Genomic DNA, 144,179 nt, shown 5'->3' with positions numbered 1-144,179 from the left:
AAGACTTTTACTATGATCCCATGAGACAAAATGACCCAGTCTCCCTTGATAAAGTAGAATGACGCAAAATGTATTGAATATTTTGTACAGGCTAAGAACAAAATTCCATATTTATCACCTGAAATAATGTGTTTTAATATTAGGTTTGGCAACCCACTCCAGTACTCTTGCCTGGAAAATTCCATGGACGGAGGAGCCTGGTAGGCTGCAGTCCATGGGGTTGCTAAGAGTCAGACACAACTGAGCAACTTCACTTTCACTTTTCACTTTCATGCATTGGAGGAGGAAATGGCAACCCACTCCAGTGTTCTTGCCTGGAGAATCCCAGGGATGGGGGAGCCTGGTGGGCTGCGGTCTGTGGGGTCGCACAGAGTTGGACATGACTGAAGTGACTTAGCAGTAGCATCAGCAATCATTAGGAACATGGGGTAGCTCCTGCGCTGTGGCAACCTGCCACTCTCGGCCAGCACCCCTGACCTCAGACGTGGGGTAGCTCCTCTTGGCTGCAGCCCCTGACCTTGGATGTGGGGTAGCTCCAATAACCTCAGATATGCAGATGACACCACCCTATGGCAGAGAGTGAAGAGGAACTGAAAAGCCTCTTGATGAAAGTGAAAGTGGAGAGTGAAAAAGTTGGCTTAAAGCTCAACATTCAGAAAACAAAGATCATGGCATCTGGTCCCATCACTTCATGGGAAATAGATGGGGAAACAGTGGAAACAGTGTCAGACTTTTTGGGGGGTTCTCCAAAATCACTGCAGATGGTGACTGTAGCCATGAAATTAAAAGACGCTTACTCCTTGGAAGGAAAGTTATGACCAACCTAGATAGCATATTCAAAAGCAGAGACATTACTTTGCCAACAAAGGTCCGTCTAGTCAAGGCTATGGTTTTTCCTGTGGTCATGCATGGATGTAAGAGTTGGACTGTGAAGAAGGATGAGTGCTGAAGAATTGATGCTTTTGAACTGTGGTGTTGGAGAAGACTCTTGAGAGTCCCTTAGACTGCAAGGAGATCTAATCAGTCCATTCTAAAGGAGATCAGTCCTGGGTGTTCTTTGGAAGGAATGATGCTAAAGCTGAAACTCCAGTACTTTGGCCACCTCATGCAAAGAGTTGACTCATTGGAAAAGACTCTGATGCTGGGAGGGATTGGGGGCAGGAGGAGAAGGGGACAACAGAGGATGAGATGGCTGGATGGCATCACCAACTTGATGGACGTGAGTTTGAGTGAACTCTGGGAGTTGGTGATGGACAGGGAGGTCTGACGTGCTGCAATTCATGGGGTCGCAAAGAGTCGGACACGACTGAGCGACTGAACTGTACTGAGCTGAATCATTAGGGAAATGATCTGAATTTCACTGATTAAAAAAAAAAAAAGAATTCAAGAAATTTAAAAATCATGTTACAGTGATCTAAACAATGTGGTAGGCAGAGTAATGATCCCTTAAAGATTTTCGTGTTCTTTCAGGAACTGTGCATATGCTAATTTTATGGTAGAAGAGTTTTTTTTGTGGTGTTTTTTTGGCGGTGGTTATGGTTAAGGTTAAGAATCTTAAACGAGGATGATAAACTCACTTGTATTATCTAGGTGGGTCCAATTTAATCATAATCCTTAAAAATGGTTGTGAAAGGCAAAAGAGTTAATAAGAGAAATGTAATGATAGATAACGAGACACAAGATTCAAAGTCTGAGAGAGACTCAATCCAACACTACTGGTTTTGAAGTTTGAAGCAAAGAAAGCAGGTAATTTCCATAAGCCTAGAGGGGCTCTCGGTCCTACAACCACAAGAAACCAAATTCTGCCAACAAGCTAAATAAGCAATAAAACAGCAATCCCAGAAAGAAATCCAGTCCTGCGAACTCCAGTTTTATGACAGTGAGAACAGTATCCTACTTTGACCCTCAGAATTGTAAGATAACCATTACCTTGTTTTAACCCAGTTAAGTATATGGCAATTTGTAGCAATAGATGGGGGAGAAAAGCTGGGGGAAAAAATGGAAACAGTAATGTACTTTATTTTCTTGGGCTTCAAAATCACTGCAGATGGTGACTGCAGTCATAAAATTAAAGACACCTGCTCCTTGGATAAAATCTAAGACAAATCTAGATAATGTATTAAAAAAACAGAAACACCATTTTGCTGAAAAGGTCCTTCCTTTATAGTCAAAGCTATGATTTTTCCAGTAGTCATGTATGGATATAAGAGTTGGACCATAAAGAAGGCTGAGTGCCAAAGAATTGATGTTTTCAAACTGGTGCTGGAGAAAACTCTTGAGAGTCCCTTAGGCAGCAAGGAGATCAAACTAGTCAATCCTAAAGGAAATCAACCCTGAATATATATGGAAGGACTGATACTGAAGCTGAAGCTCCAATACTTTGGCGACCTCATGCAAAGAACTGACTCACTGGAAAAGACCCTGATGCAGGGAAAGATTGAGGGCAGGAGGAGAGGGGTTGACAGAGGATGAGATGGTTGTATGGCATCATTGACTCAGTGGACATGAGTTTGAGCAAACCCCTGGAGATGATGAAGGACAGGAAATCCTGGTGTACAGCTGTCCATCGGTTTGCAAAGAGTTGGGCACAACTGAGTGACTGAGCAGCAACACAAACAATAGTGACAAAAAGCTAATATAGACACCATAATATCAGAGGAAAACTAAGTAGATAATGAAACAAAGTAGAGAGCTCAGAAACAGTCCCATACATATGTCCACACTTCATATATGTAAGAGATAACTGGAAAAAAAAAAAGGAGAGAGATAGCAATCTTTTCAGTATATAAGCTGGGATAAATATGTTAACTGTTCAGGAAAATAATATTATTTAAATTTATAAATATGTAAAGCAAAGCAACAAAGATGTTAGAATATAATATAATATCTTCATAAAGTAGTTATCAAAAGACACCATCAAAAGTGTGGAAAGGCAAACCTGAGAGTGGGAGAATATACTTGCAACATATAGCACTATATAATATATACAGAACTCCTGTCAATCTCCAAGAAAGTTAGACCACTTTGAAAACTTGGCAAGAAACTTGAACTTCACCAAAAAATAAAATTAATTGTTCATTAAAAGGATGGGATAGTAATTGACATCATTAGTAACCAAGAAAATTCAAATGTAACCTAAAACTCCTCTTCAAAATGTATAGATGGGGAAAGAGGGGTGTAAGAGAGGGAGGATAAAGAAAGAAAAGAAGATGACTTGACTTTTTGTTTCTAATTCTGCATGGAAAAAGCTATGCCACTACCCCATACTAGTAAAAGTAAAAACATAAACAGAATAAAATATAACTTTTCTTGAATCTGTAAGAAAAGGGAAGACACAGGAAAAACTGCAAGCCCTGATATTTCAGAGACACACAGTTGAATACAGGGAGTTGTGACTCACTAGAGCAGAGACTCGGAGAAGGCAATGGCAACCCATTCCAGTACCTTTGCCTGGAAAATCCCATGGACGGAGGAGCCTGGGGGGCTGCAGTCCATGGGGTCGCTACCAGTCGGATATGACTGGGCGACTTCACTTTCACTTTTCACTTTCATGCATTGGAGGAGGAAATGGCAACCCACTCCAGAATTCTTGCCTGGAGAATCCCACAGATGGGGGAGCCTGGTGAGCTGCCGTCTATGGGGTCGCACAGAGTCGGACATGACTGAAGCGACTTAGCAGCAGCAGAGCAGAGACTTATGAGTGGAAACTGCTGTCAGGATAAGTGCTTTGGTAGGAAAAACTAAACTGGAAATGATTGATTGCTGGAGGCTTTCTGTGGATAATTCTGAGAATTAGAAACTCTAGAATGTCCCAGTCTTAGTGGTGGGAGTTTGCATACATCTATGAGTTTTACCTCCAGGAACTTAACTGGGTTCTCAGAAAATTAAGGAGGAAAATACTGTTATACTTCAAGCAGGAGGAACCACTTTGAAATACGATAGAACACTGTTCTTCTTAAAAAGGCCTGGCCTCAGTTGAAACTAACCAGAACCTAACTTGAGGGGATTATCACAGCCTACTTGACCTGGGGAAGGGGAATCCTGGACCCCAGCTGCCTCTAGCATTCCCTGTGGAGAAGTGAAAGTGAAACTCCCTCAGTTGTGTCTGACTCTGCGACCGCATGGGCTATATAGTCCATGTAATTCTTCAGGCCAGAATACTGAAGTGGGTAGCCTTTCCCTTCTGCAGCAGATCTTCCTGATCCAGGAATCTAACCCGGGTCTCCTGCATTGCAGGCAGATTCTCTACCAACTGGGCTATCAGGGTATGGAGAAGAGGAATATTCAAATCCAGCTGATTCCAGATATCCTGTCCCACATAGTGTGGGGAGAAAAAAAGAAAAAATCTGAGAAACTCTTGTGAAGTTTACAGCCGAGAGGAATGGGTTCTTAAAAGAATGAGACTTAATCCTGGGACTAAAGGATGATTCCCCTTCCCTAACTCCTCACCACTACACTACTAAAGCCTAATTTCAATAGTTCCTTTTATCACATATATCTGTCAAGAAAAAAATTGCAAGGCATACCAAAAGGCATGTCTCCTGAGTCTCCTGCATTGCAGTTCAGTTCAGTTCAGTTGCTCAGTCGTGTCCAACTCTTTGAGACCCCATGGACTACAGCACATCAGGCCTCCCTGTTTATCACAAACTCCTGGAGTTTACTCCAACTCATGTCCATTGAGTCAGTGATGCCATCCAACCATCTCATTCTCTGTCATCCCCTTCTCCTTCTGCCTTCAATCTTTCCCAGCATCAGGGTCTTTTCAAATGAGTCTGTTATTCACATCACATGGCCAAAGTATTGGAGTTTCAGCTTCAAAATCAGTCCTTCCAATGAATATTCAAGGCTGATTTCCTTTAGGATGGACTGAATGGATCTCCTTGCTGTCCAAGGGACTCTTGAGAGTTTTTTCCAACACCACACTTCAAAAGCATTCATTCTTCAGTGCTCAGCTTTTTTCATAGTCCAGCTTTCACATCCATACATGACTACTGGAAAAACCATAGCTTTGACTAGACAGACCTTTGTTGGCAGAGTAATGTTTCTTCTTTTTAATATGCTGTCTAGGTTGGTCATTAACTTTTCTTCCAAGGAGCAAGCGTCTTTGAATTTCATGGCTGCAGTCACCATCTGCAGTGATTTTGGAGCCAAAAATAGTAATAATAATGTCTGCCAGTTTCCATTGTCTCCCCATCTATTTGCCATAAAATGATGGGACCAGATGCCATGATCTTAGTTTTTTGAATGCTGAGTTTTAAGCCAACTTTTTCACACTCCTCTTTGCTTTCATCAAGAGGCCCTTTAGTATTCTTTGCTTTTTGCCATAAGGGTGGTGTCATCTGCATATTTGAGGTTATTGATATTTCTCCCAGCAATCTTAATTCCAGCTTGTACATCATCCAGCCCAGTGTTTCTCATGATGTACTCTGCATAGAAGTTAAATAAGCAGAGTGACAATATACATTGCATTACAGGTGGATTCTTTACTGTAAAGCCACCAGCGAAGCCCTAACAAAGGGCAAAAAACACAATTAGAAAATACAGAGTAAACATTAGGATCAGAGGTGGCAGAGGTGTTGGAATTCTCAGACTGGAATTTAAAACAACTAAGATTAAAATGCTAGGGACTCAAATGGATAAAGTAGACAACATTCCAGGACAGATGGGATGTAATCAGAGAGAGAGACATTCTGAGAAGAAAAGAATCAAAAAGGAATGCTAAAGATTAAAAAAATTAAAGCAACTGTAAGAGAAATTAAGGAGGCCTTTGTTGAGCTCATTAGTAGATAGGACACACTGAGGGGGAAATAAAAAGTCTGCACTACAGCATATTATGAATAGAAACTTTGAAAACCCAAAATAAAGAGAATAAAGACTAAAGAAAGAAGAATATAGTATTCAAGGACTTTGGGACAGCTACACAAATTATAACAAATGTACTAGGAATACCAGAAGAAGAAGAAAGAAAAGAAAGAAAGAAGAAAGGAGGCAGGGAGGAAGGGAGGAAGAAATGAAAGTAGCTCTTTTCCCCCTTTCCTGTTTGCCCATTTCTGTTCCCCTCTAAACCTGAAAGAACCTAATTAATCTGTTGATTCTTTTCCTAGATAAAAAGAAGAAGGGAGAATTAAGTAGTTAAAGAATGATTAGCCCAGTACCCAAACAGCCCCCTTAGTAATATCACAGGCAAATCACACAAGCAAGTTGGCTTCTGGAGTGTCAGCCAGCCTGGACACAGAGGAGAATAATGTGGAACCCAAACTCCTGCCTCAGTGATTCACTAAGATTCTTCCACCCCTTTTCTTTTTACAAACTATCATGACTGAGCAGAATCTTTAGAGCTCGTTTCAGGACATGAGTCAAATTTCTTTTCTAATTAAAGTACCTTTACTTTCTATTGACATTTACATCTTGAATTAATGGAATTGAGTGGTGAGCAGCAGAACCTATGTTTGGTGAAAGAAAGTAAAGAAAGAAATATATTTTCATGGATTGACCCTTACTTCCTCGAGGTCTTCGCTGAAGCTTCACTTTCTCAACTAACAACTTATTTAATATTGTAAAGTGACATCCTGCTGAAACTTCCTATTTGCTTTTCCTATTCTTTGTATTTCTCTTTAGTATCTATGATCATTTGGTCAATATATGTTTCACTTATTATCACAGTTGTTTGTCTTTATCATCTATGTAAAAAATGTTAGCTACATGAGAGCAGGAACTTTCTACTAAATCAGGAAGTGAATAATTGAGTGAACATTTTTGATATATAGCATTCTCATAGCTTCCAAGGATTTCACCTATGGTGAACATAGATTTGATGATCATTACACATTTATTTTAAAGTCCTACAACTTTTATGTGGCAGTATTTTTTAAGTATTTTTACAAGAGATTATTTTATGATCAACACCTTATTTTATTTATTAAAATGTGAATTTAATCATATGCCTTCGGAATCTAGGCTTGCATTAAAAAGCAAAGTTTTATTGTAAATAAGCCCATGGTCCTTTGAGAAACAATATTCAACAAGGCAAGATTGTGTTACTGCTCTAATAAATATACCATCTTAGGGTTTAGCAGAGCAAAGATTCCAATAGGCTGGTCTTCACCCAAAGAAGCCTACAATTTGAACACAATGGGAATGCTGTATATGCAAAGAAAAATTGTTAGTAATTTGAAAGGAAACTTAGCAGGTTTTGCCTGCTGAGGGAAGCTTTGGCAGCTTGACATATTTTAATTGGCTGTCTATTCCAGGTATTAAAGTGAGCAAAAGAAAATAAAATAATAAGAGGAAATTGAGAGTAAGAAGCAAAGATATTCAAAGAAATATTGAAGAAGACTTGAATGATTGATCTATGGGAATTGGCAAAAATATATATTAAATTATGAGAAAGTGCTGAGATGAGAATGCTATAATTCCCAAGAGTTGAAGGTTGAGAATTGGATAAATTGTGAACCAAGAAGCATGGATAACAAAAAGAGTACATATTTTTTTGTTCAAAAATATCTTCAAATAAAAATATTAGTGTTAGAATACTTGAATCAGAAAGTGAAGACTGGCTTGGCAGGAAAAAATAATCATCAGCTGTCACTTCCTTTGTTTTTAGAGTGATATATAAGAACAACAACAGAAACAGTAGAAAATAAGTGGCAAGTTACAGAAAAATCTAAAGGCCTGTGTTTTTGGTGAGTGTATAAAAGTCAAATGGTCAAAAATTATCTGTAGAGAAATGGTCTAAACATGGCAGTTTGAAAGTGCCATCTGAGTTAATGTCATGTGGCTTGGGCAAGCCTAACAGAAGATAAGGAAAGAAAACTCTGACACTTCAAACGTGAATACATGAATATCTGTGCCTTGAAGAGCCATTGGCTGATATGAAAGTGAGAAAGATCAAAATAGATTTTACACACACACACACAGAGGGTTGCCACATTTTGTTACCTACTGAGTTTTGGACTTTGAAAGATGGCAAATAACCAGGAGATAATGATGAAAAAAAGTGCTGGACTGTAACAGTCAAAAGTATCAAAAAGCTTTCCTCTCGCTAAAAGTATATGGTGAAAGTTTAATAAAATGAAGATGAAGGTTAAAATGTTGAGCAGTAATATTAAGTAATATTTGCAAAATTCCTTGATGGGAACCATCATACTTTTAAGGAACACAGACTAATAGTATAATAATAAAAGAAGATACCTAAAAAGTCCAAGTTGAATTTTTAAAATATTTAAAATCGTTAAACACGCTAGTAAAGTAATGCTCAAAATTCTCCAAGCCAGGCTTCAGCAATATGTGAACCGTGAATTTCCTGATGTTCAAGCTGGTTTTAGAAAAGGCAGAGGAACCAGAGATCAAATTGCCAACATCTGCTGGATCATGGAAAAAGCAAGAGAGTTCCAGAAAAACATCTATTTCTGCTTTATTGACTATGCCAAAGTTTTTGATGTGTGAATCACAATAAACTGTGGAAAATTCTGAAAGAGATGGGAATACCAGGACACCTGATTTGCCTCATGAGAAATTTGTATGCAGGTCAGGAAGCAACAGTTAGAACTGGACATGGAACAGCAGACTGGTTCCAAATAGGAAATGGAGTTCGTCAAGGCTGGATATTGTCACCCTGTTTATTTAACTTACATGCAGAGTACATCATGAGAAATGCTGGACTGGAAGAAACACAAGCTGGAATCAAGATTGCCGGGAGAAATATCAATAACCTCAGATATGAATGACACCACCCTTATGGCAGAAAGTGAAGAGGAACTCAAAAGCCTCTTGATGAAAGTGAAAGTGGAGAGTGAAAAAGTTGGCTTAAAAATCAACATTCAGAAAACGAAGATCATGGCATCTGGTCCCACCACTTCATGGGAAATAGATAGGGAAACAGTGGAAACAGTCAGACTTTATTTTTCTGGGCTCCAAAATCACTGCAGATAGTGATTGCAGCCATGAAATTAAAAGATGCTTACGCCATGGAAGCAAAGTTATGACCAACCTAGATAGCATATTCAGAAGCATAGACATTACTTTGCCAACAAAGGTCCGTCTAGTCAAGGCTATGGCTTTTCCGGTAGTCATGTATGGATGTGACAGTTGGAGTGTGAATAAAGCTGAGCACCGAAGAATTGATGCTTTTCAACTGTGGTGTTGGAGAAGACTCTTGAGAGTCCCTTGGACTGCAAGGAGATCCAACCAGTCCATTCTAAAGGAGATCAGTCCTGGGTATTCTTTGGAAGGAATGATGCTAAAGCTGAAACTCCAGTACTTTGGCCACCTCATGTGAAGAGTTGACTCATTGGAAAAGACTCTGATGCTGGGAGGGATTGGGGGCAGGAGGAGAAGAGGATGACAGAGGATGAGATGGCTGGATGGCATCACTGACTCAATTGACGTGAGTTTGAGTGAACTCAGAGTGTTGATGGTGGACAGGGAAGACTGGCGTGCTGCAGTTCATGGGGTTGCAAAGAGTTGAACACAACTGAGCTACTGAACTAAACTAAACTGAACTGATAAGTTATAATAATAATAATATATAAATTATTTTTTATAATAAATAAATAATAAATCAGTGCAAGCCAAAAATGGCAGAAAATAATTATTGACTTATTCTATGATTGACATAAAGAGTTTATATTATACCTTTAAATCTATTGTTTTAAACAACAGTCAGTCCATGTTAACCTTTTTACAAAATGTTTCTCATTGTATTCTTACATATGAGTATTATGCATTACAAGACATAATCCCCTTTTTTGTTTTGCTTTATTGTACTTTGCTAATATTGCATTTTTGACAAATTGAAGATTTGTGTCAACCCTGTGTCAAACTAGTCTATCAGCACCAGTTTTTTCAACAGCATATGCTCACTTTGTGTCTCTGTATCACATTTTGGTAATTCTCACAATATTTCAAAATTTTTCATTATTATATTAATATTTGTTACGATGATCTGTGATCAGTGATCTTTGATATTACCATTGTAATTGTGTTGGAGCATCAGGAAGTGTACCCAGGTAAGTCAGTGAACTTAATGGATTGTTGAAATGACAACAGAAGATTTACTATCTTACATAAACTTAGTTGATAAAGCAATAGCAAGGTTTGAGAGGACTGATTCTAGTTTGGAAAGGAGTTCTACAGGTAAAATGTTTTCAAACAGTATTGCATACAACAGAGAAATCATTCATGAGAGGAAGAGTGGTTGGATCCAGTAAGTTTCACTGTTGTCTTAATGTAAGAAATTGTCACAGCTACCCCAAACTTCAGCAACCACTACATTGATTAGTCAGCAGTCATCAACATCAAGACAAGATCTCCTGTCAGCAAAATGATTACAACCTGATGAAGGCTTAGATGTTGGTTAGTATTTTTAGCAAAAATATTTTTAAGTTAAGGCATTTACACTGATTTTTTAGACAAATGCTACTGTATATTTAATAGACTAGAGTATAATGTAAATACATAGTTATATGCACTGGGAAATCAAAAAAATGGCATGACTCATTTTATTGTGCAATTTGCTCTACTACTGTGGTCTGGAACCAAAACCACAGTATCTCCAAGCCAAGATATGCCTGTATAGTGCAGTATTACTGAAAAGAAAGAGAAAGATCAATTATTTTATGACTTATTTATGATTGTAAAATGCAATGAAACAAGTGCCATAGAAGAAAAAAGCCTGACATACTAGTATGGGAGAAAAAAGGATTGATATATATATATATATATATATATATATATACACATTCTTAACATCTATATAAGTAAATTTATAATACATTAAGTGCTTAATAATAAGCTTTCCATGTAGGTCAGTCAGTCAAGCATCTCCCCGCAATGCGGGAGACGTGGGTTCAATTTCTGAGTCGGAAAGTTGCCCCAGAGAAGGAAATCACAACCCACTCCAGTATTCTTGCCTGGAGAATTCTTGCCCCATGGACAGAGGAGCCTGGTGGGCTATGGTTCATGGGATCGCAAGAGTTGGACATGACTTAGCACTATCTTTCTTTTTTTCTTTCTTTCAAGCGCTTAATAAGTCTCAGGGATGCTATTAAGCATGTTACATACATTTTCTTATGTAAACACAAACACCCCTAAAAAAAGGTAAAGTTACTATAAGTTCATTAAAATAATATCCCAAAAGAGAACTACGAAAGTTCAGAAAAGGGAGCTATTTCTTTCTGCAGAAGTTTCTCCACAAATAATGTACTATGAAGATAACTTGCTTTAAAACTCAGCCTTGATGAGAAGATAGGATTTGGATGCACAGAATAGGAGAATACAGCATTCTATATGGGTGCAATATTGTAAAAAATATATCAAAATGGCAAAACAAAAGACACATGTGGAAAGAGAGGAAAGCAGTTGATGTGTAGCAGATGTGCATGGTGGGAAATACTGTAATGAGAGAAAGGAAAAGCTAAGCTGTATCACGTTTGCCATATGCCATAACAATATGTAAGATCATGGAACTAAATTTCTGGATATTAATTGGTATCACTGTAATTGTTCCAGTTATTTTGAATTCTTTGTCTTGATATAGAATTAATAATCTCATTGCTGAAAAGTAAAGTGAAAATACAGATAATGCCCTTTAGTCATTAATTCTACATATATTTGTTAAATGTTCAATTATAAGCAAAGATTAATGTGTATATACTGTTCATTTTTCTTATTTTTATCTTACCATTACAATTTTTGATAGAAATAAAATACATAGGTTTGTGATAGAAAACTGACATTTCTGAACATTCCTACTTGAAGATTCATTCTGTCAATGATGTAGTTTCTCCTAAGGTAACTGGAGACGGAAATGGCAACCCACTCCATTATTCTTGCCTGGGAAATCTCATGGACAGAGAAACTTGGCAGGCTACAGACCATGGGTCCCAAAGAGTCAGACATAACTGAGCACACTACTTGAGTCGAGTCAAGTAGTAGGTCATTGTAGTAGACGTATTCTAAGGTAACCTCAGTGACTCACAGCCTTGTATAATTCCTTCCTCTTGAGCAGGAACATAACTGTACTTACTGCTAGCCAACAGAATAGAGCAAAGGTGAAGGTATTTTGCAGATGAAATTAGTCTTAAACTGTTTGATTTTGAATTTAGAGAGATTATCCTAGGTGGGCCTAACTTAATCAGGTTAAAGCCCTTTAAAAAGCAACTGGTGGTTTTCCTGAAATCAGAGACTCACTGTTTTGCTGGCCTTGAAGAAATAAGCCACTATGAGTTCTACAACCACAAGGAAAATAAATTATTTCAGCAATCTGAGGTTACACTTGATGCTTCCTCTTAGTAATTTTCCATCTACTGACCCCTACCCTGCTTGTTGGCTATAAATCCCTATTTATCCATGCTATATTAAGAATTGGGTCCATGTCTACAATAAGGTCTCTTTTCCTGTATTGCAAAAGTCCTAAATAAAATCAGGGTTTTTTTTGCTGCTTTAACTACTGTTTAGCTCTGGTTTTTTGTTACCAGAGCTAAGCCATGCCAGGACTCTGGATTCACAGCAATTAGTATGTTGTGTTAAACCATTGTTTGTGGTAATTTTTTATATCATAATAATAAATATAGCAGCCAACATAAAAGTATATCTTCTTCTTTTCAGTAATGGGAATGAAAAATTTAAAATTCTACATCTGAACACAGAGTTCCCCTCAAAATAACAGTAAAAAAAATTGCAAATGAGGAATAAACAGTGTTCTCCCAAGCACGTATTCATGGTTCCTTAAATCTTTTGTGGATCATGGGGTTAGTAAGTATTTTCTTTCCTACTGTTTTTACAATCTTTTCAAAGTATTGCAAAGAGTGAAAAAATATTAACAAAACAAAAGCAGCAATCAAGAACACTTGTTTTACTAACAATATTTTGACAATGTTGATAAATATGCCTTTGGAGATTTGAGAATGGACCGCAAAGATTTCTAGAGATAAATTCTAATATCTTTTCAAAGTGCATAGGAATTATTCACAAAGCCTTGTTTAGCCATATTTTTAAAAGGATTTAGATTGATAAGAATCTGGAGATTTTAATGCTATTTTTCTTGACTTATATATATTGACTGATTTGGTTTTAACTGGAATGAACCACCAAGAAGAGTTAAATAATTCATATGGAAGTATGTTAACTCTAAGTGGCAAGAGACTCCAGGAGAGTCCTGAATAATAAATAAAAGCATTTCTTCTTTGTTAGCCTCTCATATCTATGCTTACCGAGCATCACGCTGAGTATCCAAAGAAAGTGTGTGTGTGTGTGTGTGTGTGTGTGTGTGTGTTTGTGAAAGAAGCAAGATACTACAGAGCCAACTTCAGGCTATCTTCAGAGCATCTCTTGCTGTGCCAGCCAGACAATTAAATCACCACATTCCCTTGGTGAGCTACCTGGAACACAGCAGTGCACAGAAAGTGAAATTGAATTTGTCTAGCTTTTAACCATTTTCTTAGAACCATTTCAAGTGGGATTTTGAAGGACTGATTCTTAATGATTGTTTGCTTACTATACTATTATATTTTATGTAAGTGAATTTTTCCAACAATTTTCCAACACATTTACTAACTGAATACATCTTAAATGGAAATACAATTAAATAACTGTATTGATAAAACACAGAAAATAAAACAGAGTTTTAATGGCCACATAAAAAAAGTGGCCCTGTATTATTAATCAGCTGCTGTGGTTTCACAGTATGAAGATATGACTAAGATCAAAGATAAAGCAAAACCAAACAATAATGCTGAAATAGTCTTTTGTGCACTACAAAACTGAAAGAAAGAGATTAAACATGTAAAAACCTAACTCTGAATACAGGACAAGGAATCTTATACATACTACTAATACCACAGCTTAAGAAATGATAAACATTCATGTCATAAAGAACACTGTCTGAGTATGAAAGCCATCTACTTTCCTTTTAAATTGAGTAAACCTAATCAACTGTTATACCAGTAACAATGTAAAATCTTATACACAGAATGATTATTTCAATAATGATGAGAAATGATTTATGGATTCTGTATCTAAGCTCTTCATATTACCTCATCTTCAATTCTTTTAAAATTCAGTGGAATTATACAACTCAAAGAAAATGATCACGTTTTATGTAATATGAAGAAGAAAAAAGATTAGCATAATTCTTTTTTGATATTTAGGAGATCATTCTTGTAGCAAAGACATGTCTTTTCCATATATTCTTATATTTACTATATATAGATTTATTTACTATATATTAAAGGTAGTTAAATTTATGTTCTAAATTATTTCCTTATAACAATATCCCATATAGAGTTATCCTTTGATGAAAATCTGTTAAATATCTTTCAGATTTCACAGATTTTGCTTAGAAATTCTGACTCTCTTAAAATATTCATATTAGAAAGTTCAGGTGTTAACTTTTAATGGCTGCCATAGTCTGAACATTTGCATCTTCTTAAAATCCATTTGGTGAAAACCTCATGTCCAAGATGATGGTATTAGGTGGTGAAGCTTTTGGGAGGGGATTTACTCATGAAAGAGGAAGCTGTCACGAATGATATTAGATTTATGAGAGCAAGCTAGGGCAGCTTTCCCCTCTCTGTTCTCTGTCCTGTGTGGATACAATGAGAAGACAGCAGAAGAAAGGCCTCACAAAAACTCGACCATGCTGGCACCCTGATCTCAGGTTTCTAGTCTTTAGAAATATGAGGAATCAATGTTTATTACTTAGAAGCCACCCACGACTACTTTAACAAGATGCCACAGACTGATCATGTAAAATTATTTAATTTTGCTCCAAATATTTGTGTTAGAGATTCTGGAAGAGAATTATTCAGATGGTTTGTCTACATGATGTTGGTTGGCAATTGAACCTGGATCTCCCCCAGTGCAGGTCTGTCTGGTTCAGTCCCTAGGTTGGGAAGATCCTCTGGAGAAGGGAATGGCAACCCACTCCAGTATTCTTGCCTGGGGAATCCCATGGACAGAGGAGCCTAGCAGGCTATAGTCCATGGGGTCGTAAAAGAGCCAGACAATACTAAGTGACTAATACACAGATGAAAACAGTTGTCTATCTTAATATTTTATTATTTTTACACATGAGTTACATTAAAGGATGATAATTGTGAGAGATTATACTCTCTAAGGAAGGTCACAAGGTTATCCTCTATCAGACATGCTTGTCTATAATGTGGCATTGTTAGTCTCTCATGAAGAGATGGAGTTCCCTCTATACATCACTTTTAACCTGGAAGGTCCTATTACTGCCTTGACTATAGAGTACAACAGAATTGATGTGGTGCCAGTTCCAGGGGTTCACATTAACTAGCCTGGAAGCTTCTACTGCCTGACATTTGAAAGCTGATAAGCTTTATGACGTGCAATTACACTGACACCAACATGCTGTGAAAAGTTCAAAGTTCATGCTCATAGAAGGTGAGCTATCTTGTAGAGACAGACAGAGACAGAGACAAAGAAAAAGAGATCAGAATCATCAAGATTCCAGACATTTGAGTAAAAAAAAAAAGTACATCATAAAAGTGAGAGTTCAATTCCCAACCAACATCATTTAGACAAACCAGCAGAATCTTTCTCTTCCAGAATCTCTAAAACAAATATTTGGAACAAAATAAAATAATTTTACATGATCACATTCCATAGTGTTTGCTATGCATTTTTTTTTTTCCACAGGGATTTTGTTAACTGGAAGCAGGATATAGATATAATAAGAGAGAGGAACCAGGAATGATCTTAAAAAGGCTATAAGGAGAGACTGGAAAGACAATGAGGGAATTATATTCAGACTAGATCATGTACTGGTGAAAAGTTTAATGAAACTGGAATCGTTGATAACACAGAAAATGTTTTATAATGAATTCAGAGAAGGAGATATCCAGAGAGGATGTGGCCAGTACTAACTGGTTTCTTTCAGCTTTAGAAGGCCCATGCCAACTTCAAAGGCCATGGAGGATGGAACCACATGGAAAGAGAGAGATCAAGTCCAAGGAGCTCCAAGGTGCCTAACATGCAATCAATAGGTCATCTTAAAAGTGCTTCTTTCAGCTTTAGCAGCCCCAGTGACAGATACTACATTCAGAGGCACACCATCTGACCAATCACCTTCCAAATTCTTACATATTAGATTGTGAGCAAAATAAATTGTTTATTTAAGCCAGTCTCTTTGGAATGGTTTTGTTACGAAGCAATAAATAGTTAGAATCTAAAAATTGCTTTCTTTTTTTTGTAACTATAATTTAAATAAATTTCACCATTCCTGTTTTTCATTTGCAGAAACTGTTAGAATAATGGCTCTAAATATGTCATTTAAGGCTATAGAAATTTCTAAACAATAAATGGCATTTTGATTTAATAGCTGTGTAATTGGATTTTTAGAATTGTTTTGTATTTTCTAAAATCTACATAAAAGGATTAATTTTTAGTAAATGTTATTTTCAATATGTTTTATTTTATTTAAGGGAAGCCAACTAAAATAGGTAAGTCTAACTATTTAGACATCCAGAAATAATAGTGTGTGTCTCAGTTTTTTTAATGTAATATTTCATTGCTGTATGCCATCCATTTTGGTTGATAAGAAGTTTGTTTTCAGACTATTTGTCATTCTTGTGTAATCAGTTTCTCTTTTCTCTCTCTTACAGCTTTAAATAAGTTTTTTCTTTACTATGTTCTGCAGTATCACTATAACGGAGTAGGTATGGATTAACTGTATTTATCCTTTTAGCAGTCTGTGTGTATTTCAATCTGAAGACTAAGATAATTCTTCAATTCTGAAAAAAAAATCTTAGGCATTTTCACTTAGGATAAGCTTTCCATCTACTCTCCTTTCACATTAGCTATGGTTGAGTTCTAAGTATATTTTCTGTACTCGCAATTTCTCTTCCTCATCTTTAATTTCTTTATTATTCTATGCTGAATTCTATGTGAACTTCTCAGTACATTCTTCTTGTTTGTTACGAGGACAGTTATAGTGCCATAAGAAGTTGTATTTTTATGTTACTGTATTTTAACATCCAGGATCTCAATTGAATTTTAATATCCAGTAAGTCTTACATGATTCTTTGATTTATAGTTTCTTACTGTTTTTAAGAATGTTATATGTTTTCCATTGTCTTTTTAAGATTGTCAATGTACTTTAAAATCATTTTGAAAGTTCTCTAATGTTTTCATTCCATCACTTTCCTCCTATTTCTCAACTGTTGATTTTGCTGGTCAATTTTTTCAGTGTTTGCACTCATATGCTTGAAATATTTGCAAAAGGCTCACATATAAAGCCTCTATCCCTCCCTCCCTCTCTCTCTCCCCTCCACCCTCTATCTTTGTACAGTAGTTTTGGATCTGCCTCCACCTGGCCTCTCCGACCCAATTCTGGAATTAGGAATTACATCAGCTCTCATACAGCAACAACCCAGGGCTACTTCAGATCCAGTCACTGAGCTAACAGGCAGTTCATCCCAGACCCCATCTGCAATGATTTCTTCACTTTCCCCATCCTTTCAAAATGAGTAGCTTTATAAAAGTGATAGCTCTTGGAAATGTTCAATTCTTTTTAGGTCTCCTTTCCTGCATGGATGCATAGTCTTATTCCAGCTTTCATATCCGTATCAAGTAGATGGTTCTTTTCCTCTGTCCCAAGTGATCTGCCAACTCAATATCTTCACTCCACATGGGGTGAAATGTGATGATGCCTCTGCTTACTTAAAGTTCTTAACATTCAGTTCAGTTGACTTCAGTCGCTCAGTCATGTCCGACTCTTGGCGACCCCATGAATCGCAGCACGCCAGGCCTCCCTGTCCATCACCAACTCCTGGAGTTCACTCAGACTCACATCCATCGAGTCAGTGATGCCATCCAGCCATCTCATCCTCTGTTGTCCCCTTCTCCTCCTGCCCCCAATCCTTCCCAGCATCAGAGTCTTTTCCATTGAGTCAACTCTTTGCAACAGGTGGCCAAAGTACTGGAGTTTCAGCTTCAGCAACATTCCCTCCAAAGAACACCCAGGCCTGATCTCCTTCAGAATGGACTGGTTGGATCTCCCTGAAGTCCAAGGGACTCTCAAGAGTCTTCTCCAACACCACAGTTCAAAAGCATCAATTCTTCAGCACTCATCCTTCTTCACAGTCCAACTCTCACATCCATACATGACCACAGGAAAAACCATAGCCTTGACTAGACAGACCTTTGTTGGCAAAGTAATGTCTCTGCTTTTAATATGCTACCTAGGTTGGTCATAACTTTCCTTCCAAGGAGTAAGCGTCTTTTAATTTCACAGCTGCAGTCAGCATCTGTAGTGATTTTGGAGCCCCCAAAAATAAAGTCTGACACTGATTCCACTGTTTCCCCATTTATTCCCATGAAGTGATGGGACCGGATGCCATGATCTTCGTTTTCTGAATGTTGAGCTTTAAGCCAACTTTTTCACTCTCCACTTTCACTTTCATCAAGAGGCTTTTTAGTTCCTCTTCACTTTCTGCCATAAGGTTGGTGTCATCTGCATATCTGAGGTTATTGATATTTCTCTCAGCAGTCTTGATTCCAGCTTGTGTTTCTTCCAGTCCAGCATTTCTCATGATGTACTCTGCATATAAGTTAAATAAGCAGGGTGATAATATACAGCCTTGATGTACTCCTTTTCCTATTTGGAACCAGTCTGTTGTTCCATGTCCATTTCTAACTGTTGCTTCCTGACCTGCATACAGATTTCTCAAGAGGCAGGTCAGGTGGTCTTAACATTAGTATGCTAATAATATTTTTACCAACTTATGAAAATATTTTCTAAATTTCAGTTATGTCATGTTTGGAATAAAGGGAAAAATGTGAATTCACAAAGCCATCTTAATCAGGAACCCCTTGAGAGCTCACTATTGCTTATGTTCCTCATCAGCATATATTTCCCTTTCATCTAGACACCAAAGCTTCAACCCTAAATATCAGGCAATATCCATCTTTTCCAGATATCTAGATACTGTAAAAAATATTTAGCTATGGGTGAGTAAAGACAATAAAATTGTTCATTGAAAAGAAAAGAGATTAAACCCAGTTTTTAAAATATCTAAATTTTACTGCATAAAATCTATAAATAACTAAAATATACTTTAATAACAGCTTCTCTTTCTTTCTTATCCCAAAACAGGGAATAGATCTAGAATAGTTGAATTAAGAGTTTGCTTCAGACTATGACTAGTTTCCATTTTGTATGTATTTGATCCTGTTTTATATACCTGGCTGCCTTGCCAAACTTACATTGAGTCTTCCATCATTAACCATTGCCCTTTTTTTTATTTTTTAACATTGTAAGTCTTGTTAATGATTGTGTAATACTTCCTTTTCTATTTAACCAGATCCCTGGAAGTGTATTTCTCTCAGTGGGGTCTATGTTCTTGCTCTACTCAGGCTAGGGTAAAAGACTTTTTTTCTAGTATCCGAAGTATAGTTAGTTAACAACAGTATGTTAGTTTCAGTTGTACAGCAAAGAGGTTTAAATATATATATAATATAATGCTATTTTTCAGATTATTTTCTATTGTAGATTATTATAAGATTTTGAATATAGTTTCCCGTGCTAAATAGTAAGACCTTGTCATTTACCTATTGTATATATAGTAGTGTATATCTATTAGTCTGAAAGTCCTAATTTATCCCTCCCCCACTTTTCCTCTTTGGAAATCATATTTGTTTACTATGTGAGTTTATTTCTGTCTTGTAAATAAGTTCACTGTATAATATTTTTTAGATTCCACAAAAAACTGATATTGTATGACATATGTCTTTCTCTCTCTGACTTACTTCATTTAGTATAATAATCTCTGGGGCCAACCATGTTGTTGCAAATGATATATGTCATTTTTATGGCTGAGTAATATCCCATTGTATAAATTAATCACATCTTCTTATGCATTCATCTAGCAAAGGACACTTAGAGATAAAATTGTTACTACATGCAAATGACATGATACTGTATATAGAAAACCCTAAGCCTAGAGACAAAAACTATTAGAACTGATAGATGAATTCAGCAAGGTAGCAGGATACATTATTAAAAGAAAAATCTATTGCATTTTTTTTCAGTAACAACAAAATACTCAAAAAAGAAAGTAGAAAAGTAAAATAAATAAATAAAAATCCCATTTAAAATCACATCAAAAAAAAAAAAAACTAGAAATAAGCCTGACCAAAGAGGTGAAAGACTTATACACTGAGAACTATAAAACACTGATAAAGTAAATTGAAGATAATTCAAAGAAATGGAAAGATATCCCATGCTTTTGGATTAGAAGAATCAATATTTTTTAAAATGCCATATTACTCAAAGCAATTTATAGATTTAATTCAATACCTATAAAACTACACATGATATTTTTCACAGAACTAAAGCAAACATTCCTAAAACTTGTATGGAGCCAAAAAGACCCAGAATTGCCAAGCAATCTAGAGGAAAATGGACAAAACCAGTAGCATAACCTTCCCAGACTTCAGACAGTAGTACAAAGCTACAATAATCAAAGGAAGGTGGTACTCACACAAAAACAGACATATGGTGAAAGAATTTTTAAACCAACTTTGTTGAGAAAAAGCTGACATAAGTTTACATCTAAAAAGAGAAACCTCCACTGACAAAATGATGTAAATTCCATGAATCTTTCCACCTAACACCACTGAATTTTAATCATAATCAGTAGTTTGCTTTGTATTAGTGCATAGCTTGACCATGGTCACGTTGCTATTCCTGATGTTACCTGGATCAAATAAGTACACACAGTGTCAAGTACCAACAGTATATACAGAAAGGCATGGTTCTTACCTTTAAGCAATCTGTTTGGAAGGACAAGAAGAAATATTTTTAATGTGTAAATTTTATTCTGTATAGGTTGGATTGAAAGAAGATGGAACAATAGAGAGATTAAATGGGAGAAATTTGTAATAGCAATTTGAGGTAACAAGGGCCTAGGTCACAATGATGGTATGGGAATAAAAAGAGCAAACCAAGAAAGACGCACAACAGAAGGAGTCAACATACCAGAAGACAAGGCCTAAGAAATAAAAGAGGAGTAAAATTGATAATGATGATGATGGTAACAAGGGTAAGAGCAAGAACAAAAGCAGGTTACATTTGCTAAGTGCTGACTGAAATATTTCAAGTGGAAGACAATAAAGCCATATTAGTGATAGGGAGAAAACCTGAAAAGAGAATAAAAGAGGAAAATTTATGAGTTTATAGAAACCCCAAATGTGATGTGACTGTAGGTTGTACAAAGAAGCAGCCCTGAGTTAGGAGAAGGCCATGGGTATATATTTTCAGGCAACAACAGAGACAAAGTTTTTAAAGGCAGCAAGATAAAGTGGAGCAGCACATTAGAGAACACTCAAGAAACTAAGTAAAATGAGAAGGGTTTTTTGCTGAGAAGATAGAGTTACTCTTATCAAATGTATATAAGTTCTGAGGACTTAGGAAATTTTATATTTTCTTTATCACTATAGCAAATAAGTAATGAAGCAATGTCTTTTTTATTATGTTTTATTTCTACATCTTCCTGAATATGAATATTTATGTTCTAATTGTTTTGCTTAATTGCCAATAGCATCTCTCTAAAGCATCAAATCCCTGCAGTAAAAGTCAGTATAGAAAACTAAAAATGCATTCATTTTCATCTGTAATTTAATTCAAAAGAAAAGTTATCATTTCATACATGCAGAAACATGAAGTATGCGTGAATCTACAATGGCTATTGGAATTATCTCTTTGGAATGTCTTAAAGTATCTTGAAATACACCGTGAATTAATAAAACTGCAACAATTTTCATGGACTTTTTCTCTTTCAAGAAACAAAGATCCAGAAAGAGAATAATTACTAGGATATAGAGATTGGAGTGGCCATTTCAGTTTGTTTCATATTGCTTTTGTTTTTTGACTTAATGTTTTTTGATCAGTCAGCATGTGCAATGTCAGTAAAAAACACTAAAATGACATATTAATATGAAGCTCACATAGAGTGGTTTGTATTCCTTTTTACCTGGGCACGAGAGCCTCCTCTGTAGAGTGCTCCATAGAGAATTCTGTAACACTGGGTGGCGCTATATACTAACAGAACAATATTTGCTTGCACATAGGCTTTTCTAGCTTCAGGTCATTTTTGCAGTCTAGATATCAAGCATCACTAGATATTATTTTTCTGGTCCTTCTGATATTCCACTCACACAACCGTCTGCTGCAAATTGGCTGACTAACAAGGAAGTGTCAACTATGTTGCTCCAACTAGGTAATATGTTCATGATAAAGTATTATGACCAATAAACTGGAAGAAAATAAAAACATTTGATAGAGAAGCATTTTTCCCATGTTAATGACAGGATATTTGTTGCAGGGAAACAGCAAACAATTTACAAATTTGCATAGCCAATGAATTCCTAATTAGTATCACGTTTTCTATGACTTTTTTTTTTAACTGTGATGTAATAACACATTAAGTATAATATTAATATATAAATTACTCATTTGGATTTCCCAGTTACTTATACAAACTGAGCTATATTTTTAGTAAATTGGATACCAAAGCATTTATATTCAGAAAGGATAAATATAAAAGTGTTCTGAAATGTTAACAGAACATTTGTTTTACAGTTGAAGACCAAAAAGTTCATTGGAAGAAGATATTAATTAAATATTAGAATTCCTGATTAAAATGAAAACAGAATATGAAATATATTTCTGAAAGCAGGAGTGTATCATTTTTACTCTTAAAATTGATATATAACAAATACACTTTTTTAAATTATAAAATAAAGAATACTATTAGCATCTGAAAGTCCTCTTTGATCAGCACCTCCCCAGTCCTCACCATTCATGTATGTGTGTGTGTGCTCAATCACTCAGTAGTGTCTGACCCTGCAACTCTCATAGGCTGTAGACCACTAGGCTCCTCTATTCATGGGGTTGTTCAGACAAGAACACTGGAGTGAGTTGCCACTTCCTTCTCCAGGGGACCTTCCCCATCCAGGCATTGAACCAGCATCTCCTGTGTTTCCTGCATTGGCAGGTGAATTCTTTATCACTGAGCCAACTGGGAAGCCCCTCCTTATCATTCATGCCCCAAACCAAGAGATAAAACTTGATACATCTAACCATTCCTTTTTGTATGGTTGAGGTGTGTATATATATATATATATATATGTATACACACACACACACACACATATACACACATACACACACATTTTGTATTTTAAACTGATAGGATCATATTATGTATATGGTTCAGGGGGATTGGGAAAATCAGGTGTAAACTAGTATATATAGAGGATAGATAAACAATCAGGTCCTATTCTATAACACAGGGAACTATATTCAATATCATGAAAAAAGAATATATGTATGATTCAACAATTTGCTTTTAAAATTTAAAACATTATAAACATCTTTATGTATCAACATAAAGGTTCAATCAATTTTTTTAAAGCAGCATGATATTTTACACCATAGATAATGTCCTAAATTCTTTAACCACTTTTCTAATTGAATTTTCAGTGTTTTTCCCCCTTTATTACAAGAAATATTGCAATAAACATCCGTGTGCATGTATCTCTGTGCATGTACTGATATTACTGTTAGATGGATTTTAGAAGCAGAATTGCTGAAGCAAAAGGGATGCATATTTACTTAAGTCTGTCTAATTTTAAATTTCCTCCAACAGTGTTAAGAGAGTGTTTTGCTGGAATCTCAGCTCCAACTCTTGGCAAAAATAAACACCATTGAATTTTAAAAGATTTTCTTATATTTAAACACTGGAATGCTATGTCTCTCTTCATTGCTGAATAAATGTGAAATTGTGGATTATTTTATTTGTATTAGAATTTATGGGTTTTCCACTTTAGTATTATATATTCATATCACTTTAGCACATTGGCAAGTTGAGTTAATACTTATTTTTGTACAACATTAAATGAGATTTTATATTATGGAGTTTATTTTTTGTTAATAATATCCATCATAAACATTTATTCCAGCCTGTCATTTTTCCACTAGCTCTTCAGTGAATATATGCTATAAGATAATAGTCATCTCCATTGCTTTTTTTTTTTTAAGAGTTCTGATTTTATGTTTTACTTAAGAAAGCATTTCCCACTCCCAAATTTTCAATATATTTGCATTTACTTCATTCCTTTTATATTTAAGCTTATTGAATTTCTCTTTAATTCTTTTAAAATTCAGTTTTCACATGGCATGTGGGAGGGAGTTAAGCTCTTTTCTCAAGTTTATAGCCAATTTTCCAGGCCATTTATTAAAGCATTTATCCTTTCCCCATTGATTTGAAATACTGCTTTAATTATAAACTCAAGATATCGTTTCTGAGGTTTTGAATAAGTGTTTATGTTCCTTTGGTTTTATTGTTTGTACTTTGTCATATTTTTTATAAAATGTCTATCACTATAATCAAATAATATCAGTAACACTCATAAGTTGATTTTGAAAACATTTGATTACAAAAGGTTTTACTTCTCAATAATACAACTGAGTTAAGCTAAAAAAAGACTGATATTCTCCTTCGAATAATGTTAAAATAAGTTATTTTTATTTTTAACTTTGTTCCTTAATTCACATAGTGACTTCTGAATATTCATCAATTTTTTTCTTAAGAGATTTAAAGATGACTGTCCTGGACTTGGAAACTAACAGTCATATATTTGATCAAGGTATGAATCAATTTATGCTAAAAAGAGATGAGATAATGATTAAGTAATTTTGCAATTATTACATATGTACTTCATTGGGCATGCTAAAATGTGTCCATGTAAGCTTGACTTTTTTGTAGTCTAATGCTAGACAAACTAAACATTTCTCCTAATAAGTTAATTGAAGCTTTTTTGGACTAGATATTTGGTCTTCTGAGACACTTTTTAAAAACATGATTTTTTAATAATTCCTTGAACCAAGGCTTTCTTTTTCACTTGGAACATCTTAAATAGCAAAAACAGGGCTCCACATCTAACTGATAAAAGTACAATGTTTACATTAATATAGTGTGGATGCTACAAACTGTATTTATTCACATTTTTGACACAAATGTGTGGATTTTTTCATCACCCAACAAATTCCCCAACTTTCTGGACACCAAATGAGTGTCCTACAATTCAACTCAGTACTGACATTAATTACCTGGAGTTAACACTCCATAGGTTAAGGGGTCAGTCTCACAAAGCTACACCCCCTTCCCCCCCACAAACACACACACACTTCAGATGCCAATCACAAGTTTTAGGCCTCCCGTATTTCTGACTGACTGTTATAAATCAGTTTGATATTTGCTAGAATGATTCACAGAACTCAGGAAAATGCTTTACTTACTGTTAATAATTTATTATCAAAGATAGTACTCAGAAACAGCCAAGTGGAAGGGATACAAAGTAAGAGGGAAGGGCAAGGGTTTTTTCATGCTTTCTCTAGGCACATCACCTCTTAGCATCTCAGTGTATTCACCAACCGGGAGGTTTAGTTACATAGACTGTTTTTCAGTTGCCAAGTTGTGTCTGACTCTTCACAACCCCATGGACCACAGCACACCAGGCCTCCCTGTCCCTCACCATTTCCAGGATTTTGCTCAAATTCATGTCCATTGCATTGGTGATGCCATCCAAATATCTCATCCTCTGTTGCCCTCATCTCCTACTGCCATTAATCTTTCCCAGCATCAGGGTCTTTTCCAGTGAGTTGGCTGTTCACATCAGGTGGCCAAAGTATTGGCGCCTCAGCTTCAGCCTTGTTCCTTCCAATGAGTCTTCTGGGTTGATTTCCTTTAAGATTAAGTAGTTTGATGTCCTTGCTGTCCAAGGGACTCTTAAGACTCTCCTCTGGCACCACAGCTTGAAATCATCAATTCTTCAGCACTATGCCTTCTTTATTGTCCAGATCCCACAACCATATGTGACTACTGGGAAGACCATAGCCTTGACATTATGGACCTTTTTTGGTAAAGCGATGTCTTTGCTTTTTAACACACTGTCTAGGTTTGTCAGAGCTTTCCTGCCAAGAAGCAATCAACTTCTAATTTCATGATTGCAGTTACCATCCACAATGATTTTAGAGCCCAAGAAAAGGAAATTTGTCACTGCTTCCAACTTTTCCCTTCTATTTGCCACAAGTGATGCGACTGGATGCCATGATCTTAGCTTTTTTAGTATTTAGTTTTAAGCCATCTTTTTTACTCTCCTCCTTTACCCTCATTAAGTGAAGTCACTCAGTCATGTTTGACTCTGCAACCCCATAGACTGTAGCCTACCACACTCCTCTGGCCATTGGATTTTCCAGGCAAGAGTACTGGAGTGGGTTGCCATTTCCTTCTCCAGAGGATCTTCCTGACTCAGGTATTGAACCTGGGTTCAACATTGTAGGCAGACTACCTGAGCCACCAGGGAAGTCCTCTCATTAAGAGGTTCTTTAGTTCCTTTTTGCTTTCTGCCATTAGAGTGATATCATCTGCATAACTGAGATTGTTGATATTTCTCCCAGAAATCTTGATTCCAGCTTATAACTTATCCAGCCTGGCATTTGTCATGATGTGTTCTGCATGTAAGTTAAATAAAAGGGTGACAATAAACAGCCTTGTCATACTCCTTTTTCAATGCTGAACCAATCTGTTATTCCATATAGGGTTCTAACTGTTGCTTCTTGAGCCTCATACAGGTTTCTCAAGAGACAGGTAAGATGATCTGGTATTCCCCTCTCTTTAAGAATTTTCCACAGTTTGTTATGATCCACACAGTCAACAGCTTTAGTATAATCAGTGAAACAGAGGTAGATTTTTTTTTTTTTCCTGCAATCCCCTTGCTTTCTCTATGATTCAGCAAATGTTGGCAATTTGATCTCTGTTTCCTCTGCCTTTTCTAAACCCAGCTTGGACATCTGGAAGTTCTCAGTTCACTTAATGCTGAAGCCCAGCATGCAGAATTTTGAGCATAATCTTACTAATACAGGAGATGAGAACTGTATGGTGATTTGAAAATTCTTGTGCCCATCTTGGGAACTGGGATGAGGATTGACATTTTCCAGTCCTGTGGCCACTGCTGGATTTTCAATATTTGCTGATGTATTGAGTGCAGCACTTTAATATCATCATCTTTTAAGATTTTTTTTTAATTTTATTTTATTTCTAAACTTTACATAATTGTATTAGTTTTGCCAAATATCAAAATGAATCTGCCACAGGTATACATGTGTTAAGATTTTAAATAGCTCTGCTCAAATTTCATTGCCTTCACTAGTTTTATTGACAGGAGTGCTTCCTAAGGCCCATTTGACTTCACACTCCAGAATGTCTGGTCTTACCACCTCTCGTCATGGCAAAGGGGCTTGTGTAACTCAATGAAGCTATGAGCCATGCCATGCAGGGCCACCCAAGATGGACGGTTCATAGTAGAGAGTTCTGATCAAACATGATCCATTGGAGGATGGAATGCAAACCACCCCAGTATACTTGCCATGAGAACCACATGAACAGTATAAAAATGAAATTACATAGGTATGATTGATTAAATAGGTGATGGTTGGTGATTAACTCAACCTCCAGTTCTCTCTCACTCTCACCCGCAATTATGTGGTGGGGCTGAACCTTATAACCCTCTAAATATGCCTTCATCTTTATGGAGACCAGCATCTATTCTGAAACTATCCAGAGGGCCCTAAGATTCTGTCATCTTATTCCATAAACTCAAGTACATGCATACTCAGTTGCTTAGTCATGTCTGACTGCTAGTGACCCAAAGACTATAGCCCACCAGGCTCCTCTGTCCATGTAATTCTCCAAGCAAGAATACTGGAGTGGGTTGCCATTTCCTTCTCCAGGGGATTTTACCAACTCAGGAATCAAACCTGCATCTCCAGTGTCTCCTGCATTGCAGGTGAATTCTTTACCACTGTACCACCTGAGAAGCCCTTTATGGATAAAAGGGCTTATTATAAACATTAAACAAGAGATGCTTCTATACCTCTGTCACTCAGAAAATTCCAACGTATTTAAAAGCTTTTTTAAGCACTGAGGAAAAATACCAACTATGTATTTTTTATTTTTCATTTTATTACAGATGTTTATATAAGAAAAACAATGTAATTTTGGAATACACATTTTTACACTTCTTATATATGTTTTAATGAGAAAAACATTAAATTTTGCAATGTTTAAGAATTATTCCACATATTAAAGCATTAAAATGATTTCTTATAAGCAAAATTTCACTGTAGTCATAATGAAACATTGTAATAATCTTTATGGTAGAATGTATTGATTAAGCAATGAAATCTAGGTATTGTCTGAGTATTTTTCAAATATAAAATACATTCATAAGCAGTGTAGACTATAATTCTGTCATAATACATATATTAATGACTCATAGTTCAGTTTCCTTCAATTTGGTTTCTTTTTGTTTATAATTGGAACCATTAAACTCTACATTTAAAATCATGATGATGACAATCCATGTGTCCTAAAAAAATCAAGAAGCATTTATTATATCAGGTTACTTTGATTCAACCAAATACACCATTTAAAATATGCCTAATTGACAGTAATTAATTACACCATGTTAGTGTTTTTTCTCCCCTTAGTAATTATTTTTGCCTTCAGCTTGAGATTTACATACATAGCATTCAAATATCAGCAGTAAGAACTATTCAATGTATCTGTCATATTTATTATAGTTGTTTTCTAAACTAGCATGCATGTAAGATCATCATTAAAAATCTAGTCTATCTTCACACTACATGGGTGATTATAAAATCTATACTTTCTTATTTGTAACTTATAAATCAATAAATGATTACTTAGATTTCTTCATAACAATATCCCTTATTTCCATTTTGTTTAAATGTATAAACACCATGAAACCACATTATTTTAATTTGTGTACCTGTCTTTCATGGTGGCTCAGCAGTTGACAATCCCCCTGCTAGAGACATAGGTTCAGTCCCTGGACTGGGAAGATTCCCTGGAGGAGGAAATAGCAACTCACTCCAGTATTCTTGCCTGGGAAATCCCATGGAGAGAGGAGCCTGGTGGGCTACAGTCCACGAGGTCACAAAGAGTCAAACAAGACTAAATAAACTACAACAATACTAAAAATTTGATAAATAATTCATATCCTACAAAGAAAGGAAAGAGGTAAGATTATTTATTATTTGTATTAATTCAGTTTTTGTAAATTAGTTTCAAGACTAAGATTATATCTTACTACTTTCTGAGCAATATGATTTCATGCATGAAAGATTTTATTACAGTGAGAGATAGAGGTGGTTTGTACTAAGTGGTAATACAGGAGATGGTGAACACATAGGTGGAGCTACACTGAAAGTACTCACTGGTGGGGTTTTAAACTAAGAAAGTTGATTAACACAGTTTGTCATTGACTGAGGAGTAGAAGTAAGATCAGATCAGATCAGTCGCTCAGTCGTGTCCAACTCTTTGCGACCCCATGAATCCCAGCACGCCAGGCCTCCCTGTCCATCACCAACACCCGGAGTTCACTGAGACTCATGTCCATCGAGTCAGTGATGCCATCCAGCCATCTCATCCTCTGTCGTCCCCTTCTCCTCCTGCCCCCAGTCCTTCCCAGCATCAGAGTCTTTTCGAGTGAGTTAACTCTTCATATGAGGTGGCTAAAGTACTGGAGTTTCAGCTTTAGCATCATTCCTTCCAAAGAAATCCCAGGGCTGATCTCCTTCAGAATGGACTGGTTGGATCTCCTTGCAGTCCAAGGGACTCTCAAGAGTCTTCTCCAACACCACAGTTCAAAAGCATCAATTCTTCGGCCCTCAGCCTTCTTCACAGTCCAACTCTCATATCCATACATGACCATAGGAAAAGCCATAGCCTTGACTAGACGAACCTTTGTTGGCAAAGTTATGTCTCTGCTTTGGAATATGCTATCTAGGTTGGTCATAACTTTTCTTCCAAGGAGTGAGCGTCTTTTAATTTCATGGCTGCAGTCACCATCTGCAGTGATTTTGGAGCCCAGAAAAATAAAGTCTGACACTGTTTCCACTGTTTCCCCATCTATTTCCCATGAAATGATGGAACCAGATGCCATGATCTTCGTTTTTTGAATATTAAGCTTTAAGCCAACTTTTTCACTCTCCTCTTTCATTTTCATCAAGAGGCTTTTAAGTTCCTCTTCACTTTCTGCCATAAGGGTGGTGTCATCTGCATATCTGAGGTTATTGATATTTCTCCCAGCAATCTTGATTCCAGCTTGTGTTTCTTCCAGTCCAGCATTTCTGATGATGTACTCTGCCTATAAGTTAAATAAACAGGGTGACAATATCCAGCCTTGACGTACTCCTTTTCCTATTTGGAACCAGTCTGTTGTTCCATGTCCAGTTCTAACTGTTGCTTCCTGATCTGCATACAGGTTTCTCAAGAGGCAGATCAGGTGGTCTGGTATTCCCATCTCTTTCAGAATTTTCCACAGTTTATTGTGATCCACACAGTCAAAGGCTTTGGCATAGTCAATAAAGCAGAAATAGATGCTTTTGTGGAACTCTCTTGCTTTTTCCATGATCCAGCGGATGTTGGCAATTTGATCTCTGGTTCCTCTGCCTTTTCTAAAACCAGCTTGAAAACCTGGAAGTTCGTGGTTCACATATTGCTGAGGCCTGGCTTAGAGAATTTTGAGCATTACTTTACTAGCATGTGAGATGAGTGCAATTGTGCGGTAGTTTGAGCATTCTTTGGCATTGCCTTTCTTTGGGATTGGAATGAAAACTGACCTTTTCCAGTCCTGTGGCCACTGCTGAGTTTTCCAAATTTTCTGGCATATTGAGTGCAGCGCTTTAACAGCATCATCTTTCAGGATTTGGAATAGCTCAACTGGAGTTCCATCACTTCCACTAGCTTTGTTCGTAGTGATGCTTTCTAAGGCCCACTTGACTTCACACTCCAGGATGTCTGGCTCTAGGTCAGTGATCACACCATCATGATTATCTGGGTCGTAAAGATCTTTTTTGTACAGTTCTTCTGTGTATTCTTGCCATCTCTTCTTAATATCTTCTGCTTCTGTTAGGTCCATACCACTTCTGTCCTTTATCGAGCCCATCTTTGCATGAAATCTTCCTTAGGTATCTTTGATTTTCTTGAAGAGATCCCTAGTCTTTCCCATTCTGTTGTTTTCCTCTATTTCTTTGCATTGATCACCAAGGAAGGCTTTCTTATCTCTTCTTGCTATTCTTTGGAACTCTGCATTCAGATGTTTATATCTTTCCTTTTCTCCTTTGCTTTTAACTTCTCTTCTTTTCACAGCTATTTATAAGGCTTCCCCAGACAGCCATTTTGCTTTTTTGCATTTCTTTTCCATGGGGATGGTCTTGATCCCTGTCTCCTGTACAATGTCATGAACCTCATTCCATAGATCATCAGGCACTCTATCTATCAGATCTAGGCCCTTAAATCTATTTCTCACTTCCACTGTATAATCATAAGGGATTTGATTTAGGTCATACCTGAATGGTCTAGTGGTTTTCCCTACTGTCTTCAGTTTAAGTCTGAATTTGGCAATAAGGAGTTCATGGTCTGAGCCACAGTCAGCTCCTGGTCTTGTTTTTGCTGACTGTATAGAGCTTCTCCATTTGTATATAAATAGGTAAAGCTACACCTGATATGTAATGAAGCAACTTCATGAAAAGTTCAAGAGCCATTTCATGGTTATGATTATAGAAGATGAATCCAGATTATACTCAACACAATAAAGAAAAAAAAAATAACAATGTCTTTCTACACTTAACAAGTCTGGCTTTCCCAAGATTAATTGCCCTCAAGTCTGCTCTTTCATCTACCAAAGCTATCATAGTCTATCATTTTCCCTTATTAGTAATAATTCCCTTACTGGATTCCTGTAAGAAATAACTCAGATAAAAACAGACTTTGTACAGTCAGGTTATATGAAATAGCCCTTTATGGGAACATACTGACACAACTATATATTTCAATACTGTTATTGTTGTTGTTTAGCTGCTAAGTCATGTTGGACTGTTTGCAACCCCATGGACTGTAGCCCGTCAGGCCCTGTTCATAGGATTTCCCAGGCAAGAATATTGGGGTGGGTTGCCAGCAACCAGAGAAGCCCATGTTTCAGTATACTAATATGTAAAATGTCATATAAATGCTGTAATTATTATTAAGTAGTATATATTTATTGAATGTATTTTGATTATCATTTGTGATGTGCTAAATGTTGACCTACATGCATTTAACACAGAAGTAAACATTATAGATGGCAATTGCTCTGATCTCATAGAGTATAGTATTAAGCATTCTATTAATATTAGATAGGAAAGCCAAACAAATAATTTACCCAACAAAGATTCATATTGAGCACCAAAAACTTCCTGGGAACTACTGTAGGAAATATAGAAGTGGAACATAACAGATAGAAATCTCTTCCTTCCTGGAAATGACAGTGAAGCAAATAAGAACAACAACATAGAAGACAGACAATATTAAATTCTGGGGAAATGTTTACAATAGAGTTATGTGATATATTTAGTGAGTGGCAACTGTGATTGCTTAGAGAGCAAGTCACACACTTCACTCATTCTCAAAAAGCTTGTGTCTATCACAGTCTCCAAACACTGAACTTGGTAAGTTTCATAGATTCTAAAACATACAAAGATGCTGAAAAAAGGCTGATGTATTTGCAATAAAGTTCTAATTTTTATGCAATTTCCACAAATAACTTACAAACTGAATATTAATAGTATTTATGGATACTGAGTCATAACATACCTTTTTTTTTTCAATTTTATTTTATTTTTAAACTTTACAATATTGTATTAGTTTTGCCAAATATCGAAATGGATCTGCCACAGGTACACATGTGTTCCCCATCCTGAACCCTCCTCCCTCCTCCCTCCCCATACCATCCCTCTGGGTCGTCCCCATTTCTCCAAAGAAGACATACAGATGGCTAACAAACACATGAAAAGATGCTCAACATCACTCATTATCAGAGAAATGCAAATCAAAACCACTATGAGGTATCATTTCACGCCAGTCAGAATGGTCGCGATCCAAAAGTCTACTAGCAATAAATGCTGGAGAGGGTGTGGAGAAAAGGGAACCCTCTTACACTGTTGGTGGGAATGCAAACTAGTACAGCCACTATGGAGAACAGTGTGGAGATTCATTAAGAAACTGGAAATAAAACTGCCTTATGATCCAGCAATCCCACTGCTGGGCATACACCCCGAGGAAACCAGAAGGGAAAGAGATACGTGTACCCCAATGTTCATCACAGCACTGTTTATAATAGCCAGGACATGGAAGCAACCTAGATGTCCATCAGCAGATGAATGGATAAGAAAGCAGTGGTACATATACACAATGGAGTATTACTCAGCCATTAAAAATAAAACATTTGAATTATTTCTAATGAGGTGGATGAAACTGGAGCCTATTATACAGAGTGAAGTAAGCCAGAAAGAAAAACACCAATACAGTATACTAACGCACATATATGGAATTTAGAAAGATGGTAACAATAACCCTGTGTACGAGACAGCAAAAGAGACACTGATGTATAGAACAGTCTTATGGACTCTGTTGGAGAGGGAGAAGGTGGGAAGATTTGGGAGAATGGCATTGAAACATTTATAATATCATGTATGAAATGAGTTGCCAGTCCAGGTTCAATGCATGATACTGGATGTTTGGGGCTGGTGCACTGGAACATACCTTTTTAAATGTAAGGTATCATTCACATTGATAATAATAGTACACTGCTTTGGAACAAACTATCTTATATTTAAAAAGATCAAGTTGTATGTTAGAAAATTAATTCTCTTGAGCTTACCTAAATAGAAATCACAGTATGAAAGTAAGAAAGAACCTGAAGGCTCATGAGTAGCTCATTATCATTGCTTCCTCGCAAGATTAAAGACAACACTGCAGCTAATATCTTCTGAACCAACTCTTTTCACTGACACTCTTTGAAATGTCCAGACTGGTGTTACATATGTCTCTCCACTAAGGGTGTCTGAGTTATAATCCTCAATCAATTTAGGGATGCAAGTCAAAATAACCTAAGTGCCTTTCTCAAGAGGAGGAAGGTAGAGTAATTGAAAATGAAGGAACTTTTAAGTCAGATAGATATGACTGGAATCCTACTTAATAGCTGAGAGAACTTGGTTAAATTCTTGAATCTCATTGAGATTTAAATTTCCCATCTGTTCAATGGAGCTAACTACATCTCTTTTGTAGAATTATGGTAAGGCTGGAAGAAGAAAATATATGTAATTCACTGAGCACTCTGCCTTACACATAAAAACTCAGCTCAATAAATTTCTGATTTTTCAGAATTAATAAAATTGTTGTTATACTCACTCTAGTCTTAATCTTACTATGTTCCTAGCAACAGAAAAATTTGATGGTCAGTTAATTAAAAATTTTACTCACAGATGGTATATCAGACCCATTATACCTCATCATCTTTTAATTACTATGATAACTTTTAAAGTGAATGATCAGTTATAGAAACACTAGAACAATTCTTTTGTTTAGGTACATTTATTACTAGATTCCAAGATAAATGGTTTTCCACAACTCCTGTTAAAAAGAGAAAATGCAAAAACTTGGTAGATAACTCTTTTCATCAAATTGTCCTGCAATATTTTCTTAGCAACATTTTTCATCATTTTTCCACAGTCATCACAAATTAGTTAGATTCTCCTTATTGCACCATCACTATCTTTTATCTCTGAAAATGCTATTTCCTCTTCCTCCTACTTCTCCACTTCTCTTTAGCGGTTGAAAGCCAACTCTGCTCAATGTGTAGTGCAGGTGCCAATCTGTGTTCCGACTGAAACATTCACATTTTCATCTTGTAACAATGTTCACCAGGAGTTCCTGGAGATGGAATTAACTAATCTCGGTTCTCTCACATGAGGATATGTATGTTAGTTGCTCAGTTTTTTCTGACTCTTGACCAACCCATGGATTGTGTAGCCTTCCAGGCTCCTCTGTCCATGGAATTCTCCAGGGAAGAATACTGGAATGGGTTGCCATTTCCTTCTCCTCACATTAGGATAGAGCCTGGATAATCAACACTAAGTAAATAACTGATGAAATAAAAATGAAACCCAAAGTGTTCAAATACACAGATATAAACTGACACACTTTAATAGTATGTAGAATCACAATGGATTACTGAAATCTCTAATGGACTGAATGTTTGTGCCCACTCTACCACCTCCTGGTAATTCATGTGTTGAGGTCCTAACACTCATGTGATTGGACTGTATTTGGAGAAGAGGTGATAAGGGTGAATGAGGATATAAGGTCAGGACTCTAATCTAAAGGGCTGGTACCCCACAAGAAAAAGAAAAGGCACCAGAGCTCTTTCTCCAACATGTAAGGATACAGTGAGAAAGCAGCACTCTGCAAACAAGAAAGAGACTTCTCACCAGGAGCTGAATGGGCCAGCACCTTGATCTCAGATTTCTCAACCTCCAGAACTGTGGGAAAATAAATTTATGGTGTTTAATATAGTCTATAGTATATTTTTTATGACAGGTGGAGCAAAGACAATTACATTTTATTTAATATAATGGATTTTATACTCTTAAAATATTCTTTAAGAATAACTCCTCATCTGAATAACTCTGCTAGTAGGATGTGTATAAATAGTTTTTCAAAGCAAAACTAATATTAATAAATTGTGGAATATAAGACTGCATTTGACATTTTTGACTTAACTAAATGATATGCAGATGTAAAAGCAAAGAGTCTATTAAAAATCCCATTCACTGCCAAGAATCCCAGATAAAATTGAGTTGCCTCCAGTTTTATACATCTATTACAAAATTTATTCTCCCTTGGGTATTTTAGGCAAATGGGGTACATTTTTGAGACCCAAATAATATCATTTAATAAAGCTTTGAACCATGGAAAAGATAGTTACAGTTTCTCTAAAGAATTTACAGTAAAAACTGCAGATAAAAATATTTCTTTTGTTAATCTACTCTGATATCAAATATTTTATTGACATTAAAGTTTGGACTTCAAATTTTAAAATAAACTAACAAAAAAAACTTAGTAGAAATTTTTTGAGAAAAACAAATCTCTACTTTTTAATCTATACCTCTTCTGTTATATGAGAGAATATGGTTAATCTACCCTTATCTCAATATTTTTCTGTTTATCTCCATAATATTTAAAATAAACAGGTCAATAAGTTAGAAAGTTTTTGGTTGTACAGCTGATTTAATGAAGGAAACATCCTTTATCATAGCTTCTCCTTAATGATTTGGAGTTGAAAGAAACTCATGAATATGTATAATGGAAAGTACCCTCATAGTAATTCAGGGAACTCTGGAAGAGTTACATATGGCAACTGTTGTCTTTTCATCTTCACTCAACCTTAAAACATTGGTATTACTCTTGTTTTATAAAACAATAAATGAAGCAAAAGAATTGATATATAACTTGCTCAAGATCACATTTGTCATTAAGCAGTAGATGTAAGATTTGAATTGTATTTACTTTAGAAATTCTGAAAATATTTTTTATAAAATTGATGAGTAAATAATGATGATGATGAATAATTTTAAAAAATAATAAATAGTTTCTTCCTCAAAGCTCTTATAATTGACATATAGTCTCTCAACTAAACACTTGAAAATAATTCAAAGATGTCTACAAAAGATATTAAGTTACAAGTGCCTAAGTAGAATATAAGTCAAAGTGAGGGAAAATAAGCAATACTAAAAGCATGGAAGAGTTTAGAGGCAAAACCATCTATTCAACATAGTTTATTTTCTGCCTTAAGTATAATATGTTATATGTAGTTATTTGTCCCTGGAGGAGGGCATGGCAATTTGCTCTAGTATTCTTACCTGGAGAATCCCACGGACTGAGGAGCCTGGTGGGTGACAGTCAATAGGATCACCAAGAATTGGACACAACTGAAGCAACTTTGCACACAAGTATTTATCTGTAGTATAAGAATATTTTTTCCTTGAATTCTACAGTGCCAAGATATGTTATATATGAATATGTTAAGTTTTACTTTAATTTCAATTCTGAAATGAAAAGAGAAAATTGAGTTTAAGGACAGAGTGACTTACTAAGGCGATTTAGCCAAAAGATGTAAGTGCTGGGTCAAGAATACAACTTTCTTTACTCCTGTCCCAGAAACACTTTCTTTAAATCCTCAAAGCTAGAACAAATGCCACTTCGTTTTCCATAAAACTGTGCTTAAAATTGCCTTCAAGCTATAAGGAATCCATACATCTTACAATAAGAAGTGCTAATATTCATTAATCAAAGCACTTGTTTATTGGTTTTGTTATCAGGGGAAAAAACATACTTTGAATAAATATTTAATTTCCCCTGAAGGGCACCAAGTAAATAACACCATTCATCTTCTAAACCTTGTACATACAGACAAAGAAAGGTGGCTGAGGAATAAAGTCCTTGCAGGACTCAATATTAGACAGTTAAATTTACAAATTATTGGTGATAGTAATGTTAGTAAATATAGCCCATTTATCACTTTTTTTTATTTTAAACTCAGAATGGAAATAACATAATCTCTAACTCACAGCATCTACTGAGTTATTAAACTAATAAAATTTAGATCAAATATTAAGTAAAAGAGATGACAGGCAGAACAATGGGTACAGATTGATATCAGTACAATTCAGTTCAGTCCCTCATTCGAGTTCGACTTTTGCAACCCCATGAACTGCACCATGCCAGGCCTTCCCATCCATCACCAATTCCCAGAGTCCACTCAAAACCATGTCGATCGAGTCGATGATGCCATCCAACCATCTCATCCTCTGTGGTCCCCTTCTCCTCTTGCCCTCAATCTTTCCCAGATTCAGGGTCTTTTCAAATGAGTCAGCTCTTCACATCAGGTGAAGAGTATTGGAGTTTCAGGCTCAACATCAGTCCTTCCAATGAACACCCAGGACTGACGTCCTTTAAGATGGACTGGTTAGATTTATTTGCAGTCCAAGGGACTCTCAAGGGTCTTCTCGAACACCACAGTACAAAAACATCAATTCTTCAGTGCTCAGCTTTCTTTATAGTCCAAGTCTAACATCCATATATGACCAATGGAAAAACCATAGCCTTGACTAGATGGGCCCCTGTGGTCAAAGTAATGTTTCTGCTTTTTAATATGCTGTCTAGGCTGGTCATAATTTTACTTCCAAAGAGTAAGTATCTTTTAATTTCATGGCTTCAATTGCCATCTTCAGTGATTTTGGAGCCCAGAAAAATAAAGTCAGCCACTGTTTCCACTGTTTCCCCATCTATCTGCCATGAAGTGATGGGACCAGATGCCATGACCTTAGTTTTCTGAATGTTGAACTAGGGAAAGTTATGACCAACCTAGATAGCATATTGAAAAGCAGACATTACTTTGCCAACAAAGGCCCATCTAGTCAAGGCTATGGTTTTTCCATTGGTCATGTATGGATGTGAGAGATGGACTGTGAAGAAAGCTGAGCACTGAAGAACTGATTCTTTTGAACTGTGGTGTTGGAGAAGACTTTTGAGAGTCCCTTGGACTGCAAGGAATTCCAACCAGTCCATTCTAAAGGAGATCAGCCCTGGGCGTTCTTTGGAAGGAATGATGCTAAAGCTGAAACTCCAATACTTTGGCTACCTCATGCAAAAAGTTGACTCATTGGAAAAGACTCTGATGCTGGGAGGGATTGGGGGCAGGAGGAGAAGGGGACAACAGAGGATGAGATGGCAGGATGGCATCACCGACTGGATGGACGAGAGTTTGAGTGAACTCCGGGAGTTGGTGATGGACAGGGAGGCCTGGCGTGCTGCAATTCATGGGGTCGCAAAGAGTCGGACACAACTGAGCAACTGAACTGAACTGAACTGAAGCCAAAATTTTCACTCTCCTCTTTCACTTTCATCAAGAGGCTTTTTAGTTCTTCTTCACTTTCTGCCATAAGAGTAGTGTCATCTGCATATCTGATATTATTGGTATTTCTCCCGGCAAGCTTGATTCAAGCTTGTGCTTCCTCCAGCCCAGCATTTCTCATGATGAACTGTGCATATACATTAAATAAGCAAGGTTACAATATACAGCCTTGACGTACTCCTTTTCCTATTTGGAACCAGTCTGTTGTTCCATGTCCAGTTCTAATTGTTGCTTCCTGACCTGCATACAGGTTTCTCAAGATTCAGGTCAGGTGGTGGGGTATTCCCATCTCTTTCAGAATTTTCCACAATTTATTGTGATTCACACAGTCAAAAGGTTAGTCAATAAAGCAGAAATACATGATTTTCTGGAACTCTCTTGCTTTTTTGGTGATCCAGCAGATGTTGGCAATTTGGTCTCCGGTTCCTCTGCCTTTTCTAAAACAAGCTTGAACATCTGGAAGTTCATGGTTCATGTATTGCTGAAGTTTGGCTTGGAGAATTTTAAGCATTAGTTTACTAGTGTGTGAGATGGGTGCAATTGTGTGGTACTTTGAGCAATCTTTGGCCTTTCTTTTCTTTGGGATTGTAATGAAAACTGACCTTTTCCAGTGCTGTGGCCACTGCTGAGTTTTCCAAATTTGCTGGCATATTGAGTGCAGCACTTTCACAGCGTCATATTTCAGGATTTGAAAAAGCTCAACTGGAATTTCATCACCTCCACTAGCTTTGTTCGTACTGATGCTTCCTAAGGCCCACTTGACTTCACATTCCAGGATGTCTGGCTCTAGGTGTGTGATCACACCATCGTGATTATCTGGGTTGTGAAGATCTTTTTGTACAGTGTATTCTTGCCACCCCTTCTTAATATCTTCTGCTTCTGTTAGGTCCATAATATTTCTGTCCTTTATTGAGCCCATCTTTGCATGGAATGTTCCCTTGGTATCTCTAATTTTCTTAAAGAGATCTCTAATCTTTCCCATTCTATTGTTTTCCTCTATTTCTTTGCATTGATCGCTGAGGAAGGCTTTCTTATCTCACCTTGCTATTCTTTGGAACTCTGCATTCAAATGGTTATATCTTTCCTTTTCTCCTTTCCTTTTCACTTCCAGTCTTTTCACAGCTATTATAAGACCTCCTTATACAGCCATTTTGTTTTTTTGGATTTCATTTTCTTGGGAATGGTCTTGCTCTCTGTCTCCTGTACAATGTCATGAACCTCCGTCCATGGTTCATCAGGCACTCTGTCTATCAAATGTAGTCCCTTAATGCTATTTCTCACTTCCACTGTATAGTCATAAGGGATTTGATTTAGATCATACCTAAATGGTCTAGTGGTTTTCTCCATTTTCTTCAATTTCAGTCTGCATTTGGCAATAAGGAGTTCATGATCTGAGCCACAGTCAGCTCCCAGTCTTGTTTTTGCTGACTGTATGTAAGTTTACTAAAACTAATTTGGAAAAAAAGAAAACAAACAAGCAAAAAAGAGCTACTAAAACTGTTTAACACTCTCAGAGTGTCATCTCATTTTCAATTGCATGATCAACTATGAGACTACCATGAATGCAGCATTAATATCAGTCCAAGACATATTTGAAAAAGACAGTAAAGTCATATATGATATAGACAGCTTTAAGCAGTTTAAAATATTGCCAGTTTGTTAAATGAAAAAGAAAAAATTAAATGTAGAAATAGCATATCATATAATATAATGACTACTTATATTACTTATAAGCTGAAATTTTTTCACTAGGTCAACACTAGAAATAATTAGTAATTAGGGTACAATAATTCACATTTTGATTAATAACCTTTTCTTTCTTTTTGCTGCTTTTATTACACAGAAGAATGTCTTATCATTATGTATTTTCAAATAAGAGCAGACTAAGAGGAATTCATTCATATCCTTCTTTCACAGGTTAATATTTGTAAATTTAAGTAACTTCATTACCGATGACAATTCAGCACATTAGGAGGCAGGATTTAATTTGATCTTAGCTACTTTAAATTTTAGCTCATTGAGTTAAGAAATACATTTAATCAGTAATAATGCTTGTTGCTGGCAAGACAACAAATCACAGAATTTCAAATAAATATATGTTCAGTTTTTCTGATTAGGTTGACATGTTTTTCTTTGTATGTACATAACTACTTTTTTTTAAATTATAATCATTTTATCTTCCTTGTTTTCTCAGAGAAAATCAATCAATAAAATATGAAAGATGATAAAAATCCAGGTACCTCATCTTACTAATTTCTAGAGAGCACAATGTTGTCATTTTAAATGGATGTTTACATATTTGCATGCAAAAATTAGTGCATTTTAAGACATTGGTTCATTTTTAGACAGATTCTATTAACATTTTCTTCCCTGGAACTTAGAACCAGTCAGACTTTAGACTTTCATTATGTAAAATAATGAAGTTAAAAATATTCAGATAGCAATCTCAAATAAATACAAAATTTACACTTCAAAGAACCAGAAAACGAATAAATGAACCCAAAAGTTAGTAGGAAAAGGATCAGCATAGAATTTAAATAGAGGCTGAAAAGACAATGAAAAAAAAAAAAAAATCAATGAAACCAACACCTGGTTCATTGAAAAGATAAACCAAATTAACAAATCATTAACTAGACTCACAGGAGAGAGAACTCAAATTAATAAAATCAGAAATAAAAGAGGAAATGTTAAAAGTGAGATCACAGAATGACAAAGTATCATAGGAACTGCTATGAACAAGTATATGCCAACAAATTGGACAATGTAAAAGAAATGAATAAGTTCCTAGAAACAAACACCTTTCCAAGATTGAATCATGAAGAATAGAATTTCCAAACAGACCAATTACCAGCAAGGAGACTGAAACCAGAGATCAAAATTCCCCAACAAAGAAAATTCCAGGACTAGTCGACTTTGATGACGAATTCTATCAAACATTCAGGGAACAATTAAAACCTTATCCTCATCAAACTCTTCCAAAAAAAAAGGAGGGAAAACTTTCAAATAAACCTAAACAAGACAGCATTCAGTTCACTTCAGTTCAGTCACTGAGTTGTGTCAGACTTTTTGCGACCCCATGGACTGCAGCACGCCAGGCCTCCCTGTCCATCACCAACCCCAGGAGTTTACTCAAAGTCATGTCCACTGAGTTGGTGATGCCATTCAACCATCTCATCTGCTGTCATCCCCTTCTCCTGCTTTCAATCGTGCCCAGCAACAGGGTTTTATGAAATGAGTCAGTTCTTCGCATCACATGGCCAAAGTACTGGAGTTTCAGCTTTAACATCTGTCCTTCCAGTGAATATTCAGGACTGATTTCCTTCAGGATGAACTGATTGGATATCCTTGTTGTCCAAGGGACTCTCAAGATCTTCTCCAACATCACAGTTCAAAAGCATCAATTCTTCAGTGCTCAGCTTTCTTTATAGTCCAACTCTCACATACATACATGACTACTGGAAAAATCATAGCTTTGACTAGACAGACCTTTGTTGGCAAAGTAATGTCTCTGCTTTTTAATATGCTGTTTAGGTTGGTCATAACTTTTCTTCAAAGGAGCAAGTGTGTTTTAATTTCATGGCTGCAGTCACCATCAGCAGTGATTTTGGAGCCCCCAAAAATAAAATCTGTCACTGTTTTCACAGTTTCCCTATCTATTTGCCATGAAGTGATGAAATGGGTGAATTTAATTCAGATGACCATTATATCTACTACTGTGGGCAGGAATCTCTTAGAAGAAATGGAGTAGCCATCACGGTGAACAAGAGTCTGAAAGACAGTACTTGGATGCAATCTCAAAAATGACAAATGATCTCTGTTCATTTGGAAGGCAAACCGTTCAAGATCACAGCCTATGCCCCAAACAGTAATGCTGAAAAAGCTGAGGTTTAACAGTTCTATGAAGATCTAAAAGACTTTTTAGAACCAACACCAAAAAAAGATATCCTTTTCATTATAGGGAACTGAACTGCAAAAGTAGGAAGTCAAGAAACACTGGGAGTAACAGGCAAATTTGGCCTTGAAATATGGAATGAAGTAGGGCAAAGGCTAATAGAGTTTTGCCAAGAGAACGCACTGGTCATAGCAAACACCCTCTTCCAAAAACACAAGAGAAGACTCTACACATGGACATCACCAGATGGTCAACACCAAAATAAGATTGATTAAAGTCTTTGCAGCCAAAGATGGCGAAGCTCTATACAGTCAGCAAAAACAAGACCAGGAGCTGACTGTGGCTCAGATCATGAACTCCTTATTGCCAAATTCAGACTTAAACTGAAGAAAGTAGGGAAAACCACTAGACAATTCAGGTATGACCTAAATCAAATCCCTTATGATTATACAGTGGAAGTGAGAAATAGATTTAAGGGACTAGATCTGATAGACAGAGTGCCTGATGAACTACGGATGGAGGTTCATGACGTTCTACAGGAGACAGGGATCAAGACCATCACCACGGGAAAAAAAAAATGCAAAAAAGCAAAATGGCTGTCTGAGGAGACCTTACAAATAGCTGTGAAAAGAAGAGAAGTGAAAAGCAAAGGAGAAAAGGAAAGATATTCCCATTTGAATGTAAAGTTCCAAAAAATAGCAAGGAGAGATAAGAAAGCCTTCCTTCGAGATCAATGCAAAGAAATAGAGGAAAACAACAAAATGGAAACTAGAGATCTCTTCAAGAAAATTAGAGATACCCAGGAAAAATTTCATGAAAAGATGGGCTTAATAAAGGACAGAAATGGTATGGACCTAACAGTAGCAGAAGATATTACGAAGAGGTGGCAGGCATACACAGAAGAACTGTACAAAAAAGATCTTCATGACCCAGATAATCACGATGGTGTGATCACTCACCTAGAGCCAGACATCCTGGAAAGTGAAGTCAAATGGGCCTTAGAAAGCATCACTATGAACAAAGTTAGTGGAGGTGATGGAATTCCGGTTGAGCTTTTTCAAATCTTGAAAGATGACACTATGAAAGTGCTGCACCCAATATGTCAGCAAATATATAAAACTCAGCAGTGGCCACAGCTGAGTGGCCACTGGAAAAGGTCAGTTTTCATTCTAATCCCAAAGAAAGGCAATGCCAAAGAATGCTCAAACTACTGCACAATTGCACTCATCTCACACGCTAGAAAAGTAATGCTCAAAATTCTCCAAGCCAGGCTTCAGCAGTACGTGAACAGTGAACTTCCAGATTTTCGAGCTGGTTTTAGAAAAGGCAGAGGAACCAGAGATCAAATTGCCAACATCCGCTGAAACATCAAAAAGCAAGAGAGTTCCAGAAAAACATCAATTTCTGCTTTACTGATTATGCCAAAGCCTTTGACTGTGTGGATCACAATAAACTGTGGAAAATTCTGAAAGAGATGGGAATACCCCACCACGTGACCTGCCTCTTGAGAAACCTGTATGCAGGTCAGGAATCAACAGTTAGAACTGGACATGGAACAACAGACTGGTTCCAAATAGGAAAAGGAGTACGTCAAGGCTGTATATTGTCACCCTGCTTATTTAACTTCTATTCAGAGTACATCATGAGAAACGCTGGGCTGGAAGGAGCACAAGCTGGAATCAAGATTGCCGGGAGAAATATCAATAACCTCAGATATGCAGATGACACCACCCTTATGGCAGAAAGTGAAGAGGAAATAAAAAGCCTCCCAATGAAAGTGAAAGAGGAGAGTGAAAAAGTTGGCTTAAACTTAGCATCACAAAACTAAGATCATGGCATCTGGTCCCATTCCTTTATGGGAAATAGATGGGGAAACAGTGTCAGACTTTTTTTTTCGGGGCTCCAAAATTACTACAGATGGTGTTTGCAGCCATGAAATTAAAAGACTCTTACTCCTTGGAAGGAAAGTTGTGACCAATCTAGATAGCATATTCAAAAGCAGAGACATTACTTTGCCAACAAAGGTCCGTCTAGTCAAGGCTATGGTTTTTCCAGTGGTCATGTGTGGATGTGGGAGTTGGACTGTGAAGAAAGCTGAGCACCGAAGAATTGATGCTTTTGAACTGTGGTGTTGGAGAAGACTCTTGAGAGTCCCTTAGACTGTAAGGAGATCAAACCAGTCCATCCTAAAAGAGATCAGTCCTGGGTGTTCATTGGAAGGACTGATGCTGAGGTTGAAACTCCAATACTTTGGCCACCTCATGCGAAGAGTTGACTCATTGGAAGACACCCTGATGCTGGGAGGAATTGTGAGCAGGAGGAGAAGGGGGTGACAGAGGATGAGATGGCTGGATGGCATCACCGACTCGATGCGTATGAGTTTGGGTGAACTCCAGGCATTGGTGATGGATAGGGTGGCCTGGCCTGCTGAGAATCATGGGGTTTCAAAGAGTCGGACACAACTGAGTGACTGAACTGAACTGAACTGATGGGATCAGATACCATGACCTTAGTTTTCTGAATGTTGGACTTTAAGCCAGCTATTTTACTCTCCTCTTTCACTTTCATCAAGAGGCTTTTGAGTTCTTCTTCACTTTCTGCCATAAGGGTGGTGTCATCTGAATATCTGATGTTATTGATATTTCTCCCAGAAATCTTGATTCCAGCTTGTGTTTCCTCCAGCCCAGCGTTTCTCATGATGTATTGTGCATATAAGTTAAATAAGCAGGGTGACAGTATACAGCTTTGATGTACACCTTTTCCTATTTGGAACCAGTCTGTTGCTCCATGTTCAGTTCTAACTGTTGTTCCTGACCTGCATACAGGTTTCCCAAGAGGCAGGTCAGGTGGTCTGGTATTTCCATCTCTTGAATAATTTTCCACAGTTTGTTTTGGTCCATCGAGTCAAAAGCTTTGACATGGTCAATAAAGCAGAAATAGATGTTTTTCTGGAACACTCTTGATTTTTAATGATCCAATGACTGTTGGCAATTTGATCTCTGGTTACTCTGGCTTTTCTAAATCAAGCTTGAACATCTGGAATTTCGTCTTTTACCTACTGTTGAAGCCTGGCTTGGAGAATTTTGAGCATCCCTTTACTAACATGTGAGATGAGTGCAATTGAGAGGTAGTTTGAGCATTCTTTGGCCTGCCTTTCTTTGGGATTGGAATGCAAACTGAACTTTTCCATCCTGTGGCCACCTCTGAGTTTTCCAGATTTGCTGTCTTATTGAGTGCAGCACTTTCACAGCATCATCTTTTAGGATTTGAAATAGCTCAACTGGATTCCATCACCTCCACTAGCTTTGTTCATACTGATGATTCCTAAAGCACATTGCCTTTGCATTCCCAGATATCTGGCTTTAGATGAGTGATCACATCATCGTGATTATTTGAGTCATGGAGATATTTTTTGTATAGCTCTTCTGTGCCTTCTTGTCACCTCTTAATATCTTCTGCTTCTGTTAGGTCCATACCATTTCTGTCCTTTATTGTGCCCATCTTTGCATGAAATATTCCCTTCGTATCTCTGATTTTCTTGAACAGATCTCTAGTCTTTTCCCATTTTATTGTTTTCCTGTATTTCTTTGCATTCATCTTTAAGGGAGGCTTTCTTATCTCTCTTTGCTATTCTTTGGAACTCTGCATTAAAATAGGTATATCTTTTCTTTTCTCCTCTACCTTTAGCTTCTCTTCTTTCCACAGCTATTTGTTGGGCTCCTCAGACAACCATTTTGCCTTTTGCATTTCTTTTCCATGGGGATGGTCTTGATCCCTGCCTCATGTACTATGTCAGAACCTCCATCCATAGTTCTTCAGGGACTTTGTCTCTCAGATCTAATGCCTTAAATATATTTGTCACTTCCACTGTACAATCATTAGGGGTTTGATATATGTCATATGTGAATGGTCTAGTGGTTTTCCCTACTTTCTTTAATTAAATCTGAATTTGGCAATAAGGATTTCATCATCTCTGCCATTCAGCTCCAAGTCTTATTTTTGCTGACTGTATAGAACTCCATCTTTGGCTGCAAAGAAAAGAACTGTTTCTACACTTTCAAAATTGATTTTATTTTGTATTTGATTGTACTAAATGTATTTTTCTCAGATAATAACAAATGACTCTTGTAGTTTTATAATCACTAACTAGATGGAGTTCTTCCAATAGTTTTTATGCTACTAAGAATTTTATGATTATAATTTTAAGTTGTGCCAAGGCTATTCTGAATACATTCTAAGACCTTGCTTTCTATAGAAAAAGCCCAGGCGTAAAGGAAGAGTTTGTTCCTTTGTATTCTGATTTAATACAACCTATTAGTCCAAATTACAGAGTTACAATCTATCATTTTGCCATCATTACTCTTTGGAGACTTAAAATAAATCATTATTTTAAAAGCACACTATATGTATAAAACCCATAGAGAATCCCAGGCTGACCCTTGGAAAAATAGTAAAATAAGCACTAATTTTCAGAGTACTTGGCTTTTCCTTCCCCTGCAACTATTTTACCATTTGGATTCCATCCAGAGGTATAAACAGTCTTGTATTATTTCCCTCTTTTTTCTCATCAAGGACTTTGTTTAAAATGAAGTCAACTTGGTAATAAGGATATATTAATTTAATATGAATAACATTCTAGGCTCTGAGAAGTTGATATTACTACCATTCTCATAAAAAAAAGTAGATGCCCAAGGAGACAGCTGATAATCAGCAAAACAAGCACTGGAACTAAGGTCTCCAGTTCATTTAGCTGAAGAATTGAATGTGGGTTTTTTTTTTTTTTTTTTTTTTCAGAGAATTCCTAACATTATCAAAAATACAGAGTAAAAACTAGCAAATCAGTCTCTCTCTGAGTATCCATAAACTTCTACTACTAATTTGTGTGAATGTCACACACACATGTGTGCATTCACACACAATCCTGGAAGGGAAGTGTTCTTGTTCATTTTAAAGGCATGTATGGGTGCTCAGTTGGACACTCAGTTGTGTCCAACTCTTTATGATCCCATGGACCATGGTCTGCCAAGTTCATCTGTTCATTATATTTTCCAGGCAAGAATACTGGAGTACATTGCCATTTCCTACTCCCGGGGATTTTCCTGAACCGGGATCAAACCTGTGTCTCCTGCATTGGCAGGTGGGTTCTTTACCACTAGTATCACCTAGGTCACTAAATGTCAAGTGCATAGTAACTAATGAATCTCCTTTTTATCTTAAAAAGCACTTGGAGAGATAAATTTCTGATTCATTCATAAATGATAGATGAAATCAGGAAACACTGAGAAAAAGTAATGACTAAGTGGTTAAGAAACTGAAAAAAAACGTTCATCAGCTTCAGACCAGAATGGAAAATAAAGTTCAGAGCTTTATTTTCAGAGCTTAAAATACAGTTCAGAGCTGCACAGGGTGGAAGGTGCAGTCTTTAAACTACGACCAACTTCATTAGTACACCTAGCACCTAGATGATATTCAAACGCTGTTCTCCACTGAAAACACTAGAACTCCTTAGAGAAGTAACTAATTTAGGACTGGGGCAGGGAAATAAAAGATGACCCTGGAATATCTAATGTCCCAAATTTAGGAAGTGCCTGAGGAAAGACAAAAAATGTTCAGAATGATACTGAAACTAGCTAAAAGATGATCCCACTGATGAAATCTAGGACAAATTTATCCTTAAAGTATCTTTGAAATAATAGCAGTTTATAGCACATTGAATAAAATTGGAAAACATGAATCTATATTGACAAAAATAAATGGACAATATGAACATTTGGAAAGGACCAGGATACTTTTAAAGATTCACAAGCTTACCACAAAGTTAAAAGGTAAGTAGTATGTCTGTATTGTAGACTCCTCTTTCATCAAGCGATGAAAGCATGAGTGCAAAGCAGTCTACTGAGTGACATTCTAGGTCTCTTTCTGGCTGACTGTGAGGAGGAATTCAATTAGATAATTCATTGTGTCACATTAACTTGAGGTTTTGGTGTCTGTATTTCTCTTTCTTTCTTTCTTTTTTTTTTTTTTAATAAACTTCACTGCTCAGTCTTAAATCTCCTTAGTAAAGCTTTAGCATTTTGATCCTTGCTTTAGTCATTGCTATTTTAGGATATCATCTAAGATATTTGACTGTACACTTGAAATTGAAACAATAAAATAACCATAACAACAGAATAAAATTGAAAAATCCCTACAGTCATCAAAACAGATACAGAAGAAGAAAATAGTAAAATTCAAAATTCAGTTTATAATAGAACTTTTGACAACCAAGTAATAGAAAAAACTTCATTAGCTTCATAATTAATACCTACCAATAATAGCATGTGGTTTTTCCAGTGGTCATGTGTGAATGTGAGAGTTGGACTGTGAAGAAAGCTGAGCACCGAAGAATTGATGCTTTTGAACTGTGGTGTTGGAGAAGACTTTTGAGAGTCCCTTGGACTGCAAGGAGATCCAACCAGTCCATTCTAAAGAAGATTGGTCCTGGGTGTTCTTTGGAAGGAATGATGCTAAAGCTGAAACTCCAGTACTTTGGCCACCTCATGCGAAGAGTTGACTCATTGGAAAAGACTCTGATGCTGGGAGGGATTGGGGGCAGGAGGAAAAGAGGACGACAGAGGACGAGATGGCTGGATGGCATCACTGACTCGATGGACGTGAGTCTGAGTGAACTCCAGGAGTTGGTGATGGACAGGGAGGCCTGGCGTGCTTCAATTCATGGGGTCGCAAAGAGTTGGACACGACTGAGCGACTGAACTGGACTGAACTGGACTGAATAATAGCATAAAGATTAATCAATATATATAGCATAGTTACTAATGAAATAATGAAATATATTTTTATCTGAGCTGAAAATATAAGAATGTCTTCAGCATTTATAATCACTATTAAATTTTATTAAAAGTTAGAAAAAAATTACAAGAGTTTGAAAGAAAGAAAACTTCATTGTTTATAGAGGACCTGTTGAGTTACATAAAAATTCATAATTGACTATGCCAAAGCCTTTGACTGTGTGGATCACAATAAACTGTGGACAATTCTGAAAGAGATGGGAATACCAGAACACCTGATCTGCCTCTTTAGAAACCTGTATGCAGGTCAGGAGGCAACAGTTAGAACTGGACATGGAACAACAGACTGGTTCCAAATAGGAAAAGGAGTATGTCAAGGCTGTATATTGTCACCCTGCTTATTTAACTTATATGCAGAGTACATCATCAGAAATGCTGGACTGGAAGAAACACAAGCTGGAATCAAGATTGCCGGGAGAAATATCAATAACCTCAGATATGCAGATGATATCACCCTTATGGTAGAAACTGAAGAGGAACTTAAAAGCCTCTTGATGAAGGTGAAAGTGGAGAGTGAAAAAGTTGGCTTAAAGCTCAACATTCAGAAAACGAAGATCATGGCATCTGGTCCCATCACCTCATGGTAAATAGATGGGGAAACAGTGGAAACAGTGAGAGACTTTATTTTTCTGGGCTCCAAAATCACTGCAGACGGTGACTGCAGCCATGAAATTAAAAGAAGCTTACTCCTTGGAAGGAAAGTTATGACCAACCTAGATAGCATATTCAAAAGCAGAGACATTACTTTGCCAACAAAGGTCTGTCTAGTCAAGGCTATGGTTTTTCCTGTGGTCATGTACGGATGTGAGAGTTGGACTGTGAAGAAAGCTGAGCACTGAAGAATTGATGCTTTTGAACTGTGGTGTTGGAGAAGACTCTTGAGAGTCCCTTGGACTGCAAGGAGATCCAACCAGTCCATTCTGAAGGAGATCAGCCCTGGGATTTCTTTGGAAGGAATGATGCTAAAGCTGAAACTCCAGTACTTTGGCCACCTCATGGGAAGAGTTGACTCATTGGAAAAGACTCTGATGCTGGGAGGGATTGGGGGCAGGAGGAGAAGGGGACTACAGAGGATTAGATGGCTGGATGGCATCACTGACTCGATGGATGTGAGTCTGAGTGAACTCCAGGAGTTGGTGATGGACAGGGAGGCCTGGCGTGCTGCGATTCATGGGGTCGCAAAGAGTCGGACACGGCTGAGCGACTGATCTGATCTGATCTGAAAATATAAATTGATAGGGTTAAAATGAAACATAGTAAGATAATTTAAGCAAATTTTCCATGTATAAAAATCCATTTTATTTGAAGAAATAATAATATCTAATTTAATAAAATTTATTTAATATGTTAAATAAATGTCATTTATAGTTACTTTGAAAAGATTATTATGAATTAATCTAGTTGTAAGAATTTAAAAGAATAAGACAACACTGCACAGAAATGCATAAATGCTATTGAGAAAAATTAAAGGAGCTCCTTAAACATTTAAGAATATACTATGTTCATGAATAAAATGATTCAATACCATAAAGAACTGATCTATAGTTTTGAGTCACTGCACACATAATGTAGGAGTGTTTTGTGTGTCTATCTGTGTGTTCAGAGTTGTTTGGTTTATTTTCAAGTTTAAATGGAAGTTAAATGAACCAAGAATAGCCAAGACAATACTGATGAAGCAAAAAACTGATGGAAAATTTAACCTAGTGGTTAAGTTTATTTTAAAGCTTCATGTGTGCTATCAGGTACTAGGAGAACCCAAATAAATTAGTGAAACACAACAGTTAATTTACATCCAATGTGGCATTTAAGTGAAGTGGGTAAAATCTTTAAAACAAATTGTATCAATGAAATATATATCCATTGATCCCTATCTCATACCACACACACACACACACACAATTGTATGTGAATTGTATATATAAATGTTAGAGGTAGAGCATTATGCTTCTAGAAAATCATTAAAAATAAGATAGTAAGTAGGTATACACAATTAACATATATGAGAGGAGTGGGAATTTATGGAAGAATTCATATAGAGTAAAATTTACCTTTTTAAGATGTACAGATTTAGAGTTTAACAAATTTTAAGCTTACTTTGCAAACAGAAATTTGTAAGGAAAATAATATTATAAATAGGATTATATCAAAATTTATGACATTCTGCATATCAAAATATATTAGAAAGTGAAAAGTTAAGCCACAGAGTAGACAAGACTATTTGAAATTCATATTACAACAAATTATTTGAATAGTAAATATATATGCTGCTGCTGCTGCCAAGTCACTTCAATCGTGTCCTACTCTGTGCGACCCCATCACCAGCAGCCCACCAGTCTCCTCTGTCCCTGGGATTCTCCAGGCAAAAATACTGAATTGGGTTGCCATTTCCTTCTCCAATGCATGAAAGTGAAAAGTGAAAGTGAAAAGTAAAAGTGAAGTCGCTCAGTCGTGCCCGACTCTTCTTATCAACCCCATGGACTGCAGCCCACCAGGCTCCTCCGTCCATGGGATTTTCTAGGCAAGAGTACTGGAGTGGATTGCCATTGCCTCCTCCAAATATATAGAGAAAACCCAAAAAAGTAAAAAAGAAAAACCCTATTAAAAATGAAGAAAATATATGAATAGACATTTCAAGTGAAAAAAATTTTTAAATGAAAATCAAATTAAAACATGTTACAATTCATGTGTATGCATGTTAAATCACTTCAGTAGTGCATGACTCTTTGCAACCCTATGGACTGTAGACCATCTCTCTGTCCATGGAATTCTCCAGTTAAGAATACTGGAGTAGCCTGCTGTGCCCTCCTGCAGGGGATCTTCCCAACCCAGGGACTGAACACATATCTCTTAAGTCTACCTGCAATGGCAGGCAGGTTCTTTACCACGAGAGCCACCTAGGAAGGGAAAGATTAATAATTAACATCATACTTTTGACCCAATCTATATTCATCAATGCAAAAATAGACTTACAAGTCAAGTGTTAGCAAGAATGTAAAGTAACCAGAACTCTCATTCATTGATGATTTAAGAATAAGGTGATAATAAAGCTTTGGAAAGCTGGTAATATATTATTGTTCTTGTTATTTAGTCACTTAAGTCATGTCTGACCCTTTGAGGCCCCATGGACTGTAACCTGGCAGGCTCCTCTGTCCCTGGGACTTCTCAGGCAATAATATTGGAGTGGGTTGCTATTTCCTTCTCCACAGGATATCCTCAACTTAGAGATTAAACCCAGATCTCCTGCATTGGCAGGCAGATTCTTTACCACTGAGCCATTGAGGAAGTTTCCAGTAATATCTGTAGCTCAAAATATGCATGTTCTATGATCCAGCAGTTCCACTGCTAATATATGTGCCAAGAGAAATATATTCCAAATGGTATACCTAGAATGTACATAAAATTATTATCCATAAAAACCAAAAACTGTAAAAATACTTCCACAACACAAGGGGTAAGCAACCAAAAACTGATATGCTTATAGACAAATGCCTATTGTTATATAATACCAATAAGCAAACCATATTCTATGCCAAAGCCTTTGACTGTGTGGATCACAATAAACTGTGGACAATGCTGAAAGAGATGGGAATACCAGAACACCTGATCTGCCTCTTTAGAAACCTGTATGCAGGTCAGGAGGCAACAGTTAGAACTGGACATGGAACAACAGACTGGTTCCAAATAGGAAAAGGAGTATGTCAAGGCTGTATATTGTCACCCTGCTTATTTAACTTATATGCAGAGTACTTCGTGAGAAACGCTGGGCTGGAAGAAGCACAAGCTGGAATCAAGATTGCTGGGAGAAATATCAATAACCTCAGATATGCAGATGACACCACCCTTATGGCAGAAAGTGAAGAGGAAATAAAAAGCCTCCCAATGAAAGTGAAAGAGGAGAGTGAAAAAGTTGGCTTAAAACTCAACACTCAGAAAACCAAGATCATGGCATCTGGTCCCATCACCTCATGGTAAATAGATGGGGAAACAGTGTCAGACTTTATTTTTTGGGGCTTCAAAATCACTGCAGATGGTGATTGCAGCCATGAAATGAAAAGACGCATACTTCTTGGAAGAAAAGTTATGACCAACCTAGATAGCATATTCAAAAGTAGAGACATTACTTTGCCAACAAAGGTCTGTCTATTCAAGGCTATGGTTTTTCCTGTGGTCATATATGGATGTGAGAGTTGGACCATGAAGAAGGCTGAGCGCTGAAGAATTGATGCTTAGACTCTTGAGAGTCCCTTGGACTGCAAGGAGATCCAACCAGTCCATTCTGAAGGAGATCAGCCCTGGGATTTCTTTGGAAGGAATGATGCTAAAGCTGAAACTCCAGTACTTTGGCCACCTCATGGGAAGAGTTGACTCATTGGAAAAGACTCTGATGCTGGGAGGGATTGGGGGCAAGAGGAGAAGGGAACTACAGAGGATGAGATGGCTGGATGGCATCACTGACTCAATGAACATGAGTCTGAGTGAACTCCGGGAGTTGGTGATGGACAGGGAGGCCTGGCGTGCTGCGATTCATGGGGTCAAAGAGTCGGACATGCCTGAGCGACTGAACTGAACTGTACTGAACTTATTCATATTGAGTAACTTGTATGAACCTCACTATATGATGTTAAGTTTAACAGGCCTGTCACAAGTGAATTCACACTTTTATACCGTATAAATAAAATGCAAAAGAGAGAAAATAACCTATGATTTGAGAAGTGAGGTAATACTCATCTTTGGAGAGACTATATGGATGCCGTAGTGAATGGGTAAGATTCAGTTTCATAGAATTTAACAGATGATTCACTTTTTGATAATTCATCAAGATTTACACTTAGGATTTGTTTGCATTTCTGTATGTATGGTAGGGAGAAGGCAATGGCACCCCACTCCAGTACTGTTGCCTGGAAAATCCCATGGATGAAGGAGCCTGGTGGGCTGCAGTCCATGGGGTCGCTAAGAGTCAGACAAGACTGAGTGACTTCACTTTCACTTTCCACTTTCATGCATTGGAGACGGAAATGGCAACCCACTCCAATGTTCTTGCCTGGAGAATCCCATGGACAGAGAAGCCTGGTAGGCTGCAGTCCATGGGGTCGCACAGAGTCGGACACAACTGAAGCGACTTGGCAGGCAGCAGCATGTATGGTATACTGAGATAAAATATTTATTAAAATTGGTTGGTACTTTTAGTATGTCTATTTTTAATTATGATATAACCATATTAAATTAATAGCTATGAAGGAAATTTGATATTCATATATTATGTACTGGGTTTATTTCATAGCCCTGAATACTCCCTGGAACATGACTTCTGTAGTTTCCAAATTATGTGTACAGCATGAGAATACGATCACCAAATTGCCTTAATGAATCAAAAATTGCTAGCTAATAAGCCCTGTAAGCTAATAATGTAATGGCAAATTGTAGGAAATTCAGTGGGCACTAATCTGAGTGTCAATCTGGTCTTCTTTTAGGGCATTGCCTGCCTACCCACAGGTTTACTTCCTTGTATCATTGTTTCTTTTCTATAATTTGACTCTCCTGGCTGCAGGCTACTGAACAACACCTAAACTGGAATATTTTCATTCTATCTTTTGCAAGCTTGGAATTTAAGTTGAAAATAGCTTACCATGAACTGGCCTATTGAAAAAGAGGATATAAACCTAGAAGCCATTAATGCACCAATTTCCATTCTTTTGGACAAATAAGCAAAAAAATGCTGGCCTACAGAGAAAGGAAAACAGAACAAATATGCAGAAAGTGGAAAAATGAAAATTCAGGAAGAGAGTGCTACTGGCTTTCCAGTACAAAACTGCAGTTTCTTGCTTCAGTTTCTTGCTGCAGTTCAATGTCATTTCTACTTTGGATTACACAAACATTCCCCCTAGTCCTATAAAAAGTATATTTCTTTCACTCCTATTGTTTTTTTTTTTTTTTAATTTTATTTTATTTTTAAACTTTACAATATTGTATTGGTTTTGCCAAATATCAAATGAATCCGCCACAGATATACACGTGTTCCCCATCCTGAAACCCTCCTCCCTCCTCCCTCCCCATACCATCCCTCTGGGTCGTCCCATTGCACCAGCCCCAAGCACCAGTATCGTGCATCGAACCTGGACTGGAGACTCGTTTCATACATGATATTATACATGTTTCAATGCCAAACTTCATCTTCCTGGTAATTTTATCTAGGACATTTTGTATTTGCATTGTATGTGCATGAGAATTAGTGGGAGAGGGAGCTATGTAAGTTTCCCCAAGGTGAAAATATTTATGATGGGATAAGATGTATTTTGGGGGCTTTCCTGGTGGCTCAGAGGTAAAGAATTTGTCTGCACTGCAGAAGACATGGATCTGATCCCTGGGTTGGGAAGATGCTCCGGAAAAGGAAATGGCAACCCACTCCAGTATTCTTGCTTGAGAAATCCCATAGACAGAGTTACTCAGCAGACTACAATCCATGGGGTCACAAAGAATCAGACACAATTGAACACAACACAACAACATAAACTTAAGATAATGTGTGTGTCACAGGAACTATTAACTGTGAATATAATGTTATCTATAAATATAACACACGGAGAAGGCAATGGCACCCCACTCCAGTACTCATGCCTGGAAAATCCCATGGACGGAGGAGCCTGGTAGGCTGCAGTCCATGGGGTCACACAGAGCCGGACACAACTGAGCGACTTCACTTTCACTTTTCACTTTCATGCATTGGAGAAGGAAATGGCAACCCACTCCAGTGTTCTTGCTGGAGAATCCCAGGGACGGGGGAGCCTGGTGGGCTGCCGTCTATGGAGTCGCACAGAGTCAGACATGACTGAAGCGACTTAGCAGCATAAATATAACACAAGGGCTTCCCAGGTGGTTCAGTGGTAAAGAATCTGTCTGCCAATGCTGGAGATGCAGTTTCAATCCCTGCATTGGGATGTTCCCCTGGAGGAGGAAATACCAAATCACTCCAGTATTCTTGCCTTGAAAATCCCAGGGACAAAGGAGCATGGCAGGCTACAGTCCATGGGGTTGCAAAGAGTCAGGTATGACTGAAACAACACAACAACAACATAGGATAATGTGCATATAACAGGAGCAATAGTATAGTAGAAACAATCAATTCTTTATATTTCTGTGCATTAAAGAAGTATAAAGGTCAATTTTTCTAGAAATTAAAACAGTAAAACCCTAAAAATTCTTGTGCATTGAGGGAAGGAATTAGGGAGGATGGGATGTGGGTGTATGTGTGCTTGTGTACAAATAAATTTGCTCCAGAAGATAAATGGATTTAAATTTCTTAAAAGAAATATATCATATATGAAACGAGTCGCCAGTCCAGGTTCGATGCATGATACTGGATGCTTGGGGCTGGTGCACTGGGATGACCCAGAGTGATGGTATGGGGAGGGAGGAGGGAAGAGGGTTCAGGATGGGGAACACATGTATACCTGTGACAGATTCACTTTGATATATGGCAAAACCAATACAATATTGTAAAGTTAAATAAAATAAAATTTTTAAAAAAAGAAACACAAAATGAGGGCATTTTATATTAAACAAAATTATCAGGTAAATTAAATAACCTTGGTTTTACTATAGTTTCTTGAAGAAAAATATGACCAACCAAGTAAGACTTAGATTGCCCTTTTAATTGTGATGTTATAAATCTTTATTTTTGTCAGTTCCAAAATCACTGTGAACTGACTGCAGCCATAAAATTAAAAGATGCTTGCTTGTTGGAAGAAAAACAATGACAAACCTAGTGTTTTAAAAAGCAATGCGAGACAGAAAAAGAGACACAGATGTATAGAACAGTCTTTTGGACTCTGTGGGAGAGGGAGAGCGTGGGATGATTTGGGAGAATGGCATTGAAACATGTATAATATCATATATGAAATGAATCACCAGTCCAGGCTCGATGCATGATACTGGATGCTTGGAGCTGGTGCACTGAGATGACCCAGAGGGATGGTACGGGGAGGGTGGAGGGAGGAGGGTTCAGAATGGGGAACATGGGTATACCTGTGGCGGATTCATGTTGATGTATGGCAAGACCAATACAATATTGTAAAGTAATTAACCTCCAATTAAAATAAATACATTTGTATTCAATAAATAAATAAAAAGCAGAGATGTTACTTTGCCAACAAAGGTATGTTTAGTCAAAGTTATGTTTTTTTTCAGTAGTCAGGTACAGATGTGAGAGCTGGATAATAAAAAGGGCTGAGCACCTAAGAATTGATGCCTTTGAACTGTGGGGCTAAATAAGACTTGGAGAGTCCCTTGGACAGCAAGGAGATCAAACCAGTCAATCCTAAAGGAAATCAACTTTGAATATTCATTGAAAGGACTGATGCCTAAGCTGAAGCTCTAATACTTTGGCCTCCTGATGCAAAGAGATGACTCATTGGAAAAGACACTGGTGCTGGGAAAGATTGAAGGCAGGAGAAGGGGATGAGAGAGGATGAGATGGCTGGATGGACATGACTCAATGGACATGAGTTTGAACAAACCGCAGGAGATGGGGAAGGACAGAGAAGCCTGGCATACTGCAAACCGTGGGGTCACAAGAGTTTGACATGACTGAGTGACTAAACAGCAACAACATAAGTCACAGGGTAAACAACAAAAGCTAAATTTCAATGTTTTGCATCCCTTGGATAAATTGGGCTATCAACTAGTGGTTACTAATGGCTCGAATAGAAACATTTCCCCTGCTTTGCCATCTAATAATAGAGCTAAATTTTTATGTTCAACAATTGGATGCACAGGTTCTAAGTCAGTATTGTTTAAAAAAACACTGTATTTATGGTTAGATGGCGGAAGTATATTATTGCTGTCTGAATGTGAAACTTTGTGACAAAGGGGAACTATTAGGTTCTTTGAATGTCATTTTCATAACTTAAAAACTGAAGATAATGCTGCCTTTCCTGCAGAACTATTATAACAATTAGCTAAAATGCTAAATATAAAGTTCCTGACATAAAAAATATGCTTGTAGATAATCTTTTCTTTTCATATTTCCAGAGAAGCACTTGAAATCCTAATTATATTATCAACATTCATTCAACATTTTTAATATATATTGAATGCCTTCTCTGATTTAGGATGTAGGATTACAGTGGTGAACAAAATCTATTTTCTTGAAATGTGCATTATCTGAAGCACATATGTAATTGAAGAGAGACTTGAAATAAAAGAATTTACAACAAATATTGTAAAATAACAAGCAGGACAAGGTCATAGAAAAATGAGTAGAATAAAATGATTTAGGATGGCCAGCCTTCCTGAGTAAATGGGTATATATACATATATATAAATATATATATATATATGTGTGTGTGTGTGTGTGTGTGTGTATAAAGAGTGGTTTATTTAGGGCTTAAAGCAATGAAATCATTACAAAGGAAATTACAGATGTATGGCATTATCATAAAAATTAAATGTCTGCCTATGATAAAACTTTCTAAACAAAAGTAAAGGACAATATATATATTTTCAGGAGATATTTATACAGTGTCAGTGGCAGCAGGGTTCTTCTGAGTAAGGTATTTGCATCAGTTCAGTTCAGTTCAGTCGCTCAGTCGTGTCTGACTCTTTGCGATCCCATGAACTGCAGCACGCCAGGCCACCCTGTCCATCACCAACTCTCGGATTTTGCCCAAACTCATGTCCATTGAGTCAGTGATGCCATCTAACAATCTCATCCTCTGTCGACCCCTTCTCTTCCCGCCTTCAATCTTTCCCGATATCAGAGTCTTTTCAAATGAATCAGCTCTTCACATCAGGTGGTCAAAATTTTGGAGTTTCAGCTTCAACATCAGTCCTTCCAATGAACACCCAGGACTGATCTCCTTTAGGATGGACTGGTTGGATGTCCTTGCAGTCCAAGTGACTCTCAAGAGTCTTCTCCAACACCACAGTTCAAAAGCATCAATTCTTCGGGGCTCAGCTTTATTTATAGTCCAACTCTCACATCCATACATGACTACTGGAAAAACCATAGCTTTGACTAGATGGACCTTTGTTGACAAAGTAATGTCTCTGCTTTTTAACATGCTATCTAGGTTGATCATAACTTTCCTTCCAAGGAGTAAGCGTCTTTTAATTTCATGGCTGCAATTACCATCTGCAGTGATTTTGGAACCCAGAAATATAAAGTCAGCCACTGTTTCTACTGTTTCCCCATCTATTTGCCATGAACTTATAGCTTCCCTGGTGGCTCAGAGGTTAAAGCATCTGCCTGCAATGCGGGAGACCTGGGTTCGATCCCCGGGTCAGGAAAATCCCCTGGAGAAGGAAATGGCAACCACTCCAGTATTCTTGCCTGGAGAATCTCATGGACAGAGGAGCTTGGTGGGCTACAATCCACGGGGTCACAAAGAGTCAGACACGAATGAGCAACTTCGTTTTCACTTTCATGATGGGACCAGATGTCATGACCTTAGTTTTCTGAATGTTGAGCTTTAAGCCAACTATTTCACTCTCCTTTTTCACTTTCATCAAGAGGCTCTTGAGTTCTTCTTCGCTTTCTACCATATGGGTGGTGTCATCTGCATATCTGAGGTTATTGATATTTCTACGAGCAATTTTGATTCCCGCTTGTTCTTCATCCAGATTAGGGTTTCTCATGATGTACTGTGCATATAAGTTAAATAAGCAGGGTGACAATATACAGCCTTGACCAATTTTGATTCCTGCTTGTTCTTCATCCAGACCAGGGTTTCTCATGATGTACTGTGCATATAAGTTAAATAAGCAGTGTGACAATATACAGACTTGACGTACTCCTTTTCCTATTTGGAACCAGTCTGTCATTCCATGTCCAGTTCTAACTGTTGTTTCCTGACCTGCATATAGGTTTCTCAAGAGGCAGGTCAGGTGATCTGGTATGCCCATCTTTTTCAGAATTTTCCACAATTTGTTGTGATCCACACAGTCAAAGGCTTTGGAATAGTCAATAAAGCAGAAATAGATGTTTTTCTGGAACTCTCTTGTTGTTTCGATGATCCAGAGGATGTTGGTGAATCTCTGGTTCCTCTGCCTTTCTAAAACCAGCTTGAACATCTGGAAGTTCACAGTTCACTTATTGCTGAAGCCTGGCTTGGAGAATTTTGAGCATTACTTTACTAGAGTGTGAAAGTGAAAGTGAAGTCGCTCAGTCATGTCCGACTCTTTATGGCTCCTTGGACTGTAGCCTACCAGGCTCCTCCATCCATGGGATTCTCCAGGCAAGAGTAATGGAGTGGGTTGCCATTTCCTTCTCCAGGGGATCTTCCCAACCCGGGGATCAAACCCGGGTCTCCCACATTGGAGGCAGATGCTTTAACCTCTGAACCACCAGGGAGATGAGTGTAATTGTGAGGTAGTTTGAGCATTCTTTGGCATTGCCTTTCTTTGGGATTGGAATGAAAACTGACCTTTTCCAGTCCTATGGCCACTGATGAGTTTTCTATATTTGCTTCCATATTGAGTGCAGCACTTTCACAGCGTCATCTTTCAGCATTTCAAATAGCTCTACTGGAATTCCATCACCTCCACTAGCTTTGTTCACAGTGATACTTCCTAAGGCCCACTTGACTTCACATTCCAGGATGTCTGGCTGTAGGTGAGTGATCACACCATTGTGATTATCTGGGTCATGAAGATCTTTTTTGTATAATTCCTCTGTGTATTCTTGCCATCTCTTTGTAATATCTTCTGCTTCTGTTAGGTCAATACCATTTCTGTCCTTTATTTTGCCCATCTTTGCATGAAATGTTTCCTGGGTATCTCTAATTTTCTTGAAGAGATCTCTAGTCTTTCCCATTCTATTGTTTTCCTCTATTTCTTTGCATTGATTGCTGAGGAAGGCTTTCTTATCTCTCCTTGCTATTTTTTGGAACTTTACATTCAAATGGGAATATCTTTCCTTTTCTCCTTTGCTTTTCACTTCTCTTCTTTTCACAGCTATTTGTAAGCCCTCCTCAGACAGCCATTTTGCTTTTTTGCATTTCTTTTCCATGGGGATGGTCTTGATCCCTGTCTCCTGTACAGTGTCATGAACCTTCATCTATAGTTCATCAGGCACTCTGTCTATCAGATCTAGTCCCTTAAATCTATTTCTCACTTCCACTGTATAATCATAAGGGATTTGATTTAGGTCATACTTGAATGGTCTAGTGGTTTCCCCTACTTTCTTAAGTTTCAGTCTGCATTTGCCAATAAGGAGTTCACGATCTGAGCCACAGTCAGCTCCCAGTCTTGTTTTTGCTGACTGTATAGAGCTTCTCCATCTTTAGCTGCAAAGACTTTAATCAATCTTATTTCGGTGTTGACCATCTGATGATGTCCATGTGTAGAATCTTCTCTTGTGCTATTGGAAGAGGGTGTTTGCCATGACCAGTTCATTCTCTTGGCCAAACTCTTTTAGCCTTTGCCTTGTTTCATTCTGTACTCCAAGGCCAAATTTCCTGTTACTCATTTGAATCACTTCTAATGAGGTGGATGTAACTGGAGCCTATTATACAGAGTGAAGTAAGCCAGAAAGAAAAAGACCAGGTATTTCTTGAATTCCTACTTTTGCATTCCAGTCCCCTATAATGAAAATGACATTTTTTCTGGGTGTTAGTTCTAAAAGGTCTTGTAGGTCTTCGTAGAACCATTCAATTTCAGCTTCTTCAACATTACTAGTCAGGCCATAGACTTGAATTACCATGATATTGAATGGTGCATGAGAAAAATGCACTTGAAATTATCGGTTAAGGATGTAGAAAGAATAACATAAATCTTTGAGTGACTAAGAGAGTTGCTATGGCACAGAAAATAAGCCTTAGTAGCCAGGTAGCAGTCAAGAGGTTATACTAGAAAATCAGCTAGCTGATCTGATTCAATTCCAACATGTCATGGCTAATAAAGTTACTTTATATTTTTTGAGTAGATCTTTAGTAATTTTTAAATGAACAATTTTTACTTTTTTATATTTTATAAATTTATTTTACTAACCTTATTTATTCAGAAAGCTTGCTTTATATTTTGAAATAATCAATAATGCATTACTTTTATTTATCTTATTTTCTCAATGTTTATATAAGACCCCTTTAAAAATGGTCTCTTCTTTAAAGAGTTCTGATCTGACAGTAGAAAAAATGTTTATGCTGAACAAAGGGAAAAAAGAGTTTTATATCCTTTGGAAAGGTATAGTGGGAATAGAAAAGTATAGAACTTCAAGAATGAAATGAAAACAAGATTTGCTTACATTATGGTTCTTTTCTGAAAGTAATTTCTTTGATGGCAGTTGGAATTTTTAGGGCATTACCTGAAAGGTGGTAATTCCCTTTACTATTTAGTATAGAAACTGTAAATTTTAAATCATTTATATTTTGCTTATGAATAATACCTTTTACCAAGATCAGAAGCTGGTCCTCACATTATACAGGGCATTTATAAGGAATGTTGATGAAAAAGTATTGAATAAAATCCAGGTATGGTGGTATGAAATTGATTCTGATGTTGAAAAGACTATAATTACATGCTAGGTTATTAAACATCATTTCAGTTTTTTAATTTAATTAAGAATTCATATTAATTTTGAATTATTATTAGAGTAAAGGCTGTGTTGCTTAAGGTAAGCTTCATCTCTAACAGATTGAATGTTTCCCATGTTCTTTCTCAAACTCCTATCTCTACAATCCCAAATCTTCAGTAGTTATTTGAAGAACTCAGATTCCATAGTCAGACATTACTGTTTCTCACAAGGAGTCCTCATTGGGTTGAGTTTAAGAAATATGTGGATAGAATTTTTTTCCAAAACCTTACAGTTGCCTCTAGTCACCCTCAAGCAATAGCCAATCTGAAAGAATGGCATTAGATAATTAGGATTTCTAAAAGTGCATTTAAAAGCTTATCTACCAGATATGTGACATTTTTTTCTCTGCAAACTTTTGCCCCATGTTCAAATACAGGGTAAATATAAGGGCTAAGAGAATTCCATTTGGAACTCTATAGACCTGGGTTTGAGTTCCAGCTCTATCATTTAATAGCATTAGTTAGCCATATTACTCAAACTTTTAAATCACAATTTTCTACATCTACATCATAGATAAAACAATTGCCCTAGTTGGAATGTCATCATTAAGTTCAGAGTAAATATTTAATGGATATGTCTAGTGGATTTGTAGCTATTATTGTAGTGACAATAATAGTAGGAGTAGTAATAGTATTTTATTACATTGAAAATTCATCTCTAGCATATTTGAATTAGGACCTATTGGACTAACAGTAGCACATTCAAGGCCCTGCTTTGTACCACCATTATTACAAGAAGAAATTAAAATATAGAAACTTGATTTGTAGATGAAGTTCATTAAAGTTCTACAAAACCACAGACATGGGTTTACTAAGAACCCATTATTTAAAATAAAAAGTACAGTGAAGCCTATCTAATGAACTAAATATGACTACTTGAAATAGTGACAGTAGATAAAATTTATGTTTAAGTCATTAAAACTTTTCTCTACCCTATGGTCATAAGTTTCTAATTGAAAACCAGTGAGAATAAAAGGGGAAAATTGCTCAAAAAGGAGGAAAATTAATTTAAAACTGTGTAAACTCATCAAAATAAACTATAGTTAACACTGAGATAGAGAAATGGCTACAAAATCAGTCAAAAAGACAGCCAAATCATAAAGGTTAGGATCAAAACAGTTTTTTTTTTTTAAATTGTACTTATCTCTTTTAAATTCGCATACAAGCCACAAGGTATGCTAGAAAATTAAAAAGTGATCATTGTTGTTAAATGGTCTGTAAATAGTAACTAGATAAGTATCATTATCTTAATCAAAACCATTCATTAAACCTACCTGTAAATTGGCTGGTGGTTCAGTGTTGAACACTGGGAACAAGGCCAGTTAAAATTCAGTGATCTTTATCCTGGGTGGTGGGGGAAGGTGAGAGAAGAAAACCTATATTTGACATAAAAGACAAACGAAGTAGCATTAATCAAATACACAATAATAAAAGTATATATATTAGGTTTACAATGGAAAGAAATAAGGGAGTCCTTGTTTCTAAACGACTCTACATGAAAACTATCTCATTCCTTTGAACAGAGAGATTCATCAGTGCACTAACATCACAAGAAGACTGACTGACTTAATCCTAATTTTAAAGGTCACAGTAATTACATATATTGTGGCACATTTAACAGATATCATCTGGATATATTTGCAAAAGACAAAGGGTGTAGCCAATGTAGGGTACACTCAGCAACCCACAAATCTCAAAATCATCACCTTCAGAATTATCGTGATAGAAAAATCTCTCTACATGCATTTTTCCATAATGAGTTTTCATGTAAGTAGTTGCCAGCGTTTTACCATATTATAGCTAATGTGTGACATAATCAGGATATTGTAGCATGTGTGTTTGTGTGTGCACGCACCTGCCTGTATTGCAGTAGAGAGGGATACCATCAGTGTATTCAAGAAGCAGGAGATAACTATAGAGAGCATTCAGAATTCCTCACCCTGAACTTAAAATATGGCTCTAAGTAAAAAAAACTGCGTATCATTAAAAAGCTTCCCTAGTGGCTCAGATGGTAAAGAATCTGCCTGTAATTCAAGAGATCTGGGTTCAATCCCAGGGTCAGGAGGATACACTGGAGAAGGAAATGGCAACCCACTCCAGTATTCTTGCCTCAAGAATTCCAGGGATTGAGAGCCTGGTAGGCTACAGTCCATGGGGTCTCAAACAGTTGGACAAGATTGAGAGGCTAACACTTTCACTTTATTTTCACAAGAATTACTAAAAAAAAAAATCTTTTTGAAATCATGATTTTTTAAAGAATAGTCTAATTAGATTTGGAGAATACTTACTTCATTTCATTTGTACAAGCCTTGTTGTGCACTGCAAACCTACAGAAAATGTGCAGATGTTTTATAAATGGACACACTTAAAAAATATTTCTTTTATCCTCAGGTAAAGGAAAGATAACATCAGCCAATCAAAAGAAGAAGCAAGAGCGATTCAAGGGGAGACTTTTTTCATTGCTAATTTCCAGAGGGAATTAACCAATTTTCTGTATTATGATAGAATCAGCATATTGAGGATTGGACCTATAGATAATGTCAAAGCAGAAGAGGTGCTTTCAGCTTTGTGTGCCTGCTGAATCTTAACTATGAATGGCTGCTGTGCTTCTGTTTGCTCCACGATTACTGGTCAGGTTTCATCAGATTGGAGCCTGCTGTTTAAGCTGTATTTAGGACACGACCCTAGCAGCTGGCTCCACTGAATGAGCCGCTTCAAGGTAGTTATTACTGTGCATGTAATAACTAAAGAATTTGGAGGAGCTAAGGAAAGCACTAATCCTTGTGTACTCTATTGAATATTTCGGTAGATTAGTAGATTTGAAATCCAACTAAGCAAAGCGCATATGAAAAATAAAAGTATGGTAATTTACACTACAAATAGCTTTAATATTACCATCCAGATGACAGAAAATGCCATATGACTTTGTCAGAGTAAGGAGAATATATTTTTTAAATGCCCATAACTTAAAAAGATTTTGAGAGTTTTTACAATAAATTTACAAAAGCATTGTTTAAATGATTGGTGTTTGAATAATATCTTGAAAAATGAAAAATGTCAAAATACATTTACTTTTATATCCAAAATCTATAAGGATGAAGACTATATCTTATTTAGTCGTATATCCCATAGGATATATCATATTGCAATCATCCATGAATGTTTCTTGAATTAAAAGTTATCTACCAACATTTGAAAATGTAAGAATGAGAGCTTTGGAGAAGTCTATAGAAATTTCAAAGCTACCAAAAAATGTACATTGTAATATGAAAAATCCTAAATGTCCAGGAGAACTAAATCTTCTATTATCCCTGCATAGGACTGAAAACAAAAATAAGGTTAATGATAAATATATTTCAGTTTTATAAAGATCAAGAAAGGAAAGTATTAAGTATATTTTTAATAGGTTTTTTATTATCTGACTCCAGAAAAGATAAGATGTAAAAAGAGCTGTATCATTTTTCACAGGTAAACAGTTTGGATGTGGTCAATATAGTCTTTTACCTAAATTTGTCTGCGTGTGTGCTATGTTGTTTCAGTCGTATCCAACTTTGTGTGACCCTGTGGACTGTAGCCCATCAGTGTCCTCTGTCCAGGGGATTCTCTAGACAAGAATACTGGAGTGGTAGCCATGTCCTCCTCCCGGGGATCTTCCCGACCCAAGGATCAAACTTCTGTCTCTTGGTGTCTCCTGAATTGGCACGCAAGTTCTTTACCACTAATACTACCTGGGAAACCTTGACCTAAATATAATGGTTATGAAATACTTCAGTAACAGTTACCATTATCAGAGTTACCAGATCATTTGGAGTTAGGAAATGACATACACTGAAAATGATTGCTAAGTGTTTCTCTTTTTTTTAATTTATTTATTTTAATTAGAGGCTAATTACTTTACAATATTGCATTGGTTTTGCCATACGTCAACATGAATCCGCCACGGGTGTACACGTGTTTCTATGCAGTTTGCTAAATAAGTTTCTTTTAGGGCAACAATCTAGGGTTGCTTGAACACTAAAATATTCATTGAAACCTCCGGGAAAAATTGTAGCATTAGAAATCCCTGAACTCTAGGACCTGACCAAAATACATAATGAAAAATTAAAATGTTGGGCATGAGGGCATCCCTCTGAATGTGAGATAAAGTGTCAACTATATTTTATAACATTATGAAACATTACAATGTAGTATTGTTTTCACTGTTTAAAAAAAAGCACATACAATTAAAATATTTTTTCTTCTTGCTTCTTTCCTAAGGCATAAGTAAAATTTCCCCTCATCTCCTTCATTCTTTCTGAATGACATTCTCCAGCTAAATTATATTGAATCAAAGAAGATTGTTTAGATGGCTCTCTGATGGTAGGGTCAATTTCTTGATTCACAAGCATCTCTGTGACTTTCTTCTCATCTCCCTGAAGTCTATTATGCCAGCAGAGTCACACTGGGTGGGGTTCTGTAACCTCCCTCTAGGGAACTACCATGACACAAACATTTATCTCCCCAGGACATCTGGGGATAATCTTTCAGGTTGTATAAAGTTAACCTCTCTTTTTGCTTTACCTGGAAGGTTCAAAAATGAACATTTTATACAGTTATATAAATAAATGTTTTGAGTTAGGACTTCTCTCTATTGACCTGCCTCTATTCAACAGAGGCTTAATGGATTCATTTTGCTTTCACTCAATTCTTTCCTATTCATTCCAAATGTTTAATGCAATTGTAGGCCCTTATATTGCAATTACTCAATAAGAAAATACTTTTAAATGGGAGCTTATGAAAACATTTTATAGCATTTCAATTGGAGCCAAAAAATAACTGCAGGTACAATTATTATAAGAAAAAAACAACTACTCAGTAAATAGAAAAGCTACTCTAAAATATTTCTCCTCATGCAGGATGCTAGATCTGAAATATGTAGACTTAAAAAAAACTACATTTTGTCCACTATATTAAGTTTGATATGAAGAGTTTGACTGGCAGATGACAATGAATTCAAAGTCATTTATTCTGCAGTTACCAGCAATTATATATTAACATATTTATATACACTAAAGTACTTTGATTTCCCTAGAAATGTATTAGGGTGATTTTAAAGGCATTTTTTTTAAAGAAAAATCATTCTAAAACATTTACATCTTATAAATTAGATGGCACTAAAAGCAAAGAACCTGCCTGCCGCTTCCAGAGACATGAGAGACCTGGGTTTGATCCCTGGGTCAGGAAGATCCCCTGGAAGAGGGCATGGAAACCCACTCTCTTGCCTGGAAAATCCCCCTGGACAGAGGAACCTGGTGGATTACAGTCCATGGGGTCACAAAAAGTCAGACATGACTGAGTGACTAAGCACAGCACAGTACAGCATACTGAGTGTACACTGAAACCAATAATGAACATGAACTTGGGCAAACTCTGGGAGATAGTGAGGGGCAGGGAGGCCTGGTGTGCTTCAGTCCATGGCGTCACAGAGTTGGACACAACTGGGCACAGAACAATAACAACAACAACATATTGAAACCACATTAGAGTAACTTATCCTTAACAATGCATTTAAAAGTCAATAAAAAAAAAGTGGAGCAATGCTAGTTGTTCACTTAATAAGATCAAATTTGTAAGGAGAACATATAAGAGCATATAAGAGCATAGTTTTTAGTTTGTATTCTATATGTTAACTATGTAAGTTAGCTAGTAACTCTATGTCATAGAAGATCGTTAATACAATTTAAAATAATTTGAACGAAGCTCAAAGTAATATATTTCATTTTTTAATATAAATTTATTTATTTTAATTGGAGGTTAATTAATTTACAATATTTTATTGGTTTTGCCAAAGAAATATATTTTAAATCTGAGATTTACTTTTTTAAAAAATCAGTACTGAAGGGTGAATCAGCAAGGACAAAACTTACTTGGAACATTATAGTAGTCAGAGGCTACAAATAGCTATATGTTATTTATCTGTTTAGTGCAAATAACTGTTTTCTGTCATTTAATTATCTCTAATCTGGAAGTAAACACACAATAATTTGAAGAAAGAAAATTTAACATAAAGAATTATTAATTATAGCAGGAGACTGGAGTAACAAGGGATTGGCTAGTAAGACATAAAGAAAATTCAGAATAAGATAGGAGGCACAGATATAATTAATAATTTAATAGCAAAGATAATATCACATAATATGGTAGGAATAAACATTTCTCCTTTTCTCCCTCCAGAATTAATGTACTGAAACCGTGAACCCTAGTGTGATGGTATTAGGAGGTAGGGCCTTTGGGAGGTAATAAGCGTTAGATGAGGCCACAGGAGTGAAGCCCGCTTGAATAAATTTTTGCCCTTATGAGAGTCATGAGAGAGCTTGCTTCTCCTCTCTGCTCTCTGCCATGTGAGGACACAAAGAGAACTTAGCAGTCTGGAACCTAGGAGAAGGGCTTTTCTAGAACTTGACCTTGCTGGCACCCTGATCTCAGACCTCCAGTTTCCAGAACTTCCATTCTATAATAAATAAATTTCTATTGTTTAGGGCACCTAGTCTATGATATTCTACTATTGTTACCCAAAGTAAGACAGTCATTACTCCTGTGGGCAAGAGAGAACACCCAAGGAAGTGTTCCCTCCTTAATTACCCCTCCTCCTCCAGCCCAAGGTTGAGACCCAGACCTCCCTGGAAAAGGCATAACCATGACTTGTTTTTAATGGCAAAGCACTTGCTCTGGTGATGTGTAGGAGCAACTAGCTGGAAAACCTTGCTCTGGAACTTTCTGGAAACTTGCCCTCTTGGGTGCCAGGAGAAGCCTCCCTCTGGGAGGTGCTGTTCCTTAGAATTTGTTATGAACCAAACCAAAGGATTGCCAGGGGAAGCTGCTGGCTGCCTTGAACTGCAGAGTCAGGAGCTACAGCAGCTACAAGGTAACAGGAATACAACAAAAACTAGGAAGGAAAACCCTTCCTCCTCCTGCACCTCTACCAGCAAAGCTTTATGTTAGTTCAGCTGACAAAGAAATTATGCCACTGAGAGGCAATAAACTGACCAATTGATCCTTATCACAGTTATTTATCTTACCAACAAGTATGTCTCTTACCACCTCATCTCTTCTAACTAGATTTGTAACACTGATTCTACTAGCTTTGTTTCTCTTTCTTTACAGAATATAAAAAGTATCCACTACCTCAAGATATTAAAAATTCTATATTTTGATAATAGTAAGTATTTTATATCACTATATGGATTTAAAGTATCTTTTTCTTAACATATAAAACAGTCAAAAGATGGAAAAAACTGTTAACAACATTACATAGAAGACAAATCTAAAGCAATCAACCCAGTCCACTTCTACACTCTTCTCAAAATAAGCTCCTATGTTAGAATACTGCATAAAAACATGTTTTGATTTCCTTCTTTTTACAGAATTAAATTTAAATTCAATTGGCCACATATTCACATTCTGAACCCAATTTAATTTTCATCCTTTATTTCTTTTAATGTATCACACTCAACATTCACTCTGAAGACACAACATAGCTTTCTCTTTCCTCATAAGTCATGTTCCTTTTTGGCAGATATATTACTCAGTATAGTGTATTTCTTCTCCTGGCTCAGAAAGCCAAAGTCAATAAGTGGAGTAATTATGTATACTTGGTGGAAATGGAAGAATCATATTACTTAATTACTTTTAAATATAGTAAGTTAATACATATAATGTGTTCAGAACATTGCCTGCTGCTGCTGCTGCTGCTGCTGCTAAGTCACTTCAGTCGTATCCCACTCTGTGCGACCCCATAGATGGCAGCCCACCAGGCCCCGCCGTCCCTGGGATAGCACATTCTAAATGCTCTGTAAATGTTAGCTGTTTTGTATTTTTTGTTAATTTCAGTTTATTCTCACCTTCAACATTGGTGAAATAGCTCTATTAGAACTACTACACATTCAGATTTCCCAACTTCTGGTGTGAACAGAAATCTAAGAAAATACTGCACAGTATACCTGACTAAATGGTAGGAAAAAATCAAGTGGATTACATGGTAACTCCCACATCCAATTTCCCATGGCCAGAATTTCTTCCTAATCTTTGCCATTGCTGTTGCCTTTCCATCATCATCATTGTCATATATAAAAGTACAACAGAATGAGTCATTGTGGTCAAGTAACATAATCATAAATGGGCCAAGAGCAAAACCCTGGACCTATGGAGAGTAAATGAGCGGAGTGAAGTGTGTAAGCAGACAAGGCCTTTTGGGGAGAAATCACATATTATTAAAAGGAGGATGAATGAATGCTGAAGAAAATCCGAAAGATGCCTACTCCATACATCCATTAAATTTTATTTTTTTTTAAATAATTCCAAAGTAACAGAAAGCCAGATATACATCAGAAATGCAGTTGCATTGATAATTGCTTCCAATTCTGCTATTTTAGAGGCAAATATATCAATGGTCCAGAGAATGTCAAACCTGGGAAACATCAGAGCCTGGAGTAGAAACAGCTATTTTAATCAGGTGAGTGTTCTTACAAAGATGTATGCTTTGGAATGTGCTCTAACATAAGCCAAGAAATATAACTAAATTAGAAACATCAGCAAGGAAAACTAATAATTTGCGAACTGCTGTATATGAGATAGCAAAGTAGGAGTATTCTGCTGAATACTGTATCGACCCTTCAGATCTAACCAAAACTCACAAAAATTCCTAAGAATGCATTTCTTTAACTTTTCTTCAAAACCATTATTTGATATTTGCTCTTGGCTTCATGTTTCCCATTAGCGGAGTTATTATTCTAGTGTTGTGCAGATTTAGCATATCTGTCTGTGCTGTGCATTTCAGCACTTCTAAGGAATGCTGATGTTCCTTGCTTCCTAATAGCATCCTCTTTTTGATATTGATCATGTTATATAAGCTGTATGGAACTGAGTAAGCAACTAAAAATTGAGTATTACAGACTCAAATTCTCAGAGATAACCTCCATCAATTTTGTGTTATTCTGTAATACAGAAGCTGCAATATTTATCTCAGGACAGAAGATCTGAGTTCAAATCCCAGCTGGAACCTACAAGCTGTGTGTCCTGTAGCAATTTGCTACTACCTTGGATCTCAGATTCCACATCTTTAAAATACATATAATATTGATATTCAACCTACAGTGTTATTTTTATGATTAAATTAAATAAAAATATATAAGGCACTTAACACTGCCTTGCTCACAGGAATCACACAATTAATTCCATGATTGTTGCTACTGTGGCTATTGATGGAGTTCCAAATTCTGGAGGAAAAACTAATTTTTTCCTAAACTAATTTCACTATGAACAGTAAATGAACTGAAAATGAACTGCTGAACTGTTGGGCGGAGGAGGGGGCGGGGAGCTTAAACAGAAACAGGGACACCAAACCTTTATAGCAAAGATAGAAAAGTCAGCATCCAAATGAGCCAAATATTAAAACCTGGAAGGTTTGTGACTGCATTTATTGTAAGGAAGGTCTCAAATATAGATTAATTACAGTAGCTAGCTACATTACTTTGGGCAATTCTTCTCCTCTAAAGTTCAGTTTCTTCCTTTTAAAAATGACATTTGTGGCTTACATTCACTGAAGAATATTTTTTGCCAGGCATTGTTTAAACATTCAAAACAATCAATCTTAAGATTTAAGTTTAATTATTATTTCCCTTTCAGAGAAGAGGAAATAAATTCCAGAGAAATGACATCAATTGCCCAAGATCATCCCAAATTTACTGGTGGAGCAGAACCATGCAGTTTGGCTCCAGAGTTTCAGCTCTTAGTTACTCGGCAATTCAGCTTCTACTACACAATTGCAGAAACTGTGTGTAAGGTCTGTCTAAAGATGAAGTGAGGTATGTATGTGAAACAATAAGCACAAATTCTATCACACAGACAAACTGCAATAAGTTTTAGCTGTTACCATTAATATAATACTATTGTAATGAAGAGTCTGCTAAAATCTGAAACAATAAAATCTTTATTATGCAGAGATCACTTAAATGTACAGTTGACCCTTGAACAAAATGGATGTGAACTGCATAGGTCACTTGATAAGTGGATTTTTTTCAATAAATACTACTAGAGTATGACACAATCTGCAGTTGGTTGAATCCACAGATGTGTGAACTATGGATCCAGAGGGCTGACTGCAAAATTATACTTGAATTTTCAACTGTGGGGAGGATTGGTTCCCCTAACTCCCATATTGTTCAAGGGCTTACTGTATTTTACCCTATATAAAGGGAAAAAAAAAAAAAGATTGAAAGTTCAATTCCATGATTCAAAGAAGAAATTGTATGCTTATTTGTGTGAACAGCTCAAGAAACCACATTTTCTATGCTTTCATATCTATTATTGTATTTTAAATGGTTATGAAGTTTTCCATCACATATAGTTATCTCTCCATTTTTCGTCAAATTTGTTTTCTGTTACAAGAGTAATAAAATAATATATATTTTAAAATGTAATATCACTCAAGCTTTGGGGGCCATTTTCTTTATGTAACCTAAATTAATGATAATTAGCACAAATTTGTAGACTTATAAATCATATTCAACCTTTTTGAGCTTTTTTCTAAATTCTATAAACTAGATATCATGATAACTGACCACCCTAAGTAAAAAATGTTATAATGAATTATGGAAAAAGAAAGGTCTTGAAGACTATAAAACTCTTTTAAAAAGTAGAGTAGTTTATTTCTCTTCATTTTTAGCAAGATAACTCCAAAAGATCTATTCCAAAAAGGAATGTTAGCCAAGGTTTGTAATCTAAGATTTTGTATTTCAACTGAATGTTTCCATTATCCTAATCTGTTAAATATATCCACAGCCAAATACATCATTTCCTTCTCATTACGCCAGCAGCTTCTTTTAATGGGTAGAAAAGTGTAGTATTACATGAAACAATACAACTTCTAGGTCATAGTGGATTCATGGAAACCAGAGTCATGATATTCTAATTTAATATACTTCTAGATAATTGAAGGGGAGTAGAAAATGTTAAAGACAGTATAGCATGGTGTTTAAGGTATTCTGTATCTGCACTATTGGGTGTGATTCTATGTTCTGCCACTTCCTGCTTTATGACCTTAGGAAGTTACCTAACCTCAGGGGATTTTTTGTTTGTTTGTTGTTTGATCTTACTCACTTGAACCCTATATATTTCAAATGGCTACTCTGGAGACTAAATATATTAATTTATGTAAAGTGCTTAAAAGAATCTGACATATACTGCACATTAAATAAGTGTGAGAAATTATTATATACTGCTTGTAGTTTGAACATGTTAATTCATCTTCCCTTCTTCCTTTCAAGTTCTGATCAAGTGACAACAGACTCAAGAATTCAAATGGGAATTAACATAAATATCAATTCTCACTTGTAGAGCTAGACTACAGAATATGATGGTATCTTCTATCCCACTTGGGACTGAAACTTCTAGACCCACATAAGCCTATCTTATTCAGGTAGAAAGGATAGAGAAGCATAACACACTTCCTCAGGACCCACTTCATCCACTTGGAGGTTTGGGCCAGAGGATATGAATCAGAGGAGGTGGGAGAGCACAAGAATGAGAATGCTATGATTGCAACTGATACATTGAAAAGGGGAACCAACAGATATGAAATTCAGAAATCAGGTAAGTCTTTCAGTATCAAAAAGGAGAGGTGAGTAAGGTGACAGAAGATGGCTTATAAACATTTAGAAGACTACCCCTTCCTTGAGAAAAGAAGCTGAGCTCTTTTCTCTTTTATGAAAAACAAAAATGTGGTGAGGGAATAAGTATTTTCTGACTGGAAATTACATAAGTGTTGGAACTTCAGTTGCTTAGGAATACTTTAAGCAAGTATTTGTTCTTTTAACAGACTGATTAAGACTATATTATATGCCAGGTATTTGTGCAAGCAGAGTGAAAAAAAAATAGCCAAAATTAATAGTCAGATTAAATGATATATGGATTATAGGTCTCATTAAGCAAATGAGTAGAGGTCCTTGATTAGAATCTCTATAGAACATTGTGTACTCCACAATGAATATGTAATAATATGTCCTCCCAATATGTCATACTGTCCAATACAAATTATTTGTAATATGCCAGAATATATTCTTAAGCATTCCACAATTGTTTGGTCTAGTGCTAAGGAAGGTGGACTAGATAAATGACTCTCAGTTTTTTTCTTAGCCCAGATAAGCAGGATAATCTCTTATTTAAAACCTTGAAATGTAAACTAATAACAGATTCTCTGTTTGGTTTTGCCATTAACCACCTTTAGCTTCCCCGGAGGACTGATGAAGAAATTTCACCTCTAAAGGACGTATCTGAAAACCACTGAACTCATGAGCAACAAGGATCTTTTTTCCAGTTTATTAAAGTGTTAATTCTAAGAAACTCTATTTTTATCATATGTATGTATATAGTCAGAAAGCTAAAATGAAAAGATGCTGCTAGGAGAACTGAAGCCTCTGGAGGCTCAGACAGTGAAGAATCTGCCTCCAATCCGGGAGACCTGGGTTTGATCCCTGAGTCGAGAAGATCCCCTTGGGGAGGAAATGGCTACACAGTCCAATATTCTTGCCTGGAGAATCCCATTGACAGAAGAACCTGGTGGAGTACAGTCCACAGGGTTGCAAAGAGTTATATATGACTGAATGACTGAATGACTAACACTTCTTTCAAAACATTTTCTTTAAATGTAAGCAAAAAATAGGAAAAAAAAAACTACTTGTTTCTATGAATGTCTTAGTAAACACATGATTTTTCTGAATCATAATCAAAGTTATTAATTATAAGGATAGCTCCATATAAGTAAATTAAAATAGTGTTTTTGCTCTAAGCTTCTCTAAAAATGTTGTTTTTGCCTAAGTGTAAATTATATTAACAAAACATTCGTATAAGGTAATGTTTAGCAGATTTTCCTTCTTATAGGGTTTTCATTTGTCAAGTTCTCTGAATATAAGCTATTGCAATCACTCTCTACTTCTATGTATTTCTAAGTATTTATAACAAAACATGCATATATATAGATACACATATTAAAATATGTTCTGTCAAGTATTCCTTTGCCCTCAAATGTAATATAGTAACATATATCAGTCCAGTAGCTTGTAATGATAGCTCTAGCTGTTTTCTTTTTTTCTGTACCTCTGTTCTTCCTGCTTCTTTAAACTACAGACTATTGAGAAGAAGTGAAATAATCAGAATACCCACTTTATATTAGCACTCATAGTACACTGTGAAGTTGAAGGAAGAAATTGGCAAAGGACAAGGGCTTGACAGGGTTTTTTCTGTTCTTTGCTACTTTTCTTGGGCACATGCAGATGTCTGTTTAAGAATGGGCACAGTGTTCAGCCTAGGTTTGCCAACAATGTAGACTTAGAGGGTAGAATAAAGAAAGTCATCAATGAGCACAGTAATGGCAGGAAATGGTTCAAAAGAGAGCCCTGTGTTGCATACAGAAATATCCTAAAAAGTCTAAAAGTAACTTCAGTAATCACTAATGATAAAATTTAGGTTTTCAATTTTGGCAGACTGTACATGGCCAAAAAAAACAATCTGAGCTGAAAAATGCAGTTACATAAAAACTTTGGGAAGCTAATCTATATAACTAGGAAATCATTAATGCATTCAGTTTCATTTATAGCATCAACAAATATTTATAGCTTGTTAATGATATGCCATTCACTACACTACAAACCAGAGATAAAATGCTGGGCCAGAAAGCCTTCGTTATGCTTTCACAGAACTTTCATCTGAGAAAAACAGACGTACAGTTAAATCTAATTAAGAGTGATATGTCCTTTAAAGCATTTTGTCTAGGCAGCTGAGTGGAATAGTGGAGAGACCATGAGCTTTGTGGTCCTAGATAGCTGCTTTCAGGATTCTTACTCAGACACATGGTAATTTTGTTAGTTTAGAAAAGTTACATAACTTGTATAAGACTGTTTTACTCACTGAACAATAAATAGCTAAACTTGCTTCATGGTTTTGACTCAAATGTTAAATGAAACAGTAAATATAAAGGACATTGTAGCTAGCACAATGCAGGTATCTGATGTTTTGTACCTGTTGTCACAAGTTTTCAACAATAAAAGTACAGATTAAGGAGGCCCTAAGCTTTTACCAAGGCAATGGCAACCCACTCCAGTACTCTTGCCTGGAAAATCCCATGGATGGAGGGGCCTGGTGGGCTGCAGTCCATGGGGTCGCTAGGAGTCGGACATGACTGAGCGACTTCACTTTATTCTTTCACTTTCATGCATTGGAGAACTAAATGGCAACCCATTCCAGTGTTCTTGCCTGAAGAATCCAAGGGACGGGGGAGCCTGGTGGCTGCCATCTATGGGGTCGCACAGAATCAGACACGACTGAAGCGACGCAGCAGCAGCAGCAAGCTTTTACCAAAGTTAGTCTCAGAGAAATTCTGTGGGCCATTCCAAAGTCATTACTGTAATTGCAGAGAATACTTTGATTTGGGGGTATGTGTAACATTATTCTAAGATAATTAATTTTGAACTTTCTCTTTATCATATCCTGCTTTAATTTGTCCTACATATATTTTTATTTACATAACCCAAGAAGGAATACTAAAAAGCAGAATTGACCCTCATTATTTACTGATCCTGTATATGTCAGTTTGTCTAAAAGCTGACATTTATTTATAACCCTTAAATCAATATTTGCAGTTTTGTGGGATGGTTTGCCTACATGTGCAAAATGAAGGGAAAAGATTGAGTTGCCCAAATGTCATGTTCCCACTTGAGGTGGCAGGAAGCAACACTGTCCTCTTCTTTGGCTTTCATACATATGTTGTCAGGGATTGTAGTGGGGAGTATGGTTAGAGCAAGAAACGCTTGCTCTAGGGGCAGTCAGATCAGGTTAGAAGCCCAATTCTGGCACTTGTTCCTATGGGGAGGGGATCCTCAGGCAGGTGACTTACTCAGAAACTTTGTTTTCTCTTCTGTAAAATAAAAACATAAAACCTACCATAATAAGTTGTTTTTATAATTTGATTACATTCTATGCAAGATAAATCTGTTTATTTAGGTAGGCAGATCAATAGATATGAGTACATTTCCACTGAGTTTCCCAGGTGACTCTAGTGGTAAAAAACCTGCCTCCCAAATGCAGAAGACACAAGAGACATGGGTTTGATCCCTTGGTTGGGAAGATCCCCTAGAGAAGAAAATGGCAACCCACTCCAGTATTCTTGGAAAATACCATGGATGAGGAGTCTGGGTGGGCATCTACAGTCCATGGGGTTGCAAAGAGTCAGACATGACTGAGTGCGTATGCACACGCACACACACATGCACACACGCACACACATTTCCACTAGGAGCACTGATTCAGTGTTTGCTAATTCAGTGTTTGTGAGACTTTACAGAACTTAACTACCATGGATAACAGAATCAGATGTAATTTTTTTTTTTTATTATGTTGTTGACCCTTAAACAACACAGGTAGAACTATATGAGTCCACCTATATGTGGATTCTTTTTTTCAATAAATACTTAGTATAGTACTAGAGGATCTGCAGATGTGGAACCATGGATAAGGGGGCAGACTGTAAAGTTATACCCAAATTTTTACTGCCTTAACATCGATGCACCCTAATGCCACCCATTATTCAAGGGTCATCTATAGATAATTCAAACTTCATTTTCAACTCGGTGTGCTAGCAAAGTAATTACTAAACAAAAAAGCTACACTCTGGAATATAATCTAAATATTCTAGTTAATCTCTTTTGGAATAGAAAACATCATTAATATTAGTATTGGGAGGCAATGAGATTCACACAGGAAAAGAGAAGGTTACATTTCATTATAAAGTGCTTCAATATCTCCGTATTTATGACATGGTAAAATAATTCAGAAGGCATTTGCTGCTTCTACAGATGCAATTTTTAAATGTTAACATGGTAGGAAAGTTTATTGTTCCATTTTGTGAAAACAAGTTATCAGATTATCACATTTCAATCTCTTAAGTAAACTGAGTTAAACAGTCAAAATCATGAATGAAACTACGAGCATAAGACATCCTCAGCAGTCTGTTAAAATATATTTTGTGTAGACAATTCAATATACCTATGTTTAGACTGATTACCAATAATTATCTTTATAATTAGATATAAAACTGCAAATTTTAAAAATCCCACTATTTGAAATTAAATATTATAGAAAAATTCTATGAGGTTTCTATAAGTTAAAAGTATAAACTTTCAAAATCTGAAATATAGCTGAACACAATGTTCTTACTTTGGCCTTTATGATCCAAACACTACAGACAAAATAGCTTAAACTTAAGCTTTGAATACTCAAGACTTTGATCAAACAATATATTGTGAAAAATAACCCACAATAATTTTAAAGCAGTCTTTCCATGAAAAGCGTAAACTTCTTCCAGAAAAGGTTTTAAAGAGATTTGTCAAACAATGCAGACTGCAGTTGAAATGATCTCAAAACATTCCAAATATGTTAAGCAAAATCAGCTGTCTAGAACTAATGTTCATATATTATTATGTAAGTTAAACTAAGTTCATGCTTAAAGGACTAATGGAAGAAAAGGAATTTCAAAATACTTCTCATTTGGACAAAAAAGTTTCCACAAATACTGGAGAGATGCTAGTAGAGGTCGTAGTTTTATTCTTTTTGCTTTTCTGCCTAAGATAGCTAATTTACAAAGTCCATTAAAACATGCATTGTATACAGAAATGTTTTTGTAAAATAATAAAATTTTATTAGTGAGAATATGTATCCTACTGTTTCTTTGAAAGATAGCCTAAAATCAATTTGCATTTTTCTTCAAACTAGTATGTAATAGTGTTGTGACCTCAAATTTACCAACTTATAATTTGCCCTGCAAGTACCTGAAAATAGCTAAAGTAATCACTTTTTGAAATGGTAAAAGTCATAATTACAATACAATTCTTATTCTGTCACAATATGATTTCTATAACAAAGACATAAAATTAAGCAGGTAACTGAATAAAATTCTGTATTTTTTTCAGTGTCACGTAACCTGAGAATAATTTCTAGGATTCCTGTCTTTTTTTTTTTTTTCAGTATGAACACAAATTGTTCAGGGATCACAGAGACTAATTTCTTTTCAGAACTTAATCATACAAATATAATTCTATAGATATCAGTGCAGAAATTAGAAGTTGGCAATGTTTAAGTAACATCAGTTGAGTCTAGCTGTGTAGATTTGACACAGAATTAGACAAAATGAAAATGAGAAGAAAATATCTTAATAGTAAATAAGGATGAGATATTTTAAGGGGAAATTCAGCATTAGGAATTCTAGCTTCATTAGTGGTAAAAGTAACTAATAGCTTATTTGAACCCTGGTGCCGAGTTATTTCTATTATGCTACAGTGCTTCCTTAAAATGGTTTTGAAACACAATTACACACTTCATAAATATATTAGCATTCCATTATAGCTGAGCTTATTATTAGCTATACTGAAATATACCTTGGATCAAGTCATGTTCCTTAAACCACAACCTCCACCAAAAGTCTTATAAATAAAATGATAAGCCTATAAGGTGAGCATTCAATTTGTACCTTCAAGCCAGCAGAAGTAGAGACTATATCATTTATTTTTCAAAATCATAAGCCAGGAAATATCAAAGAAGAAGGAAAAAAATATTATACTTCCAGAAAACCAGATAATGTAAACTATCCTGTAATAGGCAGAATAAGGTCCCCTCCAAATACATCTACATTCTAATATGCAGAATCTATGAATCTTACCTTACATGGTAAAAGTCATTTTCCAGATGTAGTTCAATTAAGGCTGTTAAACTTAAAAGGTTTTGCACAATGAAGGAAACTATAAGCAAGGGGGAAAGACAGCCTTCAGAATGAGAGAAAATAATAGCAAATGAAGCAACTGACAAAGAATTAATTTCAAAAATATACAAGCAGCTCATGCAGCTCAATTTCAGAAAAAAAAATGACCCAATCAAAAAATGGACCAAAGAATTAAATAGACATTTCTCCAAAGAAGACATACAGATGGCTAACAAACACATGAAAAGATGTTCAAGGTCACTCATTATCACAGAAATGCAAATTAAAACCACAATGAGATACAATCTCATGCCGGTCAGAATGGCTAGTATTAAAAACTCTACAAACAATAAATGCTGGAGAGGGTGCAGAGAAAAGGGAACCCTCTTACACTGTTGGTGGGAATGCAAACTAGTACAGCCACTATGGAGAACAGTGTGAAGATTCCTTAGAAAACTGGAAATAGAAATCCCATACAACCCCTCAATCCCACTGCTCAGCATACACACTAAGAAAACCAGAATTGAAAGAGACATGTGTACCCCCGTGTTCATTGCAGCACTGTTGACAATAGCTAGGACATGGAAGCAACCTAGATATCCATCGGCAGACAAATGGATAAGAAAGCTATGGTACATACACACAATGGATTATTCAGCTCTTAAAAAGAATGCATTTGAATCAGTTCTAATGAGGTGGATGAAACTGGAGCCTATTATACAGAGTGAAGTAAGTCAGAAAGAAAAACACCAATACAGTATATTAATGCATGTATATAGAATTTAGAAAAATGGTAACGATGACCCTATATGTTAGACAGAAAAAGAGACACACATATAAAGAACAGACTTTTGGACTCTGTGGGAGAAGGCAAGGGTGGGATGATTTGAGAGGATAGCTCTGAAACATGTATATTACCACATGTGAAATAGATCACCAGTCCAGGTGCGATGCATGAGACAAGGCACTCAGGGCCGGTGCACTGGGATGACCCTGAGGTATGAGATGGGGAGGGAGGTGGGAGAGGGGTTCAGGGTGGGGGACACACGTACATCCATGGCTGATTCATGTGAATGTATGGCAAAAACCACTATAATATTGTAAAGTAATTAGCCTCCAATTAAAACACATAAATTAATTTACAGAAATTTAAAGAAAAATAATGAGATTATTCTGGATTAATCAAGTAGGCTCAGTGTAATCGCCAGGCCCTTTGTAAGACTGAGGAGGGAGGCAGAATCAGAAAGACAATAACATGAAAAGGATCCAGCCCAATCTTGCTGGTTTTGAAATTGATGGAATAGAGACATGAACCAAGGAAATGCAACTAGTCTATAAAAATTAAAAGAAGGCATGGTGAGAGAGTCTCTCTTAGAACTCCTAGGAGGAAAACAACCCTACAACGCTTGGATTTTTGCCCAGTTAGGCAGACCAGACCCATTTTGGATTTTGGACCTCTTAATATATGTGTGTGTGTGTATGTATTAAAGAAGATTACTTTGAGGTGATGGATCTATTCTGTACCTTGATTGTGTTTGTAATAATATGTCATCATGTGTTTGTTAAATCTCACAGAAGTGTGAAATAGGAGTACTAAATTTTACTCTAGGTAAATTTTAAGTTTTTAAAAGCTAACTTTAATTCTGCAGAAGTGTTTCAAATTTGTACTTAGAAAATTCTGATTTCCTTTGTTTCTCAAGTATTTATTTTAAAATAAATCTCTAAAAGTAAATTAATGGATTCTTTTTTCATTAAATACGTTTGAAATACTGGTATTGATGGACTGGAATCTTACATGTGACCTTTGACACTCTTTAAAAAAAAATTCAATTATTCCTTGAATAAAAAATTTATTAAGTGTTTATTCTGTGTAATACATTTGAATTGAGAAGAGCATAAATGGAAAGATTATAGGGTAATCTAAGATACCATATCAAGCAAAATATTTGAAGAAATAATGCTATTTTCTGTATTTGCTGAAAAATATAAACTCACAGAAGTTAGAAGCTCAGAAAACTCCAAGAAGCATTAATGCAAAGAAAATTACAACAGAACACGTCATTCAAAATTTTGAAAACTAATGATAGAGGGAAAATCTTTGAAACGTGATAGTTTCGGTTATGAGTCTGCAGAGTTTTATTCTATTTCATAGGCTTTATGGTCATATCATTATTTTATTTGCTTGAAAAAAAATAATCTGGAAGCACTTTGTAAAACACATCACACTTGAAAGAGACTGATTACAAGAACAAAAGGAAGGAGAGACAAATTGGGAGGTTGTGATCAACATAAACACACAACTATATTTAGAAAAATAGCTAATAAAAACCTATTGAATAGCACAGGGAACTCTATTCAATACTTGGTAATGATCTATATGGGAATACTCTAAAAAAGAGTGGATTTATGTGTATGTGTAACTGATTCATATTGCTGTTCAGCAGAAACTAACACAACATTGTAAATCAACCATACTCCAATAAAATAATTAAAATAAGAATGAAGACTGTGAAAGAGATGATTACTAGCACAAATGTGAGTTAATGGTGATGTATATTGTCAGTAGAAATAAGAAAACATGCTCAGTTTCTTTAATAAAATCGTGTATATCATTTCCTTAAACCCATTTGCAGAATGTCTGTTATAAACTGTGTACTGTACCAAGAGCTGAAAGAGTGAAAAACATAAATAAGATTATTAAGACAAAAATGAAAAAGTGTTATAAAAAATGGTAGTTGCCAGATAATGATTTGGGGAGATAATTAATATTCCTGCATATCAATAACAGTCAATTTCCTCCATACTGTTTTTTCAAGAATATTGTTCTAAGTGAAAGATACTTACAATTGGTGTCTCCTAAATTCCATATGGGCTTTCCTGGTTGCTCAGACAGTAAAGAATCTGCCTGTCAATGCAGGAGACCTGGGTTTGATCCGTGGGTCAGGAAGATCCCGTGGAGAAGGGACTGGCTATCCATGCCAGTATTCTTCTCTGGAGAATTCCGTGGACAGAGGAGTCTGGCAGGCTACAGTCCAAGGGGTCGCAAAGAGTCAGACAAAACTGAACGACTAACACTTTCACTTTTCTCCTAAATTCTATGGTAAGAAAGAGAGATATCTCCCATTGCCCAAAACCCCAGGTTTATTTCCACTCTAGGACAAGGAAGATAGATATACATTCCTCTCCTCCTTAGCAAAGATAATCCCTGTATTCTGGTAAAATAGGATAATCTCTCTCTCTACAGGAGAAGGTGGACACTTTTCCAGCAGCCCATTCACAAGATTGAGGTTTCCTAAATGCCACATGGACAGGCAACATTGAGCCCTCTCTTCATCTCTCCAGGAACTGGGGCTCAGAGAACTGGCACTATATATAACTCTGGCTACTGTAATTGTACTAAGAAACTTTCCTGTATTTTGGACCAAAAATCTTGGATTTTCCACCATAATTTATGAAATTCTGACAGACTAACTTGTTTACCTTGAGGTTGGGTAAAGTCTCACACTTTTTACAGTTTCTGATTTTTCAATGAGGGTATAAGCAAGAGAAAGGATTAAATATACAGAGAAGTCACCTAAAACTTCATTATCACAACTGACATCACACTGGATCTTTAAGACCAAGTAGAGGTGTTTGAACTTGTAGGCAGGGAAAGCTGCTTGTCTTTTAATATAAAGAGAGCTTTTGTGAACTGGAGTACAAAGCTGTATTTTCAATTTGGTAAATAATGACTAATACTTAGCATGTAGAACTGGAAGGATTTTTTAAAATATGCAAAATCCTTTCCACAAACCCCCAGAATGCAGGTATACACCCTCAAGACTCCCCGTCCTGCCTCTGGGATTCCAGATCTTTAGAATCAATGATAATGAATCACTTTTTTAAATGTGTTATATCTACTCTTGTTCAGGTGGGAGATAACAGTCTTGAAGGTATTACACAGGCAGTGTTAGCTAGTCAATTATTTAGTTAGTTATTTGTTAGTTAAATGTATTGTGAGAAAATTTCCAAACTTAAAAAAAAATTAAAAATACAAGAGAAAGTTTATAAGCAGAAAATAAATAAGATGAAATGACTCTTCACTTACATTGCTGATTTTCAGTAGAGGATGGCATTCTAGAAACAGGAAGTTGCCTGGCATTTAACCAAGGGCAAGTTTTTGTACTTATAAATGCTAACTGAAGAGAACATTACAACCATTGTAGTATTTTGCTGCAAAATTTATTAAAAACAAAATATTGCATATGTCTACTGTACAACTGGTAGAAAATAGTAGGTGCTTACATGAAATCAATGCATTTCAGGTCCCAGTTGGGGATCCTTCAGTGACTCAAAATCCATGTAAAATTGACTTATTTCACAAACCACTTCCCAGTCATTACTTCTCTGTGTGGTAGAGCAAAGTCCTATACAAGATTTTCAGTAAATTCCCAAGAAGCTTCCATTTTCATATAAGGTTCTCCTTTTGTATATGTAGGAAAAGGTACACTTGCCTTTTTTTTTTTTTTTTTTTTGATAGAGTCTTCCTGAAAAGAATGCTAAGTACATTACATTTTATTCAAAATTACACATTTGTTTTACATGAAAGGAAAATATCTATGAACTAAATAATAAAAATTAATATTGCTACCATGCTTTCAATCTTTACAAGGCTGAGAACACTGTACTTAAACTGGTGTCTCTAAGTAACTGAAAACAAGTTTATTAAATGTCAATGCTTATTTATTTAGGTATTTTTATAGAAAACATGGATGTGCCTTTGAGATGACCAGCAAGAATTATTGCTGTATTATCAGTATCTTTTATCTGGGAAAATGTAACAAAGAAAAGGGAAAGAGGTTATACATATATAATAAAAATTTCATAAATGGATGGCTTTAAGGAAAATTTCTGGTTTAGCAAACTGTCTAGAATGAAGAGTTAATCCACAGGCAAAACAGTTTCAGAAAGCATCCATGGTCTTGCCACTGCAGCATAAAGTTTTCTCCTTTAAGGATAGGATCAGGTACATTTAACACTTAAACTTGTATAGAAAATTGCTGAACTCTTTTCAGGGTTGCTGAATTGTTCAAATTAATGTGAGGCAGGTGCTAAGGTATGCAATGCTGATGCCTTCCAGAAACTTAGCAAGTAGAAAAGATATTCTGCTAGTATTTGCTGAATTAGACAATCGACAAATACATTATTACTAACTTGTGTGATTGAATATGTGGTCACAGTATTTTCTATGGCTAGACGCGTGTCCCTCCATAATTCATGTGTTGTAGCCATAACCCCCAGTGGGACTGTGTTTGGAAATACAGGGTCTTTAGGAGGTGATTAAGGTTAAATGAAGTCAGAAATGTGTGTTATTAATCCAATAGGGCTGATAGCCTCATAAAAAGAGGCAGAGAGAGAGGCCACTTTCTATCTGTGTTCACATGTGAATGGAACATCCCTTGTGGCTCAGTTGGTAAAGAATCCGCCTGCAATGGGGGAGACCTGAGTTCCAGCCCTGGGTTGGGAAGTTCCCCTGGAGACGGGAAAGGCTACCCATTCCAGTATTCTGGCCTAGAGAATCCCATGGATTGCATAGTCCATGGAGCTGCAAAGTGTCAGACACGACGGAGCAACTTTCACTTCACTTCACATGTGAATACACAGCAATAAGTCAGGTTTCTTCACAAGCTCTCACCAGGAAGTGAGTCAGCCAGTATCTTGATGGGGAGCTTAGAGATGCAAGGAAATAAATCTCTGTTGTTTAAGCAACTCCGTGTAAGGTATTTATATATATATATATATATATATATATATATATATATATATATATATATATAAGCTAAAGCAGATTAGGACAGTATTTATTTCCGATTTAGGAAACCTAACCTGTTGCCTCATAGACATGTATCAGTTTCACACTAAGACAGCATTAACAGTGAGATCATAATTTTTAACAGTCCATAGAAAAGAAAATCATAATGTCTTAACTCAAACTGAAATTCATGGTATGCCCGGAGTTATTGCCATGGCTTTATTTAGTTTTCTGTTGCCTTAGATAAATTTCTTTCTATTCTCCATTTGGATATGTTTTCTTTTGTTCTTACTAATTTAACATTCAATCTTCATAAGTTAAGTTGGATCTGTTGCCTTAAAACCCAGCTTACATATTTGCTTTCCATATTTAGAATGATAGACATACTCATATTCTTCATATGTAAAAGACTATTCTTCATTTTAGAAGAATAGAAATGGTTTATATGCATAAAATAAAATTTTATTTTATAGTAAATATTACTAATAAAAAAATGGACTATTTCATTTGCTATTCATCAAAGACCCCTAAATATTGGTCATTCAAAGCACCAGAGAGATATATATTTACTGACAATAACAGGGGCTTAATTCAAAGTGGGGCTATATTCTAATTCTCCATTACTAAGTTCTCATAAACTAAATATTTGGAACAATGAGAAAACTTAATAACAAACACTGAATATTTTAGTATCATGTATTCTGAATATTTTTATAGTTAAATCTAAATCCCAGAAGCCATTTGTTAACATAGAATCTGTCTCATCATTATTCAACTAACTTATAGTTATGAAAATTTTTCTTTATATAAAATAGCTAATTCTGATTTTGCTTGTAATATCCAATAAATTATTTCATTTTACAGCATTTATTTTATTTTTATGAAGATATTGAACTTCATTTTCACTTAGGTAGCTGATGTTCATAAACTTTATGCACAAATATTTTAATTAAGAAAACTATGCTACATAGGACAGGTATTATAAGAATTAAAATGTCTATATTAAAATATTTATAAATGCAATTTCTAATTAAATCATCAGCATAAAATTATTTTTTTCAGTTTGCAGTTCTCTAAGTTATTTTATTTCCCTTCATGAATAATTTCATTCACTGTTCCAAACAAAATGACAGTAAAAAGTTAAATTTGGAGGAAAAAACTTTTAAGTCTAATAATCTTGCTTTCTGAAAACTGAAAGCTAAACTAGTATTTTCCTATAGAAAGAAGAAAATTGAGCCATATACTGGAACATTATAGAATTTTTAAAACAAGTTAAGTACATAAACATACTACCCAACATCACCTCTTATGTTTATTTCTACCCAGAGGATATGAGAATAATGACTTTTTCGTATACATGAATGAATATATGTATGGATGGCTGAGTCCCTTCACTGTTCACCTGAAACTATCACAGAATTTTTTATTGGCTATACCTCAAATACAAAATAAAAAGTTAATAATTATACCATGAAATTAAACAATATTATGAATATTTTGGAAAAAGATTAAAAGGTAAAATGAAAGGTGAAAAGTTTCACATGTTTTTCATACTGTCTTGAACATTCATCCAATGTGTACTTTAGACTTCCAGCACATCTCAATTCAGATACTAATCTTTATTGAATATAGTTCAACTGTATTTAGATTTCATTCTTTTCATTTAATCTCATTTTTCATTCCAAGTTTTCAATAGCCACATGTGACTACTGATTATTCTACTGGATAACATAGAGTTAAAAACTACTAATGGCAGAATCTGTGTTATTTCTCAAATCCACTTGGTAGATTTCTTCCCAACACACTCTGTTTTTAAAAGGTGCCTCAGGGATATGGCTTGCTTTTTCAGTCTTGAAGAACCCATTTCAAAGAGATGGAAGGTAAACTATTTGCAAAATTGTGCTACTGAATATCAGCAAATGGAGTGCAACAGAAAAAGGAAAAAACAGAAACCATATCCTGAGCCTGAGAGTGGAAAGAAAGGCATCAGGAGTAACAAAGCAAGGGTGCAAATCGAGGAATATGACTGATATATATCAAGAATGAAGGGAGAGGAATTGGACAGATATTAAGAGAAAAGTGTATAAGAGATTGAAATAAATTCAAATTATTGTGAGAAATTATTTAAGGATACAAGCATTAAGAAAATTGAAAAGAGAAAAAAAGATTAGAAATTGAATTTGCCAACATCTCAGTTCAATTCTCCCATCCACCTCCCCCAAAATGAAAGACTAAATGACTACAATTCTAAAAGGAATATAATCATAACCTTAATATTTTGTTATTAGCTTGGAAGTCAACTACTACAATTGTGAATACTGAGTTAAGATGATAATAATTGCAATACTGTTATAATACTATGTTAACATTGCACAGTAACTATGAACTTAAATAAATTTTAATTGAATATTGAAATATCTTATTAATCTTTCATGATATGTTATGAATCAGATATCTAGATAAATTCCTAAGGAAAGATTTTATTTTTAATAAAACCAACATAAAACCACGTACTTAAAATGTTAATATGCAGTCTAAGACTTGCCACTCTACATAATTTCATTTTCTAAAATTCCCTATTTATTGACTATTTGTTTTATATTTCGAATTCTTCACTTTTCTAGAAATATAAAGAATGTTAATAATACATATTGCATGGAGACAATTTATTGGAGACATGTTACAAGTAGATTTACCCTTGATTTACACAGATGTTTAAGAAGGAATATTTTATTTCTTTTTAAAGATATTTAGGTACTGAAAGTGAAAGAAAAAGTACAATGAAATGTAAAACTGAGGTTACTCTTATTTAAGTGAGTACCAAGTAGCATAGACACTACAATATGAATATTTTAGTACATATATCTATAAATACCCTTGGGAAACACAAATCCTAGCCTAATGATAGAACACTTGCAAGTGACAATCATATTATTTTAAATACTTTGAAAAGATAATAGATGCAGGGAAATTAATGCTATGTGTTGACAACTCCTATGATGCTCCTTAGAAGTCATTGAATGCACCATTGATTTGTCAATATCTGTTAATATCACTATGAATAAAACTATATGGAAGCCAGTGTAAATTGGTAAGACTACTGAATATAATTTTATAACCTCTTTTGTTTTTCTGAGCATTGGATCTTTGTTACATGCTCTCTTTTTCCTTTATTTGATTTTTACTTTTCAAAAAAATTTATTTCTCATGCTGTCAGAGCTACTACGGGATAACTTTAAAACATGATTGTAAAAAAAAATCTCATTGTTTAGATATGCTCTTTCTTACTGTTCTCAAATTCAGGTTTTGTATTTAAGAGACAATGGTATCAGCTAAAGAGTCTCAAAGCCATGTCTTCATGACATTATCTTGTGATGTGAGCAAAGAAGAAACAAAATGTTTTGTTGTAACTTTTTTGCTATGTAACTATGGATGAGACATTTTCCCCCAAGACAGTTCATTAAAAAGGTCTCAGAGGCTGTTTCCTCTCCTTGTGATGGATGTTTTGCTCATGTAGAGTAGGAAATAACTGCTATTAGTTTTTGTTATGTCTTTCAGAGGTTCCTCTGCTTCAGAAACTAACAATTCTGGATTTGTCAGTCAGATACCTCAGGTGTGCCATATTTAATTAGGCTATATGGAGGCATTGCTAGTTAAATAATACACATTGCAATGAGCTATAGCATTTTTCCCTCTGAATTGTTTTGAATATGCCACACTAAAGAAAGGCTATGAAATACAGCAGAGTTAACAATGCCTTGTCATAAAATAACTTTGTTATATCACAGAGCTACTAATGCTGCTGCTGCTGCTGCTAAGTCGCTTCAGTCGTGTCCAACTCTGTGAGACCCCAGAGACGGCAGCCCACCACGCTCCCCTGTCCCTGGGATTCTCCAGGCAGGAACACTGGAGTCGGTTGCCATTTCTTTCTCCAATGCATGAAAGTGAAAAGTGAAAGTGAAGTCCCTCAGTCATGTCCGACCCTCGGCGAATTGATGGACTGCAGCCTACCAGGCTCCTCCATCCATAGGATTTTCCAGGAGTGGGTTGCCATTGCCTTCTCCACTGTATTATGCTAATGCCCTTCTATTTTCTTTTTTGTTTTCAGTGCCTAACATACAAAGCACGCTCTTTCTTGCTATCTCAGAAACAGGCAATTTTGATCAAAGACATCACTGGATAAGTGAGGGCATACAGATAAGTCATTTAACTTACTTAGGGAAAAAATGTAAACAGGGAATAAATAATAAGTAGTTTCAGTTCAGTTCAGTCGCTCACTCGTGTCCGACTCTTTGCGACCCCATGAATCGCAGCATGCCAGGCCTCCCTGTCCATCACCAACTCCTGGAGTTTACCCAGACTCACGTCCATCGAGTCAGTGATGCCATCCAGCCATCTCATCCTCTGTTGTCCCCTTCTCCTCCTGCCCCCAATCCTTCCCAGCATCAGAGTCTTTTCCAAAGAGCCAACTATTTGCATGAGGTGGCCAAAGTACTGGAGTTTCAGCTTTAGCATCATTCCTTCCAAAGAAATCCCAGGGCTGATCTCCTTCAGAATGGACTGGTTGGATCTCCTTGCAGTCCAAGGGACTCTCAAGAGTCTTCTCCAACACCACAGTTCAAAAGCATCAATTCTTCGGCACTCAGCCTTCTTCACAGTCCAACTCTCACATCCATACATGACCACAGGAAAAACCATAGCCTTGACTAGACGGACCTTTGTTGGCAAAGTAATGTCTCTGCTTTTGAATATGCTATCTAGGTTGGACATAACTTTCCTTCCAAGGAGTAAGCGTCTTTTAATTTTATGGCTGCAGTCACCATCTGCAGTCATTTTGGAGCCCAACAAAATAAAGTCTGACACCGTTTCCACTGTTTCCCCATCTATTTGCCATGAAGTGATGGGACCAGATGCCATGAGCTTCGTTTTCTGAATGTTGAGCTTTAAGCCAACTTTTTCACTCTCCACTTTCACTTTCATCAAGTAGTTTAAAAGTAAGCTAAACCCAAGGAGAGCCAACCAGTCCATTCTGAAGGAGATCAACCCTGGGATTTCTTTGGAAGGAATGATGCTAAAGCTGAAACTCCAGTACTTTGGCCACCTCATGTGAAGAGTTGACTCACTCGAAAAGACTCTGATGCTGGGAGGGATTGAGGGCAGGAGGAGAAGGGGACGACAGAGGATGAGATGGCTGGATGGCATCACTGACTTGATGGACGTGAGTCTGAGTGAACTCCGGGAGTTGGTGATGGACAGGGAGGCCTGGCGTGTTGTGATTCATGTGGTCGCAAAGAATCGGACACGAGTGAGCGACTGAACTGAACTGAAACCCAAAGTCAATTAATTCATCTTTTATGCAAATAAGAATTTTTCCTTATTATGCCTACCATTGTGTTATATATAACATTTTTGGCTAGGAAAACAAAACTTGCTATGATAGATGAACAAAACATCCTGTCTCCCAACCTCCCTCTAAACCTAAAGATATAGTATTTTTTAATTGTTCCTTAAAGTATAATAAAATTGTATTTAAATAATATTTCATAAAAATATTTATTGTACAAATTACTACATGCTAAGCACTTAGGTCATCAAGACACACCCCAGACCAGCTACCTTAGAATGTATTGGGAAAGTGGGGTTGTTTTTACACTTGGCTTGTGGTAATTGTTCTGCCAAAACATTTAAATTATATTTTACTTTACTTCCTAATATCTTACTTTTTATTTTAATACCTCACTAACAGAATGTCCAAAGCCCGGTTTTATCATATTATGCAGGCATTTTGGACTTGTATATTAGAAACAGAGGATATCGTACCAAGAAACAAAAAAAGGTAACACCCATAAACTGTTGGAATAAAGATTATCTTTATTCTCCTTCCAAAGATTTCCCTCACATCAGAAATTAACCCAATAATTCAATTAGGTTTGTACAAAAAGAATAATGCAATGACCTTTGTTATCATTATGTTGTGACATTTAAAATACTCTCTAAGGGGCTTCCCTGATGGCTCAGACAGTAGTAAGCAGTCTGCCTGCAATGCAGGAGATGCAGGTTCAATCCCTGGGCTGGGAAGATCCTCTGGAGAAGGGAATGGCTACCCACTCCAGTATTCTTGCTGGGAGAATTCTATGACAGAGGAACCTGGTGGGCTACAGATCATGCAGTCGGAAAACGTCAGATACGACTGAGCGACTAACATAAGGCAAACCACAGATATTAGACATCATAATATATAGATTTATTATATAAACTAGAGCTGAGTACTATTTTTTCTATTAATGACAGAAATAAACCTAAAAGTTCAAAATATTTTTAAATTATTTAGCACTTGAGTTACATCTTTAGATTTGAAAGAGAACTTCAAGCCTAAATAATCATGGTCACTAAATATAAAGCTTCTATCTACCAAAGGGGGAAAATAACTTGACCAACCTAAACAAGGCCATGTCTAATTCATTTTTTAATAAATAGTTGATGCTTGTTGTTTTAGTTACAGGTGGCAAGAAATAATAGACAAATATCTGAATCTAGTTCCTTTCTCTGAACTTTCAGTTTTCTCTGTTTTTGACTATTAAACTTGACCATTTCTCCCACCCTAGCTTCTCCCATATGCATTGAGAATTGAAAAAAAAAAAAAGGCAAAAAGGAAAGAAGCATTCTTTTGTTTCCTTCACAAGACTCTCTCTTTTTTTTATTTTTTATTTTTAGCAATGTGTCATAATCCCAGATGCAAAATTCTAATCCTCTAATATGATGCATCTTTACGATATAAATCTACAGACCTTTGTAAGTCTTTAAATAGAAAAGAATATGAGACAATCTTACAGAATATTTTGAAAGGAAAAGGGAATAATAATAATAAGATTCTGAACATGAAAGTTTAATTGGCAAAGGAAATCATTTGCTTATTAAACAGATTTTAAAGTATGAATGGTTCATTTTATTGTTACTAATTTGGGAATTAATTTAATGTTTGTTTCTATATATTATTTCAGTAAAAGTAAAATCAAACAGCTAGATGATTTTATAGATATTAAGTAAATGATTATTAGTTTTTTGTCTTTTTTTCTCTTTGACAGAATCAATCTGACATAATGGATATATCACTTTTGGAGAAAAAATGGAATGACAACACAAGAGGTTTTCTAAGCAGCAAACTTAGAAAAAGCTAAACCTCATTTAATATAAATATTACAATCAATGTATTATACTTATAAAAACTGGTACTAGTTGTTTAGAGTTAAAAGACAAGCTTTGGATCCTTTACTAGAAGTTTTAAGTGGCCTGGACTTCAGTAAGATGCTACTTTTTTTTCTTTCTGAATTTCTATGAATAAATCTCAATCTTCGCTCATGCTTTGTTCAAATTGCAATTTTGTTAATCCCAGAGTTGACTCCATAATGAGACAATGTTTTCTCTAATCCAGGTATTTTCTATAAGGGTATTCTCTTTTGTATTCTGTCTGCTCTATCAGCATCTTGAGTCTATTTTGTAAAGGAAGGGCTTCTTAAGCTCTTTTAGAGGAAAAAAATCATTCCTAGATGAACTGAAACAGAATCAATCATTTCTGAAGCATAGAAGTCTGGGTTCTTCAGGATGACATGAACAAAGCTCTAAAAGGAAAACTAGCCAAAGAGGAGAAAGATATACTTGTGTTTAAACACCTCAAGAGTCAAAGGATCAAAAGAAAAATAAGATCAAATCTAAAACCAAATTGTGCGTATTATCTCCAAAACAGTTCTTCACTTATTGAATATGAATGTTTATATAGATTCTCCTTTAAAATTAATACTGCTAGTCAAATTTCTGCATAAAGATTCAACTTGAATGATTCTAAGAATTGGTTCTGATAATAACAAAATATGGCAACCATTAATTTAAAAATTAAAACCATTTTTATCTTTAAAACTGCTACATAATTCTATATTCTGTATATTTTATTTAGAACTAATACATGAGTGATTTATAAAGCCACCTCATCACATTATGCAAAGTATTTGTGATTTTTAATCTGCCATGCTCTTTTTATTTGTGCAGAAATAAACTTCCAAGCTTGTGGAACTTTCTACTCTCTCTCAAACAAACTTTTGACTCCTGAATAACTCTGAGATCTTATCTCAATTTCACTATATTATGAAAGTCTTTGCTCTTTTAAACCCAATTCATTCCTCAGTCTTTTATTTAATGTGTTCACACAAATACATGTATATATTCATTACTCTTATGAGGCAATGATGCAAATATTTACTAGACCATCAGTCCCATTAAGTGATAGAAACAAGAAGACAGATGCTGCCCTTTTCATTGTTCATGACCACTATTTACCACAATGCCTACCACAAAATATACACTCAGTATTTTTCAATAAGTGAATTGTTATAATGTGAACTACCAGAATACTATTGATGGTAGGAACAAGCATCTCAATTCTCTTTTTAGACTGATTTTATTCAGGTATTTTAAGGGTTACAGACAACAGAACCAGTTCAATTTAATCCAAGTTCTATATAAAGTGACAACGTTGAATTCAATGTACTACAGCATCATTGAGAGGAAAACTTTTAATGCATTTCTGGCTTTTTTTTGACCATAAATAAATCTTGCAAATAAGACTGAATACTTCTTCAATTATCTGGCTTAATTTTTTTCCACCTTATTAACAAGACCACCTCTCAAGCTTGTTGCTTCTTTTTTAAGTTGATCCACCTATTTTTCCTTTATTATTTAATACTTTTCTTCATTGCTTGTTGTTTTTCTTATCTGTGGTTGTTGCTGTTTCATCTGCTGCTAAGTTCTTACTCAGAAGGTTCTTTGATATTGGGTATCATGAGAAGCTTGAAAATTAGAACATATACATAAAATATGGGGACGCTTCCTAGTATTTTCCATTTCTCTACTTTAGAGCAGAATTTACAGTCTCTCCAAAATCCAACTTGACTTGGTATTTCTATGGGGGTGTTTATTTAAGGTCTGTAACATACAAAGCCACAGTGTAAAATAGCACATTAACAATTAGCGCCAGGTTGGGTTTTCAAATAGGCAGTGATACAATTTTAAGAGTTCCCCAAAGTATTTTAAAGACTGAGAAAACATTTGTGTCATTACAGAGCCATAGTTTAAAGCTTATGAGCTTTCCACCCTACTAAGAAAAGCATTTAAAACAACCCACAGAGGATACGGTAACACAAAAAATAGGTGGATCTGTAATTACCAGGAGCATTATAATGTTTCAGCAAAGAAAAGAGGATCTCTCCTTTACTTAAAAATATTTAATGGTAGAACATGGTTTCTTTAGTAGTTAGCCACTAATAGTCAAATTTTATAAATTTACCATGCCTTAGAAATATAGAATTTTTCTATTTCTTATGAGAAGTAAATTTAAGTCATAGTCACTCTGCACTTATGTTTGTACTTCAAGCCAAAGCCGCTTTTATGAACAGTATTTCTGCTTCAAAACTCAATTGTTCTGATACAATTTTCTACTGTTATTGCCATAGGTTGCTTGTGTCTTTTACTTGGACAATTTTAATAGCCACTAGAGACTAAACTAATTCACCCTAAGCACTCCAATGAGAGTGTTCTTCATAGAATGCAATTCTGATCATGTTAAAAGGCATTGTTGTATACGTACAAAAATTGGGAATTCAGATCTTGGTGTCCCCACAAATTACCAATATGTTTAAACTATCCACGACTCAGTTACCTTCTCTGTGAATTGGGAATAATAATGTAGCCTACCCCATAGGACTATTGAAGGAGTTAAGAGTTTCTTCATGTAAGACACTTACCTCAGATCCTGAAATATTTAAACACTCACAAGATGTTAGGTATTAGTACTCGCACCATGTTTTAAAAATGTGCAATTGTTCCCTGCTGAATACAGAAGTAATAAATTAGGGATCCCTGCATGGCATCATGAAAATTTGCCTTAATCTACTTTCCTACATTTGAAAATAAAAACTTGAATACCAATCTATATTCTATTTTTACACAGCATTATTAGGATAGAATTTACATACCACAAATTTAACCCTTTTAAAGTATACAGGGCAGTGGTTGTTAGTTTATTCAAAAATTTGTGTAACTATAACAATGATTTAATTTTATAACATTGCATCATCCTATAAAGAACTTTCATACTTCTTGTTAGTCATTCCACTTCCCATTCACTACCCTTTCATAGTCCTTTGCAGCAACTAATATACTTTCTGTCTCTCTTGATTTGTCTTTCTTGACCTTTTTATATACACTGAATCATGCACATCTGGCTTCTTCCAATTGTCATAAGACTTTCAAGTTTCATCCATATTGTACAATGTGTGAGTACTAGATGCATTTCTTATGGCCAAATAATATTTTGTCCATCTGTTAATTAAAATGGAAATTATTTCCAGTTTGTAACTATCAAGTATAATGTTGCCATAATTGGGTAGACATTTGTTTTCATGGGTATGTCTGCTTTTCTCCTTTGTCTTTTACATCTTTTCTTTTCTCAGCTATTTGTAAGGCCCCCTCAGATAACGATTTTGCCTTTTCACATTTCTTTTTTGGGGGGATGATTTTGATCACTGCCTCCTGTACAATGTCATGAACCTCCATCCATAGTTCTTTAGGCACTCTATCAGATCTAATCCCTTGAATCTATTTGTCACTGCCACTGTATAATCATAAGGGATTTATTTAGGTCAAGGAAAGATATACCCATTTGAATGCAGAGTTCCAAAGAATAGCAAGAAGAGATAAGAAAACCTTCCTCAGTGATCAATGCAAAGAAACAGGGGGAAAAAATAGAACTGGAAAGACTAGAGATCTCGTAAAGAAAATTAGAGATACCAAGGGAATATTTCATCCAAAGATAGGCCCAATAAAGGACAGAAATGGTATGGACCTAAAAGAAGCAGAAACTGTATGGACCTGCCTCTTGAGAAACCAATATGCAGGTCAGGAAGTAACAGTTAGAACTGGACATGGAACAACAGACTGGTTCCAAATAGGAAAAGGAGTATGTCAAGGCTATATATTGTCACCCTGCTTATTTAACTTATATGCAGAGTACATCATGAGAAACGCTGGGCTGGATGATGCACAAGCTGGAATCAAGATTGCCAGGAGAAATATCAATAACCTCATATATGCAGATGACACCATCCTTATGGCAGAAAGTGAAGAAGAACTAAAGAACCTCTTGAAGAAAGTGAAAGACGAGAATGAAAAAGTTGGCTTAAAACTCAACATTCAGAAAACTAAGATCATGGTATCCAGTCCCATCGCTTCATGGCAAATAGATGGGAAAACAATGGAAACGGTGACAGGCTTTTTTTTTTATTGGGCTCCAAAATCCCTGCAGGTGGTGACTGCAGCCTTGAAATTAAAAGATACTTGCTCCTTGGAAGAAAAGCTATGACCAAATGAGACAGCATATTAAAAAGCAGAGTAATATCTTTTTTTTTTACTTTGCCAACAAAGTAATTACTTTGCCAAAAATATTACTTTGACAAAAAATATTACTTTGCCAACAAAGGTGCATCTTGTCAAAGTTATGGTTTTTCCAGTAGTCATGTATGGATGTGAGAGTTGGGCTATAAAGAAAGCTGAACACCAAAGAATACATGCTTTTGAACTGTGGTGTTGGAGAAGACTCTTGAGAGTCCCTTGGACTGGAAAGAGATCCAACCAGTCAATCCTAAAGGAAATCAGTCCTGAATATTCACTGGAAGAACTGATGCTAAAGCTGAAACTCTAATACTTTGGCCACCTGATGTGTAGAATTGACTTATTGGATAAGACCCTGATTCTGGGAAATATTGAATGCAGGAGGAGAAGGGGATGACAGAGGATGAGATGGTTGGATGGCATCACCAGCTCTTTAGACATGAGTTAGAATAAGCTCCAGGAGTTGGTGATGGGCAGGGAAACCTGTTGTGCTGCAGTCCGTGGGGTAGCAAAGAGTTGACACGACTGAGCTACTGAACTGAACTACATTTGTTTTCATATTCATTGCAGTACGTACCCAGTACTAGGATTACAGGACATAGTTCCTCCATGTTTAACATTTTGAAGCATGCCAAACTGTTTTCTAATATGGCTGCACCATTTTACAATCACACTAGCAGCTTTTGGGGGCTTCCAACTTCTTCACATGCTCACCAGCATTTGTTACTGTGTCCTCTTTTAATTTTAGCCACTTTCATGGGTGTAAAGTTGCATTACAGTCTATAATGTTTAGTTCTCTCCATACTCTCACACCTCTGTTCATTTATTCTTGCTGTTCTCTGTTGACAACAGCCCCCCTTTCTCCAACCCAATCTCCTGTTGTGGAGTTGAACCCCTATTCTTCATTGAAGGCCTAAAACCTCACCTATTCTAGGAAGTATAATCCAATGCACCACTAAAATAAGAAATCATCTTCCACCTACTCAGATAGCAAATTAATCTTTATTACAGCATCTTAAATGTTTTGCTTTATAACAAAAGCAAATACATTTTTATTGATTTTCTCAACTGACTCTGAAAAGAAATTACCTTACTTACCATAGTGTTTCACACACAGGAAACACTTATTATTTCCCAGATTCACATGTGCCCAGTCATTCGTTTTGATTACTAGAGAAATGAGCCTTTTGACTAAGGCACCTCAAACGTTCTTAAATAAAATATTAAGACTAAAAGAACAAATGCACTTCTTAGATTACCTAGAGATAAATTGAATTGATATTTTATAATATTTGTTAATAATATGTTGACCCTTTAATCTCCCTCAACTGATTTCAATTCTTTCGAGGACAGATATCACCCTAGGGCCTAGAACAATTGAGAAGAGCTATATGAGGCTGCAGACTTCTGCTTACTCAATATACTGAATTACAATGAAATAATAGTTATCATTTCCGTTCTCTCTCGGCAAAGGACAATGACACAAGTGCTAAAATATCATTTATTTCTCTGGCTGTAATACTCTCACAAATTCAAGTATGAGTGTGAGTCAAAATGATATGTCTTTTAAAATTAATTAGGTTACTTGTGAAAATTCTGTAACCACTAAAGGGTTGATATATACAGATATATTCATATTAAGTATAGAGATGTGGGTCTTGATGAAAGTTTCTTGGGTAGAAATAGAAAATAATTGATGATACATTTTTTTTTATTGATTACTGTTTTTACTTTACATACATCATTCACACTGAAGAAATATAACCATGAGGAGCCCTGGTCTTCATATGGGATACCCAAGCTGTTCTGCATCAAATGTCCTCCAAAATATTCTCTAATCATTCTCCTCCCTTTCAATAATGATAGCTATTATTACATATTTATTCATCTCTTACTCTGGACCAGATGCTGTATCAATCCCTTCATATAGATGATCTCATTACAAAAAACCCAAAGAAAGAAATAGTATAATTAATCTCATTTTATACATGTGCAACTGAGACAGAGTATAGAAGTAACTTGTCTAATATCCCACCACTAATTAGTGATAGAGCTAGAGTTAGAACACAGGCAAACTGTTTTCCTGGAAAACACTGTCCCCCTTTTATTAATTCCAAATTTTATGTAAATATCAAAATGCACAGCATGCGAAATAAAAGCAGTGCTTTTTAGAAGTACTCCAAGTTCAGGACTCTATAGTTAAAATTACTCATCATCTTTGTCCACCCAACTCCTCAATCTTCTCCTGCCTCTCTCATTTTTAATGTTAAATAATTTAATTGCCTTTTAGAGCTTTACAGTATAAATGTGGCAATTGATCTCCCTTGGGTTATCTCAAAGTCGTGGCTAAGAATTACTTGAAATTTTACCAAAGTAATTATGACACGTTACACAGTTGTTAGAGAACCGCTGAAGAATATGAATAACACCTACATCCATGTGAGACAGAGAAATAGAACTATCTACTAGGTGCCATGTTTGAATACAACATATTGCATTTACTCTAGATACGTAGAACTGCATGTTGCAGTCTACTCTTTCCAGTCCTCAGTGTGATAAGCTCCAATTCCAGAAACTGCTCCATAAAGAACCATTCTTGGAAATATTATTACTGGAAAGCTAATCAAGTGGACAAGGTTGAAAGAAAAAGATAATAAATGGCATCCATATATCTTTAAGGATATATGGATTTCTTTAAGGAATACTCTCTTAAAGTGTAGCATAGACAGGCTGGTTGAATTCTAACTTGATCATTCATCCCCAGAGTTTGTGGTCTGCTTGCTTAGAACAGTAGTAGCACCACCACAAGAAGTCAGAGTGAGCTGGAGGCATGGCAATGAGCAATATTTTTTTTTTCTCTCAACACTACTTACTGTATCCACATTTTAAAAGAATCTTGAAAGAACTCTTCAGCTTTCATCAATTTTATTTAGACACACAGACCCCTACTATTAAAATGATCAGGTAGTTTTTAGACTTTTTAAGGAACAATCATACTTTGTGTTGTGCCAGTGGGTTAGCACAGAGATAAATTTTGGAAGACTGCACTAATTTTGAAACAGAACGATATAAACATGGGTAATGTATTAGTTTATCAATTTGTCTCCACATATTTTCACAGTAGCCATTTCCCTACTGAACCACGTTTATTAGTTCACCCCCTTTCTTATTCCAACTTCCATTTCTTAGCAAAAAAATTTTCTCTGGGTTGATTTAGTTTATTCTCTAACATAATGCCTCTTCCCTAAATATTAAGAAAAAATAGAAAGAAAGAAAGAAAAGAAAAGGCTGACAAAGATCAAAAAAAGTAGCAAAACACTTAATTCAGATGCTTAGAAATTCTTGGAAAGTAGAAACGATACATCACTATATGCAGTCATTCATTCAACCAACAAATATTTATTGAGTCAGACACGTACTAGCTATCAGAATATCTTTCTGAAAAAGACATGAATCTGTGAAACTTAACCCTAATTTACCAAACACTGAATAGTGCATACCTTCCATCATTATCCAGACACTAGTTGTTCTCTTTATTTTTCAATAATTCTTATTTCTTAGTTCAACTACACACTAAAACTCTTGTATTTTCTATGATCTACAACAAGCAAGACATACTATTATTAATAGGAACAAAGTAGTAATAAATTTAACTTCTTAACTGTCTTAATCAAATCGCTAATATTTTTCTTTAAAAATAAGGATTACAGATAATTTTAGCACACTGCAATTATATTATCAACTAATTACTTTAAAATAAAAAATTTTGCATAAGTCCCAGCTATTTTCAGCACTTGAGGTTCATATCTTCTGCATCAGTGGCAACATAACAGATGGTATGTTTCCTTAAAGAGTTTTTTTTTAATATGAAAATAAGTGCTAAATGTGGATAACCTGCTTATTCTCTTCTAAACAACAGTTTTATGAGCTTTCTGTCCAAAGTTTAATTAGCTCTTCCACACACTGTCCTTTTTTCAAATTGTAGTTATTTCCATTTTAATTTGGGTTAAGAAAAAGGTTGTGATGTACAATATGTTTAAAACATTAGCTAGTCACTGAAGAGTAGAACTGTCTCATGTGTTCTGCCAAGGAGAGTAAATTGCTTGGAAAGATATCAACAGTGAAAAACTGTCAATAACTTTTTTGGCTGCTGTTGTTCAAAACATTTTATTAGTATTTGATCTGTGTTTTTAAAACAGATCAAAATACACTCAGGATTTATAGACTTTGGAAATAAATGATTATATGTTGAGCCAAAATCCTTTTCTTCCTTACTATGTTGTTCATTCAAAAGTATGAACCCATATTTGAACTTCTGATGTTTTTTGAGGATATGATATATGTTCCATTTGGATTCCTTCCAGAGAGCTTTTAATAATTAAAGTACCAGTGAAGTATGGTACATTATCTCTTAATGAAGGAAAAACATACAATTAAGATTCAGGAGACCTAGATCCAACCATCATAGTAGTCAGATTCCCTAGGTATTAGTTTTGAAAGACATAGAGAAAACTTCTGCCTACCCATTTCAAGGGGTTGTTGTTAATATAAAATAAAATTGGCATCTAAATGAACTTTTCTAAATTATAAATAAGTGCTTTGGGGTTATAAACATCTGATAGTAATAAAAATGTAGCAGAGAATCTTAAGATAATTGGGCAATTTTATTGAAACCAGTCAAAATGTTTTAAGTGCAAAGAATAAGAGGGAAAGTGTACATACAATACATATGCTTAGAAATACCAGGAGGAAGTATGCTAAAATGTTATCCATATTCCTCTCTAGTTATAATACCTATAGGCAAATATTACTTTCTTTTTAACTCGTATCCGTTTTTTCAAATTTTCAGTATTGAGTATACATTAATTTTATAAGAAAATATCAATGCAAAATGAGAATTACCTTTTTCATTATATTTCAGTTGACTGAATAAGACATTTAAATTTTATATCTATATTACTGAAAATTGCTTTAAATAATCAAGATTGGGTTATTTGCACTGTTGTATAAGCATTCCTACCTCTGGAATTCTCTTTTCAATACATTATATCTCCCATGTATTATGAAATGAAGAGAGATATCTTCTATCTTACATAGTTTTTAAGAAATAGCTTTCATGAGTATTTCTTGTTCTTTTCCCTTCCTGTTTTAAAAGTTTTATACTCATCTAATTTTCCATGTGAATAGATTATTTTTATCTAGAGTTTTTTTCTCCAGAGTGTGCCATGCTTTTCAGCTCCTTGTACCATGCCTGAACTCTAGCCAGGAAGAGTATCTGATGCTTTGCACGCTCTTAGGATCCACAGACAAGGTAAATTCAGTGTTTTCATTTCTGCAACTCATGGATAATGACAAAATGACTCAAACTGGGGAACAATTTAAAAAGGGGAATTGAACACTTAATTTTGTATATGATTCCTCCTAAAAAGAAGGTGTAACAGGGTGAAATGTTTGTAAATAGTTCTATAATACTAATAAAGTTGAAAATTGAAATTAATCTTCTTCCTATATTATTTTTGCCTTATAATAATATCAAACTCCAAAAATGTTGTAGAAATTAAGGTTTGGTGCTGTGTATTTCAGGTTCTTTTCTTATAATCTTGTATTAGGAGTTCAAGGTTTCAAAAGCAAAAATAAGTTTGGGAAAGAAAATGTTTGACCATAAGAAAGATAATTTTTCCCTAGTGTCTATCAGATAAAATATTATAGAATAATAAAAGAAAATCAAAAATTGGCTCATGCATTCCTTCTATTAATACTCCTCTTCCCTCCCATATAAGTTCCATGAAAGGCAATGGATTAACTCTCTCAGTGGTACCTGTGTTCCCACACTAAAGTTAATTGAACTTAAAAGACAAGTCTTTCAATACTCTGATCTCATTCAAAGATCATAAGGTGCACTGACTAATGAATGAATAAGGCATTTTGAAAACCATCTAAAATATAATATATAATTATCTACCATTAGGGGAACATATCAGAAAGTTTTACTTTCATTTTTTAAACAGTTGACTTCAGGCCAGATCCTCATTTTGCTTTATTTTTCTCATCTTGCTCTGGCTTGTGTTCAGAACTCCCATTGACTTCCAGAAGGATCTTTGCATTTGGCTCAGTTTCAGTAGTAGAAAACAAGACATTGAACAGACTCTTACTGCTTCTCAATATCTCTAAAATAACAATGTTCCACCTTCAAACTAGCTATTCCAGAATGGATTTTTTCCTCATCAACATCAAACAGTGCAAACAATTCTGCACAAGATAGTTTATAAAATGAATTCAAAGAGTATACAGAAGTTTTTTTTACTTTTTTGTGGAATGTTTCATCTTTTCTGTTATTGTAAATGCATTATTTCAGGTAATCTTTACAATATTTTGTGAAAATTTAGGGTAGATACAAGTTTATCCATTGTGCAGAAGGGAACACATGGAATAGAATTATTATCTATTTAAAAATATCTCCTAGCTCTGTACTACAGCAGTCTCTGTCTACAGATTTCTGAAAGGTTTTAGCACTAAAGGGACAAGAGTATAGCACAAAATAAATGAAAAAAACAATATGACTTTTCTTACGGTGTTTTATTTTTTGGGGGGGTGGTTAAGAATGCTAAATTGCAACATACATTTTATGTACATTATTTGTGTCTAAAAATTCCTTTCTAATAAGAATCTAGAAAATGATTTTAGGAATAATCAGAGAAATTTTGTAACCTTTCTTATCATGACAGTTTAGGTTTCAATATTGTTATTTTTAGAAACTTATTTAAGGACTGCTGCTTTGTAGAACAGAGAAGGCAATGTCACCCCACTCCAGTATTCTTGCCTAGAAAATCCCATGGACGGAGGAGCCTGGTAGGCAGTCCATGGGGTTGCTAAGAGTTGGACACGACTGAGCAACTTCACTTTCACTTTTCACTTTCATGCGTTGGAGAAGGAAATGGCAACCCACTCCAGTATTCTTGCCTGGAGAATCCCAGGGACGGGGGAGCCTGGTGGGCTGCTGTCTATGAGGCCCCACAGAGTCGGACACGACTGATGCGACTTAGCAGCAGCAGCAGCAAGGGAGTTTTACACATCATTATGTACACCAACCATTGTCTCTAGAATGGAAGCATTTCTCTCACACATGTATGTACTCTAGTTTTAAAATATGTTTAGGTACCATTTGATTAATAAACCACATGCCAGTTATATAATATTATAATAGTACAGTAATATTTTTCATTGTGTACAATATCATTCAGTGGCTATAAAAGAACAATTTTCTTATATACAATCACACTCAAAATTATTTTCTAGTATTAAATAATTTCAATATGTAAAGAATTTGAAAAATACTGAGCTTCATTTATGGTGCTAGAGATAGTGTCACTAGGGAATAAAATAGATAAACTGGATAGAGTCTAACTATTGAGGCTGTCTTGGTGACAGAGCTGATAAAGAATCCACCTGCAATGCAGCAGACCTGGATTCAATCCCTAGTTTGGAAGATCCCCTGGTGAAGGGGATGGCTACCTACTCCAGTATTCTGCCCTGGAGAATCCCATGGACTGTATGTGGTCACCAAGAGTTGGACATGACTGAGACATTCACTTTCATTGAGGCTGTCAAATGAAACTCTACATTTTAGAAAACAAGTTTACAGTTATCAAGGTGGAAAGAGGGGGCAGAATGAATTGGGAGAGTGGGATTGGCATATATACATTATTATGTATGAAAAGGATAACTAATGAGAACCTACTGTATAGCACAGGGAACTGTACTCAATAGTCTGCTGCTGCTGCTGCTAAGTCATTTCAGTCGTGTCCGACTCTGTGCGACCCCATAGATGGCAGCCTACCAGGCTCCGCCATCCCTGGGATTCTCCAGGCAAGAACACTGGAGTGGGTTGTCATTTCCTTCTCCAACGCATGACAGTGAAAAGTGAAAGTGAAGTCACTCAGTCGTGCCTGACCCTCAGTGACCCCATGGACTGCAGCCTTCCAGGCTCCTCCGTCCATGGGATTTTCCAGGCAAGAGTACTGGAGTGGGGTGCCATTGCCTTCTCCAACTCAATAGTCTATGACAACCTAAATGGGAAGGAAATCTACGAAAGAGAGGATATATGTTTTAAGTTTCTGATGTACAGCAGATACTAATGAAACATTGAAAAGCAACTACAGTACAAATTAATAAAGGAAAAGAAACTCTACATTCAAATGTACTTTTATTAGTTCTTATTTTTTTCAATAAGAGATGTCTGACTCTTTGTGACCCCATGGATTATAGCCCATCAGGCTTCTCTGTCCGTGGGATTTCCCAGATGAGAATACTGGAGTGGATAGCCATCCCCTTCTCCAGGGGATCTTTCCAACCCAGGGATCGAACCCTGGTATCCTGCACTACAGGAGGATTCTTTACACTGAGATTTTCCCAAAAACAAACTCCCATAGCCCCAAACCAAGGTAACTTAGCCTTGGAGAATAAATTTAAGCAAGACCCTGATGCTGGGAAAGATTAGGGGCAGGGGGAGAAGGAGGTGACCAAGGATGAGATGGTTAGATAACATTACCAACTCAATGGACATAGACTTGAGCAAACTCTGAGAGACAGTGAAGGACAGGGAAACCTGGCATGCTGCAGTCCATGGGGTCACAAAGAATTCGACACAACTTGGCAAGTGAACAACACAACAAATAGACCCTACCTTTAGGTTGAAATTGCAGAGACTGATCATAGAGTTCTAAAAGGTACCATTCTAGAAGCCATTTTTCACTGGTTCAAGACAAGCTGTAGAAAGAAGAGGACTTTTCTCATTATATTTGCAGTATCTTCAATGACATAATACAAATAAGAAACCATTATATTTATGAGCGAAGAAAGGAATCATATTTAAAAGAATTTAGAATTCTCCAATTTATTAATAAATTATTAGATCAAACAATTCTAATTTCTACTTATAATATTATAATATTAATTATTGTCTTAGAATTATGGGAAGAAAGATGACATGTTAAGTGATGAAAAGAGAGAAAATAGAATTTAGAGAAAAACATTTTAAGTGAATACCAATATAGTAAAACAGAAGAGTAAGATCAGAGGTCCATCAGGCCTTGAAAGGAGAATACCTATAAATGGGAAGAGACAATGTGAAATAAAGACAAAGGATGTTGATTATTTTCCATAGAAGGAAACAATATGCCATTAGTTTCCATTTCGATTCAGTTCTATCTTTTGGTCCTAGCACCATCTCATCTCATCATTAAACTGGCCTCTGATCATACTTAGTCCCTAAAAAAGGGATAATACTTCAGTTCATATTTTATGCTGCTGACAAATGTTTCTCAACTTCAAAATTTGCAGTATTACAAATCATTGTTTTGTTTTTTTATTATTTTCTTCAAGATGTGATAGAAATAATACAATAATTTACCAGTGTCTTCAGTAACTTTGGATATAGATCTTTATCAGATGCATGGGAATTAGATGAAATCCATTTTCACATTTAAGATATGAAAAAGAGAGGATTATCTGAGTAAGACTTAGTGACTCTTTTCCGTCAAGTAAAAAGTTAAGTTCGTAGAAACATAATAAATATTGTAAGTCTAAAACTGCCACTTAACATTTAGTCAGTGCTATAGACATGAGGTGACTCTTACAGTACCATGTTAAAAACAATATTATTATCATTATACCACATCTATAACAGGATCTACTAGGCCCTGCAGTTGTATAATGAGGTCATAATGACTAATAATAATAATAATCACAGTTAATATATAATTTCAAGAGACAATCATGCCTCAGTTCATGCTGTGGCATTCTTATTAAAAAGGAAGTCCCAAAATAATTTAGCAATTATAAGGTGGATTTGTAGAAATGACAGGGCATGAATTACTTCATTGGCAGTAGAGCACACGCCAGTGATTAACATGTCTGCTTTTTCCATCATAAATATTATCAGATTGTTGGTTTTTCTTCTTGTTCAATAATTATTAGTAAAAATGTGAACAAGAAGCATGTACAGAAAGTGTGACATTTACAATATGACAGTGGACTCACAAAAACAATAGGAAACTGATCTGGGCAACTGATCTGGGCATTTATCACCTATCTTCTCTACAAAATAAAAGCTTTAACACATAGTTTGTTGTTAAAGCGTCTTCTAATTTCATGGCTGCAAGTCACCATCCACAGTGATTTTGGAGCCCAAGAAAATAAAGTCTGTTACTGTTTCCATCGTTTTCCCATCGATTTGCCATGAAGTCATGGGACCAGATGCCAAGATCTTAGATTTCTGAATGCTGAGTTTTAAGCCAACGTTTTCACTCTCCTCTTTCACCTTCATCAAGAGGCCCTTTAGTTCCTATTCGCTTTCATACATAAGGTGGTGTCATACGGAAGGAAGGGCAATGAACACCGCTACCATAGTGCGTAAATAAAATTTCACTGCACCAGTGAGGGGAAGAGGAAAAAGACCCAAAATTTAGAGGAAAAGAAGAAATACATGCTAGGTTCAGAAGTATGCCCAGAATCAGAATCAGTACGCTACACACCTATGTCTGTAAAATACAGAGATTATCTGACACAGAGGCTTCATGAGAACAGTAGAGAAAGTCTCTCCCTCTTTTATAATGTATAGAATATAATTTGTGAAAGACAGAGACTATCTGAAGCCTAGTACAATGAGAAAACTTAGAGCAGAAAGGAGAGCAATCATCAGGAAACAAAATATTCTCCAAGCAAACCATCTCCAACACTGAACACAAGGTACCACCAGAGGTAGCTGAAGCCAGTGTTGTAATGAGAGAGGATAATTAGAAAAGCAAAAAAAAACCTCAAACCTAATTCCAAATTAGATGATCACATACTCTGAACTAGAAATGTAGCAAAAGGAAAATATTGCCAGATGCAATATCTATTTACAATACTTCTTTCTAACAAATGATGTCCAGTTCTCAAGGAAAATATATGAGATACATTAAAATGCAAGGAAAACAATACTACTAAGAAACAGTCATCAGCACCAGATCCATATATGTCAAATTATATTATACATGTAGTTTAAAAAAATAATATGTAATAGGCAGAAGTATATCCAAGAGATGAGATTTAAATGAAGATATTGGTAACACATGCATAAAGTACAATTTCTTTATATAATCTCTATTATATACATACGTACTATATTTGTAAATGTGTGTGTGTGTGTGTGAACATGCTACGTTACTTTATTTGTGTCCAACTCTTTGTGACCCTATGAACTACTAGTAGCCCACCAGCCTCCTCTGTCCAAGGGATTCTCCAGGCAAGAATAGTTCAGTGGGTTGCCATGACCTCCTCCAGGAGATCTTCCCAACCCAGAGACCAAACCCATGTCTCTTTACATCTCCTGCAGGTTCTTTACCACCAGAGCCACCTGGGAAGCACATATTTATATAGAGGTATTAGCAAAATCAATCTATATATAGATAAAGAGATTCAGTACTTTAAAATTTGCTCTTGACATTCTTATAGGTGTTACTTATAAAGACACTCACGAACATATAGGTATATTATACATGTTTACACACACATGTTTATACAATTACTCAATAGATATCATATGAAACACATTTTTCTCATTTTCTCATTTTTGCTTTGATGAACAATTTGCAGTAAATATTCTTATACATATGTGTGTGAGAATGTGAATTTGTAAACAAATATACCTATACATGTATACAAATGGTAGAGCTTTTTGGATATTAACATCCTAGAATTTCTGGGTAAAAATGTTTGTGATTTTAAAATTTTTTAAGATATTTATAGTGTAGGCCATTGAAATTTTGGGAAGGTCCTAAAAATTTCAGGGACTGTGCAACCAAAAAATATCTGTATAAAGTCATTTTCTTTTGCAAACGGATGGCAGAGTGTAGTGACAAAATCTTGACACCAGAGCTAGAATGCTGTTCCTAGCAAAGTGCTTTCCAGAAAAATTTTAGCAATTTATTTTTTTAACAAACTGTCTCACAACCATATTTCAATGTCATACATACCTCTTATGAATATCAGTTACAATGTTAGTCATGTTTTGAGAGAAGATGAATGGTACTTCAAATTAAACTATCTTGCAAACTTCTACAATGCACATGTTATTTGCACCCAATTGTAAACAGAACTACATAACACGCACACTTTGTTACTCAGTCGCTCAGTCATGTCCAACTCTTTGCAACCCCATGGGCTGCAGCACGCCAGACTTTGTCCTTCACCATTTTGCAGAGTTTACTCAATCTCATTCCACTGAGTTGGTGATGCCATTCATCTATTTCATCCTCTGTCTTCCCCTTCTCCTCCTGCCCTCAATCTTTCCCAGCATCAGGGTCTTTTCCAATGAGTCAGCTCTTCATATCAGGTGGCATACTAGGTCAAGGCAAACATATTTTAAGCAACTTGTTAAATATAGCTTATATTCTTGCTCAAGAGAGGAACCACCCTACCTATAAAAGAATGCCTCCTGGAGGGGTAATTTTTTTTTTTTTTTCCCTAAAGATGAGAAAATACTTAGCTTTCTCCAAACACCCACATACATAATTGATTTCCAGAGTTCTGCACCACAGAGCATGGAGGATAAGATTTTAGCCATGAATGTTTTTAGAACAGATGTTGTCAGTTGTCTACTTTGAATTTCTCTATCAAAAGTATGATTTTGAATAGTTATGCTCCTTGAAGAGTCCTGCCAGAGTGCATCAGCTGTAATATACAACACTTAACTTAGCAAATTGACCTAGTAGGTAGTTTTGATTGCATTGTGCATTTAAGATTGCTTGCTACCTTCCAAATGCAGCAATTTTCTTTTTCCATAGTTGATATCAAGCTTAACTTTCTGGCACTAGTTAAGAAAAAGATCAAATGATTTTTCAAACAACTACTAGTTTAGAATAGAAAAGCCATCTATTTAATACAGAAAGATACTTTCATATTTACTATAGCAACAACATCTGGATGCAGTTTTTTTCTAAAAGCTTATCAATGTGTTCATAAAAATATGCTTTAAATGAAAATGTGTTTCCTTGAATGCAAGGGAAGCATCCTCATGTTTGCCAGACTGGCGTTTATCACAGAACTTGAAGAATAGTAATATCTGAAAAAATTGCTAAAATATAGATGAAAGGAGGACTTCATTTTTATACATTGCATTTGAATCTTATACTTTCAAAGACCATTTTTCACTCAGCCTAATCTCATGGTAGTTTTTAAACTGCAAACTTTGAAGCACTTTTGTCAAACTTGGATCAATAAGGAACTGATATAATTTGATCCATAAATACTTTCTAACCATAGTAAAATACTGATAGCAGATTGATGAATGTCATGAAAGCTCGTATGATCTTGGCTACTATCAATGTAAACTGAGAACACAACGAAGACAGCACAACAGTACTGCTTTAAACCAACTGGGCCTCTCACAGATGTGGTACATTTTTAAACCCAAGTTGGGAACTTATTATGGAAGAAATAATCCTGGGAATTAAGCAAGCTAAAATTTAAAATACCATCATCTATTAGGGTTTGCATTATGCCAGAAGCTCTACTAAGAATGTTATCTATATATTGATTTTACCCCTGACAACAACCAAAGTGATTGGCACTAATACCAATCTCTTTCTGCACATAAAAAATGGTAGATCTATATATCTGGACAATGTTCTCAATGGAATTCACAAAACTAAAATACAAACCAGCATCTGTGTGATTTCAAAACCTATGCTTTTTTTAAATAACAACACAAAGTATATATTACCTAGAGTATTTGTAGTATGTTGTTGCTAGATTTGTCATGTTTCTTATGTGATTTTTTTTGTTTTATTCATAAGCTTTCTTATAAAAAAAAAGAATTGCAAATTTTAAATTATGCTAACAGAGGGCAGAAAAAAAAGCTTCTAATATTTGTATGGTATATAGTTGAGAACAAAGTTTCTCTCAAAAACTGTTGAAAAGAAATGTTTAGTATTTATAGGTCTAGAAAGAAAATATGAAAGTAATTTTTCATAAACTAAAGAAGAAACAGACATTCAAAACAAAAATGTAAGTTTTGATTTTAAAAGCCTCTCTATGAGATTAGAACAACTGCATACCATCATAATCATAATCTTTTTGTATGTGTTCATTCATCCTTCATTTATCCATTTAAAAAATGTAGGGTAGGGCTCTGCTAAAAAATGTGGACATAAAGCTATTTAAAGCTATTTGCTTGTCTTTAGAAAGATATTTTTAGTCTAATTATAATACAGTGAGATAAATGTTTTAAAATAAATAAAAGGCTATTAAAAACAAAGTGCTGTGGTATAAATAATGAAATGACTACTTCCATATAATACATTTGAGGACTTCTTTATGAGTGTTAGGAGAGAAAAAACTTCAATGTTCATAAACGAGAGACTATTTTTTAAATAGGAAACAATATAGTCACCTAATGTTATATATTAAAGTCCACTGTCACAGACCACATTTTTATCACCTCTACCTAAAGCCCCACAAATACACTCAATCTGTCACCAAACTGCACTGTTTCTATAAGAAAAAATGACAATGCATTACTCTACAAAAGTAGGAACTTCAAAAGAATGTTAATATCAGTGAAATGCTGTTATTTAGTATGATTTGCACTCAAAAAATCCTTATTTTGACTTTTTAGTAAGTCATTGATAAAAATTTAAAATAATAAAAAAGACTTCTGCTTTAGTAACACAGACTGGGTTATTAGTACCAACCCTCCTATGGAGTCACAAAATATAAACAAAAGAAAAATTGTCTTCTTGAAAGCTTTAGAAAGTTTAGGAAACAGTGAAAGTTATAGGGTCAAGATCCAAAAGAATAAATAAATGCAAAGAGGAAAACCTAGATTTTTTTTCACTATTTCTTAGGGGTATATGTGGATTATAGAGATGAAAGACTCTGTGATGCTGTTCCACTTGGAAGAGTGTTGCTCAGGATGTATATTCCTTCAATTGGGTAGTAATGAAGTAGGAATGGCTATTGGTTCCTGTTGTGGAAGTATTTCTCTTTTCCCCAGAAGGATTTAAGGAGTCATCTCATGTATCTTCTTTGGGCTATCATTCCTGTCTCTCCTTTAACACTCTTGCTCTCTAACTAGAGATATTTTCAATGAAAATCAGTATCTTGCCTTTCTAAAAGTTCCATATATAAAAATCCACACTCGTAAACAAAATATTCATCTCAATCAAAAGTAGAAGTCCTTGCTAGGGAAGTAGAAACATAGTAGTTCTCCTTATTAAATATCTCCACTGAATAGGTGGATATAAAGTTAACAAATAAGACATGAATTCTAAACTCAGTCCTATCACTATCTACTGATGTGATTCCAATGTGTCCTAGACTCTGAACCTCAATTTTCATTTGAAATTAGGAATTCTATTATCTTTCTACCTGAGTTTTAAACAAGGATCAAATGAGCTAATGCAAAGGAAGTCTTTTGTCAACCATAGGTCATTTTTCCCCCAAATTAAAAGATACATGCATTGAATTTAAGGGAAAAGAAGTCTCTACAGGTGAGAAGTGTGTTTAAGTCATTTCTGACTGATATCTGATTTTTAAGCAAAAAAAATTAATAATAATAATTTGCCATTTTTAAGCATCATATGTTTGACACTCTCCTTTCCTTGAACTTTCACAGTCCAGTTATGAATATTGTTAGTCTATGTTGATAAAGAACACCCTGTTCATAGCAAACATCCTTTTCCAACAACACAAGAGACAATACATGGACATCACCAGTTGGTCAATACAAAAATCAGATTGATTATATTCTTTGCAGCTGAAGATGGAGAAGCTCTACAGAGTCAGCAAAAACAAGACTTGTAGGTGTCTGTGGCTCAAACCACGAGCTCCTTATTGCAAATTTCAGGTTTAAATTTGAAGGAAGTATGGAAAATAACTAGACTATTCGAGAATGACTTAAATCAAATCCCTTATGATTATACAATGGAGGTGATGAATAGATTCAAGAGATTAGATTTGGTAGACAGAGGGTCTAAAGTACTATGGACAGAGATTCTCAACATTGTACAGGAGGTGGTCACCAAAACCATCCCAAAGAAAGATAAATACAAGAAAGCAAAGTGGTTGTCTGAGGAGGTTTTACAAATTGATGAGAAAAAAAGAGAAGTGAAAGGCAAGGGAGACGGAAATATATACCCATCTGAATCCAGAGTTCCAGAGAATAACAGAGAGATAAGGAGGTCTTCTGAGTGAACAGTTCAAAGAAATACAGAGAAACAATAGAATGGGAAAGACTAGATCTCTTCAAGAAAATTAGAGATATCAAAGTGAACATTTCATGCAAGAATGGGCACAATAAAGGATAGAAACAGTAACGATCTAACAGAAGCAGAAGAGATTAAGAAGTGACAAGTATACACAGAAGAACTGTACAAAAAATGTTTTAATGACCATGATAACCATGATGGTGTGGTCACTAACCTAAAGCCAGACATCCTAGAATGTGAAGTCAAGTGGGCCTTAGGAAGCATTACTGTGAACAAAGCTAGAGGAGGTGATGGAATTTAAGCTGAGATATTTCAAATCCTAAAAGAGATACAACAATTCCACAAAAGTGCTACACTTCAACATGTTAGCAAATTTGGAAAACTCAGCAGTGTCCACAGGATTGAAAAGGTCAGTTTTCATTCCAGTCCAAAAGAAGGGCAATTCCAAAGAATGTTCAAATTACAATACAATTGTGCACATTTCCCATGCTAGCAAGGTAGTGCTCAAAATCCTTCAAGCTTGGAATCAGTAGTATGTGAACAGAGAACTTCCAGATGTAGAAGTAGAATTTAGAAAGGGTAGAAGAACCAGAGGTCAAATTGCCAGCAACATCCATTGGATCATAGAGAAAGAAAGGGAATTCTAGAAAAGCATCTACTACTGGTTCATTGACTAGGAGTACATCAAGGCTGTATATTGTCACCTTGATTATTTAACTTCTATGCAGAGTATATCACGTGAATCTCCAGGCTGGATGAATCACAAGCTAGTATTAAGATTGCTGGACAAAACATTAGTAACCTCAGATATGCAGATGAAACCACATCAATGGCAGAAAGCAAAGATGAACTAAAGAGCCTCTTGAAGAAAGTGAAAGAGAAGAGTGAAAAAGCTGACTTGAAATTCAACATTTAAAAAACTAAGGTCATAACATCCAGTCCCATCACTTAATGGCAAATAGATGGGAAAGCAGTGACAGACGTTATTTTCTTGGGCTCCAAAATCACTATAGACAGTGACTGTAACCATGAAATTAAAAGACACTTGCTCCTTGGAAGAAAGCTATGACAAATCCAGAGCATATTCAAAAGCAGAGACATCACATTATCAACAGTGTTCTGTATAGTCAAAGCTATGTTTTTCCAGTAGTCATGTACAGATTTGAGTGTTGGACCATAAAGAAAGCTGAGCACCAAAGGATTGATGCTTTTGAACTGTGGTGTTGGAGAAGACTCTTGAGAGTCCCTCGGACTGAAAGGAGATCCAACCAGTCAATCCTAAATGAAATCAACCCTGATTATTCAATGGAAGGACTGATGCTGAATCTGAAGCTCCAATATTTTGGCCACATGATGCAAAGAGCTGACTCACTGGAAAAGACCCTCATGCTAAGAATGATTGAGGGCAGGAAGAGAAAGGCGTGACAGGATGAGATGGTTGGATTGTATCATTGACTCAGTGGATATGAGTTTGTGCAAACCCTGGAAGATAGTGAAGGACAGGGAAGTGTGGCATGCTGCAGTCCATGGGGTTGCAAAGTGTTAGACATGTGACTTACCAACTGAACAACAACAAATGCTGACAGTAGGACTAACAGAAAAAAGTTTTCAATTAAAATAATTTAAATTATTCTTATTTAAAATTAATTTATATTCTACTTAAATGTGAACATTCCATATGAAACATCATGAGTTCTTGTTTGGAGATCTAAATGTATCTTTGAATATTGAACCAAAGTGACATCATTAGAATACTATATTATTCTTCTTGCTACATTTTTCTCACTGTTTCCTGCCTTGATTTAGGATATCATTTCTTAAATAGGTCTCCTGGAAAAACAAATTTATGAATCACATTATCTGAGGAGAAAAAATAGTAAGTAATATTATCATTTGGCCTACCATTCACAGAGTTGCATAAAGTTATAGAATTAACTATAAATCAAAAAATTAAAGATCAGATTCCTAATAAGTCTTAAAGAAAATCAGTAAGAAAAATATAAATGTAAAAAGGTATCCCCTGTATCCATTATCAGAATAAATATAAGCAAGAGTGGGTAGAGAAAGGATTTGTCATAAAACCAACTGTCTGAAAAGATCTGTCTGAAGAAATGCCAGCTGTCCACAGTAACTTTTGCCACTTGGCAACTGGTGAGGTGAAAGGGGAAGACAGGACTTGGAAAGTTTTCATTTCTGCGTCTGGTAACGTTTTTAACAATTACTGTCATTAAATTCCACTGGAATTTGGTGAAAGGTTGCTATATCACAGACACCAATGCTATTCATCACTTTTGCTACTCTGCCGCAAATTTTAGGCACCTTGGTCAGCAATTATATCCTGTTGCTTCAAGCTCAAGGATACATTTCTGGTTTAAGGCAGCCCTACCATTTCAAGTAGAAGCATTTCCATGCCAGGCATCTTAACTCATTGTTTATCTTTGACTCATTCCCAGTTCTTTGGGGTCCAGAATTGTAGTTTCTTTATTTTACCTGAATAGCACCTGGACACTAACTCCAGGCCTATACAGTATATTTATCTCCTCATCAGACCATGTCAGGGTGTCTGGGTTTTATAGAATATATTATTTTCCTAGGAAAGCCATAACATACTACCACAAATGGTGTGGTTTGAAACAATAGAAATGTATTATCTCACACTTCTGGAGGATCAAAGCTCAAAATCAAGGTGTTGTTAAGGCCAGGCTCCCTCCGAAACCTATAGCAGAGAATCCTGTCTTGCCTATTCTAGATTCTGGTGCTTTGCAAAAATCTTTTTATTTCTTGCCTTGCCCCAGCAGTACTTCAGTTTCTACCTCTGTCATCATGTGGCCTTACCTCCACTTTGTCTCCATTTGGCATTTTCTACTTCTTGTAGGGACACCAGTCATAATAGATTAGGACCCACCCTAATGACCTTAGCTTAACTACATCTGCAAAGATGCTATTTCCAAATAAGATCACATTCCCAGGTTTCAGGGACTAAGACTTCAATAAACCTTTTAGAGAAACACAATTCAACCCAGAACTAGGGACTTGGGATGCTTTTCCTCAGCCCTTGGTGCCATGTCCTTTTCAGGTTTGCAAACCTTTCATTCTTATGAGACAGCTAAATAATTACACTCCTCAATTCTCCTCAATTATTTTGGGTTAAAGGAGGAATTCTAGATTATTCGCTTTTCTTTAGTAAAGTATATATGCACAGACTTTGCTGTGTAATTTTTCAGTGCCATCTCACTGTGGATGGTGTATAATTTTCCTGCCCCAGTGTGGTAAGACTTTCCCATAGGACATGCTTGGCCAGTGAAGTTTAGGACATTTGTTGAAAGACTAAACTGCACTTGCTTGACTTGGTTCTTGGTCTCTTGCTATAACTCATAAGAACATGGCCCAGGTATCCTCTAGGTCAAAAAAGAGTGAGAAAGATGTGGAACTATCTGATCCAAACTTTACCTTGTAAACAAGTCTGATAGATCTGCAGATTAAAGGAAATTTAATTCTGCTGATTCGCAAAACTCTGAGCAAGAGAAATAAGTATTTGCTTTTGTAAGCCACTGCATAATGGGGTGGTTTGTCTCAAAGCATTATTTTAATAATTGCTGACCAATGTGTTCTGCTGTGTTTTGATGATTTAAGAACTATGCTCATTTTATCGCTCCCTCTTCTCTAAAATTTCTGATTGATTTTTCAGGTTCTGTCTACTGAAAATTATTTCAGGCTTAATTTACTAAGAGAACTACTCACCATTAAAAGAAATGTTTATGTGCCATTTATTTTAGAAATTATGTTTCTGATATTATCTGTGATTATCACAATTGGCCTAGCTTATATTCTACTGAAATTAACTTCCTACAGAAGGTAACAGAAAGAAAAGGCTAAAGTCTTGGGCATATGTGAAATAGTTTCAGGGACCTTTTATAGATAAGGTGACCATATAATTAATCATGCACTCTGGAAATGCAAATGAAAACTACAATGAGGCATCACCTCACATTGGTCAGAATGGCCATGATTAAAAAATCTACAAACATTATATGCTGGAGAGAATGTGGACAAAAAGGAACTTTCTTACACTGTTAGTAGGAATGTAAATTGATACAGCCACTATGGATAACAATAATGAAATCCCTTTAAAAAAACCATAATAGAACTACCAAATGACCCAGCAATCCCACTAGTGGGCATATACCCCAAGAAAATTATAATTTGAATAGACATGTGCACCCCAGTGTTCACTGCAGCACTATTTACAATAGATAGGACATGGAAACAGCCTAAATGTTCATCAACAGAGAGAGGAATTGATAATGAAGACATGGCAAATATATACAATGAAATAGTACTTAGCTTAAAAAAAGGATTGAAATTGGGCCATTTGTAGAGATGTGGATGGACATAGAGACTGTCATAAAGAGTGAAGTCAGAAAGAGAAAAACACATACTGCATATTAATGCACATATGTGAAATCTGAAAAATTGGCATAGACGATCTTATTTACAAAGCAGAAATAGAGACACAGAGGCAAACAACAAATGTAGGGACACCAAAGTTGGGGGAAATAGGGGATGGGGTGGATGAATTGGGAGATTGGGATTGACATATATACACTATTGATATTATATATAAAATAGATAACTAATGAGAACTTGCTATATAGCTCTGGAACTTTGTGCTCTGTGGTGAAGTAATTGGGAAGGAAATTCAAAAAAAGAGGCGATCTATGTATATGCATGACTGATTCACTCTACAGTTTAATTTTATTGTACAGTAGAAACTAATGCAACACTGTAAAGCCAATAAAAATCAGTAAAAATAAAAACAAACAAAAAATCAAAATCATGCACTCTGAGACCCAGGTCTCTCACCTTTCAGGCAGATTCTTTACCAGCTGAGCCACAAGGGAAGCCCAAGAATACTGGAGAGGGTAGCCTATCCCTTTCTCCAGTAGATCTTCCCAACCCAGGAATCAAACTGGGGTCTCCTGAATTGCAGGTATATTTACCAACTAAGCTATCAGGGAAGAACAACTATATGCCAATCAAAATCAGTAAAAATAAAAATAAACAAATAAAAATTATACGTTCTGAGACACCTTTGAGAATGTAATAGAATGCTCTAATAGTTATGCCATAATCTGTCATAAACCAGACTTGTTGAGTATTCTGGCATCTATGGTTGTTATTCTCATATAGTAAAACAACATTGTTGCTCAATTTTAATCATTGCTCATTCAGCATCTTAACATCTTTCATATGAATGCTGGCTAAGAAATTTGCATTTAGATTTGCAAAATAAGAAATCATAAAAAGTACAGAAAACTCACAAAGGAAAAAGCAGCCATTTACCTTCTTTTGTACAGGTTAACAGAGGCTGTATTTATTTTTACAGCAATTCCTACTGCAGAAGATTCATGAAGAAAATGTTCTAGAAAGAGTTTGGACTCTTCAGGAAGCAGGTTAATTTCCTGTTGACATTTCCAATTCCAGGAATACAGACAATTGATTTCCTTATTGGACAGGATAACAAATCCAAATCACATACCTTTTAGCCTTATTATGTCCCAATTATTCTCAAAGACTTCAACACTAGTTTTCAGAATAAAAAGATGATTCAGCTAGATGGCTGAATCATTTTTTTCTGTTTTCCTGCTCTAAAGCAGCAGTTTCTCAGAGTATGATTTAGAGAATCTTAGGTATTCCTTATACTTTTTCAGGAGGTAGTTAAGACCGAAATTGTTTCAATGACAATACTAAGAAGTTATTTATCACTTCAATGTGTTGACATTACAATGATGGTAGAAAAGCAAAAACAAAAGTGGTAGTTCCTCAGTCCTACTGTTTAGGTGGGCAAAAGTGGTGGCATCTTAACATAAATCAGGGGACTAATTCAAGCCTTTATGAGCAGTTAAGCATTCTTCAATACCATGCACATGTGATTAAAAAAATGCAAATCTCAACTAAGAATGCCCATGAGGAAGCAGTGAATATACTGATTTTATTAAATCTCAGCCCTTGAGTCGGAGAAGGCAATGGCAACTCACTCCAGTACTCTTGCCTGGAAAATCCCATGGACGGAGGTACCTGGTAGGCTGCAGTCCATGGGGTCGCTAGGAGTCGGATATGACTGACCGACTTCACTTTCACTTTTCACTTTCATGCATTGGGGAAGGAAATGGCAACCCACTCCAGTGTTCTTGCCTGGAGAATCTCAGGGATGTTGGAGCCCTGTGGGCTGACATCTATGAGGTTGCACAGAGTCAGACACGACTGAAGGGACTTAGCAGCAGCAGCCCTTGAGTATGGGTATCTTTTAAATTTTCTGTGCAATGATATGAGAAAAACACAGGAAACATTTCTATTATAAAATTAAATACAATGATTGTCTCACAGAAAACTTGCATGAAAATTTGTTTCCTTGTGTCACTGAACCAAAATCAAGTGCATTTTTTCATAAAACACCATTGTCATTTGGAAGGCTGTCTGACACAGTATATGGTTATTGAGATTTGGGTGCTTGGAAGACATTTTCTCAAAAATAAACAAACTCAGCCTGTCATGCCGAGTAAAGCAAATGACAGGTATGCTGTCAAGAATTCAAGCAAATTGTTGAAGCTGGGAAAATGCCTACCCACTTCTATGAACTTAAAACCTCTGAAGAAGTAAAGAATCTTCTGACATAATCAGAGGTAATATTAATAAAGATTATATTTTGATATTTGATTTATATAATGAATTTGCCAATTTATACAAATTATAAAATGAATAAAATCATGTTTAAATAAAATATATAATTTAAATAAAATCTGTAATTATATTAATCAGTTCAGTTCAGTCACTCAGTCGTGTCCAACTCTTTGCGACCTCATGGACTGCAGGATGCCAAGCTTCACTGACCATCACCAACTCCCAGAGCTTACTCAACTCAGGATCAAGTCGCTGATGCCATCCAGCTATCTCATCCTCTGTTGTCCCCTTTTCCTCCTGCCCCCAATCCCTCCCAGCATCAGGGTATTTTCCAATGAATCAGCTCTTCGCATTAGGTGGCCAAATTATTGGAGTTTCAACTTCAGCATCAGTCCTTCCAATGAATATTCAGGACTGACTTCCTTTAGAATGGACTTCCGGATCTACTTGCTGTCCAAGGGACCCTCAAGAGTCTTCTCCAACACCACAGTTCAAAAGCATCAATTCTTCAGTGTTCAGCTTTCTTTATAGCCCAACTCTTACATCCTTGCATGACTACTGGAAAAACCATAGCTTTGACTAGATGGACCTTTGTTGGCAAAGTAATGCCTCTGCTTTTTAATATGCTGTCAAGGAGCAAGTGTCTTTTAATTTCATGGATTCAGTCACCTTCAGCAATGATTTTGGAGCCCCCTAAAATAAAGTCTGTCACCGTTTCCATTGTTTCCCCATCTATTTGCCATGAAGTAATGGGACTGGATGTCATGATTTTAGTTTTCTGAATGTTGAGTTTTAAGCCAACTTTTTCACTCTCCTCTTTCACTTTCATCAAGAGGCTCTTTAGTATTATAAATTATAATACTCTACTAATCATAAATTATATTTATAACAATTATATAACTATAAATTTAATTATATGAATACTGGAGTGGGTAGCCATTTCCTTCTTTAGGGGATCTTCCTGACTCAGGGATCAAACCCTGATTTCCTTCATTTCAGGCAGATTCTTTACCATCTGAGCCATCAGAGAAGCCCTATATTTATATATAAGTACACATAAATTACATGTAATAATATATAATAATTATATAAATATATAATACATAAATGTTTTAAATAAAATATAGTTTTATATATTTCTATAATGAGTTATAGAAATTTTTTATAACTCAGTAGACAAATATTTTCCAAATGGCCATAATATGATGTTATAAAACAATGCATAGAAAAATGATCTAAGTACAGTGCAAAAGAGATGATAATCTTTAAGGTAAGAATGTATATTTCATTGATATTATTTAATATTATTTACTGATTTCTAAGAAATTACTAATGCTGAGTTTTTATGTAGAATCAATACCTTTTTTACTTGTTTTAGAAGAATCAAAGAATATTCCAAAACAAGTAAAAAAGGTATTGAAACATTTTTTCCCTTTCCATTTATAAATCTGTGTAAAGCCAGATTTTCTTCCAGTTATTCAACCAAAGTAATATAGTAGGTTGAATTCAGAGATATATAGAAAAATATTATCTTCTACTCTACCGTAGATTAAAGAGATTTGCAAAACTATTCAAAAATCAATTTATCACTTTTTTATTTTGAAGATTGTAGTTATTTAAGGAATGTTTTATGCTATCACAGTAAAATTACTATTATTCATTCTTTAACATTTGATTTTTAACTTCCAACATAATAAATATTGGTAGATATAACTCATGTGAATACAAGCTTTTTTGTGGTACTCAACAATTTTTTTAACACAATAAAAGAGTCCTAAAAGCAAGTTTTGAGTATCATTGCTCTAGTCATAGCCTTTCTGTCTCTTCAAGTTCTGGTTTTTTTTTTTTTTAATTGATATAGATACAGAGATAAAAATCAACTTTAATTTCCTAAAAACCCTGATATGTATGATCCGTATTCTAGTCAACTTGCATTGTTGACTATTTTAAGTCTTTAAGTTGACTTCTATTTTAAGAAGAACATTTATAAAACTTACACTATAAAATTATCTGTTGGAAATACTGCACTGCTGGTATAAAAATCAATTTGTTGAGGTGTATGTAAAGTACAGCCCAAAGTAAAGAGGCAATGATATGATTATGATTCTTCTGTTGTGCCTTTTCCATGAAGTATTATGTGAAATTAGAAGAGTTATACTGTAGATTTCTCCTCTGGATGAGATTATACACCCATTTCCATCTCCTTATCTATTGTGAGCTTCTTTCAAACTGTTTAAGTAATGGGTGGCATAGCTAATGTATTTGTTTAGGAAGAAAAAAAATCATTTTGACATACATTAAGCAAAATAGCTCTGATGTTTTCTTAGGATTAAACTTATTTTGTCCCCCTAGTTTGGTAATAGTGACTTTTCAACCTGTTTGCTCTTTTGTTTTATTTTATTTTTGAAATTTTTGGACTGAAATATTTTTTAAAACTCTCACTTTCTTTGTGTTCTGATTTAATGTTTAAGGATTTCATTAAGGAATTTACTATTCCCTAATGAGTTACTGCAGAGCCAGTTTCAAGGGGAAATGAATTAACTTCAGTTCCCTAATCTTAGGCATATTCTGTTCACTATACCTCTCATTATGACTCCCTATGTATGCTATAAAATACAAAAGAGCTTTAAAAACATTAGAAGAACTAGCATAAGAAAAATAGGTAAAATGAGTTTTTAAATGAGTTATTAAAGTTTAAGAATAAACTTTTATAGATCAACAAACATATCCCTTGACAAATTGAAAGGCTAAAGTGTATGGATGGTGTTCGTTATGTTGGAAACTTCAGCTCTTATACTCAGGACAACAGATGCTTGAGGAAGAAAGACACTGGATGTGTCCTGCCAGAATAGTAAAGGATTGTTTTCTTATTCTGTAACTCAAACTTGTAAATCATGTTGGAAATCAATATCTAGATATGTTCAAGATATGTCCTATTCTGACAACTTTTTATTCAGTATCTATCCGAGTTCCTGGCACACACTAGACCTGAAACGTGTGTTTGCTGAACAATAATCATGATTTAGTTCCATGTTAATTCTCTTAGCTAAATTTCAACAGGCAAAAATTCAAAAAAAAAAAAAGCACCCAGTATCCAGACACTTTATTTTGACTTTCCCAGTCCAACTCTGATCCTGAAAACATCCCCAATATTTTCTTTTTTCAGCTCCAATTCCATATATTGAATGCAAAAATTAAACATGTGTGTGATCTGGAAATATACAAGCAATGAACTTTGGCTGCTCTACTTAGATATGTGAGTATTTAAATAAAAGGTTGATACTATACCACAAGCAGCCAGGGAGTCTTTTCTGCCTGCTTAGTATAGAAGAGTCAAATGACAGCATGTGGCAGAGTACAACTCAGAAAGGAATGTTTGAAAGACGTTTACAGAATAAAATATCCAAAGCCCGACATGTACAATAAAAGGTGCCTAGAGAAAGAGGAGGGGGACACAATTCCCCTGAAATCTTTTTAAATTCTTCCCCTTAAATCTTTTGTGGGACTTTGGCTGTCAAAATGGCAAAGTAGACAGAGCATAAAGGAAAAAAAAATTGATAGAAGAGTTATATTTTTTATACTTACAACTTGGGTTGCTGTAAAGCTTTGGGTAAAGAGCAAATGAACTTCACAGCAATCCAGGATAGATATTGCTTGCTGTAAGATGCTCCCATTTCCAAGCTCAATAGAAGGTGATTATTAGTATAATGGTACAATGTTATAGATATGATGTGCAAGATTAGAACGCATTCTGTATTTCCATTCAACAACAAACTGTGAAGGTACAGCTCTATGTCTTGCAATCTCACATTATAAAATAAGAAAAATGATATTATACAGTTGATTCTATCAATGAGATTGGGGAATTAAATCAGTTTGTTCAGCTCAGAATGAAAAAAGATCTACTCTGGGGAGCCAGTAAATGCAATCTGAAAGTAGACAATACCTTACAGTGGTTGACCTAGGAGATACTGAAGACCATGAGTAAAGAAAGACCAGGGAGTGCTGAAATGAAAATCTTGGAATATTCAGAATATCAAAATAACTTATAATAACTGTAGGGCTAAATTGTTGTTTTTCAGTCACCTAGGTGTGTATGACTCTTTGTGACCCATGGACAGCAGCATGGCAGGCTTCCCTGTCCTTCACCATCTCCTGAAGTTTGCCCAAGCTCATGTCCATTGCATTGGTGATACCATCCAGCTATCTCATCCTATAACTCTTTTTCCTTCTGCCCTCAATCTTTTCTAGCATTAGGGACTTTCTGATGAGTTGACTATTCACATCAGATGACCAAAATACTAAAGCTTCAGCTTCAGCATCAGTTCTTCCAACAAGTATTCAGGGTTGATTTCCCTTAAGATTGGCAGGTTTGATTTCTTTGATACCCAAGGAACTTTTCAGGAGACTTCTCCATCACCATAGTTTGAAGGCATCAATTCTTTGGCGTTCTGCCTTCTTTACAGTCCAGCTCTCACAACCATACATGATCACTGGGAAGACCATAGCCTTGACTATACAGACCTTAGTCGGCAGAGTAATGTCTCTGTTTTTCAATACACTGTCTAGGTTTCTCATTGCTTTCCTGCCAAGAAACAATCATCTTCAGATTTCATGACTGCTATCACCATCCGCAGTGATTTTAGAGCCCAAGAAGAGGAAATTTGTCACTACTTCTACCTTTTCCTCTTCTGTTTGCCATGAATTAATGGGTTAAATTATTTAGAGTAAAAATATATTTAGGAAACTAAAAACTTTAAATTATTTGAAATACTACCATTAATGACTATAAATTATACTTTTTAATTTAAATTTATTTATTTTAATTGGAGGCTAATTACTTTACAATATTGTATTGGTTCTGCCACACATCAACATGAATCCGCCATGGGCGTACACGTGTTCCCCATCCTGAACTCCCCTCCCACCTCCCTCCCCATACCATCCCTCTGGGTCATCCCAGTGCACCAGCCACAAGGATCCTGTATTGAACCTGGACTGGTGATTCATTTCTTATATGATATTATACATGTTTCCGTGACATTCCCCCAAATCATCCCACCCTCTCCTTCTCACACAGAGTCCAAAAGACTGTTCTATACATTTGTGTCTCTTTTGCTGTCTTGCATGCAGGGTTATTGTTATCATCTTTCTAAATTCCATATATATGTGTTAGTATACTGTATTGGTGTTTTTCTTTCTGGCTTACTTCACTCTCTATAGTAGGCTCCAGTTTCTTGCTGACCAATATATTCCACTTCAAAATTTCCTCACAATTCTAATTTAAAAATTCTCTTTTCTTGAAGGTTTCTGAAGTTTCAAGACAATTTTATCACCATGAACTTTTGGTCACAGATTTTCTTTCCCTCATCTAACTACATTTTGTTTAGCCTATGTAATCAAAGACAACATTGAGTTCACATTTCATGAATTCCCAAAGTTTGCTTCATGTTGTACGTGATGACTATATTTAAATACTTAAAATTGGAAAATCACTTTAACTTATACAAATGAATGAATACCTGAAAGCAAAATCACCTCAATTATATGCTACTAGTTTCTCCTAATGGAAGGCTTGCTTGAGGAATTTTATTTGTATTAGTAAACTAAATTTTATTTAAATGAAAATGCATTTACTTTAAACCAATTAGCATATGTACTATAACCTAAAATATATCAATGCATATTAGGTAGTACCTTACATTTTTAAACAGAAAAGGCAGAGGAACCAGAGATCAAATTGCCAACATCCGCTGGATCATGAAAAAAGCAAGAGAGTTCCAGAAAAGCATCTATTTCTGCTTTATTGACTATGCCAAAGCCTTTGACTATGTGGATCATAATAAACTGTGGAAAATTCTGAAAGAGATGGGAATACCAGACCACCTGACCTGCCTCTTGAGAAATCTGTATGCAGGTCAGGAAGCAACAGTTAGAACTGGACATGGAACAACAGACTGGTTCCAAATTGGAAAAGGAGTACGTCAAGGCTGTATATTGTCACCCTGCTTATTTAACTTATAGGCAGAGTACATCATGAGAAATGCTAGACTGGAAGAAACACAAGCTGGAATCAAGATTGCCAGGAGAAATATCAATAACCTCAGATATGCAGATGACACCACCCTTATGGCAGAAAGTGAAGAGGAACTAAAAAGCCTCTTGATGAAAGTGAAAGAGGAGAGTGAAAAAGTTGGCTTAAAGCTCGACATTCAGAAAACGAAGATCATGGCATCCGGTCCCATCACTTCATGGGAAATAGATGGGGAAACAGTGGAAACAGTGTCAGACTTTATTTTTCTGGGCTCCAAAATCACTGCAGATGGTGATTGCAGCCATGAAATTAAAAGACGCTTACTCCTTGGAAGGAAAGTTATGACCAACCTAGATAGCATATTGAAAAGCAGAGACATTAGTTTGCCAACAAAGGTCCATCTAGTCAAGGCTATGGTTTTTCTAGTGGTTATGTATGAATGTGAGAGTTGGACTGTGAAGAAAGCTGAGTGCTGAAGAATTGATGGTTTTGAACTGTGGTGTTGGAGAAGACTTGGACTGAGTCTTCTCCAAGAGAGTCCCTTGGACTGCAAGGAGATCCAACCAGTCCATTCTAAAGGAGATCAGCCCTGGGATTTCTTTGGAAGGAATGATGCTAAAGTTGAAACTCCAGTACTTTGGCCACCTCATGGGAAAAGTTGACTCATTGGGAAAGACTCTGATGCTGGGAGGGATTGGGGGCAGGAAGAGAAGGGGACGACAGAGGATGAGATGGCTGGGTGGCATCACTGACTTGATGGACGTAAGTCTCAGTGAACTCCGGGAGTTGGTGATAGACAAGGAGGCCTGGCATGCTGCAATTCATGAGGTCACAAAGAGTTGGACATGACTGAGTGACTGAACAGAACTGAACTGAAAAATAAAATAAAATAAAATTTTTTGCTTGGGGCTGGTGCACTGGGACAACCCAGAGGGATGGTATGGGGAGGGAGGAGGGAGGAGGGTTCAGGATGGGGAACACATGTATACCTGTGGCAGATTCATTTTAATATATGGCAAAAGCAATACAATATTGTAAATTTAAAAACTAAAATTAAATTAAGTTAAATTTTAAAAAAGAAAATAAAATAAAATTTTAAAATACAATTTCCATATAATATATATTACTTTAAAGATTGAATCTTTAAACTTTAGCAGAGCCTTGTGGGCTGCCGTCTATGGGGTCTCATAGAGTCGGACACGACTGATGCGACAGCAGCAGCAGCAGCAGTCATTACTAATGACAATATAGATACCATTAATCACTATTATATAATAGAAAGACTGTTATTGGTAGAGTAGTTTTTAGTTAGAGAGGGAAATGGCAACCCACTCCAGTATTCTTGCCTGGAGAATCCCAGGGACAGGGGAGCCTGGTGGGCTGCCGTCTATGGGGTTGCACAGAGACTGATACGACTGAAGCAACTTAGCAGCAGCAGCAGTTTTTAGTTTACTTTGGGAAGATCATAAATATATATAACTTTTGAACAAAGTATAAAAGGCACTACAAAATAAACAAATTAGACAGAAATTCAAGTGAATTTGACTGTTGAAAAAAAGGAATCAGATTGGATTAGATCCATATTTATACAGATTTCCCCCTGAGACGGTTCCCACATCTGAAGGTCATGGAGTAGCTAAAATTCAGGTAATAGTCACAGACTTTTTAGATTGAGGTTATCACAAGATAAAGTTTAGAGCTTCCAGACTACTGGCAACTGAAAGAATAAAACAAACTGAAAGAGAAAAGCACACAGAGAGAAAACCACAAAACAGGTCTATAAAATGCTTAGAAAGTATGCATGCATGAGGAAGACTATAAGAAGTCCAATAGAAAATATTTAGCTAACATTGGTATATTTTAGATGTTTGGTAAACACATGGGTGTTCTACTGAAATCTAAGAACGGTGAAACCTTTTTCTTAAGTTTAGGGAATTCACTCTGAGACTACAGGCAAAACAAATATAGATCTGTTCAAAGAAATCATACAATCAAGACTTCAAGACTGCAAGTTAATCAGCAAGTTATATAACTGTCATCTAGAATGCAAAATTTCCAGAGGAAAGTAACAGGAACTAGTGTATCTAAAATAAATCATTCAGATAACAGTAAAAATTAATAAATGTGAATGGAAATATCTAGCCCACATTCAAGAGAATAAGCAGCACACAGAAGCATACACTTAAATAAAACGGAGGTTAGATGAATAAGCAAGGAATTTAAAGTAGCTAACACAAAATATTCAAGGAATTAAAGGAAAATCTGGTCATAATAATCAAACTGATGGATAATTTCAACAGAGAAATGGAAAGTATAAACAGAAACTGGAAATTCTGAGACAGGAAATACAATATCTGAATTTAAGAATTTGCAAGCTTTAGAGAACTTTGAAGTTGGTGATGAGAGACAAAGAGATAGAGAGGAAATGTAAAGATACTAGAATAAAATGTATCTAATATATAAAATAGAGAAACAAAATTTTAAAAATTGCCCATAAGAATAGGATAAAGAAAGGAAAATAAAAAATAGTAATGCTTGAAGAAATGCTGAAAGAACATATAATTTATAAATCTAAGAAACTCAGAGAACTCCAAACTTTATAAATACAAACAAACCCACATTCAGTCTCATCATAATCAAACTAAAGAACACCAAATATGAGTAAAACTTGGAAAGATGCCAACAACAGCAACAACAACAAATATTTTATTTACAGAGGAATATTGATAATAATGCTAGCTCGATTCTGATCAGAGTAAGCGAAGGAAAAAAGACAATGGTGTAATTTTTTTAAAGTATTGAAATATATATATATATATATATATATATACACACACACACACATACATAAATCTAGAATTACCTATCCAGTTTAACTATACTGCAAAATTGGAGAAAACATTGAGACATTTTCAAGCAAACATATGCTGAGAGACTTTATTCTCATAAAAACTAAACTACAAAAACTGCTAAATGAAGTTTCTGAGACCGAAGGTAAATGGTGTATAAAATACACTCTCTCACTCTTGATGAAAGTGAAAGAAGAGAGTGAAAAATCTGGCTTAAAACTCAACATTCAGAGAAATAAGATCATGGCACCTGGTCCCATCACTTCATAGCAAATAGATGGAGAAACAATGGAAACAGTAATACACTTTACTTTCTTGGGCTCCAAAAGCTCTGCAGCTGGTGACTGCAGCCATGAAATTAAAAGACGCTTGCTCCTTGGAAGAAAAGCTATAGCCAACCTAAACAGTATATTAAAAAGCAGAGACATTACTTTGCCGACAAAGGCCTGTATAACTATGGTTTTTCCAGTAGTCATATATGGATGTGAGAGTTGGATCATGAAGAAAGCTGAGTGCTAAAGAATCAATGCTTTTGAACTGTGGTGATGGAAGAGACTCTTGAGAGTCCCTTGGACAGCAAGGATATCCAACCAGTCCATCCTAAAGGAAATCAGTCCTGAATATTCATTGCGAGAATTGATGCTGAAGCTGAAGCTCCAACACTTTGGCCACTTGATGCAAAGTACTGACGCAGTGAAAAAGACCCTGATGCTGGGAAAGATTGAAGGCAGGAGGAGAACGGGATGACAGAGGATGAGATGGTTAGATGGCATCACTGACTCGATAGACATGAGTTTGAGTAAGCTCCAGGAGTTGGTGATGGACAGGAAAGGATGGCTTGCTGTAGTCCATAGAGTCACAACGAATCGGATTCACTGAGTGACTGAACTGACTGAAATTATGAGTTAGATATCATTAAATTTTTGATATGATGAAACAAGAGAAATTAAATGATTCACTCAATGTCTGGAAATATTTAGTAGCAGAATCAATATTCAAAAGGTCCTTCGTGTTTATTCAACTATACCATATTCTAAGGCCTTCCCTGGTGGCTTAGTGGTAAAGATTCCACCTGCAATGCAGGAGGGTGGGTTTGATCCCTGGGTTGGGAAGATCCTCTTGAGAATAAAATGGCAAACCATCCCAGTATTTTTGCCTGGGAAATCCCATGGACAGTGAAGCCTGGTAGGCTGTAGTCCATGAGGTCACAAAAAAGTGGGACACAACTTAGCAGTTAAACAACAACCATATTCTAATTAAAATCATTCTATGTAACATAAGCATTATAGCCTCACTTATAAAATCATATGTTACTAAATTTTGGTTATGTTTTTCTATTTTTTCCTTCATTAATGTTCATTTTACTGGAAATTACTACCTGCTATATGCTCATTCTGCCTTGACAGTAAGACCACTGTCAAAAGGGTCTTTGTTAGGAGCAGAAAAGTTAAAATAGCAGAGATAAACTTCTCAGTGACTATTAATATGTAGGTCTTTCCAAGAATTACAAAGTTCTACCAACTATGTCATTTGAATAGAAATTAATCATAGGTGTAAGATAAGCCATACATAGACACTATATTCCAACATTATTATCATACAAATGTCAGCAAAATTGGCTTTCTGTCAGTGCTCAGAGTATTTTTTCTTCTTTTGTTTCTTATTTCTAATTTTTTAATCAACAAAAAGTTTTCTTTCAAATGGTAACATTTTTAATGTAATTCATTATTAAAATGTAAATTAAGTGATTCAGATGTTTAAAACTGAAGTCCTTGCCTTTTTTGAGATTCACCATCTCCTGGGAGACAACTAAAAATTAACAGGAGTGATCAAGCTTTATTTCTGAATACTAAATTTCCCAGAGGGAAATTTCTGCAGCCTTGAACTGCAGAGAATTTGTAATTCTGGATTTAACAAATTTTAAAATATAATAAAATACAATGAACAACAGTTAAATTATACAGAATTCTCCTTATTGACTTAGAAAGCTCTTGAGAATCTTGCAATATGTCAGAGTCAATCAGCACTGTGAACATTGTGATTATCATTGCTTATCACAGACTAATAAACTAGTCATTTGAACTTCCAATTGAATTCTACATACAGGAAGTCTTTTATGTTTACAGAAGTCTTATGTTTTAATTCAATCAATGATATTGTTGCTTTGTGTTTATCAGTACTTTATACATATTTCATCTTATAGAAGTTTAGTCAGTATTTTTTAAAATTTAGTGCATTTTTGACATTCATCCCTAATTTAGTATTTATTCAGTCACTTATTCGTTCATTAGCTTCATTCATTCTCAGATGATGCCATTATTAAAAAAAAAAAAAAAGATAAAATCAGAGATCTTCCTCCTCAAACACCAAATCAGTGAATGAACTTCCATTAGTGCCCACATACTCTGTCTATACTCCAGATGAAATCAGCAGTCACCCTCATGTATGATTTGGATCCTAAAAACAAACTCAAAGACATTGCTCCTACAGTTATGGACTACCTATTGTATCATTGCCTTTGCCCTCACATCTGAATCATAGCTTAAAGATAAATCATGCTTTAACAGCTCCCATATTAAAACCCTAGATAGCATGTTCAAAAGCAGAGACATTACTTTGCCAACAAAGGTTCATCTAGTCAAGGCTATGGTTTTTCCTGTGGTCATGTATGGATGTGAGAGTTGGACTGTGAAGAAGGCTAAGTGCCGAAGAAATGATGCTTTTGAACTGTTGTGTTGGAGAAGACTCTTGAGAGTCCCTTGGACTGCAAGGAGATCCAACCAGTCTATTCTGAAGGAGATCAGCCCTGGGATTTCTTTGGAAGGAATGATGCTAAAGCTGAAACTCCAGTACTTTGGCCACCTCATGGGAAAAGTTGACTCATTGGGAAAGACTCTGATGCTGGGAGGGATTGGGGGCAGGAGGAAAAGGGGACGACAGAGGATGAGATGGCTGGATGGCATCACTGACTCGATGGACGTGAGTCTCAGTGAACTCTGGGAGTTGGTGATGGACAGGGAGGCCTGGCGTGCTGCGATTCATGGGGTCGCAAAGAGTCGGACATGACTGAGCGACTGATCTGATCTGATCTGATATTAAAACCAACCAAACAACTCTCCTTTATCTTATATCCTTCTGCTGATACTGTCCTTTCCTATCTCACTGTTAGGACTGAATGGGTACTCCCAAGATTCTTATGTTAAAATCTAATCCCCATATGATGGTATTCAGAAGTGGGTCTTTTGGGTGAGTAAGTCATGAGGTCTTTATGATGGCATTAGTGTCCTTATAAAAAGAGACCAGAAAGCTCTGTTCTGTCTTATTGTCACATGATACAACAAAAATTCAGTAGTCTGAAACAAAGAAAAGAACTCTCAGCAGAATTTAGCCACATTAGCACCCTGATTTCAGACTTCCAGCCTCCAAGACTGTGAGACATAGATTTCTGTTGCTCATCATGATTCTTTGTTAAAGCAGCTAAAACAGACCCAAGACACTCTCCTCACAATGAAATCTTCAAAGGAGTTGTCAATACTTAGTTTCTAATTCCTGATCCTCAATTCCTGAACTCTCCCAGGTCATCTGTCACCCGTATTCCCTTAACATCTTTGTTATCAAAGTCACCAGTAACCTCCTCTGTGCTAAGTTCCACCATAAAATATTTCTTGACTTTTCCTCTGGAATACCAGTCTTTCTTGGCTCTCCTTTGTTTCTTTCTTAGCTGTATCTACAATGTGTAGATGTGTGACTGAAATGACACAGGCAATCATTAATACTTTTTGTATGAATAAATCAATGAATACTTGTTTTTTAAAACCACTCTTTCTTTTCCACTAAAGGTAATTATAGAGACAAGTATTGTGTTGTTGTTCAGCTTAACATTGTATGACCTTTTGCAGCCCCATGGGCTGCAGCATGCCAAGCTTCCCTGTCCTTTACCGTCTCCTGGAGCTTGCTCAAACTCATGTCTATTGAGTCAGTGATGCCATAAATGAGTGCCATTATTTATCTCTTTTAACAACAGTACCACATGAAGAGAATATGTTCCTATAAAAATCATAAAAAAGCCTAATGACAACTGTCATGAAGCTTTTCTTGTATATTATTAAAATAACATTTTTTTTTCAATTTTAGCGTTGTCTTTCAAATCAGTCTAATTAACATTACTTTGGATTTTTGTGTATAATTGTATCACATTTACTTATATTGTATACATAAATGTCATAACTATACATTTTCTTCTACATGTAAGGTTTTCTGTGCATATTAAATTCTTGTCATTAACCTTCCCAAATTAAATGATGAGAAATGATAGTTACTTAGAAATTTTCTGTTTAAGTCCACTGTGAAACTTAAGCTTTCCATTTAAATAAAATAACAACAGACAAAAATTAAAATGTCCAAGAACTATTAGTTTCTTTAGCATGACCCCTAGAGGCACAGCAGGGTCACTATAAAAGAAGAACAAGTAGAATTAAAAAACCATGAAAATACTACATAATTGGCATGCATATTTATATTTATACTTTGGTTAGAAATAGTTCATTATAATTGAGGAGATTATTCAAATAGAGCTATTACCATCTAAGGAGTCAAGAGATTAAAAAGGAGCTATTAATATTTTTTCAGAACAGACATACTTGAAGTATGCTCAAGTAGCATAATTAGCCTATTCAGGACTGGCTTACTGTTTTACCGATCAACTGAGTCTCCTTTATGTGAAAAAAGAATCATCATATAATGATTAGCAGACAGATGTGATTTAATAAATATTGAGAATAAAAGCACTGCATAATTTTGATGGGTCTGTAATTGTAATTCCCAAGTATCTTTCCTTCCTCAACTAATTGGGTAATGACATTGCTTGAATTAATCCAAGGTCATCAGCTTGCACACAGTGCAGATGGTTTCTCTACTTTACGAGTATACAGGGGATTCGAGATTACTGTTGCCTGCTGCTTTTCAAGCTAATTTTTATTCTTAAAAATCCACATTTTCACTGTAGCTGAACAGCTAAGCCATATGTTACTTTGTGCATACTTTAAAATATCTGGTGCATGTAATTATTACACCAAAACTAGCATTCATTCCTACTTTTCAATTTTTTAATAAGGAAAAACAATATTATGCTATGTGTATTTTGGGTTTTGTTTTGTTTGTTTTTTTCTATGTACATAGCTTTAGTTCAAATTATGGTTCCAGTGAGAATTTTAACTTAAAATACATTGGTCAGTTAATCTGTTTCCTCATGTGTAACATAACCCAGCATAGTTCAGAATTTGCCTAATACTGTTTGAGATACTATGGTAATCCATCTAGCTACTAGAAAGTCTGACTTTGAAGTATCTTTCTAAGTGCTCCTGTGGTAGTTATGATAAATAGGAATGAAGTATTTCTTTGCTTTTTTAATCCTGACATGCAAATGGCAGGGTTGACAATTTGGGCCTTTTTGCATACTGCATGGGAAAAATAGTAATAGTAATCATACTTATTTGTTAGCCTGCCCTGGTGGCTCAGAGGTTAAAGCATCTGCCTGCAACGCAAGAGACCTGGGTTCAACACCTTGGTCCGGAAGATCCCCTGGAGAAGGAAATGGCAACCCACTCCAGTATTCTTGCCTGGAGAATCCCATGGATGGAGGACCTAGTGGGCTACAGTCTACTGGGTTGCAAAGAGTCAGACAAAACTGAGCGACTTCACTTTCTTTCTTTGCCAGTGGCGGGGTTGACAATTAGGGCCTTTTCATGTTCAGCTCAGTTCAGTTCAGTTGCTCAGTCATGTCCAAATCTTTGTGACCCCATGAATTGCACCATGCCAGGCCTCCCTTTCCATCATCAATTCTTGGAGTTCACCCAAACTCACGTTCATCAAGTCAGTGATGCCATCCAGCCATCTCATCCTCTGCCGTCCCCTTCTCCTCCTGCCCCCAACCCCTCACAGCATCAGGATCTTTTCCAATAGGTCAACTCTTCGCATAAGCCTTTTCGTGTACTGCATGAGAAAAATAGTAACAAAAAAGCAAGAGAGTTCCTGAAAAACATCTATTTCTGCGTTATTGACTATGCCAAAGCCTTTGACTGTGTGGATCACAATAAACTGTGGAAAATTCTTCAAGAGATGGGAATATCAGACCACCTGACCTGCCTCTTGAGAAACCTATATGCAGGTCAGGAAGCAACAGTTAGAACTGGACATGGAACAACAGACTGGTTCCAAATAGGAAAAGGAGTACATCAAGGCTGTATATTGTCACCATGCTTATTTCACTTCTATGCAGAGTACATCATGAGAAACGCTGGGCTGGAAGAAGCACAAGCTGGAATCAAGATTGCTGGGAAAAATATCAATAACCTCAGATATGCAGATGACACCACCCTTATGGCAGAAAGTGAAGAGGAACTAAAAAGCCTCTTGATGAAAGTGAAAGAGGAGAGTGAAAAAGTTGGCTTAAAGTTCAACATTCAGAAAATGAAGATCATGGCATCCGGTCCCACCACTTCATGGGAGATAGATGGGGAAACAGTGGAAACAGTGTCAGACTTTATTTTTTTGGGGCTCCAAAATCACTGCAGATGGTGACTGCAGCCATGAAATTAAAAGATGCTTACTCCTTGGAAGAAAAGTTATGACCAACCTAGATAGCATATTCAAAAGCAGAGACATTAGTTTGCCAACAAAGGTCCGTCTAGTCAAGGCTATGGTTTTTCCTGTGGTCATGTATGGATGTGAGAGTTGGAGTGTGAAGAAGGCTGAGTGCCGAAGAATTGATGCTTTTGAACTGTGGTGTTGGAGAAGACTCTTGAGAGTCCCTTGGACTGCAAGGAGATCCAACCAGTCCATTCTAAAGGAGATCAGCCCTGGGTGTTCTTTGGAAAGAATGATGCTAAAGCTGAAACTCCAGTACTGTGGCTACCTCATGCAAATAGTTGGCTCTTTGGAAAAGACTGATGCTGGGAGGGATTGGGGGCAGGAGGAAAAGGGGATGACAGAGGATGAGATGGATGGATGCCATCACCGACTCGATGGATGTGAGTTTGAGTGAACTCTGGGAGGTGGTGATGGACAGGGAGGCCTGGCGTGCTGTGATTCATGGGGTCGCAAAGAGTCGGACATGACTGAGCGACTGAACTGAACTGAATTATACTTATTTGTTAGTATATAACAGTCACCAAAATGTTTACATATGAAATATATTTTTACAACACGGAAATAATCTGAGCTTAGAAGGCAGATGAATCATTATTTTGCATATGAAAAACTAAGAGATTTTAAATGATTCATTCAAAGGTCCTACAGCAAGTAAGTGAAAAACAAGGTTGGGACTTGCTGCTACTGTGGTCTTTGTAGAGCCTATTCTGCCCCAAAGGGTAGATCCAGGGTGCTCTTTCATTTTCCTCCTACTCATTCAGAGAGTAGGAACTAGCTGTGTAAGAGAGATGCTGCGTGCTGTGCTTAGACACTCAGTCATGTCTGACTCTGTGTGATTCCATGGACTGTAGCCTGCCAGGCTCCTCTGTCCATGGGGAGTCTCCAAACAAGAATACTGGAGTGGGTTGCCATTTTCTTCTTCAGGGGACCTTGCCTACAAGGCGATCAAACCCACATCTCCTATGTCTTCTGCATTGGAAGGCAGATTCTTTGACACTGAGGCACCTGGGAAGCAGATGTATATGCATGTATGTATGTATGTTTGTGTGTGTGTATTCAAAAGTTATCAATATAGCACAGCAAGAAACCTAAAAGTTTACATCATACTATCTGAAAGATATCACATAAATAACTGATCCTCTATGTTCCTAAGGGGAATATATCATAGGACTTGAATATAAAGTGTGACCTGAGATGGCCTCTGAAAGATTATAATTAGTTATATTAAATGAACAAAGAAGGCTATTCCAAGCCTAGGAAAGCCTGAATAAAGTGAAAAGTGACAAATTTAGTGAGAAAATTTTGAAAAATGTGTTGAGGACCATCAAAAATCAAATAAGAGAGACGAATTAGGAAGCTTATGGGTAATATGAAATTCTTCAAATAGGAAGGATTTGATTCAGTGAAAAATGGGGTCAACTGATGATTTTGAACTAAGAGGTAATATGATGAAAGAAGTCATGTTTCTGAAAAATTTGTTTGAGGTACTGAATAAAATAGATTCAAAATGAAGGCATAGACATAAGGAAAACAAAAATTCAGAATCTTTGGCACAAGTTCATGAGTATATATAACAGAGTAGCTGCAGAAGGATTTAAAAAGGAAGGAAACAAAACTAAAAGTAAACAACCATTCTCTGGTGGTTCAGACAGTAAAGAACCTGCCTGCAATGCAATAGAACTGGGTTAAATCCCTGGGTTAGGATGATCCCCTGGAGGAGGGCATGGCTATCCACTCCAGTATTTTTGCCTGGAGAATCCATGGACAGAGGAGTTTGGCAGGCTACAGTTTATGGGGTCACAAAAAGTGGAACACAGCTGACTACTAACATTGTGAATACATGAAAAAGGAAAATTGAATGATGTATCAAGATTTTAAGAAATGACAGCTTGGGGAATGATAGTATCTCTGATATATTAATATATTGAGAACCAGGGCTAAGACTCTGGCAACACTATCAGCCAAGGATACATAAGAACAACAAAAAACCAAGTGTGAAGAAGGAAATGGCAACCCACTCCAGTATTCTTGCCTGGAGAATACCATGGACAGAGAAGCCTGGTGGGCTAATGTTTATGGGGTCACAGAGGGTCAGGCACAACTGAGTGACTAAGCATAAAAAGTTAATGAAGAAAGAAAAGGAAAAAGAATCATAAGGAAGAGAGAATCAAATTGGAAAATTTACCAGGAGGAGTGTGTGTCAAAAAGACTAGACGCTTCAGAGGGATGGAAGAAAAAAATATAACAGGCTTACATATACATAGATGGCAGATTAGTATGAGGTTCTAAAAGGGAAATAATTCATGGAACTGTTTAGAGTCCTTCTACTAGATGAACATTGCGTACACTAATCAATTGCAGAGAAAAACATTGTCACTGAATTCTAATTGCTAACTTTCACTGCTTAATCTCTCTGTGGAGATAAGAATTAGTTATGGAATTTTTATGGAGATGGCAGTCATCCTGTTTGCCACAAACTCATTTGCATGGAAAAGTGCACATCAGTTAGACCCCTGTCAAAATAATTAGCTAAGCATGAGATAAGGCCTTTTAGATTTCAGCATGTTCCACGCATTAAATCTTTTTTTTAAAAAATATATGAAACTAAAAGACTGTTCTATACATCTGTGTCTCTTTTGCTCTCTCGCATACAATATTGTAAAGTAAAAAAAATAATAGTAATAAAGAAATGATAAATGGTTAAAAAAATATATGAAACCAAATCAACACATTTTACAGAAATAATAAGCACTGTATATAATTCTATAATTTTTGTGTTATTTTTATTTGGTTTCTCTCTTATCTATTTAATAAAACATCTAATTTAGTAAAATATAACATTACCAGCTGGTAATCACTGAGATAATGAGAAATGGAATTTCTTCTTACTGTTCTCATCCCTCTCATTCTATATTAGGCATTATGAAATTGAAATAAAATCCATTTCAATTAAAAGAGGTCTGTTCTCTTACCTTAGAGCCTGATAAACAGCATTACTGAATTCAGGTCAGTCATAATCTAATCACAATGTATCCATCATTGGACACAAAGTTCACAAGAATATATCCTTTTCTCTTCCTACACAGCATAAAACCAAGGTTGAAGTATACTTGAAAGCAGCTTGTTACTAAGGACTCTTCCTACCCTATTCTTCTTCTTGAGCATGGAACAGGAAGCCAAAGATCAGAGCTTGTAAGTCTGGAAGATAAGATATGATTTGTCGCTTTTTAAATTTTTTTAGCCTGCATCTTACAGTAAATTTATTGCCCACTATTGAAAGTTTCAAAATATGAAGTTGATACTAGTGCTTTTTATTATTTACCTTCAGATTAAGTCACTTAATGGCATAGTGACCATTTAGGTAGATTAACTCCAATGTCCATGTTCTCAGGCTATTTTAAAAATTGAATAAAACAAACTACTTAATATCCTAAGTTTTGTAGATATGAAAATGAATGAGAAGCAGTTCTTGTCCTCAAATATGCTCCATAATGGCTAAATATTTGTAGTTATGGCTCTATTAATAAAGGTAAAAAAAATAAACATTTGTAAGTCACTTCACACACAAATGCTTGCCTTTTTTACCACTTTGTATTAGTCAAAAATGATCCTAAGCACACAAACATTACATTCTTCTAATTCAAGGTGTCCTGTTTGTCACTATTAACATTTAGTGACATTTAGAAAGTCTTTGTTATGGGGAGAGTCCTGTGCATTGTAGGGTGTTTAGCAGCACCCTCAGTTTCTACTCACTGGATGCTAGTAGTGAACCCCTAGGGGTGACAATGAACACTGGGTCCTGATGTTGTACAATTGCTCCATTTGAGAACCACTGCTCTCAGTGTAGTTGAGGACACCTACATTTAAAAGGCAAGTAGAAGTGTACCTTCTTTGTTTTATTCCATATATAAGTGATATCATATGATATTTGTCTTTCTTTATCTGGCTTACTTTACTAGCCTGATAATCTCTAAATCCATCAATGTTGCTGCAAATAGCAAGCCAGAGAGAGAAAGACATATCATATGATATCACTTATATGTGGAATTAAAAAACAGAACCAATGAACTTATTCACAAAACAGAGCCATAGACATAGAAACCAAACTTATGGTTCCCAAAGGGAAAAAGGTGGAGGGATAAATTAAGAGGTTGGGATGAATACATACACAATACTCTATATAAAGCAGGGAACTATGCCCAGTATTTTGTGATAGCCTATAATGTAAAATAATCTGAAAAATTATGTTTGTGTAACTTAGCATTATGAGAAATGCCAGGCTGGTTGAGTTACAAGCTGGAACCCAGATAGGCAGGAGAAACATCTACAACCTCAGATATGCAGATTATACCACTCTAATGGCAGAAAGTGAAGAAGAAATAAAGAACCTCTTGATGAGGGTGAAGGAGGAGAGTGAAAGAGCTGACTTCGAATATTAAAAAAATCTAAGATCATGGCATACTACATGGCCAATAGAAGAGGAAAAGGAGAAAGTAGTGACAGATTTCCTCTTTGGGGGCTCTAAAATCACTGCAAATGTTGACTGCAGCCATGAAATCAGAAAATGATTGCTTCTTGGAAGGAAAGCTATGATAAACCTAGACAATGGGGGTGAAAGCAAAGTTGAAAAGCAAAGACATTATTCTGCCGACCAAGGTCCATATTGTAAAGGCTATGGTCTTCCCCGTGGTCATGTATGGTTGTGAGAACTGGACCATAAAGACAGAAGAATGACAAAGAATTGACACCTTCAAACTGTGGTGCTAGAGAAGACTCCTGAGAGACACTTGGACAGCAAGGAGATCAAATTAGTCAATCTTAAGGGAGATCAACCCTGAATACTCACTGAAAGGACTGATGCTGAAGCTGAAGCTCCAGTGTTTTGGTCATCTAATGCGAACAGATGATTCATTGGAAAAGTCCCTGGAGCTAGGAAAGGAGGGCAGAAGGAGAAGAGGGCATCAAAGGAGATGGCTGGATGGCATAACTAGTGCAATGGACATGAACTTGGGCAAACTTCAGAAGATAGTGAGGCACAGGGAGCCCTGGTGTGCTGCAGTCCATGGGGTCACAGAGTCAGACAGGACTGGGCAACTGAACAAGAACAATATATATGAAAGTGTTATGTTAGCTGCTCAGTCCTGTCTGACTCTTTGTGACCCTATGGACTATAACTCACCAGGATCTTTTATGCATGGAATTCTCCAGGCAAGAATACTGAGTGGGTAGCCATTCCCTTCTCCAGAGGATCTCCCCACCCAGGGATTGAACCTGGATCTCCAGCATTGTAGGCATATTTACACTCTAACTGAATCATTGGGCCAAAAATCTGACACTAACAAACTGTTAATCAACTATATTTCAGTTAAATATATATTTATAAAAAAATGTAAAATTTAATTAATTAAATTGAATTAATCCATGCAAAGGAAAAAAAAAAAAAAGACTCTTCAGCTTCCTTGCCCTTTCACCATGTGAGGATGCAAGGAGTGTGCAACCCAGAAAAGGTCCCTCACCTGACCATGCCCACCCTGGTCTCAGTCTTTCATCCTCCAGAACCATGAGAAATAAATTCCTGTGGTTTATAAGGTAAAAAGCAAACAAACCAAAAAAGGCAATCACAGGAAATGGAGTACATAAAGTAGATTTGAAGAAATCAGTCAAGAAATAGACAGAAGAAAATCTGAGAAACCAAGAGAGGAAAGAATTTCAAGAAGGAATCTGGTCAGTGGTGTCTTATGCTATGCCCAATAATAAAGATAAGGTTCTAGAATTGAGTTCAAACCAAGCATTTCAGGAGTGATTTTTATAGACTGACTTTTACCACATAGCATCTCCTCTAGCCCAGTAGTTCTTAAATGGCTGTGCACATCTGTGTCAGCTAGACATCTCAATCTCAAGATATTCAAATTCAGTCATCTTGGAATGTACTGGGCTATATGTACATATTTTGGAAAAGAAATTTACCTGAGAGATCCTGGAATGCATCCTAATTAACAGCTACTGCCGTAATCTCATTTTCTGTTTCCTTTATTTCCTCTGTAATTTTCTCCCTGTCTTTAGCAGTGTGGGGTAGTATAAAGAATATTGAACTCTGCTGTTCTGGTCAGAGTTCCTAGTTCCCAATGTGACACTAAATAAATGTGTTTACTGGATAAAGTCCCTTAAACTCTCAACCTCCATTTAATCAAGTGTAAAATTGGATTGGACAGTTTCTCTAACACTAATCTTCTACATATAATCTGATAAAATAACCGGAGTAAATGGATTCCAGGTGGAAATAGTACTTGATCCATTCTAATCAGATATAAATATTATGAAAATAAAGAAGCAAACTACAGATTATAGAGCAGATTATATTCCAAAATGTGATACAACCATCACACAGTAACTATATAATAACATTTTAAATTACAACATATCCAAACAGCTGGGAAAAAAAGACAACACACACACACACACAAAATAGTATGTAATACTATATGTCCAAATAGAATAATTAATTCTCAAAGAAACCTTCTGAGTGATTTACAGTTCTATATTCTGAAGAATAAATTCTCACATATCTGCATAAATTATATTGTTTCTATGAATTAGCTAACTATACATTTAGCTTGGAATTTTGCTTTTCAGGTACATTTACTGCAGTTCCTTTATTATTATGGGAGTTGTAATCTCTGAAAGGACCACTTGAGACAGTCAAGAAGCAAGAAGCTGCTGCTACCAATTCCACTCATTGCCATCACAACTACTTCTCAAGCACAGAAGTAGGAGAAAAGGTAGCCAAAGCTGCAGTTTGAGGGTTCACACATCTGATGGAGCATCCAACCACTTCAGCCTGAACACAAGAGATGCAGGAAGGCCAGTGCCAGACATCTGCACACCTTCAAAATTTGTTTCTAACAGCCAAACTCCTCAGGAAGAAGGGTTCTGCCTTACCAGACCTCACACAAATTTATACTATTAGTCAAATCTACTTTGTATTCAGGTGAAAAGCACCAGTTAGCTTTTAAATATCTCCCCCCAAAAGAACAGAATATTTGAGAGAGTTTTAAGAATGCACCACAGTTTACTCCTGAATTGTCCTTTACAAATGGATTAAATAGAGCAGTAGTAAACTCTTTGAGTTGGTCATCTTTATTCTTGCCCATGATAGTGTATCAGCAAAAAATTGGGGCTACTTTAAAGGTTTAGTGGATGCTGATGTGGCTGATGTGACTATTAAATAATTAGTCATAAAAAGAATTGATGCACACTGAAGCAGGAAAATTTTATTAGTTAAATGTTCAAACTCTGCAGCAAAACTACTGAACTAAAATCTCAGCTCTGCTGTAGAGCTAACTAATAGGAATGTGGGCAACTTGCTTAAATTTTCTTTTCCTCGGAGACTTTCTTGTACATGAAGTGAGAGTGATAATATTACCTGGTTTATGTTATTTTCAGGATTAAAAGAGAAAATATGTGAAAGGCATCTAACTCAAAGACTGGAACTTGGTAT

At 35.9% G+C, this 144,179-nt stretch overlaps 1 long non-coding RNA gene across 1 annotated transcript; it reads right to left on the bottom strand.

The window, feature by feature from the left end:
* Positions 1–48,565: 48,565 nt before the first annotated feature.
* On the bottom strand, positions 48,566–119,892 carry LOC112447161 (uncharacterized). The gene is made up of 4 exons (XR_003035271.2): positions 119,813–119,892; positions 106,906–106,988; positions 64,485–64,554; positions 48,566–50,863 (listed from the first exon to the last, which is right to left on the bottom strand). It is a non-coding gene; the product is annotated as an uncharacterized lncRNA (long non-coding RNA).
* Positions 119,893–144,179: the final 24,287 nt, after the last annotated feature.

The sequence above is a fragment of the Bos taurus genome, chromosome 6 (assembly GCF_002263795.3).
Source record: "Bos taurus isolate L1 Dominette 01449 registration number 42190680 breed Hereford chromosome 6, ARS-UCD2.0, whole genome shotgun sequence".
Taxonomy (NCBI): Eukaryota; Metazoa; Chordata; class Mammalia; order Artiodactyla; family Bovidae; genus Bos; species Bos taurus.
The sequence above is the reverse complement of the archived record's forward strand: the minus strand, read 5'-3'. Positions and strand labels throughout refer to the sequence as shown.